Source organism: Magnolia sinica, chromosome 11 (genome assembly GCF_029962835.1).
Source record: "Magnolia sinica isolate HGM2019 chromosome 11, MsV1, whole genome shotgun sequence".
NCBI classification, from domain to species: Eukaryota; Viridiplantae; Streptophyta; class Magnoliopsida; order Magnoliales; family Magnoliaceae; genus Magnolia; species Magnolia sinica.
Window position 1 is genome coordinate 42,711,661 of NC_080583.1, and position 144,179 is coordinate 42,855,839.

The 144,179-nt window shown below is 40.4% G+C and overlaps 2 protein-coding genes and 1 non-coding gene across 9 annotated transcripts; 1 reads left to right on the forward strand and 2 right to left on the reverse strand.

Moving 5' to 3' along the window:
- Positions 1-1,686: 1,686 nt before the first annotated feature.
- Positions 1,687-91,405, forward strand: LOC131219067 (TIP41-like protein). Of its 7 annotated transcripts, none has more exons than XM_058214049.1 (10): positions 1,688-1,906; positions 50,434-50,619; positions 59,124-59,214; positions 66,794-66,853; positions 66,958-66,999; positions 69,411-69,545; positions 70,377-70,476; positions 90,562-90,595; positions 90,712-90,801; positions 91,017-91,251. In XM_058214049.1, the coding sequence occupies exons 1-9, from the start codon at positions 1,752-1,754 to the stop codon at positions 90,752-90,754; spliced, it is 846 nt and encodes a 281-aa protein (XP_058070032.1). In that variant the 5' UTR covers positions 1,688-1,751; the 3' UTR covers positions 90,755-90,801; positions 91,017-91,251. The 7 variants fall into 7 exon arrangements, 6 of the variants coding, with proteins under 6 accessions (XP_058070033.1, XP_058070032.1, XP_058070027.1 ...); XM_058214044.1 differs by lacking the exons at positions 90,562-90,595; positions 90,712-90,801 and adding exons at positions 66,543-66,659; positions 90,857-90,913 and having other exon boundaries at positions 1,689-1,906; XR_009157985.1 differs by lacking the exon at positions 90,562-90,595 and adding an exon at positions 66,543-66,659 and having other exon boundaries at positions 1,691-1,906.
- On the reverse strand, positions 89,624-90,511 carry LOC131219068 (zinc finger protein 4-like). Its single transcript, XM_058214051.1, has one exon. The coding sequence runs from the start codon at positions 90,334-90,336 to the stop codon at positions 89,746-89,748; it is 591 nt and encodes a 196-aa protein (XP_058070034.1). The 5' UTR covers positions 90,337-90,511; the 3' UTR covers positions 89,624-89,745.
- Positions 91,406-135,061: 43,656 nt separating the features above from the next.
- On the reverse strand, positions 135,062-135,168 carry LOC131219837 (small nucleolar RNA R71). Its single transcript, XR_009158479.1, has one exon. It is a non-coding gene; the product is annotated as a small nucleolar RNA R71 (small nucleolar RNA).
- Between the last annotated feature and the right edge of the window lie 9,011 nt (positions 135,169-144,179).

The window sequence follows — 144,179 nt, forward strand, 5'->3', positions numbered from 1 at the left end:
ACTGGTAAGTCCCCATTTGAAATTGTGTACGGACAAGTACCTTGATACACCCTTAATTTGGTTCCCTTGCCCAAACTCCCGGGCATGAGCTTTGTCACAAAACATATGGTGGACAAAATTATAAGAGTACAAGTTGATGTTCAAACCCAGTTAAAGGCATCCAATGACAAGTACAAGGAGAAGGCTATATGCATCCGCGTTTAAAGGTATTCAATGTGATGGTTCATCTGCGCAAAGAGAAATTTTACTGAGATGTATAATAAGCTAAAGAACAAGAAGATTGGATTGATACCCATCATTTGTATGATAAATAACAATACTTATGTTGTTGATCTTCCTAAAGATATAGAGATCTCACACACGATCTACGTGGTGGACCTATATGCGTATCATGAACCGAATCCGACAAATAACTTGAGGAAGAGTTCTTTTGAAGTGGAGGGGACTAATGTAGAATGGGTTGTGGACTCGTTCATAGCAAAGATAAACCAAAGAAAAGAAGTCGAGAATGATTGAACACACTTAGCATAGTTCAACTGGTCAACAAATCTAGTCTGTAGGTTAAAATTGCGCCACACATTCCAGGTTGCTTGTTGTCTGGTTTATGTCAGTTTATATAGGTTAACATATCTTATCAATATGTCAAAATCTAGTTAGATAGGTCGACAAATCGAAAATCACATAATTTTTTATTGAAGTCTCTGGACACTTGTTGGCTGATTTGACTTGTCGACTGGACCTGTCAACGACATCATTGACAAGTCAATGGGCATGGAAAATTTACGCTATTTTATAAATTTGTTTCTTAATTTAATTAGAACTCTTTGATTACGTTTTTATGGTTTGTTTATGATTATTCATAGGGTGTTAAACTCGTTTTTATTTATTCATTAATTCAATAAATCAATTCCTTAGAAATATTCTTCTTTCGTCTCATGAATTTGAGAAAGTATATTTAAGGTAGCTATGGACTGAGGAAGACTGTGGTTAACCTCATCACATCCTCCCCTGCGTCAACCAGGTTGGCCTTAGGCGAGCCATGGTCCACTAAACCTTTGCCCCTATCCCTGTGAGACTGGCGCTACTAGGAAGAGAGAGAGTAGAGATATAAGATGGTGGTTCACATATTGAACGGTCCCTTATTAATAGATCCCATATAGTGCAGATGCCCATTTGAAAGAAAATAAAACAAAATAATGTCAATTCATACACTAGGTGGGCCACAGTTTACCGAACAAGTCTGACCGCAAAGTATTTTTTCTTAGTTGTTCATTTGTTTCAAAGGCCATGGCCCAGGCCAGAATTTTGGGCTAAGGCATCTGCATCGTGGGACCCTCTAATCAAAGGCCATGGCCCAGGCCAGAATCCCAGCAGGAATAACCTTATTAACGGGTTGGATGATATATAAATATCAAGGATGATAACCAAGGAAGGTTTCAAACGGCTTACTTTACCATCCCCACCTTTCCATAAGATGTGGCCCGCTTGATTCATGGAACTGTCTCATTTTATCATTCACGAGCGGTCAAAATGGATGGACGGAGTGGATATAACACAAACATAAAATCGGGCTCCACAGAACTTACGATTACAGGGGGATTCATTAAAGTCCAGGGCGCCACACTGAGGCGCGGTCCAAGAAATCTGAGCATCCAAACAGGGGACACGTACAAGTCTATGTCCAGGACTTGGAAAAATGCTTTTAGTCTTAGAAGCGAAGCGAGCACTCCACGCATCCAAACGACTGCTAAATGGAGAAGGAGAAGGAGAAGGAGGAGAAGGAGGAGGACGAACTGAAGGCCACAGGAGCGGAAGCGCTAACGGATGGTAGGTCTGGACTTCGCATCAGAGGTTGGGTGATCGAATCTTTCAACCGTCCAATTCTCAGCTCGTCAGCCGTTCATCTGTAATACGTCCTTTCTTTTGGCTTTTATGTTTTTATTGCAATTGCGGCCCATGTTTTTATGATCCAGACCATTGGCCTGTTAGGCCTCACATTGGATGGACCATGCCCCTTCAAAACATTCCTCCTTGATGGGATGATTGTAGCATTCCAATTTCAGTCCTGTAGGAATGAAGCGAGCTTGGTGGTTGGTTAATCTGTCAGCCTGGGAGACTTTTTGGGTGTGGTCCTCCATGGTGGGGCCCAGCATACCAATGGTCTAGATCACTAAATCATGGGCCCAACAGTCTTGAGTGCCGTGTATCTTGTACACTTATTTGGGCATTTTCGCCACTCATTGCGGTTTGAGTGCATGCATCTTGGTTATGTTTAGAGGAGGAATTTGATGAGATCTCTCTCTTACATCCTACGTGGTAGCACCATTTTCAAATTCAAATTCCTTGCTTTCAATTATTTCTTTTAATTTTGGGTTATTTCTATCATTATTGTTGCCTATTCTAATTGCAGGTAATCCCTAGCATTATTGTAGGCGTTTGCTATAAGAGAATGCATTGTAATCTCTTTGGGCAGAGAAATAACAACATTCCTTCTTCCTCGTCTTTTCTCCTCTCTCAATTCTCATCTTCTTCCTCATTCTTTTCTTCTTCATCACACATTTGGTTAAGGCACACATCATCTGGTATTAGAGCATACTTATCCATTATGAGTAGAATACAACATTCTGTTAACTAGCTTGAAATTCAAATGGTGACCATGACAAAATGAATATCGAAGCTACAGAACTACTACTTCAAACGTCACAATACATAGCTGATCTTAAGGAACAACAAGCTACTTGGGCTAGATTTCAGGAGAAGAACAACCAAAATAGTGTAGAGTTGGAGGACACCTTGCAGATACTCTTGCGACTCAACACCGGCAAGGCAATCTAGACACCCCAAACACACCATCCACCTCCGTTGCTGCTCACATCTCCAATGGTTCTTCTACATTGCAGACTAAATATATGCTGGTGAATTTTCCTTGCTTCAATGGGGAGGACTCCCTTAACTGTATCTATCAAGCTTAGCTTTTCTTTAGCTATAACCAGACCCCTGTGCATGAGAAGATTGGATTAGCTGTGTTCTACCTTGAAGTCAATGCAATTCAGTGGTATAATTTTATGGAAGATATCATAGCTACATGGATGTGGGACGAGTTCAAATCTACTATCTGTGTTCCGCTTGGCTCTATGGAGTATACATGTCCGGGCAAAATGTTGTCACAGCTGCAACAACATGGATCAGTGCAGGAGTACGAAGACGAATTTGAACGTTTTGTTAACCTCACAATTAAACTACCTAAACCCCTTATGATTGATAACATAGTCGGAGGTTGTGTGACAATATTAAAGGTCAGTTCAAATTTTTTCATTCGACTTCCCTAATCAAGGCGATCGGATTAGCATGATTAGTGTAAGAAAAGGTCGCTTTAGCCCATAAATCCAACTGTTCCCGCATGGAGTGTTTTCTTCCCGCAATCATCTCTCCATACTCCACACTCAAGCAATCCACGATTCCAACTACCATTCTCATCAAACACCTTACACCATTTGAAATGAAGGAATGATGTAGTCGGAGTTGTGTTTTAATTGCGATGAGCAGTACCATTGATGCCATCGCTGCAAAACCAAACAACACTTTCTCATGGAAGGAGATTGGTCGGAAGAGGATCCTACGCCTGATGACCTTGAAAGATGCCACGTGGGAGACTTGGGTGAGTCTCTTTCCTAACTTTAGACCTTGAGGACAAGGTTCTTCTAATGGACAGTGGGATGATGAGATCTCTTTCTTACATCCTACGTGGCAGCACCATTCTCAAATTCAAATCCCATTTTCAAATGCAAACCTGTTTCTTTCAATTATTTCTTTTAATTGTGGGTTATCTCTATCATTATTGTTTTCTGTTTTGATTGTAGGTTATCCCTAGCATTATTGTAGGTGCTTATTATAAGGGAGTGCATTATTATCTCTTTGGGCAGAGAAATAACAACATTCCTTCCTCCTTGTCTTCTCTCTTTTCTCTCTCAAAGTCAATTCTCATCTTCTTCCTTATTCTTTTCTTCTTCCTCGCACATTTGGTTAAGGTACACATTATAATTATAGGCTTGACTATGGAAATAGTTCATTGCCATTGATGCTTCAAGGATCATACATGATCTATGAAAGGATGTATCTAGGCCACCTGATCTGGCCAATCAGAGATCTGGACCATCCAACCATCTAGATTGGCTTGATCTATGATCTGGATCAGGTTAAGAGTTTGATGACATATCTAGACCAAAATGATGCAGGACATGAAATTAAATATGGAATGCAAGAGATCAAGCTTGAGATTATACCAATTTTAAATAGTCACAAAATTCCACATCCTACATACCATCAAACGTTCAGAAAGGGATATCTATGAGGGTCCAAGCCTACACAACTTTAGGGCTAGATTAAGTAAAATTATAAGCCAAACAAGCCCAAAGGAGTGTAAGAATCATCCATCCTTGCAAAGGATTGTTCCCAACTCAAGAGATTCACTAAATTTCAATTTGGCGGAAAATCTAGGGTTTGAAAGTTAGGGATAATTAGGATTTGGGACTCTTTAGGGTTAGGGATTTGGATTAAGGTTTTTTTTTTTTTTAATAAAAAAAAAAATCAAAAGAGAAGGAAATAAAGGAAAAAGAGAACCCGGGATGAGCCACGCGCGCTGGACAGCAGATGGGCTTGGACGCACATGTGTGACAGGTTATCCGCACGTGTGTGGGGCCCACAAAGTCAAAAACCGACTTCTAGGCTAGGATCAGCTAGGGATGGGCTGTCTCCATACCAAATCTCATGTCGATTTGACACATGGGTTGTGCGTAGTACTCTGCCAAAGTTTCAGTCCCTCAGATGGGGCAGAATCTGAAAATTTGTTTGTGCACTGCTGTAGGAGAAAACGTGGATGCGAAGAAGGGTGAAACTGATGGTGAAAGGGGTGTGGAGGGTGATGGAGGTGATGTGTAAGAAGATGGAGATGATTTGGAGCGGATGTGGCTTCGCACCACGGTAGTTAACCCTTTGAGGAAGGGAGGACTTCGCACCCAATTCGATTATTCAACCCAGAGAGAGAGAGAGAGAGAGAGAGAGAGAGAGAGAGAGAGACGCAAAAAAATTTATTCATAAAATATCATTGCAATACCTACATGGGATTGCTATATTTATAAGAAAACCCTAAACCCAAAAAAGACAAAATTACCCTTGCGCCATGCGCGCACTAATACCAAAGCTAAAGCAAATAAAATAATTAATCTATGCAATCAAAGCCGTTCACGATGTTTCTAATAATAAAAATAGTCAAAACTCAAAATCCCATATCATCTAAAGTAGTGGGCCACGATCATGAGATCTGATGGAAGAATCTATGTGATGATCGAGTCTACTCCAATGCTCCATAACACAGCCCCCTAATTATGAGGCCCTCCAAAGATGTCATCGTCGATCCAAATTGAAAGTGGGGCCCGCCTCCTCCTCGAATTCGTGCGTAGATGGGGAGTGTGCATGATGTCCTCATCAACTCTTCCCGGCTACGAAGGTTTCGCCATTAGCGAAACAAAGTTCCTGAACCGCTCCAAGATGTCTGGATCAAGTCTCTGAAGCTCCTCCTCAGTGAACCACGTACTGTCTGAAGATGGGTGCGACTTCCACTTGACAAAGTACTATTAAAAACCGCCGTCCAACGTCGATGTAATTTGATGGTCTAAAATATCATTTATCTCCTCTCTGGATGTGGGAAGCATGGTATTCAAAATCGGTTATGTAACGGCAGTTACATAACGGTAATGGTCATAACCGTTACGCGTTACGGGGTTGAAACGGCCGTAACGGCGGTTACAAAAAAATGGGCCGTAACGGTCCCCTAACGCTCCAGTAACAACAATTTTTTTTTAAAATAAAAAACGGCCGTAACGACTGATATGTGGCTGTAACGGTCGTTACGGCCCGTATCACAACAATAATGGTGGTGGCTGTAACACCTTGGTGGGAAGGGTAGGTATAGGAGGTAAAGGCTAGGAAGATGGGTCGGGAAGAAGCCATGGGTCAAGGGAAAGATCTGGGGAACTGGGATGGTTAGGTGAAAGGCTGGACAATGTGTCAGTGGTCTCTTGAAATGAAACTAGATCCTCCACATTGAATGTGGAACTAATTCCCATGGAAGATGGAAGATCTACAACATACGCATTGGGACCGTTTCGTTTTATAATTTTGAATGGTCCAGCGCTGCGCGCGTGTAATTTTCGAACGGTTTTCTGAGGATACCGTTTTGGCATGATGCGGACCATCACAGAGTCCCCTACATTGAATTCCTTGAATCGTTTATGTTGGTTTGCAGAGAATTTGTATTGTTCATTACTAGTATTGATCTTTCGTCTGATTTCTTGATGCAATGAATGAATATGATGTGCAAAGGACTCTGTAGACTCTGATGGCCTATGGGATAGGGACATGGGGACAAGATTAATACGCTTTTTAGGTTCATAATCAGTTATGACTTCAAAAGGACTTAAACCTGTGGATCTATTGACAGAACTATTAAATGCAAACTCGGCGATAAGTAGTGTAATGTCCCACGTCCTAGTGTGCTCCCCCATTAAACACCTGAGCAAATTTCCTAGGCTCCTATTGATCACCTCAGTCTGACCATCAGTCTGAGGGTGGTAGGTAGAAGAATATTGGAGCCTAGTACTCATCATATGCCATGTCTTCCAAAAATAACTCATGAACCGTACGTCACGGTCAGACACTATGGTTTTGGGTAACCCATGAAGTTTGACAACCTCACTAAAGAACAATTTGGCAACATGGGATGCGTTAGAGGTCTTCGAACAAGGGATTAAGTGGGCCATTTTAGAAAAACGGTCTACGACAACAAATATGAAATCGTGTTTTCGAATGGTCTTGGGGAGCCCAAGTACGAAGTCCATACTAATGCCCTGTCAAGGGGCGTATGGAACTGTCAAAGGCGTGTATAGCCCCCTATTCTGCTTTTTCTGCTTTGCCAGTTGACAAGTACGACACTGCCTTATAATTTTGGCCATGTCTCGCTTGAGGATTGGCTAATAGAATCTATCCTCCACTAGGTTAATGGTCTTGTCTTGACCAAAATGACCTGCAACCCCTCCTAAATGTAACTCCCAGACAAGAAAATTGCAGAGGGAGGTGCGAGGTATGCACAAACGGTCACTCTTAAACAAATATCCGTCCAATATCAAATACTTAATACTAGCTCCTTACGGACTCTCTAATAACGATGCTTACACAACTCTAAATTTGGGCACTTAAAATAATCCTTTCTGACAGTCGTGGAGTTGAGTAATGCGACTCGAAGACTCAATGCGTCAGCAGATTTATTCTTTACTCCGACCTTGTGCTTAAGCACAAAAGTGTACTCTTGAAGGAACTAGACCCACTTGGCGTGCCTAGGGTTTAGTTTCTTCTGAGAGTTCAGATATCTCAAGGCTTCGTAATCTGAGAACAAGACGAATTCTTGCGGCAATAGATAGTGACGCCAGTGGCGCAACGACTGTACTACCGCATAGAATTCTTTGTCATAGGTGGAGTATTTTTGCTTCGCCTCATTCAATTTCTCAGTAAAAAAGGCGACAGGGTGCCCTTCTTGACTAAGTACTCCTATACCAACTCTTGATGTGTCGCATGCGACCTCAAAAGCTTTCGAAAAATCCGGAAGTTGCATGATTAGAGCCTCAGTCATCTTAGCCTTTATCTCATTGAAGGCCTTCGAAGCTGCCTTCGTCCATTGAAACTCTCATTTTTTTATGCAATCCGTGACGAGAGCCATAATGGAACTGAAACTTTGAATAAACCGCCTATAAAAGGTGGCCAAGCCGTGAAAGTTGCGCACCTTGTGAATATTACGGGGTTCAAGCCAATTGATAATGGCCTTGACTTTCTCGGGATCCGCTGACACACCTTCAGCTGACACAACAAAACTTAAGAAGATAACACCGTTAGACATAAACACACACTTCTTTAGGTTGGCGTACAATTTTTTGGCTCTAAGGATCCCACAAACCTGCCTCAAATGGTTGAAGTGTTGTTCCTTAGTCATGCTATAAATCAGGATATCATCAAAGTAGACGACCAAGAACTTCCCCATGAAGGGCCTCAACAGTTGGGTCATCACACGCATGAAGGTCTTCGAGGCATTATTCAGTCGAAAAGGCATGACTAGCCACTCATATAACCCATCCATCATCTTGAAGGCCATCTTCCACTCGTCACCAGGGTGTATGCGGATTTGGTGATAACCACTTTTAAGGTCAATTTTTAAGAAGATAGTAGCGTTGGCCATCATGTCCAACATGTCGTCAGGACGCAATATGGGAAACTGATACTTGCTTGTGATTTTGTTGATGGCCCTACTATCAACACACATCCTCTGTGTGCCATCCTTCTTAGGTGTAAGAAGGGTAGGCACGACACACGGATCTGTGCTCTCTCGAATGTAATCCTTTTCTAGGAGATCATCAACCTGTCTCTTCAACTCTGCATGCTCCTTTGGGTTCATTCTGTAATGAGAAAGGTTTGGTAGAGTTGCCCTAGGGACTAAATCAATGGCGTGCTCTATATCCCTCATAGGAGGAAGCTCATCCGGTAGATCATCAGGAAAGACATCACGAAACTCATCCACTACCTGAATGGCCTCAGTAGATAACTCTACACTAGCCTCTAGTCAGGGTGTCCCAAAACGGTTACGTATCGGCCGTAACGGCCGATACGTAACGGTAACGGTGGTACCCGTTACGCGATACGGGGCCATATCGGTCGAGTCCCGTTTTTGTACACGTAACGGCCGTTATGGGCATAACGACCGTTACTGACCTGTAACGGCTGTTACGGGCCTTGGAAAAAAAAAAAAGAAAAAAAATTAAAAAAACCTTACCTTTTTCCTTTCTTTTCCTCTTCTTCTTCTCTTTCTTCTTCTTCTTCTTCTTCTCGGCCTGCTACGGCCCTGCTGCGGCTGCGGCTGCGGCCCTGCTACAGCTGCGGCTGTGGCCTCCTCCTCCTCCTCCTCCTCCTTCTCTCTCTCTCCCTCCCTCTCTCTCTCTCTCTCTCTCTCTCTGTTCTTTCCCTCTTTCCCTCTTTTTTCTTCTCTTCTTTCCCTCTTTTTTCTTTTCGGTTTCCTTCTCTCCTTTTTTTTTGCAGGCGTAAGCTGCTGTAGGTACGTGTCACGCTGAGACGAGCGCTGACACTCCTCGAGCTCCGAGTTGTACGAACGGTTCAAAGGAGATCAAAGTTTTATGGGCTCCACAGTGATGTATTTATTATATCTACACCGTTCATCTATTTTTAAATATTATTTTAGAGCATTACCTAAAAAATGAATCGTATCCAAAGATCGTCTGGACCACACCAAAAATAGCAGCGGAGATGATGATTTTCACCGTTAAACAATTCGTAGGCCCATCGTAACATTTATTTTCCATCCAATCTGTTCATAAGGTCAAAAGGACCTGAATGAAGAGGAAAAACAAATTTCATATTGATCTAAAAGTTCTGTGATCCCAAAAAAGTTTTCAATGGTGGACGTTTAATCCCCCACTGCTTTTTGCAGTGTGGTCCACTTGATAATTAGATCAGTATTATTTTTCATGTCAAGCCTTAAGACGATCTCGTCAAATGAATGGACGGTTTAGATATAACACATTCATCATGGGTGGGGCCCAAAAAACTTTGACATGTGTGCTACACTTCACAATCCGAGTCCTGCCTAATTTGAGCCTTTAAAAAGTTGAAAAAAAGACATATATTAACTTAAAATTTACCAATTAAATAATAAACTGCAATTGCTAACTCACAATGCCAAAATCAAATTATTTGAATAGTTTTAATTGTTATTTTGTGTACTCTTATTTTTTAAAATAGGGCCTTTTGATTTTTTTCATGATTCACTATCCAATAAATGTCCACTAATACATAAGTGGGATAATGACAATAAATTGCATGAATTTGAGGCTAATTTGGGGCATAGATTGGTCCTTCAAGTCAGCCCGAAATTGGCAATGCCAGCTAATTTTTTTAAAGAACTACTGGGAGAAAGATATTAAATTGTTAAGTATATAAATTAGATATTTAGAAAATTAAATATATACATTTTGTAGTCAAATTCAGGTTACTTGATTCAAAAATTAATCAGACAGTCTGATACAGCTTCTCACCAAAGAGTGGACCATTACACTACCATAAACATGTTCCAATTTATAAATGAATGCATATTTGGAATGCTTAGAATATTCCAGATTTAATACATATTTTTTTATATTTTTTTGGTAAAAAAATTTTTTTACGCCGTTACGGGCCGTTACGCCCCCATATCGCCGTTACGACAAAAATATCACAAAACTTATCCACTACTGGTATGGCTTCAGTGGGTAACTCTACACCTTGCCTCTAGTGCACTCTCCCTAGCCACAAGGATGTACACCATCGAGTCCGATTCAGTCTCTTGCTCAAAGTCTTTGGCATTTAGAATATGGAGAGGCTTAGACTTGGACTTCGATTTCTTTAATTCCTTTGAGCCGCTCACACCACTCTTTGTGGTGGACTCCTTTCCAGTTGTGTTCTAGGGTGGGAGAGGATTTAACTTGACTTTCCTGCCCTCAAAACAAAATGTACAGACATTCGAACAACCAAATATGATGACATCCCTGTCATAGAGCTAGGGCCTACCCAAAATGATCTGGCCAACATCCATGGGAACAACATCACACCAGAGTGTCTTTATACGATCCAAACTGAATAAGAACAAGACAATAGTGCGAGACTGGAATGGAAGTCTCATCAACCCAAGACACTTTATAGGGTTGAGGATGGGCTTCAAGCTTCAAGCCCAAATGGCTCACAGTGCTAGTTGATGCCACATTGACACAACTACCACTATCCACGATCATCTTGTAACTCTTATCACTACATTTTGCGTAGGTATAGAAAATCGTATTGCTGTGCCAATCGTCGGTATTCTTTGCTTGTGCAAAGGCGCAACAAACAACTGCAAGTGTTGCAGTCTCTTGCACTCCCTCTTCCTTATCACTAGGGCTCGCCACTGGCTCTTATTCTTCCTCCTCATCGTCACTTTCTGGGGGCACTACTTCTACTTGCCCATCAATAAAGAACACCTTGGTGCCCTCTTTTATGCCACACTAGTGGGCAAAGTGACCAAACCCCTGACATCTAAAACACCTAGTCGCATCGCCTCTACACGTGCTAGACCCAACAACTCCTTTACCCTTATCATCTTTGGGCCTGGACTGAGAACTGCTGGAAGGCTTGTGTTGATGTCCAATGCCAGGTTTAACCCCAGAAGGGTTAGTCTTAGCGCCAGAATCACGGGACTCAAACTGCCTTCCCACAGATGCCTTGAGGTATTGCTCAACCTCCAACACCACTTGATACATCTGTTCAAAAGTGTTTATGTCTTTGGCGAGCAACTCTCTCCTAATGTCAGAACGGAGGCCCGTCTTAAATCGAGCAAGAGCGAGCATGGGATCCTCTTCAACCTCACACCGGGTCAAGTACTTTTCGAACTTCTCAATGTATTCAGCCACACTCATGGAACCCTGTCGAAGAGACTACCAATCTTCAACCATCCTTAAGTGATAAGAGAAAGGAAGGTACTTCTCTTTTAGAATTTCTTTCATTTCTTCACAATGGACTATTGAGGGTTCCCTTAACCTTTCTTTCTTTCATTCCACGGTAGTCCAAAACCTCTTTGCTTGGCCCACAAGCTTCATCTTAGTAAATTGGACTCTGTAAGCATCTGACATGTCGTACTATTCAAAATAGTAGTCCATATCTGCCAACCAATTTAAAAAAGCTTTAGGGTTCAAGTGGCCATTAAATGTAGGAGCCTCTATCCCAACTCCCTTAAGGAGTTGTGCATCTGGGTCATAATGATCACGATGCCCCTCGCGGGGTGGGTGCATGGGTGCGCGCCCACGACCATTTCCTTGGCCACTCCCATTCCCTTGTCTATCCTCCTGACCACCTGCCTGAGATTGGGTATCTTCACCAATAGTGGTGTTTGCTTGGGTGGATGTTTCAACTTGATGGACGCGTGCATCTAATTGGTCCAAACGATTATTAACCTGTTGCGAAGATACTTTGATGCTTACATCCATGGTGTCTAACTTTTGGGTTATTCTCCTAAGAGACTCGGTAAGTTGCTTGGTGTTCATAATGGGGTGCAGAAAAAAGTTGCGTCCAGTACGTGCGGGCATGCATTACACAACTCAAGGGGTCCTAAGATGCAACTATATGCGCCTAGACTCCATTATATGTACCCTAAGGACATTAGTTGAACCTATAGGACGCTATATGGATGAAATTATGCAACTCTACAAAAATCCAGCAATATGACTGTCAAAATAAATAGACAACCGAAAATTCAGCAATGTGAATTGCTAACTTTCTGTTAACAGAAATTTCAGGAGCCTATATCATGAATTATGGACCTCTAAACAACCCTAACTGAATGGGCATGGTGCATAAAAAAAAAATGAGTTAACCCCTAATCACGCATTGTATTCCCCTATGAAAACCTTGTGCTCTGATACCAAATTTGATGTAGGACATAAAATTAAATATTGAATGCAAGAGATCAAGCTTGAGATTATACCAATTTTAAACAGCCACAAAATTCCACATCCTACGCCTATCAAACATTCAAAAAGGGGAATCTATGGGGATCCAAGCCTACACAACTTTAGGGCTGGATCAAGTAAGATTATAAGCTAAACAAGCCCAAAGGAGTGTAAGAATCATCCATCCTTTCAAAGGATTGTTCTTAACTCAAGAGATTCACTAAATTTCAATTTGGGGGAAAATCTATGGTTGAAAGTTGGGGATAATTGGGATTTGGGACTTTTTAGGGTTAGGGATTTGGATTAAGGGTTTTTTTTTTAGTCAAAAGAGAAGGAAATAGAGGAAAAAGAGAACTTGGGATGAGCCACGTGCGCTGGACAGCAGATGGGCCTGGACGCACGTGCGTGACAGGCACGTGTGTGGGGCTCATAAAGTCAGAAACCGACTTCTAGGCTTGGATCGACCAGGGATGGGCTGTCTCCATAGCAAATATCACATCGATCCGGCACATGGGTTGTGCGTGGTACTCTGCCAAAGTTTCAGTCCCTCAGATGGGCCAGAATCTGAAAATCTGTTTGTGCACTGCTGTAGGAGAAAACGTGGATGCGAAGAAGGGTGAAACTGATGGTGAAAGGGGTGTAGAGGGTGATGGAGGTGATGCATAAGAAGATGGAGATGATTTGGAGCAGATGTGGCTTCGCACCGCAATAGTTATCCCTTCGAGGAAGGGAGGGCTTCACACCCAATTCAATTCTTCAACCCAAAGAGAGAGAGGAAGAAACGCAAGAATTTTTATTCATAAAATATCATTGCAATACCTACAGGGGATTACTATATTAATAAGAAAACCCTAAACCCAAAAAGACAAAATTACCCTTGCGCCATGCACACACACTAATACCAAAGTTAAAGTAGATAAAATAACTAATCTAAGCAATCAAAGCCGTTCATGATGTTTCTAATAACAAAATAGTCAAAACTCAAAATCCTAGATCATCTAAAGTAGTGGGCCACGATCATGAGATCCGATGGAAGAATCTATGTCATGATCGGGTCCACTCCAATGCTCCATAATGCAACCCCCTAATTATGAGGCCCTCCAAAGATGTTGTCGTCGATCCAAATCGAAAGTGGGGCCCGCCTTCTCTTCGAATACGTGCGTAGAGGGGGCGTGTGCATGATGTCCCCATCACAAAACCAACGTTTTGATTAGGCTATGGGGTTTGCCAAGTCCATAGGTTTTATTATTTAAATAGTTGTTAATGTCAGAATAGGAATGACTTGTGTAACAAGTTTCCTTTGAGTATCTTGGTCACTTTTCTAGTGGGCTACTTTCTAAGCATAAAAAGATGTAAGAAGTTAGAACGATGTGAAATTGGTCCTGTTTGAAAGCCTATTGAGTTAGCTTTCAAACAAGCCCAAGATCATGCAATTTTGTACCAATGACAAAGAGGGCCCTTTATACACTAACAATCTGCTAAATCAGTGTGGTGAGTGGCATAGTTAACCTTAGTAGATTCTGGACCCATACTTTTGCACTGTTTGCACTTGTTTTTGGGCCTTATACATGCATGGTTGGACTGTTACACGGGTGGCAGTTATCTTTCCTAACTACTTATTTAGCTAAAAACATTTAGCAGTTTCCCCAAATTGGAGAAACAATTCTAGTTTAGTTTAGTTTGTATGCTTATCAATTGTAAGAATTAGGGCATATTTAGTTGCCACTTAAAAATGAGTTCCTTTCATTTTAGTAACATCAATTACATATAGGAATCATAGTTTATATAAATTAGTGGTTATATTTTAATGTGTGTGAGTGATTCAAGGTTCAATCCTCAGTACTAAAATGAGATGAACTATAATACATTATAATGATTAAATATAATGAGATGAACTCGTCATTTAATTGGCACTATAAGGTCCTTAGCTAGTTGTTAAAATCCTATATAAGATCCTATTTAGACGTTTTGTTTGCTATTCTGTTTTTTTTTTTTTTTTTTTGGAGAAGGATGGTCTGTATATAGTTACATATACGTGCCATATGCATGACACTAAGACATGTTTAGGTGAATGGGAAAAAGGATTTTCTTCGAGTTGTTTTTTGAGATTTGAAATTTGGGCACTCTTTGCCATGTGTGGTAAGACTTCATGCCATCTACTACTCATAGAGAAGTTCTTATCCCTCTAGTCACCACTGTCCATCCTTCTTCCTTCCTCTTCAAATAATCTTTATATCATTTTTTCAGTAAAAGGTTCTATTGATTGTCTGCTAACAAACAAATCTAGTTGCTTGAAATTGTTGTTTGGAATGAAATGCTTCAGTGGGCATCAGATTTCTACAATTATTGGGCATGAAATTAATTTCCGGGCAGTATAGCTGCTAGAAATCCAGTTTCCCATAATCGTGCTGTGTCAGTTTCTCATGGCTTGTCCACTTTGTCAATTGTTTGCCAGATCTGACCATTGGGAGGCTGTATTTGGGAGCGGCACAAACCAATGTTTTATTTTTTATTTTTTGTATCGTTATCGTGTAATGTATCGCACCTTTCGATACGGATGCATATCAATTATTGCATGGGATATATCAGTGGTATTGCGTAATGTATTGTTGTTGTTAGGAAACTTGGGGAAACATTGGGAAATTGGTTGAATTTTTCAATGAAACTTCAAAGATTGTTAAAAAAGACATTAACACACACTTAGAAATCAAAACATCACAAAAAACAAGTGCACATGATATGTTTCCTTTGTATAGGGTCCTAATTTATGTGCCGTCTAACTAAATTGATGCAAGTATATTCAAAGTCATTTCATATAATTAAAATATGTAAGAATACATATATGGAAACACAAGCGATACATTGAAAAGAAAAAAGAAGTAGAAAGCTAGTTACATGTTTGATTTCGCGTTTGAACACTAAGATTGCAACCAATTAGGGAGAAATTAGGAAAATTTCAATGTTTCCTCAATTTCCTTCAAATCAACTCACCTACACCCAAATCCCAAAATCAAAGCTCTAAAATCCTTGATTTTTTATACAAAACATGAAGAATCATGGATTTGTAACAATTTTCCACTGATTTCAACGAAATATTACCAAAAAAAAAAAAAAAAATCAAAACTCAAAATACTCTCACCATGTTGAAACCGGCCCCATGAAGCCTCTAATTGCGAGTTCTCCCAAATGTGAAGTTTTTCTTCCAACAATTTATCAAGGACTGGTCGAAATCAATTTAGAATGAAGTCGATGGAGGAATTTTTAAAACAAAATCGATTTTTTGGGGTTCTTTTTTGAGAAGGGGCTGTGCTGCCTCGGTATAATTGTGCGATATTGGCGATGTATCGACACCACTGTTGATACATTGAAAAAATATAAAGGAGCATGTGCGATATTCAATGATATATTGCGATATTGCATGATATTATCTGTGACACCAATTATTTTAGATACTATAGCATCACCAACTTGCGATAATCGATACATCGGCTGATATCGGTGATACCGAAAACACTGCCACAAGCCATGGGATGATTAAGAACATGGCTCACGTCGCGGTGACATCATCAGCATGCTGACACCAGCACCTTTGTTTCACTTTGGGGTTTATTGCGGCTGATTGAGGGCTGGATATGATTGGAGCTTACACTATTAAGGATTATTCCTCATTCACATGGAGTCTTTGGAATCTTTGGTAGCAAATTAAGAAGATTATGGTAGTTTACGCTTAGTTTTTAGGATGTGGGCTGAAGGATAGAAGTTGGAAGTCTTCAAAGCCTTCTCAGAATTTTTTACATGGACCCCCCTTGCATTTACTTGAGGTTTTTACATACGACTTATTTTACTTTTGTTTGGAGCCTTTCAATATTAGTTACTTGATGGTTGAGATTGAAACCAATACACAAGGTTTAAGCTGCTTTGGAGTTTGTTTAAGAGGGTTACAAAGGGCAGTTTCGTAGCCATATGGGGTATCTTCTATGATAATTTCTGTATTTTCCTCTTGGAGACTAAAACTTACAGACATTTTCGGTTTTCACCTTTTGGGTTCTCTAGTTTTATGAAGTTGAAGATGTCTCTCTCTTAACCCATCATACGTGTGACTTTGATATTGTTTTTATAACTATTTTGATTACAGCAACTTCGTTTTTAATTGCTGGAATTCATTCCTGGTTGCTGTGAATTCTGTATTGGGATTGCTGGACTTGTCACAACCGCTGGAGATTACTGTTGATTGCTGATTTGTGCTCTCTGGGTACCATATTATATTTGTTGGGAATTGTTCAAGTTGCTGGAATTTGGATTTATCTAGTGATTTGGGTGATTAAATCCTCCAATGTTGATATTTATGATTGTAGGAAATCATTGTGGGCTTATTGGATACTAATGTCTTGAAGCGCAATCCATCAAGATCATGAAATCCCTTGATCGAATGCATCACTCATGTTGCCTTTTCTTCTTTGCATGGTGCCTTCATGCTGTTCTCCATCCCTTGTATTGGAATTTGTTCTAACTAGTGGAAAAGAATATAAACCAATTCTTTCCTTTAAATTAAAGATGGTATAACATGGCTTACAAAGGGGTTGATGACTTGTTTGGGGGTTGGATGCTATTATCTCCAAAGAAGGATTCCTCTAAGGGAAGGACAAGGGGTAGAAGGATCCTTGATTGGCTAGTCGACATGGACCACTTCTTCAAGTGGCATGATATGTCAGATCGTTGTCGATTGAGGTTTGCTAAGATGAAGTTGACAGGTCAAGCCAAGTTGTTCTGGACCAATACAGAACGGAAGGTAGAACGGCATGGAGATGAACCCATTACATCATGGGTTGAGATGAAAGAACTTAAAGAAAAATATGTCCCGCTCTCCTACCATGATCGTCTTTTGGACTAGCGGCAGTCCTTGAGGCAAGGGCTGATGTTTGTATCGGATTACATCGAGAGATATGAGGAGTACATGATGTGATGTGATGTGATGTCGATGAGTCTCCTACTGTGACCCCGTCTTGTTTTAGGACGGGCCTGCGCCTTGAGATTAGGCGTGAGCTCATCTCTCATGATGTTGGTACACTAGAGGAGGCCTACCTTAGGGTAGAGGAGCTTGAGTGATACCTAGTGTAACTGACCATGAGGCGGTTTGGGTTTCGTGATTCCAATGGCCGGGTTGCTCCTCAGGGAGCCAAACCAAACCTTGGGAGCCAGACCAAAGCCCCAACTGGTGCTTCCACCTATAACAAAGATGTTAAAGGTGGGGATGTAGTCAACACTAGTTCGAAGGGAAGTGAGCACATGCAGTGTTTCCGTTGCAATGGTTATGGTCGACTCGCAAAGGAATGCCCAAACAAAGAAAGAGGTAAAGCTCTTATGATAGATGAGGCAGATGGGGAGGACGAAGACAATTGCAACGTAGAGGAACAGGAGCCTGATATTGGTGCTAGTGATGAGGAGTTTGATGATCAGGAGACCCACACTCTCGCAGTAGTCAGATGTACCTTTTCCTAAGCTAAAGAAAATGATAATTGGCTTAGGAACACGATCTTTTGCACTTATACCAAGTGTGGAGAAAAGAATCGTAAAGTGATTATGGACAGTGGCAGTTGTGTCAACGTGGTCTCTACTAGCATAGTGAGTCGACTGGGCTTGAAAGCTGAGTCTTACCCTCAACCCTGTAGAGTGTCGTGGGTTGATGAGTCATCCATTCTGGTCTCACAGCGATGTTGCATCCCCATCCAGTTTGGGTTGTATAAGGATTCGTTGTGGTGCGATGTGGTTCCTATGGATGTCGGCCACATCATCTTGGGTAGGCCCTGGTTATTTGACTTGGACGTTATAATATTTGGTCGCTCGAATATTTGTACATTTATGTTTGAGGGCAAGAAAATTAGATTGAGTCCTCTTCCACTCAAGAGCATACTGAAAAAGAAGGAGATCACCAAGAAGGGTGATCCTAGAACTTCGAGGAAGCCCAAACTTAAGTCTCTTCATATCATTAATGCAAAAGAATTTGAATGAGAGACTAGGGAGGATTTAGAGGTGTATTCCTTCGTGACAAGAGAGGCTTCCTCCTAGGTTGGTGTAGAGTTGCCTAGTGAGGTGATTTCAGTGATGGATGACTTTAGTGATGTCTTTCTTGACGACTTCCCAGATGAGCTTCCACCTATGAGAGACATCCAGCATGCCATTGATCTCGTCTCTAGGTTAACTCTCCCAAACCTTCTTCATTATAGAATGAACCCCACGGAGCATGCAAAACTCAAGAAGCAAATTGATGAGCTTCTTAGGAAAGAGTTCATTCAGGAGAGCATGAGTCCATGTGCCGTGCTCGCTCTTCTGATGCCTAAGAAGGATGTCATGTGGCGTATGTGTGTGGATAACAGGGCCATTAATAAGATTACCGTTAAGTACTAGTTTCCTATTCCACGTTTTGACGATATGTTGGACATGATGGCCAATGCCACAGTTTTCTCCAAAATAGACCTCAAGAGTGGGTATCACCAGATCCGTATTTGCCCAGGCGATGAGTGGAAAACGGCCTTCAAGATGAAGGATGGGCTGTACGAGTGGTAAGTCATGCCTTTTGGGCTAACCAATGCCCCGAGTACATTTATGCGGGTGATGACCTAGGTGACCCTTCATGGGGAAGTTCCTATTTGTGTACTTTGACGACGTCCTTATTTATAGCATGACTAAGGAACAGCACCTCCACCATCTAAGGCAAGTGTGTGGGATCATTAGGGCAGAGAAGTTATATGCCAATCTCAAGAAGTGTTCGTTTTTGTCTAGTAGTGTCATCTTCTTAGGTTTTATCGTGTCATCTGAGGGCATGTCTGTGGATCTCGAGAAAGTTAAGGCCATAGTCAGTTGGCTTGAGCCGCGTAATATTCATAAGGTGCGTAGCTTTCACGGCTTAGCCACCTTTTATAGACGGTTCATTATAGGGTTTAGTTCCATCATGGCTCCTATTACCGATTGCATTAAAAAAGGGGAGCTCTAATGGACTAAAGCAGCCTTTAGGGTGTTCAAGGAGATCAAGGTCAAGATGACTAAAGCTCTCGTCACGTGACTTCTAGATTTTTCCAAGGCTTTTTGAGGTCGCTTGTGAGGCGTCTGGTGTAGGTATCGGTGGAGTGCTTAGTCAGGAAGGGCACCCTACTGCTTTCTTTAGCGAAAAACTAAATGAAGCGAAACAAAAGTATTCTACCTACGACAAGGAATTCTATGCAGTAGTGCAGTCCTTGCGCCATTGACGACATTATCTATTATTGCAGGAGTTCGTCTTATTTTCTGACCATGAGGCTTTGCGCTATCTCAACTCGGAAAAGAAGCTGAACCCGAGGCATGCCAAGTGGGTCCAATTTCTCCAAGAGTACACTTTTGTGTTGAAGCACAAGGCTGGGGTTGAGAATAAACCTGTCAATGCATTGAGTTGTAGGGTTGCATTACTCCACTCTATGAGCGTCGAAGTCACTGAGTTTGGGCGTTTAAAGGAAGATTATCCTAGTCAGTGTTTTAAATATCGACGATATTGGCTGATATATCCCACGATATATCCTGTGTCCCACCTGTGCGATACGAAACTTGCGAGTAGTGCGATATGTCTCACATGTTCGATTTGGTGAGAATTTTCGATTTTCGATCTTTTTTTTTCTTCTTCTGTAAATCATGTTAAATCAGCGTCAAATTGTTACAAATACATGGATTTTTTTTTTTTTGTTAGCTTGTTAGTACACCCCACTGTCAAGTGTTAGCCACCCCCACTAGGGATCGATACCAAGACCTTAGTGTTGAAACAAGGTATCTTTCACTCAGTTTACCACTTGAGCTATGGATCAGGGTGTAAATACATGGATTTTCATGTTTTGCATGAAAAAGCATGGATTGGGAGCTTCAATTTTGAGATGGGCCGAGTTGTGGAAAGTTGAAAAAAAATCAAAATTTCCCACTAACTCGCAAATCGGTTGCGATCCTTCTGTCCAAACATAAAAGCAAACATGTATGTAACCTAATCTAGTAATTCTTCTTTTGCTTTTGAATGTATTGCTTGTGTTTCCATACGTCTTCTTATATTTATCAATTATATGAATGAACTTTGAATATACTTGCATCAATTCAGTTAGACAACTCATAGATTAGGACCCCATACAAAGAAAACCTATTATGTGCACTTATTTTTTTGTAATGTTTTGATTTATAAGTGTGTGTTGATGTGTTTTTTAACAATCACTGAAGTTTCATTGAAAAAAATCAACCAAATTCCCCATGTTTCCAACAATAATGATACATTATGCGATACAATCGATATATCGCATGCGATAGCCGATACGTATTTGTATTCCAAAGGTGTGATACGTAACGCGATACTGATATTTCAAACATTGATCCTAGTTGCCCAGATTTTGGAGAGGTGTACGTATCGTTGTTAGATGGTCAGTTTAGGGGTAGTAGTGAGTTTGTCCTGGTCAGTGAGTTTTTGTTTAGAGGTGATAGATTGTTTATACCCCGTATGTCCTCCGCGACTTTCTTAACTGGGAGCTTCATGCTGGAGGGATAGCTAGTCATTTTGGGTGTGACAAGACTATTGCCCTTGTAGAAGAGCTCTTTTATTGGTCAAGTCTCAGGTGAGACGTGCCTAACATTTTAGGGCAATGTAGGACTTGTCATTTGGCAAAGCAAAGGAAGCAGAACACCGGTTTATATACACCTTTGCCAGTCCCCCACGCCCCATGGCTTGATATTAGCATGAATTTCGTGCTTGGGCTCCCCAAGACGATTAAAAAGCATGATTCCATTTTTGCAATTGTGGACTGTTTTTTGAAAATGGCTCACTTTCTCCCGTGTTCTAAAACGTCTGATGCTACTAATGTGGCGAAGATATTCTTTGGGGAGATAGTTCGTCTATATGGTTTGTCGAAAACCATTGTGTCAGATCGAGATGTGTGGTTTATGAGTTATTTTTGGAAAACTCTATGGCACATGATGGGGACTAAGTTATAGTTCTCTTCGGCATACCATCCTCAGACTGATGGTCAGACGGAGGTTGTCAATCGAAGCTTAGGGAATCTGCTACGATGTCTGGTGGGAGACCATATTAGGACTTGGGATGCAGTTTTGTCCAGAGCTGAGTTTGCATACAACTATTCCATCAATAGGTCCACATGAATGAGTCCATTTGAGATAGTATTTGGGTATAAGCCTGGAATGCCTATAGACCTCATACCCATGTCCGTTTCAGATAGGCCATTTGAGTCTGCAGACGCATTTGCACATCATATTTGTGATTTGCATAGTGAGATCAAGAAGTGCATTAATGCTAGTAATCAACATTATAAAATCTCTGCCGATTTACATCATAGGTTTAAGGAGTTTTAGGTGGGTGACATCGTCATGGTCAGCATTAGGCCTGAACGATTCTCACAGGGAACTGTGAGGAAATTGCATGCCTGTAGTGTAGGTCCATATAAAATTTTGATAAGAGTGGGCCCTAATGTATATGTGGTGAATCTTTCATCTGACATGGGTGCAACATTTAACGTGGAGGACCTTGTGCCTTGTGACAGACCTACACATCTATCTTCTAGCCTTCCTGCAAACCTTTCTCCTACCCCAGATGACGGTGTCCCTGACCGTCCCTAGTCCATGGCCTTCACCAAACTTTACTTCCTACCCATTGCCTTATCTTCCATCACTACCTTGTTGGAAAGAAGAGATTGAGGATGTTCTAGACTACCAAGCGGTCTCTACCCACGATGAAGGATATTAGAAATACCTCGTGAAGTGGAAGAAAAGGTCAGAGTCAGACAACACTGGGATTACAGAGGCAAAGTTCCAACGCATTGATCCTGACCTCCTCAATCGTTATCACACTTTATTTCTCAGCCGGGGAGAATTGATGGGGACATTAGAGGACCTACTCTGGTGTACAAGAGACGGAGACGACCACTTACATTAGTGCAACTTTATTTGTGGATGGGAGATGAGTTCCAGATAGGGCCCGCCGGGCAATTTTGAAAACCCCACATGCATTAAACGTGCATCAGGAAGACCCCCACTTTGGGATGATGCATGCGGGCTGCTTAGGAGACCATTTTAGTAATAAGATTTCTATTTTGTGTTGATTCGACCGTTGGATCTTGTCAATCAGGCCATTGGGCCAACATATCTTTTAGATCTGGGCCTCTTGGACTTTGATCTTGCTTTCTTTATGTTTTTTGTTATTTTTAGGATTTATTTGATGGTTGAGATTGATAATAAATGTTTAATTTTTTTTTTTTGGATGATGGGCCACTTCACTTAAGTGAGTGGCATAGTTGTAATTATTTTGAATTTTTAATTTCGAATTTTTAATTAAAAAAGCACAGGGGGTTGGAGTTCCAACCCTAGTGGTGTTAATGAGAAAGAAAAAATAAATAAAAACTCTCGTGTAAAGGAATTTTCCTTTGTGTGTTTTAGGGTTTGTGAGAAACCCTCCATTCTAATTGAATTGTGGAAGGGTGGAAGCTTGTTTGGTGGTGGATTCTCCAAGGTATATCCTTACTTTCTCTTCTTCGAAATGTATTCTTCTTCTTTTCCTCTTGTCTTCTTCTTTTCCATTCCATTACAACCTTCTAAACCTTAGATCATTTGAGTCCCCAAAAAGCCCCATTCCTAAATTTCCATTTATGAATCCAAAACCCTAATGAAAATCTGAAATTTTTTATTTTTATTTTTGTGAAACTTTCCCCAAACAAGAATTTTGCTTGCATCATTATCTATCCACGTAGTTGTTGCACTGCCCATGCTAGATTGAAAGTCCCTACTTCCAAGCGGGCCACTTTGGAACTATTTTATATTTTCGTGCACTGCGATGTTATAAATATGAATTTCCAAACCTATTATGAGGGTATGATTAATTTTACATGTTGATTGCTGAAATTAATGTGTAATTGATACTTACATCCTAGGATAGTTTCCATCATCCTATACCAGGGTCCATCTGAAGGTCGTTGATGATGCTTAGGAGATCATGTAGTGGGGCCTGATGGTGATGGTGTTGGGGCTTCGTTATCAGAGGTGGGAGATTGGTTGTAGCCTGTATGAACACTACGGCTTGGACGAGGAAGATAGGGTGTTGAAATTGTTAAGCAAACTAGAGCTATGGATCTCTCTCAGGCCAAAGGAGAATGTGGAAAGGATGATCTTGGCTTGTTCTCTCTTTAGAGACGGGCCAGTCATCTCCATTTGCATTGGATCAAGTAATCTGTCTTTAGGTGGAAGAATGGTTTCAGTTCAGGGGGCTCCTGTTGGAGCTCTAGATCCTCATTGTCTTCATGGCGATGGGGTCCTGTGCCGGCAAGGTAATAACTAATAACCATCGATTTTGATGAGGGTTGTGTGGAGGTTCAGGTTATTAGCATCCGCATCAGGAAGAAAAAGGTCAATTTTGGTGATAGATCCCAATAGAGAGAGAGAGAGAGAGAGAGAGAGAGAGAGAGAGAGAGAGAGTAGTAAGGGAAGAGAGTTGGAGAAATTGACAACTAGAGGTTGTCAGAAGGGCTGAGGAACCCTTGGAGGAGGGGGTTGGAAGAGGAGAGAAGCATTGGAACATGATGGAGCATAGTTTTGATGCTCCTGTGGACCCTCATAAGAAGTAAGGGTTACATGTTACTGAAGGATTTGGTGTAGGTGGCGAGGAGATGGCCAAATCCTTGCCATGTGTTCTTTTAGCTGCCCTATCATGCTACGATGTGAGGGAGGTCTCCCCATGTGCCCCTAGCTTTGTTAGAAGAGGCGATTGTTTTGAGGAAGGGATATCAGGCGGCCAATTGGCTAGCAAGCTCGGGGTCAGAGTGGACAAGCCTTGGGCTATAAGTGGTGGCTCGAGGGTTGGTTTAGAGGTTGAGGGAGGGGTGGGGTCGAATAGGATATGCGTTTGGTTTGGAGTGGAGTGCCATGTGGTTGACAAGGCTCAAGCCACGTGGTCAACAAATATTGTTGCAATGGGGGTAGGTGGCGATCCTCCCTTAAAGCTGTCGCCTCATGTCCCTGCGGGAGTGACAAATGGTGATAGCAGCATAGTGCATGTGGTCTCTCTTCCACGTGTGTATACGCTCTTCGAAAGGCGCATGTTAGGCTCTCTTTTCTCGTGTGGAGTGGGTTTGTCCTTTTGCAGTGTCCAACCACTTGGTAGGTAGCACGTGTGAGCCCTTATTTGATCTGGAAGAGGTCTCTTGATTAAAGCTAGTGGGAGCGGAAAAGTGGTCGAGGGCTTTAAAGGCGATTTGGAGATGCACTCACATCAAGAGGGAGGCAGAGCAGTAGAGAAGGGGAGGCGTAAGTGGAGTAGGCGGTGGCTGGTATTTGTGCATATTCCCTCTTCTTCTCCATTAGGGGTTGTTCGAGTTTTTGGGACGACGATAGGGCAAATAAGCATTTGTGCAGCTCAAGCAGTTGTGGTTTTGTTAGAAAAGGTTTTAGTCCCGGTCATCCATGATGGGGAATTTTCTTCGATGGCAAGTGTGGTGTAGTTCCATCGTCTTAAGGGACCATTGCTAATGGAGGATTGGTGACAGAGGCTTGTATATTGTGTCGATTTAGGTGGATTTTGGCTCTATTGTTGGGATTTGAGAAGGTGGTGGTAACTCAGTGCGTTAGCCTTGTTCGTCAATCAAGGAGACATGGGACCACATGTTTATGGCCTATGGCATGAAATGGATAAAGGAGGTGATAGGGCACGTTAGGAAGTTGGTAGAAGTGTCCTCGGGAGACTGTGAGGAAGACCTCATAGCATTGTTTTAGTTCATGGAAGAGAGAGGGGCACAGAAATTCTAAGTTGCGAGGTAGAGATAGGTTCAATGATCTCCAAGAGGGCACAGAGAGCGGCGAGTTTGTAGTCTTCTTTAAATTACAAATTTGGAGCAGGTGTTTGAGGTGAGAGGAGAGAGGGGTAAGGTTGGTGCAGTAATGAAGTTTTAAATTGGAATGTGCAGGGTTTGGGATGTAGGCAGAAGCAATATTATTATTATTTTTTTAATTTTATTTATTTTTTTTTTTAATTTTTTAATTTTTTAATTTTTTAATTTTTTTCATTTTTTAATTTTTTAATTTAAAATTTTTTTTTTTTTGCAATAGGTACAAGGTTTAGTTGGTTAGCTTCTAGGAAACCAAGCTTTAGTTGATCGACCGTGCATTGGTGGACTCCTTATGCGAAGGGAGGTGTTGTGGTCAAATGGGACACTATGATGTAGGTAAAAGAGGAGTGGTGGGGATGTAGTTTTTTTTTAGCTTCTGTGCTATTAAGGGATGTTGCTTTGCATTTCAAGTGGGGTTTTCTCTGTTGTTTATAGCCCTAGTCATGCTGTCTAACAACCTTTGTTCTGGTATGAATTGGATTCGGTGTGGAGTAGGTGGTTAGCCTTGTGGTGTGTGGGGAGATATTTCATTGTGGTTAGATTCATTTTTTGAGAAGCTGAATGGGACCCACATAATGTGTAGTATGAGGGGTTTTTTGAATTGGGTGTGTGTAAACGATATTGTTGACCTTTCGATGGTGTTAAGTTCACATGGACAAACGGGTAGGAGAAGGTGGAAAAATCCAAGTTGGATAGGCTCTTGCTTTCGTTGGATTAGATGGAGAAATTCCCCCTTGCTTGGCAAAGGGGGCTCTCGAGGCTTTTATCTGACCATTGAATGATCATTTTAGAAGTGGAAGAGGATGACTAGGGTCCAAGGCTATTTAGATTTAGTTGCTATGGCTAGAAGTGGAGCCCTTCTCTTCATTGGTTTAAGTATTGGTGGAACTCTATTAAGATGGAAGGTTGACAAGGCCATAGGCTTTTTTGGAAACTTAAAATTCTCAAAGAGAATTAACAATTGAAGAACTAAGGTGCTAGGTGAGTGGGAGGAAAAGTTACGTTCTATTCTCTGGGACATTCATCCGATCGCCGTGAAGAGAGGGGGGTAATCTTTCACTAGACTATAGGAACTGGGTAAAAACGGAAATTAAGTGGAGGCATCAGTCTAGCAAGGTCAAAATCTCAAAGCGTGATGGTGAGAATTAAAGAAAAAAGATCAGGTTTGTGCTGCTATTGTGCAGCCCTATAAGGATTTATCATCAGGAGAGAGGTGGGTGTGTCCAAGACTAGACAATTTGTCTTTTAATCAATTGTTTGTGGAGGAAGTCGAGTCTTTAGAGAAGCTAGATTTCGAGGAGCTCAAAATGACAGTGGAAGTGTTGGGGAGTGGCAAGGCTCTAAGGCTGAAAAAATTTCCTTTGGCCTTCCAGGTTTTTTGGGAGGTGGTGAAAGGAGATTTGTGTAGGTTATGTTATCGAGTTCTTCAAGAGGGTTCGTGTTGTGTCAGAATTGGGTGCATCTTTCATAGCCATCATTTCGAAAAAAAAGTGGGGAGTCGTTTGCCTTGACGACTTTAGGCCCATTAGTTTGATTGAGGACCCTTATAAGAATTTAGCCAAGAGTTTAGTGTGTAGGTTCAGAGTTCTTGCGAAGGGTATTTCTCAAGTTCAAGGGGCTTTTGTGGCAGGTAGACAAATCTAGATAGTGCTCTTATTTCTCACGAATGGATCGGTTTGAGGCATAGACCGGACAAGGAAGGAGTTGTTTCCAAGAAGAGAATGCAGATTTTCAAATTTTGCATCTTCAATACACGGATGACACCTTTTTTTTATGATGTGGATGTGGGCAAGGTGGGTAATCTCAAAGAAATTATCAGAGGCTTCAAAGTGGTTTCTGGGTTGAAGGTGAACATTCCGGAGAGCAAGATGTTTGGGGTATGTAATATGTATTTCCATCGAGGAGGTGAAGAGATTAGTAGCGGTGTTCAATTGTTGTTCAGGGTCTCTCCCCTCCTCATCTCTTGGTCTCCCACTTTATGTTGGCAAGCTAGCTAAATGCCTTTGGGACAAAGCAATTGAGAAAGTAGAATAGAAATTATCTAGTTGAAAGAGTTGGCATCTATCTTTGGGGGGAATGTTGACGTCAATTAAAGTTGTTGTGCCAAATTTGCCACTCTATTTCATAATGCAGGGGCATTTTCACATCGGGCTCGAGTGGGGTGGCTTGTGGGATGCGAGGGCACATTTGGGGTGGGCGGCCTATGTAAAGCGGGTGGCTCGTGTGAGGCGAAACCCATGGATTTGGGGCCCACGAGGGGGCGGAACCTATGTGATTTGGAGCCCACGAGGAGGGTTCGAACGAGGACCTAACCTATGGATGTGGGGCTTGGGCTATGAGATAAAGAGATTAATTAGCCATGCTTTATTAGTTTGAGCTTTTAGAGCAAGTGGTTAATTGTCCTGCATCAAATTAGTATTAGAGTGGGAGATCTCGTGTTCGAGACTCCTCACTGAGGGTGATTAATGCAAGGACATTTTCATACCGGGCTCGGGTGGGGTGGCCTGTGAGATGTGGGGGCACACTTGGGGTGGGTGGCCCGTGTGAGGCAGAACCCATGGATTTGGGGCCCACGAGGGGGTGGAACCCATGTGATTTGGCGCCCACGAGGAGGGTTTGGCTGAGGACCTAACCCATGGATGTGGGGCCTGGGCTATGAGATAAAGGGATTAATTCGCTATGTTCTACAGTTCGAGCTTTTAGAATAAGTGGTTAACTGTCCTGCATTATTTCATGTCTCTTTTTAGGAGCCTGAAGGTGGTGCTGGATAGACTAGAGAGGGCAAGATGTGATTTTATTTATTTATTTATTTATTATTTTAAAAATTATAAATTATGGCAAGGAGCATAAGAAAAGAAGAAGATTCATCTATTGAAATGGGAAGCTGTGTGCTGATTGTATGGGGAAGGCGAAGCTGCAATAAGGAAATTAGAGGGCATCAACTCGACGTTGCTAGGCAAGTGGTTGGGCTTCGACACGGAAGAGGACCACCTTTGGAGAGAAGTCAAGTGATAGCTAGTAAGTATGGAGTTAGTGATGCGGGTTTGTGGACCAAATACTCCTCTTTGTATAGGGCGTTTATAGTTTGGAAGGCGGTAGCTAGGTTCAGGACTAAGTTTAGGGAGGGGATTGCGTTCTCCTTGGGGAATGGGGAGAGGATTCAATTTTGGAAGGATACTTGGCTTCATGAGAGGGTGCCTAAAGAAGATTTACCGAGTCTAGCTAGGCTTTCTCCAAATGTGGTTGTCTCCATTGAGAGGAGCTATTAATTGGTTGGTGGCAAAGTGGTGTAAACCCCTCCTTGCTGTAGAAACCTAACATATGAGGAAGTGGTTGGTTTTGTGCAGCTATTGGATCAACTTCACGACTTTTGCCCTTCAGTTGAAGAAAGAGATCACATGGTTTGGAAAGAGGAGTTTGGGTTGATCATATGGTTTGGAAAGAGGATAGTTTGGTCTGATTTTGTCTGTTGTTTTACAAGTTGATGTATGGGCTGGCACCTATGGAGCTCAGAGGGCACACTATCATGTGGCACTACGGTGCCCCCCCAGAAGTCGCGGCCTTTGCATGGGTGGTGTGGAGGAATGAAGTATTAACTATTGACAATCAGTATAAAAGGAAAATGATGATTCCTAACATATTTGAATGTTGTGCATGAGAGGGTCCACAAACCTTGCCCTTTTGCTAGAGAGGCGTGGGAGGGGTTCTTTGAATATTTGAGCGGAAATTGGGTGATGCAGTATCTATTGAAAGCTTCTTTTTAGCATGTCATGGGGGGCGGAGTAGGGAGGAAAGGGTGGGTGATGTAGAGGTTAGTTTTGTTGGTGGGTGTTTGGGCTATATGGGAGAGAAGAATAATTGATGTTTTCAGAATCAACACCCTGATTCATAGCTCAAGTGGTAGACTGAGTGAAAGATACCTCATTTCAACACTGAGGTCTTGGTATCGATCCCTAGTGGGGGTGGCTAACAGTGAAGTGTCAACTGACAATGCGGTGTACTAACAAGTTAACTAAAAAAAAAGAAAAAAAAGGAAAAAAGAAAAAAAAGAAAGATGTTTTCAGAATCAAACTGCACTGGTGATGGAGGTACTTAGAAGGGCCAAGATAGATGTTATCGGGTGGGCCTCATGTTTAGACTCCTTTGGAAATTGTAATCTTTCCCCTTTGTTATGGGTTCCTATGCTATAATTTTGCGTTTATTTTGAAGGCTTCTTCTATAGAACTTTGTTGTCTTAAAAAAAGAAAAGAAAAAGAAAAGAAAAGAAAAGAAAAGAATGTAAACATCACTCTAATGTGGAGCGGGTCGCAGACACTTTCATGTCCAAGATGGACTAGAGAAGGCCCGATCAGAGGCAGAGGTGATCCAGACCGTCAGAACCTTACAACAGGCATATCTCGCAAACCGGAATGACTTAATTGACATATCATATATGATTTTGGGGTAGGAGAAGCTACTTTAGCCAACCAACCTGGCTATGCGGGTTGCCCACGCCAAATTTGCGAGATTCCATTAGATCAACTGTCGAAAATCCATTTTATTTCCGTTTTTCCTATTTATAGTAAGTTTTAGTTTGATTATAACTCTTCATCCTTTGAGCTTTAGGAGTTGTGTCCAACATGAAAAGTGCTTAGAAAAATTAGGAGAATAATGTGGTTAAGCCAAATAGGACACTTACTATAAATAGTAATTTATTATTTATAGTAAGTTACGAATTTTAGGGAGTTTGATTCTGAAACTTCTTCCAAGGTTTGGTATCACTATTTCAAGGGTTATAAATTCGTTTTTATTATCTATCAATGAAATTTCGAATTTATTAGAATTTATATCTATTCTTTCCTATTTTTTCCTCGTGGATTTGAGGAATCTTTATGAGGAGTCCAGGGAAGCTCCATGGATTCGGAGTAGTTATCCTTGAGGAAAAGACAGTGATCAACCTCATCACGTTCATCCTTGCATCAGACTCTAGCTTAAAACCCTTCTTAGATCTTAGATTGTGCACTATTAAAGCACATGTTTCTTAGTCTCTTAAATTTTCTTTTAGTAGATTAGTACTGAAAATATTAGATTAAGTATTCCTAAGGTCGTTTTTTTTTTTTGAAAGATGACACCTATGGCCTTGTTTGGGATTAGGCAAATGAGAATATGGATTTGATAAATCCATGAATTTCTCAAATTCATAGATTGCATTGGATTTGGATTTGGCTACTCCAAAGTTCGCTATTTTGGAATTAAACTACTAATTCGGATATGGGAGAATTTATGGCAATATTAGAGCATTCATTGCAAAATGGAATAACTTCTATTGCTTTTAAGCAGGTCCCTCATTTTGTGGGTTTGCCTTTTTTTTTTTTCGTGATTGGATTTGCCCCATCCATGGATTTATGGGGTGTGGATTTGGGAAATCCATGAATTTGACGAATCCTCGACAAAAGAAAAATAAAAAATAGGGGAGATTCGAAATTGATGAGTTTCACAAATTCTTGCCCCAAATCCCTCACCCCAAACAAACCCTAAATGTTCCACATGATGCTGGCAAACAGGACTTTGCATGAGCAAGACAGTGGGCGGGCCTTGTTGCACACATTCAAATATGGAACATAAGTGCAAAGTCTAGACCTTTCATTGGTTAGGGACCACCGTGATGGGTGGCCCACCTAATTGGTGGACTAGTCTGATGTGTAGGTTAAGGCATGTTCGGAGTAATCCCCACTTGATGAATGAGTTGGATCTGCCACACATGCTCCCCATTGGTATGTGGAAGTGGAACTGCCCCTTCCATCTAACTCAAGCAAACCCCATCCAAAACCATGAATTTCGTCCGACAAGTGTGTCTTTTTAGGTTTCATTAGGTAAAGGCGACCCTTTTTTTTTTTTTTAATAGTTTTAATGAATTGTGTGGAATTATGTAGAAGTAAAAGGAAATAGAAAAGAGAAAAATAGATGGAATAAGGGAATATTAAGAGTGAATTAGGGCTACACGCCGTTATATCTTCCTTCATGTTAAGTAATAGAAGCAAATATCCTAAAAGTACCCCTCATTAACTTATAATATGACATGTTTATCATAAGTGCACCCAATATACCAAGTAAAGAGACATGGACAAATCACAAGACTAGGTGGGTGGGTCGTACCACCATACGGTCCCTTATTTCATTCATCCTGGTGGGTTGTATAGTCGTATGGCCCACATCCCTAGTCATTAACACGCCTCGAGTCCATGTCAAGCTGGAGTATAGGTGTTTTTGATGCCTATCTTGGAATAGATGTGTAAATTGTCTGTAGCCAAGATCTTTGTTAAGCAGGTGTAAATTGAAGATGATTATTCCTTATATATAAAATTCTTGGGCCTGATGCTCCTTTAAGATATCATAGAATCCGAACAACCACATCCATGTGACGCATTGTAGGAGAACTCATAAAATAACTTACCAAACTCACAATATAATGATTGTTAGGTAGATAAGTTTTCCGACCACTATTCTATGCCTTCACAGGTCTTCCAACTACATCTCCTTGATCACTAACTAGTTTATGATTTGGATCCATTGGTGTATCAACTACCTTAGTACCAAGAAGTCCCGTCTTTATGAGCAAATCCAAATCGTATTTCCTTTAAAATAGATTAATGCTTTCCTTTGATGTGATACCTTCTAACCCAATGAAATATCGAAGATGACCCAAATTTTTCATTAGGAAGTAATGTTGAAGATACTTCTTAAGATACCCAATTCCTTTACTATCAGTCCCTGTCCCTGTAACCACGATGTCATCTACATATACAATTAGATTAGAGGCCCCTCTTTTGTATGAAATAGAATGATCAACATGACTCTGAACAAAATTATAGGCCGGCATAATTTTATTGAATTTATCAAACCATGCATGTGGTGTCTGCTTCAACCTATAAATTGCCTTTCTCACTTTACAAACCTTATTTAATTTCCCCTATGCAACAAACCCAGATGGTTTCTCCATATAGACCTCCTTTGTGAGATCACCATGAAGAAAGTCATTTTTAACATAGAGCTGAAAGAGAGGCCATCTATGATTAATAAAAATAGAAAGAATGAAGCGAATGGAATTAAGCTTGGCAATTGGAGAGGTCTCAATATAGTCGATGTTGAGAGTTTTCGTGTATCCCTTGGCAGCTAAGTAAGCCCTCAATCGTTCAGTTGTGCCATCAAGTTGAAATTTAATGGTATACACTCATCGACAACCAATAGTATGTTTGCTGACGAGATGACTAGTTAGCTCCTAAGTGTCATTTTGATGAACTATAACAATTTCTTCGTCCATAATCTACTCCTTATGTGACAAGGTTCCTGGTATGACTTAGGAATATAATGAGATGAAAGGTGGAAGACAAACACTGGAAGGAAATAAATTTGGAGGTGGATGGTTGGTACATGCTTACCTTTCCTTAGAACAATAGGAATATCAGAGGAATTAAGAGATATTTGTGGAGTGACCAGTTCAATAGGCTCTGGTGGGTGGCACATCATGGTTAATAACACTTATCTCCTCGTTTTTGTCATGAGAGTAGATTTTAAAGGTTTGGAAGGGAAGGGAAGAAGAGAGAAGAGGAGAAGAGAAGAGAAGAGAAAGGGGAGTTTGAGAGAAAGGGAGTATCGTGCCTTAGGGCCTTACACACCCTAATACACTTTATTATATTAGAAGGGGGCACTATAACATACTCCAGAGGAGCACAAAAGACTAGAATACTCGCACACTAATACTACCTTAATATACATACACTACATAATCTTTCTATACTCCCTCTTAAGTTGGAGCATAGATGTCAATCATGCCCAACTTGCCAGTAATATAGAGAAGAGCATCCAGGCTGAGAGACTTGGTTAGGATGTCGGTTAGTTGGTACCCAGAGCGAATGAAGGGAGTTGCCATTTCCTTGTTAGCCACTTTCTCCTGAATGAAATGACAGTCAACCTCAATGTGCTTCGTGTGTTCATGAAAGGTAGGATTGCCGGCTATGTGCTCACAGTGCATCATCCAGTATATACAAAAGTCTATCTCGGCCCCCTAAAAACAACTTTACAGATTGAGCCCACTATAAATAATTGTCACCATTCAACCTTATGGTGGTGATCAACAAAGGATTAGATTTTGAGGGTGCCACACAAGAACTTGACAATTGTCCTCCGTACGGCCACACAACAAATAAACTCAAAGACAGGGCTAGGGGACAACAACAATCACAAAAAATTGTGAAACCTCTGTTCCAGATAGTGGTCCAAAAGGTTCAAAAGTAGTCAAGATGGAGCTCAGCAAAACGAGTCATATACAGGGTGAACCCAGTGCAAACATGTCTCACATATGAGAATCAACCACCAAAGTTAGACCCCCCCCCCCCCCCACCCGGACCAAAAATGGTACAACCAGCCCTAGTTTGGCTTCACAACGCCCCCAAATCCCATCTTCTCTCCAAAACAACTTCATGGAGAGTCGAATAGAACCAAACCGACCTACCATGTAAGAAGAATCCAGAGAAACAACCACCGATTTCGGAGAAATTGAAGAAAAATCGACTTTCCTTTTTTTTTTTTTTTTGCCAAAAGGGAAAAGTGAGTGTAACATACCTCAGATGGTTCCTAAAAATCTCACAAAAATCATTATAAATCTCCTAAAATCGAGATCTACCAACCCATGTTCTTCTCGATCAAAAAGGTGCCATACGGTTTGTACAATTGCTGACGTCAGCAATATCTTGTAGTACTTGTCAATGCGAAGCACCACACTCTGATACCAAGTAGGTTCGAGAGGTTTGGAAGGTAAGGGAAGAAGAAGAGAGAAGAAGAGATGAGAAGAGAAAGGAGAGTTTGAGAGGGAGTAAGTGCCTTAGGGCCTTACACAGCTTAACACACTCACTTTATTATATTAGAAGGGGGCAATATAATGTACTCCAGAGGAGCACAAAAGACAAAGTACTCGCACACTAACACCACCTTAATATACATACAATACATAATATTTATATAATGAGTAGACTCTGAATGTAGGCACAATAACAAGAATGGACGAACCAATGGAAGGAGGCAATTGGGTAGTGTCTTCTTCAACCAGAATAGGCACAAGTACTGATGATAAAACTTCCAAGTAAAAAAATCTACTGTCATTTGAGAAGAATGGAGTGGAGTCAAACATTGACACAAATATATTGTTTTCGAAGATGAGTCATATTAAACCTGTAACCCCTTTGCATTATAGAGTACCTAAGAAAAATGCATTTGACTACTCTTGGATCTAATTTATCTTGGCTTGACTCCAATTGATGAACAAAGCATTCACACCTATGAACCTTAGTGTGTGTTTGGATGTCTGGGTTAGACCGTAATGTGTTGTATTACAATGTTCCCTAATATGCAACTGCATTTGATAGTCGACTGACGTTTGCCGACTTCCAAACCCTCTCTCCCTCCATGTCACCTCACTGTATTACACCTGTAAGGAAACGGATCTAGAGATGATTCAAGGGGATTCATTGGATTTCAAAAATGACCGTTGCATCTACTTGGTGTTTAGTGGTGTATTTCGAATTGGTACTCACACATTTTGATGACAATACATAAACCTCGTCAGTCATGGCCGCCCTCTCCCACTGTGTCTACCATGTTTCCTTCTTGTTTTTGTAGGCATCTTGGCCATGTGAAAGATACTGTGGAGATAAATAAAGCTCTTCAGTTATCTCAGATTTGTCGGATTGCAACGGGTATGATGACCACATCCACTATACTCTACCATCCCAATATGTCTGGAGAGCTTCCGTCGCCATTAAAACGGAGAATGGGCTGACATCATTCCTTCACCATTTCAGCGTGTAATGTCCTTGTGGTCTTGGTTCATATTCGATAAAATTTTCTAATCTGGAAGTCCTACCACACCGCACGCTGTCGACCTATCCACTTCCCTTGATTTATGGAGCTTGACTAGGGTTCATCTTCTCTGCATGTCATGTTGTCCGGAGAGGTTTCAAAGTTGACTTATTTAGTCGGCATATGAGTTGATGTGTGAGAAGTCCTAGCTATGGTTGGCATGGTGAATGTTGTTACTGGACGTGGATTGCCTAGGAATGGCGAATGGCTCTCACAGGAAGTTCTTGTGACAGAAACCTAGGTGGGGCTCACCGTGATGCTTGTGAGAAATCCATCCCGTCCATCCGTTTTGCCAGATCATTTTAGGACATGGGCAAAAAAACGAGGCAGAACCAAATCTCAAGTGGGCTACATGACAAGAAACAATGAGAATTGAACATCCACCGTCGAAACATTCATAGGGCTGCATAAGTTTCATTTCAGGCTATTCCTTTTCTGTTTTCAGTTCATCCCATTAGGAATGACCTTATGAATGGTTTGGATGGCATATAAGCATGACAATGAACCCCAGGGAGGTTTCAGCGGTAAGCATTTCCCTACCCACCTTTTCTTATCATGTGGCCTACTTGAGTTTTGGATCTACCTCATTTTTGGGACCATGTTCTAAAATGATCTAGCAATACGGATGGACGGGGTGGATTTCTCACAAGCATCATGGTGGGCCCCACTTAGCTTTCCGTCGTAGGAAAGGCACAATCCACGTCCACAATTACTCGAGCCAGTGTAGAATGGCATTAATGAAGGACGTAGATTTCCTGCAACGGGAAGCTAGGTGGGGCCCATCGTGATGTTTGTGAGGAATCCACCCTGTCAATCATTTTTCTAGATCATGTTAGGAATTGGGCCAAAAAATGAGGTAAATCCAAAACTCAAGTGGGTCGTACAACAACAAATGTGTTCTGATGACGTCCACTATTGAAACATTCATTGGGCCACAAAAGTTTGCAATAAGGCTAGGCATTTTGTTGGTTTTTGTTCATCCTAGTAGGAATGATCTTATGTCGTTGTGGATGTTATATAAAAATGACGGGGGCTCATGGAGGTTTCAATGGTGGTGTGTGGTACACCACACAATCTGCTTCTGCACAGAACCCGTAGTCAAATATCATATAATCTCATCACCTTCCATCCAAATGCCCACATATGTTGGAATACGATCGCCCATGGTTGTATCCATGCCCATCTAAACATCTCAGCATTTGAGGTTCAATATAATGGACTATTACAAAATACTGGGCAACCCATCCTCAACGTTGCAACACATCACATTATGACCTAATCCCACCATCCAAACACGCCCTTAGGGGCCAAAGAGAACAATAATATACCTGGAAACAAAACCGCATGAGGCGAATGACTCATTAAGTTAGTAGAGGGTATTCGATTGATCATATAGCATGCTGTCAAAACTATATCACTCCAATAACTTTTTGGAACATTCATATGAATCAACATGGCATGTGCCACCTTAAGAAAATAACAGTTTTTCTGTTCTATGACACCATTTTGTTGTGGAGTGTAGGCACACGATGTTTAATGCAAAATGTCATTTTCGGATACATAGACTAAAAGAATTAGATATATACTCATCATTATTTAAACAAAACAATTCTATACTTCCATGTGTACAATCTTAAAAATAGAGAGCAATTCATATCTATCTTTCACTAAATAAAGTCAAGTCATTCTTTACAGAGTTAGTTTCACAAAACCGCCTGCCTTTTGGGCTATTTATTGATATATGCCTACTTTTAAAATATTGAAAGCAATCCGCCTAGCTTTTGAAAATATAGTGAGAAAAGCAGTTATTTGACTTTGACTAACGATTATAGATGGAAAAGTGCCATTAACAGTTGGAATTTCATTTTTACGATTCTACCCACATTTGAATGGGGTTGGGCATGCGAAAGAGTCGATGGGGCCCACCTTTATGTATGTGTGTTATTGATGCTGTTCATCCGTTTTGCCATCTCATTTTAGGCCATGAGTAAAAAAAATGAGGCAAATTTGAATCACGGAGGGCCCTAGGAGGGTTTCAACTGTGGGCAATCTTTAAACCCTAAAATGGATTTGCTTGGCGTGGTCCACTTGAGCATTGGATTTGCCTCATTTTTGGGGTCATGTCCTAGACTCCCCAAATGATTTGGCAAAATGGACGGACAACATGGATTTTTCACAAAAACCATGGTGGGGCCCCACCTAGCTTCTGACCCAAGGACAGTGATGGTCTCTCTCTAGGGAGCGAAGTAGGTGTGACCCCAGCCTCATCCAACACGGTGTGGCCCTTATAGTAGGGCCCACCTTGATGCATTTATTGTATATCCACATCGTCCAACCTTTCGATCAGGTCAAATAGACCTGGATGAAGGGAAAACAAATATAAACTTGATCCTTTTTTCTTCAAAAAAAAATTTCTTTTTAATTTTAATTTTAATTTTTAATTTTAATTTTAATTTTGTGGCCCACAAGAAGCTTTTAGTGGTCAATCACCATTGTTTCTTGTGTTTTTCTCCACTTGAGATTTGGATATGCTTTATTTTTGGGCCGATGCCCTGAAATTATATGGAAAAGTGGACGGACGGTGTGGATATACAATACTACATCAAGGTGGGCCCCACGATTAGGACAAGACCATGTTGGGTGAGACTGGGCTGCACCCAATCCCCCCTCCTCTTTGCCTTATAGGTTGGCAATGTGACATTTGAATGACCCGATTAAGCCCACCGCAAGTGAGGTCCACTGTGATGTTTGTGAGAAATCCACCATGTCCATCCTTTTTGACAACTCATTTTAAGACATGAGACAAAAAAATCAGGCGGTTCAGGAACTCAAGTGGGCTACACAACTGAAAATAGTGGAAAGGGGCTTCCTACCGTTCAAACCTTTTTGAGCTCCACCATGATGTTTGTATGCAATCCAAACCAGTCATAAAGAAGCAGAATCGTTCATAAGGTCATTCCTACTAGGATGAATTGAAAGAACAAAGATATTCTCTCGATCCAAAGATTTTGTGGCCCTACGTATGTTTCAATGGTGGGCGTACAATCTCCACAGTTTTCTTTCGTGTGGCCCACTTGAGCATTGGGTCTACCTCATTTTTGGGGTCATGCCATAAAATTATTTGGCAAAGTGGATGGATGGCGTGGATTTTTCGCAAACACCATGGTGGGCCCCACCTAGCTTTTGACCTAAGGACACTAACAATCTCTCTCTCTCGTAGGTGCAGAGTAGGTTCGACCTTGGCCTAACCTAACACGGTGCGGCATTTTAGGAGCATTCACTGCTGTAGCTAGATTTAAAAGCAGCCCCAGCCCCAGGGAAGCGAGCAAGAGGGTGACTATGGGGCCCACCTTGATGCATGCATGGCATATCCACGCCGTCGAACCTTTCAATAAGGTCACATGGACCTGGATGAAGGAAAAACGAATATCAGCTTGATCCAAATTTTATGCCTACTGAAAGTTTATAATGGTCAATCGCCATTGTTTCTTGTGATTTGCTCCACCTAAGGTTTGGATCTGCTTCATTTTTGGGACCATGCCCTAAAATGATATGAAAGAATGGATGGACAGTGTGGATATACAATACGTACATTAAGGTGGACCTCATTGTTAGGGTAACATTGTGTTGGGTGAGACTGGGCCGCACCTAATCCCCTCTTTGCCTTATAGGATGGTGACATGACATTTGAATGACCCAACTGACCCCACTGCAAGTGGGGCCCACTGCGATGTTTGTGAGAAATCCACCCCATCCATCTGTTTTGGCAGCCCATGTCAAGTCATGAGACCAAACATTAGGTAGATTAGAAACTTAAGTGGGCCACACGATTGGAAACCATGGAAAGGGGCTTCCTACCATTCAAACCTTTTTGGGCTCCACCATGATATTTATATGCAATCTAAACCATTCATAAAGCAACTGGATCATTCATTAAGGTCATTCCTACTGGGATGAAACGAAAGAACAAAAATATTATCCTGATCCAAAGATTTTTATGGCCCTACGAATGTTTCTATGGTGGTCGTACAATCTCCGCTATTTTCTTTCTTGTGGCCCAGTTGGGCATTGGATCTGCTTCATTTTTGGGGTCATGCCCCAAAATGATTTGCAAAATGGATGGTTGGCATGGATTTTTCGCAAACACCATGGTGGGTCCCACCTAGCTTCTAACCCAAGGACACTTATGGTCTCTCTCTCTATCTCTCTCTTGGGAGTGGAGTAGGTTTGACCTTGGCCTAGCCCAACATGCTGGAACCGTGACAGTGGGGCCCACCTTGATGCATGTATGGTATATCCATGCCGTCCAACCTTTTGATAGGGTTGCATAGACCTGGATGAAGTGAAAAACAAATATCAGCTTCGTCCAAATTTTTTGTGGCCTACCATAAGTTTTTAATGGTCAATCACCATTGTTTCTTGTTTTTTGGTCTACTTGAGGTTTGGATCTACTTCGTTTTTGGGCCCATGCCCTAAAATGATCTAAAAAAGGATGGACGATTTAGATATACAATTTGCACATCAAGGCGGGTCCCATGGTGAGGGCAACACCATGTTGGGTGAGACGAGGCTACACCTAATCCCCACCTCTCTGCCTTATAGGCCGGCTATGTAATGTTTGAATGACCTAATTGACCCCATCGCAGGTGGTGCCCACTGTGATGTTTGTGAGAAATCCACCCCGTCCATCTGTTTTGGTAGTTCATATTAAGACATGGGACCGAAAATTAGGCAGATCAGAAACTCAAGTGGGTCACATGACTAGAAACAATGGAAAGGGGCTTATTGTTCAAACCTTTCTGGGCTACACCATGATGTTGATCTGCAATCAAACCATTCATAAGGCAACCCAATTGTTCATAAGGCCATTTCCACTGGGATGAACCGAAAGAACAAAAATATTAGCATGATCCAAAGCTTTTGTGGCTCCACAAATGTTTCTATGGTGGGCATACAATCTCCACGATTTTCTTACGTGTGGCCCACTTGAGCTTTGGATCTGCCTCACTTTTTGGTTAATGCCATAAAATAAGCTGGCAAAACATATGGGTGGGGTGGATTTCTCACAAACACCATGGTTGGGCCTACCTAGCTTTCGACCATTGGATACGATTGCCCCCTCTCTGTCATGGTTTAGTTTTAAATGAAGGGCATTTTGGTCTCAAAACACAGTTCTAAAATCGTATATAATCCACATGGTTATATGACACTAGGCAATTATATGGGAGATGGCGAAAAACTTAGGTGGATTGCTTCAAATATTTTAAGAGGGCGTGTGTTAGTAAATAGCCCAAAAGGCAGGTGGTTTTATGAAATTGACTCTTCTTTAAAAGTTAGCAACAAAAGTAACAAAATACTTATATCTTGACAAAGTAGGGACCCGAACAGGTCCCAAAACATCTGAATGAAAAAAGTAAATGCTTCTAAACTGTGCTTTTCCACAAGAGGTGGAAAAGTGACACGATGATGCTTACTTAAATCACACACTTCACTTCTAATGCTGACATTGACAATAATGAAGGAATAACACTTGAGAATCTTTAACGACGGGTGGTCAAGAAGACAATGTGATTGGTAAGGAGAGATCTTCTTCTTTGTTACTACTCTAATTACTTCATCGTCAAAATAATAAAGCCTATCATGTTCATGTCCTCCACCAATCTTCTTCTTCATCTTTAGTTGCTAAAAGCACATTATGAAGGTTAGAAATTGACAAAGCAGTTAAGTGATTTTGTGAGTTTATTAACTAACATAAGACTAAAAGGAAATTTAGGTACATAGAAAACAAATGATAAAGAGAGGAATTTGGATGAACAGTACCCGTTCCACACACTTTGGGTTGGATACCATCTATCAAAGTGACTAATGAACTAGACAACAATGTATCACTAGAGTAGGCATTAGACTCACCTGTTATATGGTTAGAGGCCCTAGAGTCAATGACCCATGGAGCAGAGGACTTAGACCCTAAACAAGCCATACTTGAGTTCATGAATGCGATAGTTGTAGAAGTTGGGGTAGTAGTAGAGATGGGTTGATTCTTTAATAACTTGAATACTCATCTTAGGTAAGCATAACTATGCCACCAAATGTACTTAGCTGCTGAGTTGTAGGAGTAAAGCTGATGCAGGACACATGATTTAATGCTAGCATGTAACGTGGAGATTATGAAAGAGTCCATAAAGTAATTCAATTAACAAAAGATACTAACCCACCATGTAATTAAGAGTAAACAAAGGGAAATAAAATTTGATTTAACATAAGTCACAGCTCGCATGCTAAGAAATCAAATAAATGAATTAAAACTCGGCCTGATGGAAGGATAAAACTTTCAATTTAGCATAGGCATGTTCCACACTCAAGAGATTGACTTGTAGGTTCTATGATTAGGGTTAGGAAGGGGAAAAATATGAAAATTGGAAAATTAGGGTTCACAAGAATTGGGGATTTTAGAATTATAAGTTTTTAGGATTTGGGGAAAATATGAAATTAGGGCTAAATTGGGTGAACTGGTTAGGGGGATTGATGGATTTAGGTATTGGTAGTGGGGAATTATGGTTTTGGATGAAGGGAAGTTATGGATTTTGGGTTAATTAAGGAAATTAGAGATTTAGGGTTTGGGAAATTGGGGATCTAGGGTTGGGGAAGTTGGGGATCTAGGGTTTAGGGTAGGGTTAAGGATGGGAAATCAATGGGTTTTGATGGGGGAAGCAATGTGAAATCAAGGGATTGAGGGGTTGTTTGTATGATCAGTATAAGGGCTCACACATGTGGCCGTACGATCACACGTGTGGGTCATTGGCTAGGGTTTTGGGGTCTTGAATGGTTGAGTTCGGTTGGGGTTGAAGTTAGATGATGAAAAGTTGAAGAAAAAAGATGCTTTTAATGATTTTGGATGAGAATGGAAGAAGAAAGATGAAGTTTTGATAGAATACCTCTTTTAGGATAGAAAGGAAGAGAGAAGGAAGATGATAGATGGAAGCCTTGCACATCCGTTGAATGGGGAATGGAATCACACCACACCTAGGCTCCAAATCACATGGAGTAGTCTTTAAATCACATGAAGAAAAGAAAACACACCTTTTTTTTTTCAAAGTAATGGCTCCACGCCCCCCTTTCTCTTAATAAATTAAAACTTGTTCTTAACTCTGTAATCTCAACACAAATATAAGCTCTACAAAAATAAAAAATAAAAAAATAAAAATGAATTATGTAAACAATCTAAACAACTAAACTATTTCATGGCCCATGGGGGTTCACGATCAAGATGCCCGATGATGATGATCCAACAGTCTGATCATTGTGTCGACCTAATCCAACGGTTCGATGTGTTGATCAAGCTCCTATATCCAGCCCACGCGTATTTTCCTACTGTGGAGTCTTCAAAGATGCACGAACATGTATATGGGGTTTTCAACGTGGCTAGGAATGTGAATTGGGCCAAGTGGGCCCCATGTAATGGTTGTCTAACCAATAAGGAGACTGGTTCAACCCTCTGGTATGGTGCTCGGATGTCCTTATCAAGTTCCCTTTGTTGAGCAGATTTCGCCTTTGGCAAATAAAGTTGCGGTGATGCTTGAGGAGATCCGGGTCTCGCTATTGAAGCTTTGCCTTTGTGATCCACATAATGTCTAACTTTGGTTTGCCCTTCCACTTGACAAGGTACTCTTGGTAACCTTCATGTCGCGTGGAAACCGCTTCATGTAAGATATCCTCTATCTCTTCTCTTCTCTTCTCTTCTCGTAGGTATGGATGGTACGAGTGGTAAAGGATGAGAAGTGGGGTCAGGTAATGGCCATGGGTTATGAGACAGGTCAGGGGCATCATTATCAAAGTTCATATGAGGGTTAAGGGAAGGTCCATGAAACGGTACAAGATCTTCCACATTAAATGTGGAATTGATACCCATGTTAGGTGGAAGACCTATCAAGTAAGTATTCAGACCTAGTCTTTTCAAGATTTTATATAGTACAACGTTACGGGCTTGTAATTATTTTATTTATTTATTTATTTTTATGGTTCCCTATGGAAACCTTTCTGGACGTATTCTAATTTTGACTTCATCACCCACATCAAACTCTTTAAATCTACGGTGTGAGTCGGCAATCATTTTGTATGTTTCGTTACTTATATTGATTCTCTTTCTAATCTACACATGTAAGTCATCCATAGGTTGTGTAGATGCATGTGTAGACTCTGAAGGCCTATGGAAAACTGACATGAGTAGGCAATCTATAGGGGTCCTAGGCTAATCTATTTGTTTTTCCAGATCCACTTCCTCCCCGGGACTCATTTGATCGTGACGAATGTTTGGTAGAGTCAATGCGTGAATATCCCACATGGGTGTAAGCTCATCCGGTATGTCCTCTGGAATAACAACACAATACTACTCCAATACCGGACTCACCTCAAGTAGTAACTCTACACTACCCTCAGGTGTAACCTCAGGTGGCATCTCCATAATAACCTTAGGTGTGACCTTACTTGCCACGTGGGCATACATCAACAAATCAGTTTTAGTCTCCCTTTCAGACTCTTTGGCCTAACTATAGAAAGAGACTCAAGCTAGAGTTTTGGTCACATCTTTAGGGACACGTTTCTTGACTTCTTTTTCAGGGTGCTTTTGGGCGGGAGAGGCTTTAAGACAATTTTTTTTTGTCCTCATATAGAAACAAACACGTATTCAAGTGACCGAATAGTGTTACATCCCTATCATACAACCAAGGCCTGCCCAAAATAATGTGGCCTATATCCATAGGCAAAACATCATATCATAGTTGATGTAGGGACATGTGATGACCTAACCCTAGATGCATGTATATGGTTAAAGAATATTCAAATAAAAACACCAATTAACTAACTGTTTTCAATCAAAGAGATTAGGTAAATCTCAACACAAAGATGTTATTCCTTTAGGATCATGCCCCTTAGCATAAGATCACGTAAACAGTAAAAACGGAGGACCTCAGGATATGAGGATATCCCACATCTAGCATAAGTCAGTCCACGATTAAGCTTGGATCTGATTCTACTGACTAACCATCCCTCTTTTCTGTTCGAACTAGAAAGGGGATATCCAAAGAGGAACGAAAGGGGTGAAGGATGAGGGGTTCGAGATGAAGAAGGTATAGGCCTTTTGTCGTCAAAAGAAAAGGAAGATGATTCTTACCTTTTCCTATAGCTCGAAGATCTTAGAAAGAGGAAAACCTGAAATTGGGGTAGAATCCTCAACACCCAATGACTAATCCTGAAATCCTAATCTCTTGAATAAAGAGGAAGAAAAGAGATGAATTTCTATTCATTCAATAATAATGAAAATAAGGTTTTTCACAACGTATATATAAGCTATGGACAAAGTAAAATTGCACTAAAGCCTCTGAAAACAAGAAAATAACAAAAAAAAAAAAAAAATGAAAAGTAAAGAAAGTGCAATAAAGCCCCTGAAATAAGGAAAATAACAAAAAAAAAAAGGCCTAAAATTAAAACACCTATGTGGTAGGGTGTGAAATCCGACCCATTGATCTATGGTCAGGGTGCGGTCATGCCGTTCCTGCACTCGTAGCGCGTCAGAAAATGGGTCCGATGGACGTAACATCCATCTACATCAACTCCTCCGCTCCGGTACTCTGTCGGCAATGCCTCCTCTGGTGCACTCTAAATAGTGCACCACTGATGTCTGCATCAATAGCTTATGTGTATAGGAACCAAACCAGATGGGAATAAGACAAAGTTGAGAAATCGGAATCGAAGACGCATCAACTCATGAGACTCGATAGGGTTGAGGGTGAGGAGCAACTAGCATACATAAGCAGTCCACAATGCTAATAGAGACCACATTGATGTAACTGCCACTATCAATGGTCACCTTGCAGTTTTTGCAACCACACTTGACATAAGTATGGAAAATTGAATTCTTGTGCCAATCATTACTTTCTACAATCTAGCTTAAGGTGCTGCTAACAATTGCAAGTGGCACAGTTTCAAATCCTTCAATTTAATCCCTGGCTTGTGATTAGACATCTTCCCCAATGTCGAGATTTGCTCGAAGGGAGGCTTCAAGCTGATTGACATGCGCATTGGGCATGGTCAATTGAGTCACGGTGGTCCTATTGTGTGCTTCAATGGCTGTCAGACGGTTGTTGATAGCGTTAAGGGTCTCAACAATCTGTTCTAGATTCATAGTGGGATGTAGGCCAAAACCACACCCAAAACGAGTGGGCATACACAATGTAACTTGGGGGAATACCCAGATCCTAGGGTAATGTTATGACAAAGACGAAACCAATCTAGAGATCAAATTGGACACAATAGAGACACTAATATGAAAATTCAGCAAGTTGTTAACCTAAAATACTATCTTGAATAGTCAACAGAATGGCAATCGGAGAATACCAAGTTGAAAATTCAGCAAGAGTGTAATCTGAAAATATGAACTAAAAATTCAGCAAGGTGACAACCTGAGATTACTACACTGAAAATTCAGCAATGATACAAGTGGAAAACGCTAGCTAAAAATTCAGCAATGGGACATTCCAAACTAGGAACAACAATAATATAATCTTAGATTCTATATGCAATGTATGCTCTAATAGTGTTCGAAATATTGGTATCATGTTACGTATCCCACCCTTGGGATACAGATACGTATCGGTTATCGCATGGAATATATCGGTTGTATCGCGTGATGTATCGTTGTTGTTGGAAGCATGGGGAAACATTGAAAATTGGTCGAATTTTTCAATGAAATTTCAGTGATTGTTAAAAAAGACATCAATACACACTTACAAAACAAAACATAACGAAAAAACAAGTGTACATAATAGGTTTTCTTTGTATGGGGTCTTAATCTATGCGCTACCTAACTGTATTGATGCAAGTATATTCAAAGTTTACTCATATAATTTATAAATGTACGAAGACATGTGGAAACACAAGTGATACATTCAAAAGCAAAAGAAAAATCACTAGATCAGGTTACATACATGTTTGATTTTATGTTTGGACATAAAGATTGCAACCGATTTGCGAGAAATTGGAAAAATTTTGATTTTTTTTCTATTTTCCACAACTTGGTCTTTCTCCTCCACATCTCGAAATTGAAGCTCCCAATCCATGATTTTTCATGCAAAACATGAAAAATCATTGATTTGTAACAATTTGACATTGATTTAACATAATTTACAGGAAAAAAAATGATCGGAAATAAAAAATGCTCACCGGATCAAACATGTGGGATATATCCCACTACTTCTGCGTTTCGTATCGCACAGGTGGGATACAAGATATATCGTGGGATATATCGGCCGATATTGTCAATATTTAAAACACTGTGCTCTAATAACCCTAGATGTAAGTTCTACCCTACACGTGACTCTAATCTAAGTGTAACACAAAAATCCTATGCTAAACGTATGTCTCTGATACTAAATTTGATGCAGAACACATGATTTAATGCTAGCATGCAATGTGGAGATTATGAAAGAGTGCATAAAATAATTCAATTAACAAAAGATGCTAACCCACCATGTAATTATGAGTAAACAATAGGAAATAAAATCTGATTTAACCTAAATCACATGTCCACATGCTAAGAAATCATATAAATTAATTAAAACTAGGCCTAGTGGAAGGATATAACTTCCAATTTAGCATTGATACATTCCACACTCAAGGGACTGACTTGTAGGTTCTATGATTAGGGTTAGGAAGGGGAAAATATGAAATTTGAAAAATTAGGTTCATGGGAATTGGGGATTTTGGAATTAAGGTGTTTTAGGATTTGGAGAAAAGATGAAATTAGGGCTAAATTGGATGAATTGGTAAGGGGATTGATGGATTTAGGTACTGGTAGAGGGGAATTAAGGTTTTGGATTAATGAAAGTTAGAGATTTTGGGTCAATTAAGGAAATTAGAGATTTACGGTTTAGAAAATTGGGAAAATTAGGAAATTGGGGATTTAGGGTTTAGGGTAGGGCTAGGGATGGAGAATTAAGGGGTTTTAATGGGGAAAGTAAGGGGAAATCAAGGAATTGAGGAGTTGTCTGTATGGTCAGCCTAGGGGCTTGCACATGTGGCCATACGGTCACACGTGTGGTTGTTGGCTAGGGTTTTGGGGTCCTCAATGATTGGGTTCCGTTGGGGTTGAAGTTGCATGAAGAAAAGTTGAAGAAAAAGGATGATTTGGATGGTTTTGGATGGGAAGGGAACAAGAAAAAACGAAGTTTTTATAAAATACATCTTTTAAGATAGAAATGAAGAGAGGAGGAGGATGATAGATAGAAGTCTTACACCTCCATTGAATGGGGAATGGAATCACACCACACCCAAGTTCTAAATCACATGAAGTAGTATTGAAATCACATGAAGAAGAGAAAACATAACCTCTTTTTTTGTTCCAAAATAATCACATTAGGGCTCCACACCCTCCCTCCCTTTCTCTTTTATAGTCTCAGAAAAGACCTTTTACAAAAAGGCGCTCTCAGATAAGATTATCAACATAAATATGCTTAATAAATTAAAAGTTGTTCCTAAATCCCTAATCTTAATACAAATATAAGTTATACAAAAATAATGAAGTCTGTAAACAATCTAAACAACTAATATATTTTGTGGCCCATGGGGGTCCATGATCAAGATGTCTGATGATGATGAGCCAACGACCCGATCATCGTGTCCACCCGATCCAATGGTCTGATGTGTCCATCAGGCTCTGATATGCAGCCTGTGTGCATCTTCCCAACGTTAGGTCTTCTAAGGCGCACATACATGCACGTGGGGGTCTTTACGTGACTAGGAATGTGAATTGGGACAAGTAGGCCCCATGTAATGGTTGTCTTGCCATAAGTAGACTGGCTTAGTACCCCCCTCTCCTCTGGTATGGTGCTCAGATGTCCTCATCAACAACCAAGTGAACGAGACCTAGTTCTCTCTTCAGAATAAGATGCGTGCTTTGTCCAAGCTAGCTTGGATGTCCTAACATTTCTCAACTGTGTGATTTGCAAACCCACAGTGAGTACACTTCCTAGGCTCATGATCTCTACCATGACTTCCATTTGCATCACTATGACCACCTTGATTACCTTTGCCCCCTGCTTGATTACTTTGACTACCATGATCACCACCTCTATCTTGTCAAGCAAATGATGCCAAGGCAAAATTATCATTGACTCCACCTACAGAGCCTAGAGATGCACATTGAAGGCGAGCATAAACTTCATTTAGAGACAGAACATCCTTGCAACCCAATATTCGCGAACATGCTAGTTCATATTTTACTAAGTTAGAAATTTAGCCACATGGAACTCTTCATGTTGTTGACATTGTTCTCTAGATCACTGGTAAGTGCTGATACACATTAAACTCTGCCCACATTCCTCCAAGTTTCAAATAATATTCACTAAGGACATCTTCGTGTTGGAATGCAAAAATTTCTATAAACATCTAGTATGGATGAGAGATGTTTTTATTGGATGAATACATTTCTCGTAATGCATCCCATACCTCCTTCGCAATATCTAGAAACATCATATTTCTACTAATAAATATTTCCATGTTGTTCTACAACCATGTCATGATCTGAGCATTTTGTTCGATCCATTGATCGTATGTGCTATCACTTTCATTCGATTTACTTGTGGTTAGAGATTTTAATTTTCCTTTTACCATAAAAAACAATTGGATCGACTTAGACCATTGGAGATAATTTGCCCCATTTAGTTTTATAGAGGTTATTTGAACTGCTAAAAAATCAGATGGATTTAGGAACCTAGATATTTAATCACCTTTCATCTCCATTAGAAGAAGAAATTAAAGAGAATACCACGATGCTTATACGAATGGGGCTAACTCTTCTAGATATGAGAAAGCTCCAATTGCATGCCCCACACGATGTACACACCACTGTTGATGAAACAATAAGCCTACACATTCAAATCGAACACTAGAGGAGCAATGATCAAGAACTCAACATTCTCCATCTCACATGTAGACCATTACAAAGGCCCAACACTAAAAAAAGAAGAAACCCTAGGTTTCTTCGAGAAACTTCAGCACAAGGGAGATATGAAGAATGAAGAGGAAAATAAAAGAAGAATTTATGAGATAGAAGAGGTAGAAGAGAAGAAAGTTCTGTTAATCAGAATGGAATCTGCTTTGTTACTATGTAAAATTAGGTAGAAGCAAAAAAGAAATTGAAAGAGAGAAAGAGATGGAAAAAGATAATAGAGAGAGTGAATTAGGGCTACACACTCCTCACTTCTTTATATATCAAGTCAAAAAAGCAAATATCCCAAAAATACTCCTAACCTATAATATGACATGTATCTAAGTGTATTCAATATAATAAGTAAAGAGACACATGGACAAAACAGTAGACTAAGTGGGCATACCACTGTATGGCCCCTTATTTCATTCATCCACATGGGCCATACGACATCCATAGTCATTAACAAATTGCAACAACGATTTATTACTAAAAGAAAGGCAAATACAACCATTAAAAATATAGAAAGAGATATGGAGTCATCCCACCACACAAAGCATAAATTACAGAACTTGCCTCCTCAAACTTACTGTACTCACTTGGACTATATAAATCTTGATGACAAAAATGCTTCAATGCCTCTGATGCTGGATAAGGAAAATCCATCTGTTTTGTTTATGCATAGCTCATCCAAGAACCTAAAATTGGATTTTCTTACTATTGATTCAATTGTGCTTCAGTGCCTTCAAAGGCTGGACTATCGCTTTCTTTTTGGATACCCACATAATGGCGAGTGGCACCATCTTTCACAGCCGAGTGTAAACAACCCTTCCACCCAACCTTCAAAAAAGACCAAGGTAGAATCATTGAGAACCCAATACACTCCAAACAGATTAAGCAAATTGACCCAAGCTGCCCTTGTTGCTTTGCAATGAAGGGGTGACTCCCCGTCTCTTCAGGCTCTTTACACAAGATACACCTATTGGGAATTGCCCCATTCCTTTTTTAGAGATTTTCAATTGTAAGAATTTTGTTAACCATGGCAATCCACTCAAACGCTTGCACCATTTAGGCTGAATTTTAGTAGTTGATATATGTGCAGGTGGGAGCAAAACATTGGAACATCCCATTTGCCAGAGATGGTGTTTGGAGAAAGTTCTTTGCTTCTTTCACATGCAGACAGTGGCATTAAAATTCACTTTAGTGCATTTGATGCTCTTAAAGGATGGAAACATGAACGTTTACCACCAGTTGAAGTTCCTGCAGCAGCAAAGTGGAAATTCAGAAGGTAAATGTGTGCATTTTCTTTTTCCTGTAATTGATCAACTGGAATGTATGTATGTTGGTTTGATTTAAGAAAAACTACATGACTCGAAAGTCCAAGCATCTCAGAGATATCTTGTGGTTCTAGAACACCTTTAGGGGTAGTTTGGCTGCATGGATTTAAAATCCTGTGGAATCCAGAGGATCTTGAAACCTATGGGATTGGGAAGATTTTGCAAATCAGCTTTGAGCTGGAAATGCAAAAAAGGGCACTTTTGAGGGGATCTTGGAATAATCAAAATCCAAATCCTTATAAGTCGTTCCTACTAAACATCCCAAAAACCTGAAATCCCCACATTTCCCTCAGAATTCACTCTGCATGACCCCTTAGTCAATGGATGACATCAGTTGCTTTATTTCAACATTATTTAGATTTAACACTTGGAGCTCTTATGTGCATGCCATACATTTTCCTCTATTGTTTTTTTCCCCTGTTATTTGAAGCATTATTCAAACTTTAGCACACCATATATTTTCATCTAACGTTCTTTTTTTTTTTTTTTTTCTTCTTCTTTTTTCTTTAAGAGACAACTGGATTTTATTGAGAAGAGATCAAAGTAGCCCCAATAGAGGATGCAAGTCAGCAACACAGAGCCGACTAAGCAAAACAGGCAACAGGATAACACCTGAAACAGCTACAAGAAAAAAAGAAACAGACAAAAAACTCTTACGATGACATTAAAACCAGAGGCAAGAAACAAGACAAACACGGACTACAACTATCTGGGCTTTCCTGTGGCCTATCTTCAATGATCAGGGATGGCCTGGAAGCACCTTCTTGGCCAGCTTATCTGCCACATCATTCGCATCCTGAGGAGTATGGAAAAGAGAGATTCTTTCCTCTACATAAGTCTTAGAGCTTCGTCAATCGAGTCTGCAATCTGCTGACTGTTCCCTGACAACACCCAGCCAACTGCATTGCAAGAGTCTCCTTCCACAATTGCTGAATAGAAATGAAAGGATTCTAGAATCTTAATGGCTTGAAGAAGACTTGTGGCTCCAGCAAAGGAAGAATCCTGGAAACCAATAGGACCCGAGAACTAAACAACATGTTAGAATGATCACACGATCACACATGTGGACACATGTGACTTGTTCACATGTGTTACATGATCACGTGTGATCGTCTTGATTGGGTTCAGTCTTTATGCACTGAGGTTGTGTGTACATGGGTCTTTAGCTCTTTGGGAGTGTTCTTTCTTTCTATTGAGGGTATTTTTATAATTTCTCCTTTAAGTGAAATCCCTAGTATAATAAAACAAAAGGTGGGGCATGTGGGGCTGTATGAGCATCTGATTCTCTCACACGTTTTCCTCTTTCTTCCATTATTTCTTTCTTCTTCTCTAAGATCAACATGGTATCAAAGCTAGGTTGATCCGTTTTTCCTTCTTGATCTCTCTCTTCTTTATCTTGTTTTTTATTTATTTGTCATTCTCTTTGGTGAGAAATCCTAACATGTTTTGGCTAATCTAACCTAATCTCTTCTGGTTGTTGTACCCCCATGTGATGGGTGGTGAAATCTTGTTTAATGAAGGTAAGACATGCTTTTGTATTCTACTCACATGATGAGACAAAGTGGGTCATCTTGCATCCAGGCTGCAATCTACGGTGAGTTTTAAAGCATGGAATCAGATTTGAAGCCTGAATATTCAGAAGCTTCATGAATCCCTCTATTGTGTTGATCGAGACAAGTTGAAGCTTGAAAGCATGCATTGATTTAGTAGGACAGTTTGTTGGAGGATTTGTGTTCAAGAAAATTTATTTCTTGTTATTCATATGGATTCCAAAAAGTATCTCAAGAGCAATATTTTATCCTCATCGGATTTAGTGCCTCTCCAAATTATATCAACGAAATTGAATGGCACGAATTATCTACACTAGGCCACATCTATAGAAGTTTTTTTGACTAGAAAGAGAAAAGTTAAATATTTGACATCGCCTAAACCTAATATCACTGCGACAAATCGTGATGATTGGGTGGCAGAAGATGCCCAAATTAGGGCATTGTTGTGGAATAGCATGGAACCGCATAGCAGTACCAATGTAATCTTCCTCAAGACAGCCAAAGATGTTTGAGACACCTTGAAGGAGATGTATTCTGGTGAGAAAAATTTAATCTATATTTATGAACTCCTAAAAAATATATTCGCATTCCAATAGGGAGATAGAAGTGTGAGAGAATATTATTATGTCCTGCGCGGCATGTGGGAAGAGTTGAATGTATATAAACTGTTGTGTACAGATCTTGAGGTTATGCGAAAGCAAATGGAGGAATTTTGTTTTGCCAAATTTTTCTCTGGTCTTCGACTTGAGTTCGAGCTTTTGAGGTCCCAGATTCTTGGAGGTAGTGAAATTTTGTCAATGATGGAAGCATTCGCCAGAGTTCAGAGGACAATGGGCATGCCTACTCAGAATTCTACCTCATCAGATTGTTCGACTTTTATCTTTGCTGCCGGCAAATGTGATGGTGGAATTCGAGGTGGACATGGTCGAGGTGGTAGATTTGGAGGTGGTTGTGGTCGTGATCGCGGTAATAGTCACTACACCCATTGCAATGCGGCCTCAACAATCATAATGTTGATTCATGCTGGGATTTACATGGAAAGCCTTCCTGGGCTAATCAAGTCAACTCACCAGAGGATAGTTTAGAAGGTTATGAATCCAATCCTGCTACTCCTATTGAGCCAAGTACTTCAGGTGACACATTCACTATGTCCAAAGAAGAATATGCCAATGATGCAGGATAATTAACCAATGAAAAATATGCCAATGATGCAGGACAATTAACCACTTGCTTTAAAAGCTCGAATTGATAGAGCATGACAAATTAATCCCTTTATCTCATAGCCCAGGCCCCAAATCCATAGGTTAGGTCCTTGTTCGAACCCTCCTCGTGGGCCCCAAATCCATGGGTTCCGCCTCACACAAGCCACTCGCCTCACATGGCCCCCAAAATCCATGGGTTCCGCGGGCCGCCCACCCCGAGTGTGCCCCTGCATCTCATAGGCCACCTCATTCGAGCCTAGTGTGAAAATCCCTTCGCATTAATCACCCCCGGTGAGGAGTCTCTAACACGAGACCTCCTGCTTTGATACTACTTTGATGCAAGACAATTAACTGCTTGCTTTAAGAAGCTTGAATTGATAGAGCATGGGGAATTAATCCCTTTATCTCATAGCCCATGCCCCAAATCCATGGGTTAGGTCCCTGGTTGAACCCTCCTTGTGGGCCCCAAATGCATGGGTTCTGCCTCACATGAGCCACTCGCCTCACATGGCCCTCAAATCCATGGCTTCCGTAGGCCGCCCACCTCAAGTGTGCTCTTACATCCTACAGGCCACACCACTCGAGCCTGGTGTGAAAATGCCTTTATATTAATCATCGGGCCCCCGGTGAGGAGTCTCGAACACGAGACCTCCTACTCTGATACCATTTTGATGCAGGACAATTAACCACTTGCTCTAAAAGCTTGAATTGATAGAGCATGATGAATTAATCCCTTCATCTCATAGCTCAGGCCCCAAATCCATGGGTCAAGTCCTCGGCCAAGCCCTCATCGTGGGCCCCAAATCCATTGGTTTTACCCCCTTATGGGCCCCAAATCCATGAGCTCTACCTCATACCAGCCACCCGCCTAACACGGGACCTAAATCCATGGGTTCCGCGGGCCGCCCACCCCAAGTGTGCCCCTGCATCCCACAGGCCACCCCACTCAAGCTCGGTGTGAAAATGCCCCGCATTAGCCAAGTTTCTGAAAAATCATTCCACTCATGCTTCTTCCTCCACTATTACCCTTGCTTAGTCAGGTACATGTTGTCTTACATTTTCTAAGAGTACTCCATGGATTATTGATTCTGGTGCTTTCGATCATATGACCAGTAAGTGTAATTTGTTGTTCAAGTTAGTCCAGTCTACATCTAATTTGTCTATCACCCTTGCTGATGGTACTGCAACCAATCTATCTAGTGAAGGCACTATGTGTCCTGCATCGGATCTCTCCTTGTCTTCAGTTTTGTATATTCCCAAGTTCCCATCGAGCATTTGTAAGTAAACTAACCAAATCTGTAAATCACCTTGTCAAATTTTATCATTTTTATTGTGCGTTTCAAGATCTAAAGACGGGGGAGGATGATTGGTGGAGGGCATGAATCTAATGGACTACTATCTCAACAGTTGAATGACCCGAGTTGGAGTTGCATTGCGAACTAACATCTCTCCTTATCAATGGCATTCTAGGCTTGGGCATCCATCTTGAACTAATTTGAAGAGTCTTGTCCCTTCTTTGTCCTATGTGTCTAAGTTAGAATGCAAAGCTTGTGAGTTAAGCAAGCATCACAGAGTGTATTTTCCTTCTTGTGAAAATAAAGTTAGTGATAAACCATTTTATTTGATACATTCATATGTTTGGAGACCCGTTCATATTTATAGCTTATCTAACTTTAAATATTTTGTCATCTTGGTAGATGATTTCTCTAGAATGACATGGTTATATTTGATGAAAGATTATTTTGACGTGTTTGTGTTTTAAAGAATATCATGCACAAATCCAAACTCAATTTCATGCTAAAGTGTGTGTTCTAAGATCAAATAATGTCAAGGACTACACATCACATCTTTTCCACTCCTATCTCTCATCTCATGGCATCATTCATCAAACATCCTATGCACACACATTGCTGCAAAATGGAGTTGCAGAGCATAAAAATTGTCATTTGCTTGAAGTGGCTAGGGCATTATTATTGGACATGAAGGTTCCAAAGAGTTTTTGAGGTGATTCTGTTTTAGCTGCATGTTATCTTATAAATCGGTTGCCCTCATTAGTATTAGGAGTCAAAACTCAATTTTCTATCTTGTATCCCCAACATCCTTCATTTTCTCTTCCTCTTAATATTTTTGGATGCGTATGTTTTGTACATCAAGTTGATCATGTCTCTGATAAGTTTGAACCCGAAGCTATAAGGTGTGTGTTTCTGGGGTACTCAAATACTTTACGTGGCTACAAATGCTATAATCTTATCACCCGTGGACGATATGTGTCCATGGATGTCACCTTCTTTGAAAATACTCCATATTTCTCAGATAATGGGAAGACATTGCAACTTTACAAACACTATCACTCTTCCTATGGTGATGGACACGAATTTACCTAGAAAGCAAGCTAACAAGTCACATCCAAATCCACCACCATTGTAGGTCTACTCCAAACATTTCAAGAGAAGCATTTGCTACTCACCAGTTCTACCAATCCATCTGAAGATCCTTCTCGTCAGTCTCCACTAGACTTGCTGAATGAAGTTGATCAACTTATTGCTATTAAAAAGGGTATACATTCTTGTACTCTACATCCAATTTTCAATTTTGTTTCCTTGAGTGGTCTATCACATTCATTTTAGTAGTTTGCTTTGTCCTCGTCGTCTGTTTGTCCCTCGATCGTTTTAGGAGGCTCTTCATGTTGACGGGTGGAAAAGAGCTATGGAAGAAGAAATAGCAGGGCTTCATCAAAATCAAACTTGGACTTTGGCTAAGTTACTTGTAGGGAAACGTGCAGTAGGGTGCAAATGGGTGTATATGGTGAAGTATTAGTCTGATGGCATTGTGGATCGTTTAAAGAACCGGTTGTTGGCGAAAGGGTATACTCGGACTTTTGGAGTAGACTACTCTGAAACCTTCTTCTCGGTGGCTAAGCTTCATTCAATTTGTGTGGTGATCTTTATTGTTGCAAATTTGGACTGGCCCCTATATCAACTGGATGTGAAGAACGCGTTTCTTCATGGTGATTTGCTTAAAGAAGTATAAATGGAGCAACCACCCGGCTTTATTGCTCAGGGGGGAGTATGAAAAAATCTACTGGCTAAGAAAATCAATTTATGGTTTAAAGCAGTCTCCACACGCGTGGTTTGACAAATTCAGTAATGTGGTGATTCAGTTTGGGATGAAACATAGTCAGGTTGATCACTCAGTCTTTGTTAGGCTAAGTGAGACTGACACTCTAGTTCTTTTTGTTTACATGGACGATATCATCATTACTAGAAATGATGTCAAAGGCATATTTGAGTTGAAGAATTCTTGTAGCAACACTTTTGTACAAAGGATCTAGTCTACCTTTGATATTTCTCAGTATTGAGGTAGCTTGGTCGAAATTGGGAATTAATTTATCACAAAGGAAATATGTTATGGATTTATTAGAAGAGACAAGTTTATTGGGGGCTAGGCCGGTTACAACTCCCATGGATGCAAACTCTAAGTTAAGTGCAGATGAAGGAGACTTGTATGATGATCCTGGCAAATATCACTAGTTGGTTGGTAAATTGATTTATTTAACCATTACACGACTGGATAATACTTATCCAGTCAGTGTATTTAGTTTATGTAAGCTCCTCGTGTATCTGATATGAAAGTTGTGTTCCGCATAGTTAATTATTTGAAGGGCACCCCAGGTCGTGGAATTCTCTGCAAGCGAAATGGTCACATAGAGTGGAAGGATTCTCTGATGCAGACTGGGCTGGATAGATCTCCTTCAGATAGGGGATCCACCACAGGTTATTGTACCTTTGTAGGAGGTAATCTTGTTACTTGGAGAAGGAAGAAGCAACAAGTCGTTACTCGTTCTTGTGCAGAAGCATAATATAGAGCATGGCCCATACCATATGTGAACTTGTGTGGCCGAAGACATTGATGCGTGAGTTGGGTTTTGTAGTTGATAATCCCATGAATCTATATTGTAATAACCAAGTTGCATCACATATCGCCAATAATCCAATTTGTCATGAGAGGACCAAGCACATTGAAGTGGACTGTTAACTTCATTAGAGAGAAGGTCGAGAGCAAGGAAATATCATCCCCTTTCATTAAATCTGATGATCAAGTTACCAACATGTTTACAAAGGCTTTAAGTCGAGCTCATCTAGACAAGTTTTTCGACAAGCTGGGCATTTATGATATATATGCTCCAACTTAAGTGGGACTGTTAGAATGATCACATGTGTGACGTGATCACACGTGTGATCATCTTGATTGGGTTCAATCTTTATGCATTGGGGTTGTGTGTACATGGGTCTTTAGCTCTTTGGTAGTGTGCTCTCTCTATTGAGGGTATTTTTTGTAATTTCACCTTTTAAGTGAAAGCTCCAATATAATAAAACAAAAGGTGGTGCATGTGGGCTATATGAGCATCCCATTCTCTCACACGTTTTCCTCTTTCTTCCTTTCCTCTTTCTTCTATTCTTTCTTCCTTCTCCAAGATCAACAAAGACCATTACCCATATGATCTCGGACAATACCATCAATACCAGCCCAGCCAGAGGATTGCCAAAAGAGCTGCCATTGAAGTTTTGAAACAACCAACTGGAGGGGGATTCCATCTAACCTGAACAATATTAGCAGACTTCCAGCAGTGAAGAACCTCCACGAAATTGTAAAAGAAATAAGCTGAAAGAATGCTGCGAATGATTTTATCAGCCCTAGTCCATGATACTAACCATTTGAAAATGTCGTCAGCATTTGCTTTGCGGACGAGGACTTGTTCTGAAAAATACGAGCATCTCGCGAACCATATAGCACATATGGTGATCAAACCAACAGCTTGCCAGAGAAAAATTCTGATGGGACCCCAATCGATGGAATACCAGCTTGTAACATGCATCTGAAACGAGTGGGGAAAACCCCTATGATCTAAATTCCAAAAGATTTCGGATCAGATTGTTCTCTCCAGCGATCATTGTATAAGCAAATGGTTTACTGACTCTTCTGCTGCACAACACATAATGCATCTGTTGGGACTTGGGAAACATCCATCCTCTTTCTTATAATTGTTAATCGTGAGAATCTTCTAACGTGCTTTCTTGCATCCAGATACAACACTAGGAACCTCAATGGCATTCTATCTTTATGTTCCTGGACTTTGTTGTCTATTGTGCCTGCAGATGCATATTAAACCCATTATGCCTTGGAACTATGGGCTAGACTCCAATGTGCATTTGACTCAAACTACTTAGCAGTGGCAATTCATACACTGTATGCCAGAGCCCCCATTGTGGATGCATGGATGGAGCATAGCTCAAAAATCACATTGATTCAATGATCCTAGCCGTTTGATTAGCGACAATCAAGTGGAAGTTCAAAAGGAAAATGCTCAGTGGTCCATATGCTATGCATGAAGTCAGAGGGTGAAGATTGTCTGATCAGTGTGTTTTTTGTGTCTCCATCCAAATGGAGCCTGCTATTCTGGATTGATGTTTATGCGTGCTGCATGTAACATTGATGAGTTGCACCAGTTTAGTACTTCGCAGCAAACACTTACTGGAGTCTAGCTCTTTCACATTTGATTTTTGTTTGCTGTTCTCAAAATCTTTTAGCCAGTACTTCTAAGAGAAAAAAAAAAAGAAAAAAAAAAGAGCCAATACACTGCATGTGCTTTCCTTGAAGGAATAATGAGTATCAGCATCTCACATTCTGATTATGCCATTGCAGCAAGCCATTTCAGCAGGTGATACTTGATTATGACTATACATTCACAACACCATATTGTGGCAGCGAAACAATTGAACCAAATTCAAAGAAGGTTTGTTGACATCCTACAAATAGTCTTTATTCCTGTTTGGGATGTTGAGAAATGCATTTTCCCCCTTTTCTTATGTAACGTTTTTTCTGAGTTGGTGGTCAGAGCCCTTCGATCTTATATTTTGGTCTTCCTTTTATCTACTTAATGAAGTGATTCTGTACAAACTCTTAGTTTGTTTTGAGTAATTCGTCAATTCCAACTTCCATGCTAAATGCTTTGTGAAGGAAGAGTTAATGTCCTGTATAATTCTTGGGCTTGCTACTGTTTGTTCTTTCTGCTATTTCAAATGGTAGTGATTCTTCTTGCATACCCATGGCATACACATACATTTATCAAGACCACCCAAATCATGGGTCCCATTGTGGATGGAGCATAGGCCCAAATGATGCTGATTGTACAGTCTTAACCAGTGTTTCAAATAGCGCCCGTAGCGTAGCGTGGCCATAGCGCCACGTAGCGTCCCAAATAGCGTAAATCCCCTATAGCGTATGTTACAAGGGTCGTAGCGTACGCTACAGCTACGTAGCGTGTAGTGTTCGTAGCGTAAGCTACAATGTATTTTTTTACTATTTTATTTTTTAAATTATTTTTTTCATGTTTTCTTTCTTTCTAATGTTGAGGAATGTGACACTTGTATTATACTTGATACTTTTAACCTATGGGATTTTTATTTATTTTCATAATTTTGACTTGTGGTTTCAATTAGACATTATTAATTAAAGTGGTTTGCTTAGAAAGTTGTTGATGTGATAATTATTTGATTTGGCTTATATATGTGGATTGGCTTTTGATAAATGATAACTAATAACTTTTTGAACATGCTTATAATTGATCAAATGAATCATATTTTAGGCATTATATATGTGTGTGTGTGTGTGTGTGTGTGTATCCTTTTTTTTTCCACTATTTATTATATTTGTCCTATCCTATTTTTAAATTAAAAAATAGAAGTATCATGTAGCTTACGCTACACACTATGTATTTACGCTACATGCTATAGAGGGCTGAGCGCTACGAATCACGCTACTGCTATTTAAAACATTGGTCTTAACCATCTATCATTGGATATGAATTTGAAATGCTGCCAGTCCTTTTAATCGTGCATTTTCTTATCTGAAAAACGATTCTCTGGTCAATGCGATGTTGTAAGGTCCCCTCTTGTGACAGCTTCTCTTCAATGAGGTTAAAAAAAAAAGGAGGACATATGAGCTAATGATGATTCACAGGATACATCGTGATGCTTTGGTTCAGTCACTGGCTATATGTGACTGTTTCAAAACTTCAGAAGTCATCAATCTTGTCTCGCAATGTATAACTGAGCACTGCCAAAAGCTTTTAAGTTGTTATACTAGTCATGCTTCTCTTCATATGATCAACTTCTCACTTCTTGCATGATTGGACAATTTCATTTCTTCAAATGTTTGCAAAGGTTTTCTTAAGACATTATCGCTAATGCTGTTGAATCGCATATGCGATCATGTGCAATCGCATATGCTTATGCGCATATGCGATCGCACAATCGCATATGCAACCACATTTTTTTTTTCCGTATATATATATATATATATATATATATATATATATATATATATATATATATATATATATATATAATAGGGAAATTTTCAAAAAAAAATGTAAAAAATATAAGAAACTAAGGGGAACTTTTCAAAGTTAATAGATAACTAATTTTACATATTTAAAATACATTTGAGAGAGAAAAAATCAATTAAACAATGAATTAAACATCAGGTCATCGACATTCAACAATATAGTTAACAAGAAGTTACAACAAAATCAACAAGCTATTTATTTATTATTGTAGAAAATCAACAAGCTATCTTCCTTGAAATTTAAAAGCACTTGAATCGTGATCTTCCAACTTCCAAAAGAGATGCAATGTCGGGGGGAGAGAGAGAGAGAGAGAGAGAGAGAGAGAGAGAGAGAGAGAGAGAGAGAGACCACTTGTAATTAAGAAAGGTAAGAGAAGAAGAGAGTAAGAGAGTTTTGGAGTGAGAATATTATTAATGGAGGAGATTTGGAAGCCTTTTTATAGGTAAAATGTTGTTTTTTTGCAAAAAAGAAAAAAAATAAAATTAATGTGCCATGGCCAATAGGCGATCACATATGCTATATGCAATCTCATACGTTGCATATGTGATCGCATACTTTCGCATATGCCACATGTGATGGCATATGTGCCATGATTGCATATGTGATTTGCATATGGATATGCGCATATGCGATCGAACATGACAACACTGATTATCACCAATATTATATGTTTGTTGGTCTTCTTATCCTATATTGTTGTCGCAATCTTGGCAGCAAGTCCATATCTTTATTTATTTTTTTATTTTTTTTTTGTAATTATCATTTTATATTAGCTTCATGCTTTTAAAGAGCTCGAAGTTTCCTCCATATGATGTGCAATCTTGTCTTTCAATACATACAGTTAACTATAGTGTAAAATTTAACTTGAGAGAGAGAGAGAGAGGTTATTATTTTCTTGTACTCTAATGTTTTTTCATGAACAGAATGGAATGGGGACAACAAATTGATCTAGTTGTAAACATTTTTCTTATTTTTATTGCCTGAGAAATCTCATTGCTAAATCACTCAAGCACATGTTGTGGCACATGCCTTTCACACACGATAACATGACACACTTAATTGAGAGCCCAACCTCAGGATATGTATAAGATTAACCTTGCTTTTTGGGACAGAATGCTGGGCAGATAAGGAACAACATGTTCATAAGATGAGTGTAGCTAAAATGAGGATGTTGAGATGGATGAGTGCAAAGACGAGGAATGATAGAATTAGAAATGAATGCATTTGAGGGAACTTAAGCAGAGCACCAATAGGTAATAAGATGAGGGAAAGTACACTTACCAACCGCTTGGCACCCGTCATAGACATATTTACATAGAATAACGCTATTGCAATAGGCTATTGGGTGTTCGGTGCAGCAAATTACTATTACTATATCGATTGTAACGTTCTTTAAATAATGCTATTTTGTGCCCTTTCTTCACTCTTTAAAATGAGGCATTAACTACATAGTTTCTGAGAAAAAAATAGGAATACAATTGTTTCAATAGGAGGAAAAAAGGCAGGTACCTCGGTAACGTTTTCAGAATTAAACTTCTTCTATAACACTATGTGAGGCCCATCTTGATGTAAGGTCCACTTCCAATCCGTCCACATGATGCTCCCTTTCAACTTCATCTGGCATCCCCAAAATCAGGACAATCCAAAACAGAGCTTGGCCACACCACAGGGGACATTTTGGATGGGGACGCTCACCATTAAAACTGTAGATTTTGTTTGGGGCCACCATGTTTTTTGTATGCCATGTTATTCATTACAAATTATGTCACCACCAAGATTTATGTAAATCCTAAAAGTTAGGCCATTTTAAAAGCTCAGGTGGGCCACACCAAGTGATTTTGGTGTTTTAGGCATGATTATACATGATGTGGCTCACTTGAGTTTTGGATGGGCCTGATTTTTGAATCTATCGAGATAATATAGTTAAGCACGTGAATGTGTGATGGACAGATTGGATGTCATGGACACATCACAATGGGCCCCACAGCCACAACCAATGTTGTAAAATATGCTTATTCTACAAACGTTGTACATGAACTGGCCTGGAGAAAAAAAGGGGATAGTTAATAGCAAAGGATAGCAGAGTGTGATGGATGATAAGCAGGCACTTATGAATCACTTAGAAATTTGTAACACCCCGACCCCTCTGGTAGGATATTGTCCGTTTTGGCTGGCACTCACTGTCCACCTCACGGTTTTGTTTTCGCAGGCGGAAGTGGTTAGCGAACCACCCGCAAAACGCATCATACCCTTAAGGTCATAGCCCCACATATAGCCCAGATCTTCGGGTTCTCCCTTTCCGATGTGAGACGGGCACTAACACCCACCCCCCCTCGGGAGACAGAGCGCCCTCGCTCTGATACCATTTGTAACACCCCGAACCCTTCGGTAGGATATTGTCCGCTTTGGCTAGCACTCACTGTCCACCTCACGGTTTTGTTCTCGCATGCGGAAGCGGTTAGTGAACCACCCGCAAAACGCGTCATACCCTTAAGGTCGAAGCCCCACATATAGCACAGATCTTCGGGCTCTTCCTTTCGGGCTATATGTGGGGCTTCGGCCTTCAATAGTATAACGCGTTTTGCGGGTAGTTTGCTAACTACTTCCGTCTGCGAGAACAAAACCTTGAGGTGGACAGTGAGTGTCAGCCAAAGCGGACAATATCCTACCGGAGGGGTCGGGGTGTTACAAATGGTATCAGAGCGAGGGCGCTCTGTCTCCCGAGGGGGGGTGGGTGTTAGTGCCCGTCCCACATCGGAAAGGGAGAGCCCGAAGATCTGGGCTATATGTGGGGCTTCGACCTTAAGGGTATGACGCATTTTGCGGGTGGTTCGCTAACCGCTTCCGCCTGCGAGAACAAAACCGTGAGGTGGACAGTGAGTGCCAGCCAAAGCGGACAATATCCTACCAGAGGGGGCCGGTAGGATATTGTCCGCTTTGGCTGGCACTCACTGTCCACCTCACGGTTTTGTTCTCCCAGGCGGAAGCGGTTAGAGAACCACCCGCGAAACGTGTCATACCCTTAAGGTCGAAGCCCCACATATAGCCCAGATCTTCGGGCTCTCCCTTTCCGATGTGGGACGGGCTTGCAGGTGGTTCGCTAACCGCTTCCGCTTGCGAGAACAAAACTGTGAGGTGGACAGTGAGTGCCAGCCAAAGCGGACAATATCCTACTGGAGGGGTCGGGGTGTTACAAATGGTATCAGAGTGAGGGCGCTCTGTCTCCCGAGGGGGGGTGTTAGTGCCCATCCCACATCAGAAAGGGTGCCCATCCCACATCAGAAAGGGAGAACCCAAAGATCTGGGCTATATGTGGGGCTTCGACCTTCAATAGTATGACGCATTTCGCGAGTGGTTCGCTAACTGCTTCCACCTGCGAGAACAAAACCGTGAGGTGGACAGTGAGTGCCAGCCAAAGCGGACAATATCCTACCGGAGGGGTCGGGGTGTTACAAAATTGCATGAGTGACATATAAGTAATTCAAATTAAACCATTCGAACACCAGTCTTAGATGTATCATGAACCAAAAACAATGCCTCTAAAAGGGCAATTTAGGAGTTACACCAATAGGTAATAAGATGATGGAAAGTAGACTTAGATGGTTTAGTCAGGTATTGATGTAGAACGTGTCACAGATACGTTCCTAACATGGTTGGGTCAAAAGAAGGTGGACTGTAAATTAACTGTAACTTTTGATTCAGGTATCATTACGGGGCGCACAACCTATTAATCTTTACTGAAATGGGCCATCCGAGGTGAATCGACCCACAAAGTGGGTTGCATCTGTCCATTTCGTTAGAAAACCCACGCTTTCAGCTCAAAAACGAATTTTTAGGAAAAAAAAATACTATTTTTTGTAATTCGGAATTTTTTAATATTTTCCTATTTTAAGAGTTTTAGATTTTCTTCCGTTTTAGAAATAACTTGTAATTATTCTAGGACTCTTCTAGCAAAAGTTTATTTGGAATTTTTATTTTTAGAAATGAGGCTCTAGAAGAGTTTTAGTAGAATTAGGATTTTTATTAGAGTTAAAAATTTACTATTTTTGGTAATTACGATTTTTTTTTTCTTTCTTTCTATATTAATGATGTAACAAGCACATACAGATTGATCAATTATTAATCAATTTCGAATTTTATAGAATTTATTTTCTATTTTCTTATTCTTTTCCTCCTGGATTTGAGAAGTCTCTGTGAGGAGTCCAGAGAAGTTTCGTGGATTCGGAACAGTTATTATCCCCTTGAGGAAGACGGTTCTCGACCTCACGTCCTTCCCTGCGTTAGGTACAATATGATAGAGACCAAGAACTGCGACAATTAGGAGTGAGTTGGTGCAAGTTGAATGCTCTAAATGGTCAAGGGGAAGGCCTAAACGGACGTGGGTGGAGGTAGTAAGATAAGACTTGATGACCTTTGGTCTAACTTATGGCCCTTGACAGAGTTGGGAAAGGCTTAGATGATGAGGATGAGCATGTCATGGTGGACCTGCCTTATGAGTAGGTTTGATCTCTCAGAGGTGAGTGCCAAAAAAGTGTGGTCACTTGGGCGCGCTTAGGATTCCTCTTTCAACATATATTGTCTACTTCCAAAATCTACGTAATCAATCCCAAGAAGCATATTACCATAGGATTGAACATATAGTTTGTTCTTGTACTTTTCTATAGTTATCTTCTTATCTTACATTTAGGGGGTGAAACAATAAATATGAGGCATGAAGAATACTACGTGTGGCCAGTGTTTGCAATATCGGTATTGTGTTATGTATCGCATCCTTGGGATACAGATACGTATCGGTTGGCTCACGGGATATATCATTTGTATCATGCAATTTATCGCACTTTTTGTGAAACATGGGAAAACATTGGGAAAATAGTTGAATTTTTCAATGAAACTTCAGGGATTGTTAAAAAAGGCCTTAACACACTTTTAAATCATAACATCTCAATAAAGAAGTGCATATGATAGGTTTCCTTTATGTAGGATCCCAAGTTATGTGTTGTCTGACTGAACTAATGTAACTATATTCGAATTGAATACATAACATTTAGAGTGTATGTGATGATCATTTCATCAAACACTCCTAAATACTTTGAAATTAGTCTCAATTGACAGCTGGTTGAAGGGAAATTTCGAAAAAAAAAAGATTTCAATAATTTTTACTTAAAATTTTTGAAAATTGACAAGGACTTGACAAATCAATAGATCAGCCCTCATACATGCTTGATTTCATGTTTGGAGTGCAACATTGCAAGCAATTTGGGAGAAATAGGGGAAATTTTGAATTTCCTCAATTTTCCCCAAATCGGACCACTTACACTCAAATTTCGAAATTAGAGTGTATGTGATGATCATTACATCAAATACTTGTAAATATTTAGAAATTAGTCTCAATTAACAGTTGGTTGAAGGAAAAAAAAAAAAAAAAACCAATGGAGAACATGAACCAATGGATATTGAACTCCAACGCCATGATTTTTCGTGCAAAACATGAAGAACCAATGAATTTGTAACCATTTGACGCTGATTTAACATAATTATAACAAAAAAAGGGATCATAAATTGAAAATGTTCACCGGATTGAACATGTGGAATATATTGGCACTAGTGTGTTTTGTATCGTATAGGTGGGATATGAGATATATCGTGGGATATATCGGCCGATCTCGTTGATATTTAAAACATTGCATGTGACTATGTTGTTTTATGATGATTAGAATGGTACAGACACAAATTTGGAAGATGGGAGCTGTTGTTTACAGTGGGAAGATTGCAAGGAGCAAATCGATCTAGTTGCATTGGCATCAAAAGAGCCTATTCTCTTCTATGATGAGGCAAGCAACTTGAGTATAACTGGGACAAACACAACATTCTTTTTTTTTTTTTTTTTCATTTAATTATTTTTCTATTTGGTTTTAGCTAGTTCTCATTTATGTTCCATGACTGAAGTTTCAAATGAAAGGAACAGGTGGTTTTGTATGAAGATGAGTTGGCTGACAATGGAGTGTCACTCCTAACAGTAAAAGTGGTGAGTCCTATATTCTGTGGTATGGATCTAAGCTCCTTTTCTGCAACCTGTAGAAGATAACAAATTAGTTTTTTTTTTTTTTTTTTTTTTATATAAATTTGCAGAGAGTAATGCCAAGTTGTTGGTTTCTTCTTCTGCGTTTCTGGGTGAGTTGCCCTACCTTGCCTCATTTGTACATGCCCAGGATTTCCTTTGTACCATCTGAGATGTGGCATACATATACAATAGTCTGGATTGTCCAAATTACGGTTCCCATTGTGGATGGAGCATTTGTTAAACTCACATTGATCTGATGATACTAACCATGCAATTGGTGGCTATCAAATGGATGTTTAAAAATAAATCTTCAGTACAGATTCAACTGGAGAAATCAGATGGTTAAGATGGTCTGATCAATATTTTCAAGCTATGCTCCGTCCATGATGGGGCCCATGTCATGGTTGGTCTAGATTGCCGTACATGTATGCCACGTGTTTAGTATGGGAGACTACCATTTTGAAAATTGTGCTGAACTGTCACCGTGGTCTGCTACAGCTTGCATTGGCACTACGTTAGCTGAACATGGCTCGGTTATGATATTCTACTACCGAACCATCAGTTATAACTACTGCACTCATTTTGGAGTGTCCAACTAACTTAAGTGTTGGCCCAAAGCTTTTTGGCCCAGGGTCCAATGGATTAACCTCAGTAACTGATTAACAGGTCAAAGGAGAAAATACCGTTCCACGAAATTAGTTGATGCAGCCCAGATGAGCTTGCAAAAGCCAAGGATTAGGCCCTACAATCTGTCAAAACAGTTTTGATGGCCCTTTGATGGTAGTCTAATTGATCTTTGGACCTCACAAAATGGTTCAATTGGTGTGTGAACCTCTCATTCTGGTCTGATGTCATTGATTTGTGGACCCGTATAGTCCACAGTATTTGGGTTATTTCCTGTTGTAGCAGTTAGTCAATCACTGGTTAGGCAAGTTAGCTTCTATCATTCTCATTAGTTGTAATGGACATGTGAAGAGATCCAAACTCAATGGAAAGCTTCTTCCCAACCTGATGTTAGGGTTTTTTTTTTTTCTCTGATAGACGGATGCATACAATTTTTTCAAAATAATTTTTTTATGTGATTAGGATCTACTTCCAATCTAGATGTCTCCAAAAGATGCAAACTAATAGTTGAGATCATACCTATGATCATGTGCTCTTTGAGTGTGTACTGTGTAGAAGTCCAATGTCGAACCCTCAATGTAGGCCTCTCCATAATCTATCTTTAGGGAAAGGGATGGCTAGAAAGCCTTCCCACGCCCACACTGTAGGACTATGGGCATGAGAGGAGATCAGAGTCAGTCACTGAGGTGGCCCACATGTGATGGAGAGGGCAAGAAAGAGGAGCGGAGGCTCTCTTCTTTTCTCTTTCTAGGGGGTTCCCCTTGCTTTTTTATAGGTATCTACTCTAGGGATAGGATCTATTTATATAGGAGGCCCTTGGCCCAAAATCCCATACAAGCACAAGTGGTGGACCACTAAAAGATCTAACTGTTCGTTGTCTATCTAGTTTGATCAAAACATTTTAATGGTGAAATCAAAAGATTTAACAATTGAAAACATTTGAGAAACCTTTTGAAAACATTTGAGAGCACTTGGAAGCTTTAAAACACTTGATGGACAGTCTGATGTATAAGATCTGTTCACAACTAAGTCGTGGGAAGATTAATGTATCCCTTGTTGGTATGTAAAGCTTCTATGCGTCCTCACCCGTCTGTTGGCTCCACAATCTGTCCAAACAATTTTTGTTAGTTCTTCGAAGGTAGTCTGCTTGACTTGTGGATCCCAAAAGGTGGTTCAATTGGTGTGTGGACCCTGCAAGGCAGTCTCATTAGAGTTTGTGGACGCATACACTAATTTTCTATTGTAGCAGTTAGCCAATAACTGGCTGCCCAAGTTTCCCTTAGCATTTTTTGACTTGTTATGTACTTGTGAGGAGGTCCAAACTTGAGGGTGAGTTCTTCCCTGACTGGTTATTTGTACGATCAATGAGATGGGCACATCATTTTTCTGCTCAAAGGATTAAATTGACTCTGTAAAGATAATTTGGGACATACATTTACACGTACATAGATTCGTATCGGTAGTTGAATAAAGACATGAAGTTTTTATTTATAGAGAGATTCTCTGGCATTCGGGGAATAATTCCTCAACTTGGGTGTGGTGGTCAAAGCCTGTTGGTATTATGTTAACCATATCAAGGTATGAACGAAAGAAAAAATTCCTGTTTCTGGTATTAAAATGGCAGCTCTTCTATTAGTTGGTTCTCTTCTTCCTTTATTGCATCAATAGAGATGACATATTGAATTGGTGGTCTGATTTTGTATATGTAACTATTGTTTTTCTTTTGATCTTTGTTCTTGTCTACCTTACTGAATCAAACCGTTCCTCTCTCTCTCTCTCTCTCTCTCTCTCTCTTGTTTTTGAAAGGTCTGAATTGAACTGTTCTCATGGAGGGATTTGAATGGCCCATGTTGTAACTTATTGCTTTATCTAGTCATCGATTTAATTTTTCTTGCAGCTTAGAGTTGACGGAGTACTTATGAGATTAAGAGACACTCGAATGTACTGTGCTTTTGGAAGTGATAACAGAGAAAAGCCCATTATTCTTCGAGAGAGCTGCTGGAGAGAAGCCACATTTCAAGAATTATCTGCTGTAAGTATCTTCATGGATTGGCTTTCTGGCTACATGTAAGGTAGTACTCTTTTATGTGGTTGGGTTAAATGACTACCTCTTGAATTGCTTCTATTCCTCTTGTGGCTCTGCTTTGTTAGACTTCCTGGCTAACTTCTGAGATTTTATTTTATTTTTTGAAAGATTAACTTTTGAGAAAAATATTCAGTGGTGAACTCAAATATCTGAGTTATTCAGCACTCAGTGTTCGTCATTGTGCTACACATGTATGTGATGGTCTCCATCACTATGGTACACATGTATGTGATGTGGACCATTCATTTGTTGGGCTTTGGCATGGGTTGTAGGTGTGCCCAAAGTCACTGTCAGGTCATCCTACCCACAGATTGGATGATTTGATAATAAATGTGCAAACAAGTTCCAGCCAATGGTTAACATTCAAATGGCAGAAGTCTTCCAACTTCCAAATAGATAACTTGGATCATCTGACATTTGTATTTTATGGCCCATTGTCAGAAGGGCCTAGCAAATGAATTGTCCACATTTCATCCATATGACCACATACTCTGATTGAGATCTCGATAACAAACTTAAATATTAGCATTTACCACAGGATGTTTTTATGAAGTTCTTTTATATCATGCTGCACTTAGATGTCTTCTTCTCTCTGGCTTCTCATATGCTGTTGATTCACATTGATAAACACTATCAATTAAATGCCTCAAACATTTTATTGATGGTTGCTTATGTAGGTGTTATTATTGACCCATGACAAGATTTGCTGTCTGCTTGTATTATCTTTCTGTAGGAAATGCTTTCAATTTCTAACTGATGTTTCTTATAATCATGCAGAAAGGCTTTCCTTCTGATTCTGCTGCATATGGCGACCCAAATCTCATTAATCAGCGGCTATCCATCATTATGCATAAGACCCAAAAGCTGAAAGTCCCTGGTAATCTGTAGCCAACCCATTGTACCCCCATCTTTTTGGAAAGCTTTCTAGCTTCATGAAGAAGCCATTGTCAATCAAGTTATGCCATGTTTTTGGTTATAGTGGGGTTGAGATAGTCCTTTTATGCTGAAAAAAATGTGCAATTTAACCAGTACTTTAAAACTAAACTGTTGATTGAACCGGTGAAGCTGTGTTGTCCAAACCAGTCGATTGCCAATTTGGACTGTTCAAAACATAACATTATGATGCAGGACATGAAAATTAAATATGATATGTGAGATTTTAGGCTTAAGATCATGTTAGTTCAGAAACAATTATACAAATTCCATATCCCACATGAAAGTCCAAACATTCAATTAAGCGGAATCTATGCGGGTCCAAGCCTACACATGATAGGGTTGGATCAATAAAAATTATGAACCAAACGATACTCAAAGATAAGAAATAATCATCCACACATGCATAGTAATCAGTCCCTAATCCAAGGGATTCACCAATTTCAAATCAAGGAACCCTAGGATAAGAAAAAGGGCATAAAATTGGAGATTTGAGTAATTTAGGGTTAGGTTTAGGGATTTTGGGTGAAAGCGAAGTGAAAGAGAGGAGAGAGACGAACCAAAGAAGTACTGCATGCGTGGACAGCAACAATGGCCCAGACGCACGTGCGTGTGATTTCGGTCGTACGTGTGTGGGGCCCACTATTCAGAAAAAGGCCACCTTGGCCCTGGTCGGCTAGGGATAGACTCCAAAACCCCTAAATCTCAGCTTGATCCGATGTACAGTTTGTGCGCGGTGCTTCGTCGAAATTTCAGCCCTCGTGTAAGGCCAGATTCTGAAATTCTGATGTGGGAAGGAGAATTGCTGCAATAGATGATTGATTCGAAGTATAGATGATAGGGTGAGATGAAAATAAGGGATGGTAGAAGATGGGTAGTAGAGATGACGATGGTTGGGGGCGAATCGGGATAGATGTGGCTTCGTACCATGGTAGTTAACCCTTCGATGAAGGGAGTGTTCGCACCCAATTAGGCTTCACAACTCAGAGAGTAGGAAAACGCAGAATTTTTATTAATCTTCAATGAATGAAAAAAAGCTACAAGGGGTGCCTATTTATAGGAAAACCCTATACCTTAAAACTCGCGCCATGTGTGCAACTTATTACTTAGCGATGAAGTAAACCAAAATAGAAACTAATAAAAGAAATCTAAAGCGTCCATGATGTTCTAAATAACATTAATAAGCAAAACCTAAAATACGAAATTAATCTGACTAGTGGGCCATGATCATGAGATCCCATGATAGGATTTTCTTGACTAACGGACCCACTCTTTTCAATCAAAACTTCGTCTTCTACCTAGGAGGCCCTCCCTGGACGTCATCATCGATCCAGATCGACGGTGGGGCCCTCCTTCTGGCGTATGTGCGTAGGGGGGGCGTGACTGCGTGTGTGCGCATGATGTCCCCATCACATTATCACCATTCTTAAAATTTACATGACCCCCCCTCCCCACATTTGTTTTCATGACTTTCTTTCTCATTCGAGTCACTATTTATTTGTTCATTGATGCACGACCAATTCGGCTGTTGGGATTGGATCATATTCGTTGAGCTGATTGATCCAAATAGTTTTTAAGTCCTCAAGTGGTTTGAATCAAACCAAACTAGAAAGTTCTCCAATTTGGGTTGTACCTTTTTGGGCTGAACAATATAGTCTGGTTTTCAAAATACTAGATTTAACATCCCTCTTTTGCTTGCTTTATATTTTGATTATTGAAATAATTTATTAGAAAAATCTCAAAAGGGAAAAAAAGTGAGAGCGAGAGCCAAACACTGTCATGGTGAATGCAATCACAGTCCACTAAGATCTCCTAATGTCTAAGGTTGCATTTTGGATTTCTCATAATCATAACACAAGGTTGTTTTACTTCTTGTTTCAATTACCCTTTGATCAAGAGTTAGCACAAAGTCATAGATAACCACAATTGTCTTCGGATGAGCTACTTTAAGTACCTTATGTGAGTTCAAGTTGCTTTAGAAATCTCATGAGTATTGAAAGGGAAGACATGATAATAGTGTTTGTGTTTATAAAAAAGACACATTTCCATAAGAGGGTAGGATTCCCATGCCCTTAGCCCATGAAGTTAGGAAGCTTCTTTCCAAGGACCTACCCAAGGCGACACTCCTGGTCCTACTCTGGAATCGCATTGCTTCCCCTTCCTAGACATTTTCTCTACTGTTTCAAACTAACATTTCTCTTTTTGACTCACAACTTTCTGCTGCTAAGCCATGAAGCATGTTTCATTTTCTGTTGGACTCAGAGAACTAAAAGTGGTCAATTGGTAACATTTTCGGTGGTTTTCCATGGTATCCAACTTGTTATACATGGATTTGAACCCTAAAATTGGACCTATTGAAAATTCAGGTTGGGTTTGGGTGCACATTTTGACCCATTTAAAAATCGGATTGTGTTGGATACCTAATATGGTACCTGTTAATATTTAATATTAATGTTATATGCACATGCAAGCACGCATACACACAACCATATATATATATATATATATATATTTTAAAATGATTAATATAACTAACTAAAAATTTGGGAGTTATCTGATAATCTGATAAGAGATGGTTTAAGCAAACACTTAGAAATCATACTTGTGGCATGCATTAATTCAAATTTAGCCATTGGCATTGTTGATCCCACTGTAGAAACTCAAACTGACCTGAAACCGGCCGCAACCTGAACAAACCTGACACATATAGTCCCTAAAATCAATGGCACCCAACAAGTGCACACACCCTATTGCATTCCATCTGGTACCTTAAGGATGATGCTCGGACCTGAACCTAACCCCCTTTATGTGGTTTTGGATATGGGTATACTAGTACCTGATGATGCAGGACAATTAACCACTTGCTCTAAAAGCTCAAACTGTTAGAGTATGACGAATTAATTCCTTTATCTCATAGCCCTAGCCCCACATCTCATGGGTTAAGACCTTGGCCGAGCCCCCCCTCGTGGGTCCCAAATCACATCGGTACCGCCTCACACGGGCCGCCCACCCCAAGTGTCCCCGCATCCCACAGGCTACCCCACTTGAGCCTGGTGTGAAATGCGCATTAATCACCCTCGATGAGGAGTCTCGAGCACGAGACCTCCCCTGTGGGCCCCGCCTACCCCAAGTGTGCCCCTGCATCCCACAGGCGACCCCACTCGAGCCCGGTGTGAAAATGCCTATGCATTAATCACCCGCAGTGAGGAGTCTCGAACACGAGACCTCCTGCTCGGATACCAATTTGATGCAAGACTTGAGCCCGATGTGAAATGCGCATTAATCACCCCCGATGAGGAGTCTCAAACATGAGACCTCTCCCGTGGGCCCCGCCCATCCCGAGGGTGCCCCTGCATCCCACAGGCGACCCCACTCGAGCTCGATGTGAAAATGCACCTGCATTAATCACCCTCGGTGAGGAGTCTCGAACACGAGACCTCCCGCTCGGATACCAATTTGATGCAGGATAATTAACCACTCGCTCTAAAAGCTCGAACTGTTAGAGTATGCCGAATTAATCCCTTTATCTCATAACCCAGGCCCCACATCTCATGGGTTAGGACCTCGGCCGAACTCCCCTCGTGGGCCCCAAATCACATGGGTACCGCCTCACATGGGCCGCCCATCTCGAGTGTGTCCCTGCATCCCATAGGCTACCCCACTGGAGCCCGGTGTGAAATGCACATTAATCACTCTTGGTGAGGAGTCTCGGACACGAGACCTCCCACATGAGCCTCGCCCACCCCAAGTGTGCCCCTGCATCCCACAGGTGACCCCACTCGAGCTCGGTGTGAAAATGCCCTTGCATTACCTGACCTGTTGATAGGCCTGATAAAACTTGTCAACATCAATAATTCTTGTGGCAAGAACGTGCCAGAAAGTCCACCATGGAAAAGCCCACTGGTTTATGTTTGGAAGATCTAGGCACCATTCTAAAGCATTCAAGTTAGGGAGGAGTCTTAAGAATAGGAAGGGGGGGTATTATCTTAGATTTTTCCCGGCCTTCAGCAGTGGTTCAGTATATCAAAGCAAAAACTATAATTGTGAAGGATTATGAAGTCTCATCACTTGAGTTTCTTGCCCTAATGTCAAGGAAGGTGGCCCCAAAAACCCTTTTTGAGTGATTAGTGAGATAGAAAAACTGTGGATGCTTTTTGGCATAGAAAGACAAGGGAGTTAGTTTCAAGGTGAAACATGTTGCTTTCCTCGGTTCTTGAGTGAAGCTAATTATATAAGATCGTTACCATAAGAAAAATGACAATGTTGGCACATGGTGGTGTTGGAAAGTCTTTCCCTTTGTTATAATATGTTATTCGTTTAAAAGAAGTTTGGAAATTAATTATAGGGAAAACAGGAACTCAAAAATGCATTTTCAGCCATTTCTATAGTTTGCTTAACATGCAAGTTATTTGCTCCACTGTGGAAACATGAAAAGGTTTATGACTTCATGAATCCAAGATCAGTTACGACCTATGAACAATGAGAGCCTTAAAAAAAAAAAAAAAAAGATCTTTCCTGATTAATATTTGAAAGGTATTGTTGATGCCACTATCTAGACGTTCTTGCTAGACCGCTCTGTACCTGTTAAAGAAAACAACAATGGAGACCCTGACTATAGCAGGGGACCCTCTGAAGCCAAAGTTAGAGAAGCAATCTGGGTCTAGTAGTACTAGGGTTTTTGTACATACCTTTTACCATAGGTAGGGCTCTTATTTATAGCCCTTTGGTGCTTAGTTATGTATATGGTAATGAATCTTCTATACAATATCCTCGGTGTGATTCTTGGCGAAGATGATGCAGGACAATTAACCACTTGCTTTAAAAGCTCGAACTGTTAGAGCATGGCGAATTAATCCTTTTATCTCATAGTCCAGGCCCCACATCACATGGGTTAGGACCTCGGCTGAACACCCCTCGTGGGCCCCAAATCACATGGGTCACCCACCCCGAGTGTCCCCGCATCCCACAGGCTACCCTACTCGAGCCCGGTGTGAAATGCGTATTAATCACCCCCAGTGAGGAGTCTTAAACACGAGACCTCCTCCATGGGCCCCAAATCACATAGGTCACTCACCTCGAGTGTGTCCCCACATCCCACAGGCTATCCCACTTGAGTTCGGTGTGAAAATGCTTCTGCGTTAATCACCCCCGGTGAGGAGTCTCGAACACGAGACCTCTTGCTCAAATACCAATTTGATCCAAGACAATTAACCACTTGCTTTAAAAGCTCGAACTGTTAGAGCATGGTGAATTAATCCTTTTATCTCATAGCCCAGGCCCCACATCGCATGGGTTAGGACCTCGGCCGAACCCCCCTCGTGGGCCCCAAATCACATGGATCACCCACCCTGAGTGTGTCCCTGCATCCCACAGGCTACCCCAGTCGAGCCCGGTGTGAAATGCGTCACCCTTGGTGAGGTGTCTCAAACACAAGACCTCCCTCGTGGGCCCCAAATCACATGGGTCACCCACCTCGAATGTGTCCCCACATCCCACGAGCTACCCCACTCGAGCCCGGTGTGAAAATGCCCCTACATTAGAATATCTTGGGGGAATTGATCCTCCTCATACACAAAGAAGATCTCCTGGTGGTCGGCTCCTAAGGAGGTCACAGTCGACAGTTGATGCTGACCTCTTAGTTGAATTGGTCAAAGTCTTGCAGACCGAGCTGGACCGTTGATTGTGGTCGGGACCTATCTTTGAGGTCGGGTTGGCACTTATCTGAGATCACTGATTATGCTTGGTGCTCGAGCTATTCGTGGAGGTCGTTCTCGGAAATCCAGATTGAGATCTTACTCGATCTCTTCTTTCGAGCTACCTACCTTCCGTTTTCTATCTCATTCCTTGGTTTCTTGGTCAATCCGATTTTACCCATAACAGTAGCCCCCCTACTTCCGAGTGCTCTTTAGAAGATCGGGAAGTAAATTGAGTTGGAATGACATCTAAGTGTGATGCCTCGCGCAGAAGAAGTTGGGAGGTCGGATTCATCTATCATTAATGAAGGAAGAGAGAAAGGCGGCTAATGTGGGGATCAAGGAGGATCCTCCAATGATCGTGACAAGTTGTTCGATGAGGCATGCGCTGGAACGACACCTCTTCGTCTTTCGGCGAGTAGCATATGGACACGTGCCTGTATCTCGATAGTCGGGTCGGTCCGCGAATTGGCAGCTGCCACTTGGAGGGAGGCGTGAGCTGTAATGCCTCTTCGGATTGCGGCATTGAATGCGGGCAATCACCTAGAAACCCTTTCATTTGCTCTTCTGCCTCTACTGCTCTCTTTGACTACCGAAGTAGGTGATTTTCGGTAAGTCAAATTCCTGTTACTCTGGCCTCTTCTTTTCTTCTTCTTCGGCCATCTTTGTTATTCTTTCTTTTCTACATTTCTTTTCTTGGTCAGAATGTCGGACATTTCTGACAAAGTGTCGATATCCGAGGCATTCTGAAAGCGTGGACTCTCGGTTGGGCGCTCCCTCCGAGCCTCAGTTTCTGGTGCCAAGTGGCCGGGAAGAAACAATAGTGCTTGCCCCAATAAGGCCATAGCTCAATCTGCCACGGGGCCGCCTTGGGATGTCAGCCCTTTTGGGTCGAGGTTATAAGGTGCTAACTTGGTTCGGATCAGGGCAGAGTACCAAATTCTAGAGTCTGTGGTGCTTTGACCTCTCGAACTCAGTGAAGTCCCAGGCCAGCCTCACGAAGGCGAGGTGGTTATATATGTGGTCGCCCTTCAATGCAGTCTTCGACTTCCCGTTCACCCTATTGTATGGGAGGTCGCGCACCACCTGAGGTTGGCTCCAGGCCAGATCATCCCGAATGCTTAAAGGGCCTTGCTCGGGACATACATCTTATGGCATCAGGTCGGGCATATCAAGCTGTCTGCCGAAGATTTTTTGTAGCTATATAGAGTGAAGGCTAGCCCTAGCCATCAGGGTTGGTATTATTTTTCCACATGGGCGAACAAGGGTTAGGTCCTTATCACCGACAACTCGTCCTCCAACAATCGCTGGAAGGACAAGTGGTTCTTCGTGTCAGGAGAGTGGGAAGCCCCAGCGGCTGAGGTGGCCAAGTTGCGTTCTCGGGTCCCCACCGAATTTACTTGCCCAGGTCGGAAGCAACCGAGCTGTAGATTTGCTATTTTTATTTTTGTCTTATAGCTGTTTTGTTGACCATAGTCGTGTTCCTTGTAGCTCTTCCTTGGAAATAGCCCCAACTCTTAGAGCTACAACTCCACCAAGTTAATCACGCAAAGGGGCAAGGCGCTGCTGAGAGAAATTGGTTAGGTCCTCATCACCGACAACCCGTCCTCCAACGAGGAAGCTGATCACTCAGTCTTTCTACCAGTCCAGCTTGTCCTTGGTCGAGCCAAGAGATAAGTGGTAGTTGGTAAAAATTTTCTTTTAAACTTTTCTATTAAGATTTTATCCTTTCATGCCTGACTTGGGTATCTTGCTGTGCAGATATGACCGATCTTCCTCATCCCGCAAAAAGGATCGGGATTCCTTCTGGGTCCGATCTGGGCCATTTAAAGAGGACAGGCAATATGGTCCGTTCCTTCAGCGCGTCGAGGAGGGTTCTCCACTGTTTCAGAGGATAGAGCAAAGGTCGTCCTCGAAGGGCCAGCAGCTGAGCAGCTGACTCTGGTCGCGGTAAGTGGGGCATCTTGGGCGGCTTCTCCATGCGAGATCCCTCCTCAGCTAGTGACTCTAGAGGTTGTAGATCTGGAGCCATCCCCGACAGGGGAAGAGGCTCCCCCTGTTGAGGAGCCCTCCCTTGGTCAGGCCCAACAGGCCGAGGAGGGTGATACATCGGGGCATCAAGCTTCAGAGGCCAATACGTCGGGCCCCTTACCCCTGGGCTACCATATGGGTCTCCTCTCCCAGTGGGCGGCTAGACACGCACCAGAGGAGGACATCGCCGCCTTACTAGATGTCCACCCAATGGTTCTTCTGGGCGACATGGCGGTCACCTTTTACAAAGTAGATCCTCCCCCCTTTTTTTGATATGTCGTTCTCTTTCTTCGATTTTCTTTCTGGCTGTCCTTTGTTTTTGTGTCTTCTTTCAAACCGTTCCCGCCCTTCTAGCTTCCCGCCGATCGTTTCGACAAGTGGGACAAGGCTTCGAGAAGATGGAGGTAGATCTTTAGGCCAAGGTCGCCGAGCTTGAAGTCGTTGCAACTACTAGAGATGCAACTATGGCCCAAGCAGAGGCTCTCCAAGGGGCCCTGCGGATATCTGGGGAGGAGCGAGCGACTTTGGGGATCCAACTAGACAAAGCTCAGCAGAAGGAGGCCGCATTGTGGGCCGAGTCGAAGGGGCTGAAGGCGTGCCTCTCAATCTCTGAGGGGGAGCGGGTCGAGGTGGAAGCCAAGGCCGCGAGGTTGGAGGCCGAGCTGAAGGCTAAGTTAGCAGAGACTGTGGCCAAATTGGCAGAGGTCGAGGGCCAAACTGGCTGAGGTCGAGGCCTCCATCCCGACGGTTCGGGTGGCTGCATTGGAGGCATATAAGACCTCTGGGGAGTGGGCCGAGGAGGAAGAAGTGTACTTCAGCTTCGGATATGAGCGGTGCTAGGAGGACATCAGGCAAAGCTATCTAGAGCTTAATCTAGATAGCTTGGGCGACAAATCTCTTGAAGACCCGGCCCCCGCTGAAGTCGAAACCGAGCAGCCCCCCTCTCAAGTCAACTGAGCCTTGCCACCCCCTATCATACTTGTAAAATATTTCTTGTTTTTTGTTGTAATGACTTTCCTTTTATCAATAAAAAGATAATTTTTTTTGCCATGGTTGTAGTGTATGTTTTTCTTAAGTAGATTTAGTAGGTCGAACAAAGTAGAGTGCATAGGCCGAGCAATGTAGGTTTGATAAGTCGATTATGTAGTAGATCATGCACAATAGAATTAATATGCCGACCACTTAGTAGTGGGTTGAGCAGTCGGTAGGAGGACTTTCTTCCCTTAAACTAAGGGAAGTCCTCATAGTTGATCGCGTAGCTTGGATAGTTGAGAATAATATTTAAAAGAAATTCTCTTCCCCTAACTTGGGGAAGTTCTTTTATTGTAGAATTCGCAAAAATAATAGACAGAAAATAGTAACAATGTCCTGAGCACCTTTTTTCCTTTGAGAAGGGAGGTCGCTCTTAGTCGGTTCAACTCATATCAAGTAGATCGGTCAGTTGACGTGCTCTTTAGGACTTTTCGAGTCCTCAAGAATAGTAGATCTTCAAATGCTGTCCATCCATGTCCTGGAGTCGATATACTCATAGCTGCGTCGTGCTCGTTATCTTGTAGGGTCCCTCCCAGCTCGGCCCCAACGTCCCTGAGTTGTGCTCCTTGGTGTTATGGAAGGTTTCGCGAAGGACCAAGTCTCATACTCAAAATCTTTGCACCTTGACCCAGGAATTGTAGTACTGGGTGACATGTTGTTAAAAGCGGCGATCTTCAATTGTGCTCGTCCCCTTTCTTCCTTGAGTAGGTCCAGACTTAGGGCCATCTGCTTAGCATTTTGACTTTTGTCGAACGATTCGATGCGTGCAGTTGGAAGCCCCACTTCGACTGGTACTACGACATCTACGCTGAAGGCCAAGGAGAAAGGAGTCTCCCTAGTTGATGTTCGAGCAATTTTTCAGTATGCCCAGAGGACATGTGGTAGCTCCTTGGCCTAGGTCCCTTTAGACTTCTCGAGCTTGGTCTTAAAGTGATTTTTTATGATCTTGTTAACTGCCTTTGCCTGTCCATTGGCCTGCGGATGTCAACGTGATGAGTAGGCGTTGCAAATCCCGAGTCTTTCACATAGACCTCAGAATCGCGTTGTCGAACTGCTTGCCATTGTCCGAGACAATAGTATGCGGGATTCTATATCTGCAGATGATATTCTTTCAGACGAAGTCAGTAATCTTTTACTCGGTGATTTTGGCTAACTGCTCGACCTCGACTCACTTGGTGAAGTAGTCAATTGCTACATCAGCGAACTTGGTCACCCTTGCCCATAGGTAGCGGTATTATGATGTCAATTCCCCATCAGGCGAATGACCAGGCGTCGGTCAAAGGGGTTAGCTACTCGGATGGCTGTCGAGGTATCGCGGCGAATCGTTGGCATTTGTCACACTTCCTCGCGCATTGCTTGGCGTCCTCATGGATGGTCGGCCAATAGTACCCTTGTTGAATCACTTTGTGGGCGAGTGCTCTCCCACCTGAACGGTTGCCATAGACCCCTTCATAGATCTCCCTCAGAACATATTTAGCTTCACAAGGTCGAATGCATCTCAGGTAGGGTAAGGAGAATCCTCTTTTGTAGAGGAAATCCCCTATCATGGTATACTGAGCTGCTCTGCTATGAATTCTGCGTGCCTTGAGTTTGTCGTCGGGTAGCTTGTTCTGCTGGAGGTAGCTTATGATTGGGTCCATCCAGCTTGGCGTCGAGGTGCCAGGAAGTGCTTCCTCCGATTCAGGTCGGCCGATACTGGGATGGGGCAAGAACTCAATCGGAATTAATTTGGATGTCATCGTCAGCTACGACAACTAATTTTGCTTGAGCATCTGCTCGAGAATTTTCTGCTCGGGGGACCAAGGTGACTTCTCATTTACTGAACCTGCCAATGAGTTCTTTCGCTTTTTGTAGGTAGGCGATCATCTTCTCTCCCTTCGCCTAGTACTCATCGGCAACTTGGTTGACGATGAGCTGGGAGTCGTTGTGGATCTTCAGGGCTCGGCCTCCCATAGCTTTCGCTAGCTTGAGCCCGGTAAGGAGTGCCTCGTATTCCGCCTCATTGTTGGATGTCAAGAACCCAAATCTCAAGGCATACCATGTGCAGGTCTGGTCGGGTGTCACAAGGATTATCCCTACCCCACTGCCTTTTGAATTGGAAGACCCATCAACATGAATGGTCTATGCTCGCGGGTTGGTTTCCTCCTTGGTTTCCTCGGTTCTTCAGGGAGCTCGGTATTGGTGAACTCGACAATGAAGTCGACCATTGCCCGCCCTTGATAACAGTTCGGGGTCGGTACTCGATGTCAAATCTGCCGAGCTCGATCGCCCACTTCGTCAATCTCCCTGATACTTCAGGTTTTTAGAGTTCTTAACGGAGGAGTTGATTGGTCGGGACCACAACAGTGTGGGCCCGAAAGTATGGGCGAAGGCGTCACGACGACACGATCAAGGCCAGCGCGAGCTTCTCGATGTCGAGGTATCTGGTATTAGCTTGAACCAATGCCTTGCTGACATAGTAGACATGGAGCTGTTTGCCTCCGACCTCTCGTATCAGGGCCGAGCTAACCGCTGCAGCTGAGACTGCCAAGTAGAGTAACAACGACTTTCCATGCTCGAGCTTGGAAAGGAGTGGGGGTGACCCCAGATACTGCTTGAGCTACTGAAAAGCTTGCTCACATTCGTCGGTCCATGTCAGCTTTGCCTTGCCCTTCAGTTGTTGAAAGAACGGGAGGTACTTGTCGGTAGCTCTAGAGATGAACCTGTTAACGGCTGCGATTCTGCCCATGAGACACTGAATATCCTTTGTAGTTTTGGGCGAAGTCATGTTCAACAATGCTTGGATCTTGTTGGGATTTGCCTCAATTCCCCTTTGGTTGACCAAGAAATCGGAGAATTTCCTGAGTTAACCTGGAAGGCACATTTGCTCGAATTTAGCTTCATCTGATACTTCTTCAAGATGGTGAACATTTCTTCGAGGTCAGCCACATGGTTTCCCGCCCTGATGCTCTTGACTATCTGTTTCGACAAGAAACGAATGTGGTTTGATAGGGGAAATCTCATTCATTAATTAACAAAGAAAATATAAGAACATTCATAATCATAGATTTCATTAATTCTGAGTTTCAATTACATCCTTGTGTTTCCCTTGATTCTGAAACAAAGTACAATGAATCTGTGCAATGAAAGAAATGATCATCAATTCAATAGCGATTTCGGTAGCATTTCAGCATATTTGATGTCCGTTAGAGTGATAAAGGGGTTATGCGGGTCTAAGATCCTTTGCTTCGAGTCGACACTTGAGAGGCATATAAATCGAAAATCGAATTGTGAAGGGAACCCTCAAAATTGCAAAGCACGGGGCTATTGAGGCCTTTTATTGCATGACCGCACAACAGACCCATCAAATCCGCACAACACTATTCACCGTGCAACAGACCCATCTATTCCGCACCACACTATTCACCGCGTAACACTAATCATGTGCCCCATACCTGCTCCTCTCGTTGGAACATCTAATGATGCAAATAAGAGGGGGAGGGGGTATTTATAGGTTTTCACATGTATGAGGCATTGATTTACGTGTCATGAGCCCCATTTCGCGCAACACTATTCACCCGCGCAACTATTCATCGCACAACACTATTCACACGCAACACTATTCATGCGCAATAGATTTTCCAGAGAGAGGGATGATGGAGAGAGGGCCGCGCAAATGGGAGAATGGTGTGCAATGGGAGATCCAAGGAGAGAGAGAGAGAGAGAGAGAGAGAGAGAGAGAGAGAGGGCCGCGAAATGGGCAGGGCTACCTATCTTGGATCCTTGATGCGCAACAAATCAAACTGCTATTGACTCATGCATTTTTTGTGCCCCAACACTATCATATCGTCTACATAGACTTCCATAAAGTGTCCGATCTACTTAGCGAACATCTTGTTGACAAGTCGTTGATACGTTGCTTCGGCGTTCTTCAAACTCGAAAGGCATGACCGTGTAGCAGTAAAGCCCCTTGTCGGTGACGAAAGTCGTTTTCTACTGGTCATGCAAGTACATCGCGATCTGGTTATAACCTGAGTAGGTGTCCATGAAGCTAAGGAGCTCATGCCCTGCCTTGTTGTCAACCAGCTGGTCGATCTTCGGGAGAGGAAAATTATCTTTAGGGCACGCCTTATTCAGGTCCATGTAGTCAACGCACACCCACCATTTTCCATTCGACTTCTTCACTAGCATGACGTTTGCTACCCAGTCTAGATAGTAGATTTCTTTGATGAACCTGGCCGCAGCCGCATCTATCCGAGAAGAAGCTGTCCGAGAAGAAGAAGAAGAGGAAGAAGAAGAAGAAAGAGAAGAAGAAAAGAAAGGAAAAAGGTAAGTTTTTTTTTTCAAGGCCCGCAACAGCCGTTACGGGTCACCGTTACGGTCACAGAATTCCGTAACGGCCATTTCGAACACGCATCACGTAATAGTGTCAGCCGTTACCATTATGTATCGGCCGATGCGGTCGTATCATAACGGACATGGGACACCTTGCCAATGATGGCATACCTCTTTGGTTCGAATGCTTGTCGCTTATGCCTCACTGGTCGATAGTCGGGGTAAACGTTCAGCCTGTGAACCATCACCTCTGGTTTGATGCCAGGCATGTCTTGATGGGACCATGCAAATATGTCGACATGTCGCTTCAGTAGATCGACGATCTACTCTCGCTGACCTGGGGCTAATAATGAACCTACTTGAATCGTGTGGGTCAGGTCGATCTCGCAGAGGGGTATAGTTACCAGGTCTTTCACAAGAGACCCTCTTTCAGCTGATTCTTCTCAGGGGTCGCGAGATGTGATTGCCATTGTTTGTTATTGTGATTTTGCCCTTACTGCCATGGAGTAGCACCGTCGGGCTTCATGTTGATCACCTTTGACTTGTCCGACACTATGCTCGGCCGAGAATTTCATGACAAGGTGGTAGGTCGACACTACTGCTCTCATGACGTTAAGGGATGGTTGTCACAGAATGACGTTGTAGACAGAAAGACAGTCGACTACGAGGGAGTCAATCATCACAGTAGTCTGGTTGTGACCCTCTCATGCGGTCACAGGCAGAAGTATACTTCCTTCGGAGGTAACCTTCTCTCCTGCAAACCCAAGCAAGGGAGTTTGGACCGCACGTAGTCGGGATCTCCCGATCCCCATCTTGTCGAAAGCGGCAGCGAAGAGGATGTCAGTCGAGCTACCGGTGTCCACCAATATACGGTGCACCTTGTGGTTGGCCACTATCATGTTCATCACCAGGGCATCGTTGTGTGGATGGTGGATTCCTCAGGCGTTCTCCTCGGTAAAGGTCAAGTTGCAGGGAATCAATTTATGATCCTTTACAGCCTTACTTGTGAGATTAATGTGATGCTTTGAGTTGCTGCTATTGATGCTACAAGCATGAGCCCTGCGAGATCTGTTTGAATCTCCACCTCCTGCGGGTCCTCCGAATATTGTGTCGATCTCGTCCGTTTCTTCGTTGTCATTCTTGTTGCCTTATTGCTCGTCTCTCTGGTTTGGTCGTTTGTCCCTCCTCTTGTGGACGTACTCCCGCAGATATCTGTTGCAAATGAGGGACTCGATCTCTTCCTTGAGATTGAAATAGTCGACAATGGTGTGGCAGTGGTCATGGTGGAAGTGACAGTACTTCCGTTTTTCGACGTTGGATTTCATCCTACTCGACCATTTTAGGTTCCTCTTGCCGCAAACTTCCATAAGGACTTGTTTAGGAGTAACATTTAGAGGAGTGTAAGAATGGAACCTTCTCTTCAGACGTCGGTTGGGGTGCTGACCTCTGCTTGGGTCGTCGTCCCTTCTCCTCTTGCTTCTGACATTAGGTGGCTCCCTTTCTTCTTTGTGCTTTTTCTCCTTAGCCGAGTTGCTTGTGCTTCGAGTAGCTTTTCACGAACTGAAGAGTTAATATGCATTAGAGTATTTCTGTGCTCCGTTAGGGAGATTGACCAAAGTGGTCAGGGGGTTCTTACCAATCAAGAAGAGGAACCTCCCTTCCCTTTAGCCGAATATCATGGCGGCCTTTGCTATGTGGTCTGAATAGCTGTCCACCTGTACTACTTCCGCGTTGAAGTGGATGATGTAGTCCTTCAGCAGCTCGTCTTCCATTTGGGTAATGGTGAGGAAATGAGTCGCTGGTTTCCTCCTATCGTTTCTGCCAATGAACTGAGTGATAAAGGTTTTGGTGAGCTGGGCGAAGGAGCTGATAGACCTCGGCATCAGCTGCTTGTACCACTTTCATGCTACTCTTGACAAGGTCAAGGAGAATGCTCGGCACATCACCGTACCGGTTGCACCGCGTAACCCCATCCACGCTCTATAGGGCTCCAAATGCTTGGTCGGATCCCCGGTTCCAGAGTAGGGAGTAATTTGTCTCATTCAGAATCTCGGCGGAAGTGGAGATCCCATGATATTGTCGGTAAATGGTAACTCTGTCTCCTCCAACATGGCCTCAACTGAGTTCAGGACCCAGGCGCGGTATGTTTGTCGAATGTTGCCGATCTATCCTCGTATCTCCCTGAGCTCAGCCTCCTAGGGGACCTCGTTCTCTGCCATCACTTCAGGAGCCTTCTTGAACCTTCATTTTTCCAGCGTGTGGCATAAGTCGGAGTCGGCAAGCGCGGTAGTTCCTGCAGTGTGGGTGGGTGCATAGCTATGTTGCCCCAGTTGTTGCTTGGCTCTGTGCGAGTCATGGGGAGCCTGCGGTGGTCGAGATTACTTGGTAGATGCGCTTGCTTTTGCTCCATGGTCGGGAGGTGGGTTCTTCCTCTCCAGTATCTGCATTACGCGGTTTATGTTACCAGTTAAGGCCTCGACCTAGTTTTCCAGGGAGATAAGTCGACCTCCCCGATTACAGGACCTTTATGTAGGCGCTGCAGGAGCAGAATCAGCTTGGTGTTGTTAGGGTGGATCTTGAGGGTTTGTAGATTGCTCAACTAGTGCGGGAGCAGTTGCAACGATAGTAGCCAAAGCCCTCTTTCTTCCTTTCGCCATTGTAGAACAACTAGAGATGATAGGTGAGTTGGGAATGGCTTCACTGTCGCTTCCCACAGACGGCGCCAACTGTTGATGCAGCTATCTGGACGTTCTTGCTACACCGTTGTGTGCCTATCAAGATTATTACTAACATGAAAGCATATGACTCGAGCATTCAAATTCTGTTGCCCTTAGTCACAAGATAAAAGGGTTACGTAGTTGCATCACTTCAATTTCCAGCCCTCAAGTCGGGGAAGCTGGCCCTAGAAACCCTTTTTGTGAGTGAATGAGATAGCAAAACTGTTTTGCGTGACAAGATAAGGGAGTTAGTTTCAAGGCTAAATGCCTACTTTCCTAGGTTCTAGTGAAGCTATTTTTCTATGGACCTTAGCAAAAGATGGTGTTTGGTGCTTGGTGGTGTTGGGAATGCTTTCCCTTTGTTGTAACCGGTCTTTGTTTCAACAAAATATGGATAATAGTTTAAACAAAAACTTGAAAAATGCGTTTGTAGGAATTTCTATGCTTTTCTTAACCTGCAAATAATTGACTTCTGTGTGTAAGCATTTAAATGTAAATTATTTCATGAATCCGAGATCAGTTGTGAATACTGAACAATGACAGCCCTTAAGAAAAATAAAGCTCTGTTCTGATTATTATTAATAGCATAAAAGAATATGGCTTGAACATTCAAATTCTGTTGAGAGTTTTTTCCTTTCCTTTTCGTATTCTTTTTAATTTATATAAAATAATCTAATTGGATATTAGTTATTATGTTATAAACCCCACCAATACCTGGCTTGTTATGTGTTATTTCTCTATTGAATTTCTCTCATCGCACCTTACCTGCCAAAAGCAAAGTCATAGACCGACGGTTCAGGATGAGAATCATCATCATCATCTAGATCATCACATATATGGAAGTCTGTCGCAGTTGTAAAACAAAAAGTTTGGGAAGGGGTTGGATTTCGTTGGGGGATGGGTAAAATTAGATTTCGGGAAGATAAGTGGGTAGGAGGGCAGAGTCTGAAAAAACTTTTTCGGCTGAAAGAACTTTTTCCTAAGGTTGACTGGTATTTCCCCTGAGGTAGATCTTAGGGTGTCTAGATGCTTTTCTATTGAGGGAGGGGTAGGCTCCGCCGTGTAAAAGGAATCTGGTGGATGAAGAAATTTCAGATTTGATTAATTTGCTCGGAATGCTTTCAAAGGTAGCTTCGGAAATCTCAGAGCCGAACTTGATGGTGTAGTTAAAAGAAATTTTTAAAAAGTTCTCGGTGAAATCCCTCTATATGTTACTAAGTGGGGATGATTCTTCAGTTGGGGTCTGCCCGATGTCATTCATTTGGCATTATGGTGCACCCTCAAAAGTGGCGGCATTTGTGTGGCTAGTCGGGAGAAGCAACGTTCTAACGGTGGATAATCTCTGTAGAAGAGGTTTCATTCTTCCGAATATATGTCTTTTATGTTTTTGGGTTGATGAATCGGTCGATCATCCATTTGCCCAATGTTCATTTTGAAGAGAAATGTGGGATGACTTCTTCCAAGTTATTCGGAGTTGAATGGGTGATTCTGGGATCTATTGATGCATACTTCTTGATGTGGCATGTCGGGGGGATCGGGAAGATCGGAAGGAAATTTTAGCAGTTAAGTTTGCTCTCGGGTATATGGGCCCTTTGGTTTAAGAGGAATGATCGATGTTTTAGGAATCGTAAGGGACATGTAGTGGAGGTCTTCAAAAGGGCTAAATCCCATGTTCTGGCATGGACACAAGCTCTTAAGATTGTCTCTCACTTGCTGGAATGTTCATAGGATATGTAAATCTTTTTTGGTTTCATACTTGTAAATATTTGACTCCAGCCTCTTCGTATAAAATTTGTAGTTAGGGATGAGAAAGACAAACATATGGTTGGATTTGCCATTACGTGGAAGAAGGTTGAGATGAATGTGCAGCAGAAATCAAGTAGATATTAGTGTTATTAAAAAATCAATTAGATATATATAAATTGATTTTGAAGGTGATACAGTCGAAGCAAGGATATCTGAGCTGAATATAAATATAGATTAGTTTTGAGTGTAACAAACCCCCCAAAAAACAGATAGAACTCATGAACTATTAAAGAGCATATAGGGCAGTCCACATTTTGCATACCACAAGTTAGGGTATGTTCTTTAATGGTAGTTGTAAATCAGTAACCCGAATTAGATTTCTTTTCAAGTTTAAAATAAAAACAAAAAGAAATAAATTTCTTTTCTATTTCAAGTGAATGTTGATCTAATTGAAGAAAGGGAAGGAAAAAGCAGCTGCTGAGAGAACTTGAAAAGAAGGTTCTATGTTTGATTAATGAAGTCATTGATAATGGTAGATGGTGAAGGATCATTTGGGGACAATGAAAGGCTGGAAAAAAGAAATAATTGCTCTTGGCTATACCTAGTTTCCTTAAGACAAGGGTGGACCATGTAGTCCAATGACTTCTTTCACCAATAAACAAGCCTTTGAAGCTGGTAAACCCATCAGCCGTCATTAGCTAAGTGGAAAAGACCGAGCTGCCTCTGAGCTTTGAAAGCCATAAATGAAAACTATTGATCAAACTGGTCACTGCAAACAGGGTCTTCTCCATCTTTTCTTTCTCAGGTAGGTATGTTGGACACTTCCTATGTCTTGCCCATTTCCATCCTTCTGGCAGGTTTGGATACCTCTGTCCTGTTTCTCTCTTTTTATTTAGGTAAGCTGGGTACGTATTTGTTCTCTCTTTTCTCCACTGGTTGGTAAGCTGGCACTTGGGTCCCTTGCCCCTCTCTACAATCTGAAAATCATGGATATGGATCTTGGAGCATTTGCTGATCATGCGCAGTAAAAAGATAGGATCACCATTCATTAAAAGAAGAAGAAGAAGAATGGGATAACCATGCTGGAGTTGAAACCCACAGGTGGTGGCCTATACAGTGGTTTATGGTTTTTTCACTGCTACCAAACTACCACCCCTGGAATTACTAATTTATTTTGGCTACTCATTCTTTAGCATTCTATTCATCCTCGTCGTCGTCATTATCATGCTCATCATCATTCCATGCAAGCTATTCGTTGAGGACGACGGAGAAAACTAGGACTGTGGAATGAAAATAGATGATCTAAAAATCTAAAAATGACTTCAAAGAAATAGATGACCATTCACTGACATGTGATACGCTTTGCTAGCTATTTTGCTAGCCTTGAATGGAAGAGTTGAGTATAAAGTATGTTACTTGGGTTTTCCAGTACCAGGTGAAAAGGAATTCGATCCTCACGTTTTTTTAGATGTACAATGGCAACCTTCATTCCAGGTGGAGGTCATCGTTGATGCTATTTTTTTTAAAAAAATTTTAATTTTTTTTTGGCACAAAAATGTAATTTGATTAGCTTCTGTTGTTGATATTGATGAATAAATGCGAAATCGAACAATAGATGGAACAACAAGAGAGCAACTCATAGTGTTTAATAATAAATTGATGGATCCATGCATGCACGTATCAAAGTCGGAGGCTCAAGTCAAGCTTGGGTGGCTCCGAGTGTTGCTTTGGCAGTGAGGAGCCCATGTGAAAGCTTCCTGGCCACATCAAATCCATTGCTTCTTCAAGTGCGAAGGACGTCCAAGTCGCCCCAAAGCCTGTGGCTGTGTCATCAAATCTCGCAACCATTCTGGCCCCTTCTGCCTGTGGCTTGTGCACTAGTGAGTGGGGCCGAACTCCCAGTGAACGGATAAGTGGGACATTCACTGGAGCATTGATTGGTAGGCCCATCATCATCATCCTCCGAGACCGAGATCGAACCATTCCTCTTTCCCTCTTATGGGCGTTCTGATGCCCGCCCAATGCTTGTGAGCTGAAGAACTTCCTCATGCAGAAGTTGCAAGAGAACACCTTGTTGGAAGGAGGTTTTGATTGGGAATCAGAATCCCCAGCCATTGACGACTCACTTCTGCCAAGGCTTAGACTCAGCCATTCTGCCAAATTATCATCATCACCCAATTCACCATCATAATTGTCGCCAACCTTTGATCCGGCTTTATGGTCGTCCACCCATGTATTGCTTACTTCTTCCTCTCCTCCTTTGAAAATCATCCTCACCTTAATACAATCAGATGAGAAGACGAGAATGATTAAAGGAAGTAGAAATGATAGAGGATCCCTGGGAGGGGGTTCACTGCCCTTAAAAAGGAAGTGAACAAGGAAGAGGAAATAAAACGGAGGAGAGGTATGAGAAGGGATGTGGAAGTGGATATATTTTTTTCTATTTTTATTTCCTCTATCTATAAGTGGCCCAAGTACTGATGCTTGGCATTCCAGGGGCAATGCTTGTGTCATGGTTATTGTTGCTCATGTCAGGCTTCGGATTCCCTATCTTTTTCCCTTTTTTTTTTTTTTTTTTTTTTCTTTTCCCTTCCATCAGGATCACACTAACTTTACCTGGTTCCCTTGGTGTAACTATAATACCAGGTTGACAATCCAACACCAATTCCATCAGCGGTCAATTCTCTAACTAGTATCAACTGCTATGGATTCTTTCCTTCCCAAATAATGCAAGAGGTATAGACGTGCTCACTGAACATGTCCTTTCTGTCTGGGTTCACATTATCTGCAGGTGGGGTCTGTCTTTTTTCTGATCCAGAGCGTTTATCTGGCAGGATCCCCTGTGGAGGTGTCTGATTGTTGGACTTCGATTATTAATTGTTTTGTTTTAACCATATGTTTGCAAGCAACAGTTAGATGCATGGAGTAATACATGGGTGTATTTTCTACAGCATCACCTATCAGATAGATGGCCTGGATCGATGAAAGAGGGGCCCCACCTATATGGAAAGATGATCCGAACTGAAAACACTTGGGAGTTCAGGCCAAGCATTGTGTACTTCCACATGAAGACACTAAATAGATTCTTTAATTTTAACTTTATAGATTTTCAGTAAATAAATTCTTCATAATGACAAGTAGGTACAAAATATTACATAAAATGTCACATAAGGTTTTTTTTTTTTTTTTTTCAAGGGTGAAGAAGATAAAAAGAAAAAAGAAGAAGAAAAGACATCTTACATCTATATATAAAAAGGTTGGCCTTTTTTTTACCATGAGTGAGTGAATGATAAGCTTTGTTGCGGATATTGAACTGAGTGGAGATGCTATTATTTTATCAGATTGCATTTAAAAAAAAAAAAAAAAAAAAAAAAAAAATTCTTGGGGACCCCACTGAAGGTACCAATAATGGAGATAAAAGGTTAGCAGAGGTGGGTGCTCTTCTATAATTTTATTCAAAAAAGTGTGTGTGTGTGTGCGCGCGCACGTGCACACGCGCGTACATATAGGAATATCTATGATGGATGTCTCCATTCAGGGTTTTGGCCTTCTTCGGGAAGTGGGTATGCGTATGTGTATGTACAGTGGGAGAAGTGCATTGAGAACCACTTGAAATTCTTAGAATCCCATTGCTTTTAAAATCTAAGGAGAAGACAAGGAGCCCACTTCCCAAAAAGGGTGCTTGTTTTTTTATTTTATTTTATTTTTATTTTATTTTATAGCTCTTGCTCAATAATGCAACCCCTCTTTAATGCTCAAGTTCATAGATATAAAAATCTTATGGTGTGATTGATGAGCCCAAGCCATATGGTATTAACTATTAAGGATTACAATGACAGATGTTATAATGATAATGGACCGCGATGTTATGCTGTATTAATATGCATTTAATGACCATTTCTTCGAAACATTCGTCATGGAACATGAAGCGAAGAGCTGGCCATCGAAATGTTATGGTAGACCAAATTACGCTGCGTTTTCTTTTTAACTTTTTCTTCTCCTTTGTACTTTCCAACTTCTTCCCATTACACAATGTAATGCCCCTTCTGGCCGTTGTACTTGCATCTGTTTTATAGCACAAACACGCATCCTAAATGTGTATTGTTTGTACTGGTTTGTATAGTTGACGGATTATGATGCCTTGATATATCAGAACCTGGATGGTGCCATAATGCGTCAATTTTGTAGAAGTGGTTCCCATGTTCTGGTGATCCAGACTGTTTATCCAAAGGGACCTACCATGGATGGAGTATGCCTCAAAGCATTTACAATTTGGATAGTTCTACCTATCCCGTCTATGAATGTTAATTCTGAATTTATTTATTTATTTTTTTGTCTGACCGATGATTTACTCTAATCAACTGTATAATTTTCGCAGCTCTTAAGACTTTTTTCTTTTTTCATATTTTTCGAATATTCAGTTAACAATAGAAAGATGGATGTAAAGAAATTAGAAACTTATGAGCTATGGATCCAGTCGCATCTTATGGTGCCTGTGTCGGTCGGTGTAGTTGGTATGATTAGTTCCAACTTGCATCATCTCATCCACAGTTATGGACACATAGGTCGGGGGATAAATATTTCGCTGTAATCCATCAAAGACATAAATAAATAAATATTTTCAATGTATTTTCTTTTTTCATATCATGGGTGTGTGCTTACGTGGGGGCCCACATGTTGGTGGCCGTTTCTATTTATTTATTTTTGTTTTGTATATTTCAATATCATGGGTGTTGTGTTTTCATGGGACCCACATGTGTGGCCAATATTCTGTTTTAAGCATTCATAATTACAACTACGACAAATGGATGGGGGAAGATATGCCCGAGAAGGGCAGTAAATCTAATTATGCTGCAATCAAGTGGAACCTAAAAATGTCCATTTTCTTCTTTGAGGATTTATATTATAATCTGGCTGCATATGACGCTTGATACTCGTGCACTTGGAAATTGTACATGTGACCTATATTAACTCAAACAAAACCGACTAGATTGTGCAGCCCACTGTTGCCAAGGCACGATCCCAAGATCAGATTAGTTGTAGAAATCCTAACCTCCGATCATGGACACTTGTTTGTGGTCATAGAGTGTTGGTTGCTTTTTCCATTTTTAACCGTCCAATAAAAATGTCCACCAATCTGATGGTTAGATAATTAAATAAGCTTAATAGTTGGTTCATGAGATATCTAAATTTGCTACCATTATTTAGACAGTTTAATTGGACCAGCGTATGGCGCATGTGCAATTTCTAAGTAATTTACAAGAGCCCGTGTGTCATTCATCACACTCTACCAGAGTATTAAAAAAAATGGCCAATGCCTCCTTTTGGAACTGGCCAATGGCTTGGTTTGTACGAAAGGGTTGTGAGAAGAGATGGAAAGAAAAGGAGAGAGAGACCGAAGAATCTTCAAAGTAACATGCTTTCTTTGGCTACTTTTGACATCTTCTTTGGGTCTTTAGTGTTAGGTCATTGTTATTTAAGAATATGGATTTTCACTAGTCTTCCCTATGGCCACTACAATCCAACTACTGTCGGAAATGGGCTGGTGGGCCCGACCGAGCACCGCTGCGTCACAGCCTGTTTTGTGCTTGACTTGACGGGGCCTGACTTTCACCTCCTGCTTCTGGGGGTGAAAGCGGTATGCCAAGCTCCATGGGGTCCACCGTGATGTATGTGTTTCATCCATGCCATCCATCCGTTTTGCAAGCTCATTTTAGGGCATAATTAATTTTTAGTTTTTTTTTTGTAAATGATGCAGATCCAAAGCTCAAGTGGACCACACCACACGAAACAGTGGGGATTGAACACCCACGGTCGGAAACTTCTTGGTGGCAGAAGTTTGGAATTTGTGTTTTACCTTCGTCCAAGTTTGTGTGTGTGACCTTTTCAACAGCTTGGATGGCAAATAAAACATCACGGTCGGACCCAGTAAGTTTTCAATGGTAGGCATTCAATCCCCACTGTTTTCTGTGGTGTGGTTCACTTGAGCTTTGGATCTGCATCATTTTTAGGCTCATTACTTAAAATGAGCTGGAAAAGCGGATGGATGGCATGGATAAAAATATACAACATGGTGGGGCCCACAGAGCACGGACCAGTCCGACCTCAGTAGTGATGGGGTCAATACGGAATCCCAGTGCGGAAGATGTGTAGGTTGGTCCAGGTCCTTCCCATTTGCGGGCCCATCATCTTCTAGGGTAGTGGGCGGAGAGGAAGGAGAATGGGAATGTCCTTGTACAGGTCCTTATTGTGACCATCAATTTTCACACGTTGGCTGTCAACTGATTATCAATGTTTTTCTTTCTAATACTATGTGATACGAGCGGGAGTTCAACGCTTTCCATCCTCTATACTTTTGATTATCTTCTGGCATACAAATCAGGCCATATCACTTCGCTGCATTATTATTATTATTATTTTTTAAAAACAGATATGTAACCATCAACTGACCTTCTATTGTTGTGGCCCACCTGAAGAATTAAATTCGTCTGACTCTTTAAGCCAGATCTAACGTATGATTTCATACTTGCACGTGTGCCTGCATGTTCTAGTCATCCATGCCAAAAAAATAAAAATAAAAATAATAATCAGACAGGTTTTAGGTCAAAGTAAGTTGAGTTTGGGTGTGTGTTTCGAACAAGAAACAAATGCATTCGATTTGGGGGAATTATCTCATTTGAACATAACAGAAAGAAGTATATAGAGAACAATTGTTGTATTATTAATATTGAATTCATTTACATCCTCTAATATCCCTTAATTCTAAGATAGATTATCTAGAATATAAAAATTGACAAAGTTCGAATGTCGAATCTAAATATCAAATTTGACAGCATTTTGACATCTGCTTTTATCATCTCTCTAGGAAGAATGGTTGTGCAGGTTTGATCATCTGATCTTCCCCTTTGAGCTTGTCCCTTATGCAAAAAGAGAGCTCGAAACTATGAAGATCGAACTTGACAATTTCAGCAGCATTTCGACCCTTTCCATCATTGGCTGTATAACAGCCTGGTTGCGTGGTCTGTGCAACTAACTTCTCTTCCTCTCCTAGCTTTAACTTCCTCTGGAGCTCAGACCTTCTTCCAAAATTCTTCTAATCCCCAAATGAGAGGGAGAGTGGGGTATTTATAGGCCTCCACACATGCGAAGCCTCGATCTTTTCGCCATAGGGCCCGCCTTTCATTAGATATTCCATCCATAGTAGACTGTTTCTGATATCATTTGCGCGACCCGCGTAACATACTAAGTTGTTTGTGCGACCCGCGCAACCAACTCTTTATGACTTCAACTCATCAAGTCATTTGCGCGACCCGCGCCACCAACTATTGGTTGTGCGGGTCTGCACAACCACTTACTATGTCATTCAGTTTCCTTCTTTTTTATTTTTTCTTCATTTCTTTTCTTCATTTCTCCTAATCTTTTATCCCTTCAATCTTCTTCCTTCTTTTTATGCTCCAACAGATGCCCCCTTGATCATTACTTTGTTCTTTTGAATCAAAGAATTAGGATCAATCCACTCCAATTTCTAAATCATAAAATGGTTGCGCGACCTGCGCAACGGGCACTCAAGTTCCGCACTCGGCCCCGTCTTCTATAAATAGCAGCACCTTATTTTATCCTCTCACTTCTCATTCCTTGCAATGGAGCTCTATCCTGCCACTTTCCTCCACGCAATCAAATCTGGTTGCGCGACCCGCGCAATGGATATCTCATTCGCGCAAGGTATAAATGCATTGTGTGAACCCGCGCAACGGACTTTGGTTGCACGACCAGCGCAACCGACCCTTGTCATTTTTTTAGACTTGCCTTTTTTTCTTCAACTTAGCTTGTTTTCCTGAACTAACTCTTTCTCAACCCAATTCTTTCAGGACTTGAACCTTCTCATCATGGCCCACATAAAAAGAACCTTCATTGTCGCTGATCCCCCTACTGCACATCCTTCACATCAAGAATTACCAAACCCTTCACCTTCTGAAGCCACGGAATCTCCATCATCCCCAGCCCAGCTTCACAAAAGCACTTCAAAACAACTAGCAAGCACGCTGCTTATATAAAAGAGCCGGTGCTTCCTACTTTTGACTTCACCAACCGCATCAACACACTCCTGTCTCCAATTCACAGACCCATTTCTATGGGTGACATTGAAAGACCTTCAAAGCATGGTCGTGAATACAACTGGGAGCAATGGTTGAAGTCAACAACTCATCTTCAAACTATCAGTCAAAGACCCCCTGCTAGGGAAGATACTCCGCCCCCTTCCTGATCAAAGAAGACACGCCGAAACAAGGCCCAAGAGTTTCAGGGGAAGATAAAAGAACACAACCGAAAGAAGCTGTCGAATTCTTGGGAATCAGTCCGAGCAATTGAGGGTATCATGAAATTTGATAACCCTTATAAACAAGGTATAATGGTGATTCCAGTAAACCTTCATCGCCACAATTCCATCTTGAACTGTGAGCCCAGGGATCAAATGGACTAAGAGAAGCTGGCTTACACAGAGTGTTTGTCGTTCAGAGAACCAAGAATTCTAGAAGGCATTCTACTGCCAAAGAAGCCAAGGCAACAACTAGGCAATATCCATCCCATGATCTTTTTCACTCCATCTCACGATCTTCACAACTTGCATCCAACCCACTTCTACAAGACGCTTCAACAGTGTTTCGGCAAACACCGACTCATTTGTTCCTGAGGAATTCAGAACAAGGAATCTCTTGACTCCCTGCAATTATTATACTGAGTGGGCCACAGCGGTTTTGGCAAAGCATTTGAAGATCTTGTCCAAGATAGGCCTTTATACTGCGATTGAGGCAACGCCGCAACCTTTCTACAAGGAGTCTTCTATTTTAAAGGGCTTTCTGAAAAGGCTAAGCTATATGTCCTAGAGGGGGGGTGAATAGGACAATGCCAAATAAAAAAAATAACAGCGGAATTAAATAGAATATGATAGCCAAAGAAATTCACAAAGCAGGAAAGTAAAACAACCTCAAAATTCAGATCTTGAGAGGTTGATACAAATGTTGTTCTAAGGACAAACTTACACCAAAAACCAGAGTTTATGGTAGGACAACCTTATTTCTAGAAAGATCTTTGTATCAAATCTCAAATCGAAGAGGAATACAGAAATAAATACAAACTGAATTGAAATAAATTGTAATAAAAAATGTATTGTTCTAGGGACAGCCATACACCATAAAAATGGCAGGGCAACCTTGCTGGAACAACTTTCAAATGAAATTGAAAATCAAGCTGATAAAGGAATAGCTGAAAATAAATTCTAAACTATTACAAAATTCTCACAATGCTTGAATTAAATGATTACAACATTCACCACCATACATACATCCCACAAAAGAATAATTAAAGATTAGAAGAATAAATCAATCAACCACAACACAAGGGTTTATAGTGGTTCGCCTGTGTGTTCACCAACTGTTAAACAACAGCCACACAAAATGCTACTCCACTCCTAATATCCTCACACAGGGGATATTAGCGTTCACTAAAAATAGGTTTTCCCAGGTTCACCCAAAACCTTTACAATTGTGTCTTTGTATGTGGGCTTACACAATTAAAAAACCCTACTTCTGAGTTTTCCTGGCTCTCCTCAGATAACCAATATAACAAGATTTTTCTGGCAAATCTTGAAAGAAACCAAAACAAAAAGGAATTTACAATTAAATGTAAAATACCTGATTATCTCCTTCGATGTAGCAGCCCGGTAGAACCAAATCAGAGTAGATGATTGAATGTCCAAGTTCAATGTCCAGTACTCAATTACAATGGTTCTAATTCTAATAGATTTTAAATTAAACCGAATAGGGCTTGCCTTAATTGATTTTGATTCCAAAGAAATAGAATAAAAATTCCTCTTATCAAATCAGATTGGAATAGCAGAAACAAAATCAATTAAATAAAGCTAAGGAAAGAGAATATTAAATAAGCACACTTAACTTGGATGGAGCACAGAATTATCTCTCAGAAGTTCGACGAAGATTGGCTTGAATGGATTAATTAATTCGATGATTTCTTCTGAGATTCGTGCACTATTTATAGGTGAGCAGATCGGGTCTTCGACTGGTCTAGAGTGCTCTTCGACTAGTCGAAGCATTAACAGATATTTGAAAAATCCTGCGGGATATGCTTTGACCATTCTACGACTGGTCGAAGGTCTCCTACGACTGGTCGTAGGTTTCCTTTGACTGGTCGTAGGTCCTGAAAAACTTCGCTGGATTTCGAGTCGAAGATGTTCGACTGGTCGAAGATGCAGTCGACACTGTTCCTACGACTGGTCGAACAGATTCCTGGACTAGTCGAAGCCTAACAGATTTCATCCGGAATTTGTAACAAACTCACGACTGATCGAGGAATTTCTTACATTGGTCAAAGCAAGTCTAAGACTAGTCGAAGAAGGCGTAAGACTAGTCGAAGAACAGACCAATCACATGTAAAATAACATTCGACTTATGTATCCGAAATGACCTACTTCTAAGGTCAACCTATGGTCAGTCAAACCTCAATCATGAAGTAAAGGACATTGAAACATTCGGAGCTAGTGACCTTGAAGAATGAGCCTTGAAGTCTTGATGTAGATCAATCTTGAAATCTTGATGTAGCTCAATCTTGAAAGGGTCTTGAGTTCTTTACCAACTGCCTTGTACTCTTCTTGAAGTCTTGTCTTGTGAGCTTTGCTTGTTGTGAGCTTAGCTTGTTCATGAATGTTGATCCTTAAGAGAGCTTCACTTATGCAAGTTATATATAACATAACAGTGATTTTGGCACCACAAATTTGACAATAGACAGGGATATAAACTATAGCACTTACAATCTCCCCCTTTGTCAAATTAGTGACAAAACACATAACCAAGATAAACAAAAAGTAAAACAACTGGTTAATACCTGCAAATCAATATTCAATATTCAATATTCAACTTTCAACCAACCAGTTTCAACATTCAACCAGTTTCATTCAACAAGATCAAACATATACTCCCCCTAACTCCCCCTGAGTAACATAACCAATGCTACTCCTCTCACAATCACATTAAAAACAAACCATTCTCCCCCTTTTTGTCACAATATGATAAATGAGAACTAAATAAAGGAATTCATGAGAGTAAACATGAGGAGGTAAGAGAGTATAGCAAAAGAATGATAGAGATACTCAGCATAGCATCATATAGAATAAATATCCAGCATAAAACATAAATAGAATCCAACTCAAAATTAGTCAATCAAGTGCTAAGTTATAAAGTTATTACAGACCAGAAGTCTCATAAAAACTATTCAGAACCAGAACTTGATGACGGAGCAGGAATAGAGGGATCAAGTTGGTGCATGCCTTTGTTCAAGCGCCTAAGATATTTGCGCATGTACTTGAATTGCAAATCATGAGCAACAGACATGTTTTCCAACTTTACATTTATATTCTCAACTTTAGCCTCTAATGCACTCAGACGTGCATCAACATCAGATGGTACAAAATCTGGATCATTTACTGAGTCAGAATCCAATTCCTCAAAAATGTCATCCATATTAATGTCATCACCAGCTTCTTCATGACCACCACCACCACCACCACCTTGTTCAGGAAGCAGATCCAACTTTATCTTATTGATATTAGTATTGTTGAAGATCAGATGATGGATTGGTGCCTCATCAACAGGCATATCGACTAACATTTGAGTAGCCAATACAGTCATAAAATAGGCAAAAGGAATGTCACTATGACCAGGATGGAGTCGAAACTGAAGAATGAAATGACAGATTAAGGATGGTAAACAAATCTGAGTACCATTGGAAATAGCATGGATAACACGAACCATAAACGAAGTTAAGTCAGATTTATTACCCGAACGAGGATACAGATTAGACACAAAGATTCTGTGGAGAATTCTGTATTTGGGTAACAAATACCTTGCGGGAAGTGCATTCCCTTTTTGAGTCCATTGAACATCCATGTTTCACAAATCTCTAGTGAGCATGCGTTTTTCAGACATTGAGGGTTTATCAGTTAAGTTATGGATAGGAATACTCTCATCATTCATAGGAATTTCCATAAGGGCTGAAATTAAATGACGATCAACGTCAAAAGGCCCTTCTCTAGTAGAAATTTGAAAAGTTAAATTATCCTATGAGAAAGCACTAATACATGTAAACATGGATTGGGCAATGGACCGGTATGCAGGCCCACCCCAATGCAATAAGTTAACCCAACCTACAGCTTCAAGCATAGGAAGGATGTCAAAAGGTGCAATATGATTAACATCAACAGGATGTTCAACGATAACATTACGTGATCTAATGTCCCTAAATATGATGGATCATCATTGGGAACAAGAAGATGACGCTTAGAGATAGCGGTCGATCTGGAAGAAGAAGAAGGACCACGGGAAGTAGTTTTTCTACCTCTAGAAGCCATTTGCAACATGGATTTCAAGGATTAAAGAAGTTGCAAAGGATTGAAAAGTGGGTTTGCTCAAAACAGATTTTTCAAAATCCAAACCCCAAATCTCAATGAAATCCAAAATAGAAAGCTTCAAGAGAGAAAAGGAAACAATCTAGACACAAATATGCAAGAAAAACGGGATTTGAAACACTAACCTTGAAGAACAAGATAGATGGGTTCGACAAGTCGAAGCTCGGCTCCAAGGAGAAGAAAGAAGAAATGAGGAAGAAAGGAAAAAAAACCCAATTTAAGTAAAACCCGTGTTCCACGACTGGTCGTGGGTATCTACGACCGGTCGTAGGACGATTAGTCGTGTATACTCACGACTGGTCAAATAAACCCCAAAAAATTAAATTTCTTGCAATTTCTACAAAAATTAGAAATTAATCTAGCAAATATATACACTATAATACAAGAAGGCATAAATTATCAATTTAAAATGCACATGCCAAGATCAAATATCATCTTTTTGAACCTGCTTTTATCGAGAGGTTTTGTGAAAATGTTAGCTCGTTGATCTTCAGTAGGAATATATTCTAGAGATATAACTTTTTCTTCTACTAATTCCCTTATAGAATGAAATCTAATGTCAATGTGCTTAGTACGATAATGCTGAATAGGATTTTTTAAAATATTTATTGCACTGGAATTATCACAATGTAATAACATAGAATCCTGTTTAATTCCATATTCACTTAGCATTCGTTGCATCCAAACAAGCGTGTACATGCATTACCAGTTGCGATATACTCAGCTTCAGCTGTTGAAAGTGATATAGAATTTTGTTTCTTACTAAACCAGGAAACTAGACAATTTCCAATGTAAAAACAACCACAACTGGTTGATTTTCTATCATCTAGATTACCAGCCCAGTTAGCATCCGAGTACCCAGCTAATTGGACATTGGTTTCATGAGGATACCAGAGACCGAGATTTACAGTACTTGCGACATATCTAATAATTCGCTTGACAGCAATCAAGTGAGATTCTTTTGGATCAGATTGATATCTTGCGCAAATACCAACACTTAGAGATATATCAGGTCTACTAGCAGTTAAATATAACAAACTACCAATCATACTCCGATAAAGTTTTGAGTCAACATTTTTACCATTAGAGTCTTTTGATAGTTTCAGGGTAGTACTCATAGGAGTATCGAAATTCTTGTCATTCTCAAATCCAAATCTCTTGATTAGATTCAAGGCATACTTAGCTTGAGAAATGAATATTCCTTCAGATTGTTGCTTTACTTGCAATCTAAGGAAATAAGTCAATTCTCCAACCATGCTCATTTCGAACTGTGATTTCATCAAATCTGCAAACTCAGTAGTCAAGTCAGTACAAGTTGATCCATAAATGATATCATCAACATAAATCTGCACCATTAAGATATGATCATTATGTTTTTTAACAAACAAAGTTTTATCAACAGATCCCATTTAAAAATTATGACTTAAAAGAAATTTCGTTAATTTCTCATACCATGCCCTAGGTGCTTGTTTTAATCCATAAAGTGCCTTTTTAAGCCGATATATAAGATCAGTATTTTTAGAATCTTCAAAACCTATTGGCTGTTCAACATAGACTTCTTCATGTAAATCACCATTTAGAAAAGCACTTTTTACATCCATCTGATAGATCTTTATCTTTTTAAAGCATGCAATGGATATAAATAGTCTGATAGATTCAAGACGTGCTACTGGTGCAAAGGTTTCATCAAAATCAATCCCTTTAATTTGAGTATAACCTTGTACCACTAGTCTAGCCTTGTTTCTAATTATATTTCCACACTTGTCAGACTTATTTTTGAAAATCCATTTTGTTCCAATGATGTGTTTATCTTTAGGTCTTGGTACGAGATACCAAACATCATTTCTTACGAATTGGTTGTTCTTCTTGCATCGCAACAATCCAGTTCTCATCAGCAAGAGCTTCTTTTACGTTAGATGGTTCAATTTGGGATGTAAAACATGCATAATTACATATATCCTCAAGTTGTCTACGGGTGCGAACACCGGTGAGAGGGTTTCCAAGAATTTGTGTGGTTGGATGATCTTTAATAGTCCTCAACTCAGAATCAGTCTGATTCGATGAAGTATCGAGTTTATCAATGATTAGTACTTCATCATTATCTAAATTAAAAATTGGTGTGTTTAAATGATCATCAATGACAACATTAATGGATTCTTGAATCACACCAGTCCTTTTGTTCAGGACCCTATAAGCTCGACTATTTAAGGAATATCCTCGAAAAATCTCTTCATCACTCTTCGTATCAAATTTTCCCAAATTTTTACGATCACGTAAAATATAGCACTTACTGCTAAAAACTCGAAAGTATTTAACAGTAGGCTTTTTATTGAACCACAATTCGTAAGCCGTTTTATTTTTATCTTTGCTAGTGTAGACACGGTTAATAATATAGCAAGCTGTGTTGACTGCTTTAGCCCAAAGATTTTTAGAGAGCTTCATGCTATTCAACATGACATTAGCCATTTCTTGAAGCACCCTATTCTTTCTTTTAACAATTTCATTTTGTTGTGGAGTTTTAGGAGCAGAGAATTCATGTAATATTCCTTGGTCGGTACAGAACTTCTCAAAATTGCTATTCTCAAATTCAGATCCATGATCACTACGAATTTTACTGATTTGAGAAGATTTTTCAGTTCGAATCCTTTTGAGAACTTTTCTTACTTCTTCAAGGGTTTCAGATTTATCCCTTAAGAAGACTACCCAAGTGAATCTGGTAAAGTCATCAACTATTACCAGGATATACTTTTTACCACCACGACTTTCCGTTCTGGTAGGTCCTATCAGATCCATGTGGAGAAGTTCGAGTGGTCTTGATGTGGTATTTGAATTCACCTTTTTGTGAGAGTTCTTTGTTTGTTTGCCTATCTGGCACTCACCACATATTTTATCTAATTTCTGAAGTTTGGGTAAACCTCTTATAAGTTCTCGTTTGCTCAATCGATATAAATTTCGATAATGTACATGTCCAAGACGTTGGTGCCATAAATCAGTCTCGTCTGTATGGACCATGTAACATGTTTGATTAGATGAGCTGGATTCACTAATAATATAGCAATTTTCAGACGTTCTACGTCCAGTTAATATTACAGAACCCTTATTGTTTCGAATCTCACAGCTTTGATTAGAAAATCGAACATTATGGTTATTATCACATATTTGTGATATACTAAGCAAGTTATATTTTAAGCCTTCAACGTATAAAACATTTTTAAACACAGGAAGATTAAAAAGTTGAACCGTACCTTGGCCTATAATCTTGCAATTGCTACCATCACCAAATGTAACTGAACCATCAGTCATATCTTTCAGATCCGTGAATAAAGCTTTGTCACCTGTCATATGCCTGGAGCATCCACTGTCTAGGTACCACTTTGAATGACTTGTTGCTTTGAAAGCAGTGTGAGTAACCAAGCAGGTGACTTTAGGAACCCATTTCATAACTGTTTTGGGTTTAGGAACATAGTTGGTCTTCTTTTGTGTATATTTGTAAGAATGACCTATAGAGTTAGATTTTAAGAGCTCCTTGAGTAAATCAACTATCTTTTCAGCTAGTGGATTTCGTTTCTGATTAAAGTTGACATGGCTGCTTCTAGGTTTTTGAAAAGTTTTTGAATTTCTAGAAAAATCTTGATAAGTACTTTTCCTTTTTGAGTTTGAGGACTCTCCTTTAACAAACATAGGAGGAGTATACTTTTGTTTAGGAGTTAAATTTTTATCATAGCCCAACCCGGATCGATCGCCACATTTTCTTGATCCGGATAAAAGTTTCTCTAACTTTGGATCACCTTGGGCATATTTCCATGTGTCCTTTAAACTCAGAAGAGAAGATACTTCAATTTTAAGTTTCTCAATTTCAGATTTTAAATCAATAATTAGGGAGTTTTTGAATTCCAAATTACATTTTGATTTTTCAAAACAATTTGAAATTTGTGATTTTTCTAAGACAAGTGATTCAAAACAATTTTTGAGTTTAGAAAACTTTTCTTTTTGAAGTTTAAGTTTGACAGCAATTTTACAACTTTCCTTATATATGACATTGTAAGCATCTTGAAGATCATCTTCATTTTCACATTCACTATTCAGATTTCTTCACTTGTTGAGCCATTATCTGAAAATGTGAATTTGGCTAGAGTCATAAGAGCTTTAACCTCATTGCCCGACTCAGTTTCAAAATCTTCTGATTCAGAAGAACCTTCAGAATCAGATGATTCATCCCATGTAGCCAACATACCCTTCTTCTTGGGTTTGTCCCTTTTAGGACATCTATTTGCTAAGTGCTCATATTCTTGACAGTTGTAACATTGACTATCTTTCAAAGATTTTCGAAATTTGGGTCTAAACTTCTTTTTATCATTTGATTTTTGAAAATCAACCCTTTTCTTGCTTTTGAAAATCTTGTAAAATTTTTTAGCTAAAAGAGCCATAATCTTCTGAATCAAAATTTTCTTCTGAATTACATTTAGAAGATTTTAGTGCGATAGATTTACCTTTAGGAGCTTTAAAGTTTAACTCGTAGGTTTGTAGTGAACCAACTAGTTCTTCTACCCTCATATTATCCGTATCACGAAGTTCCTGGATCGCGGTTACTTTAGAATTGAACCGTTCAGGAAGTGAGCGTAATATTTTTGCACACACTTTACTTTCTGGGATTTTATCGCCAAGACCCCACATTGAGTTTACAATGTTATTCAATCTAGTGTAAAAGTCCATAAACATTTCATTTTCCTCCATATGAATTTCTTCAAATCTGGTTGTGAGGAGTTGGACTTTAGATTTTTTAACAATTGTAGTACCCTCGTGTGTCATTTCTAATATATCCCAAGCTTGCTTTGCAGTATCACAGGAAATGATTCTTTTAAACTCATCCGATGATAGTGCGCAAGTAATTGCATTTAGTGCTTTAGCATTTGCACTACTCTCACTTTTCTGAAGAGTGGTCCATTGGTAATATGGTGTGACTTTCATTGATTTTGAACCATCAACCCTAGTAACTTCCATGATAGGAGGATTCCATTCAGTCACTGTGGCTTGCCACACATTTTCATACATTGATTTGAGGAAGATCCTCATTCTGGCTTTCTAATAGGCATAGTTGGAGCCATCAAAGGGTGGAGGCCTAGTGACTGAAAGGCTATCAAAATTTGACATCTTAAATAGCTTAAATCGTTAGCTCAGAAATTATATCCAAGAATTAAAAAGAGCTATTAGGCTCTGATACCACTTGAAAAGGCCAAGCTATATGTCCTAAAGGAGGGGGGGGGGTGAATAGGACAATGCCAAATTAAAAAAAATAACAGCGGAATTAAATAGAATATGATAGCGAAAGAAATTCACAAAGCAGGAAAGTAAAACAACCTCAAAATTCAGATCTTGAGAGGTTGATACAAATGTTATTCTAAGGACAACCTTACACCAAAAACCAGAGTTTATGGTAGGACAACCTTATTTCTAGAAAGATCTTTGTATTAAATCTCAAATCGAAGAGGAATACAGAAATAAATACAAACTGAATTGAAATAAATTGTAATAAAAAATGTATTGTTCTAGGGACAGCCATACACCATAAAAATGGCAGGGCAACCTTGTTGGAACAACTTTCAAATGAAATTGAAAATCAAGCTGATAAAGGAATAGCTGAAAATAAATTCTAAACTATTACAAAATTCTCACAATGCTTGAATTAAATGATTACAACATTCACCACCATACATACATCCCACAAAAGAATAATTAAAGATTAGAAGAATAAATCAATCAACCACAACATAAGGGTTTATAGTGGTTCGCCTGTGTGTTCAGCAAATGCTACTCCACTCCTAATATCCTCACACAGGGGATATTAGCTTTCACTAAAAATAGGTTTTCCCAGGTTCACCCAAAACCTTTACAATTGTGTCTTTGTATGTGGGCTTACACAATTAAAAAACCCCACTTCTGAGTTTTTCTGGCTCTCCTCAGATAACCAATATAACAAGATTTTTCTGGCAAATCTTGAAAGAAACCAAAACAAAAAGGAATTTACAATTAAGTGTAAAATACCTGATTATCTCCTTCGATGTAGCAGCCCGGTAGAACCAAATCAGAGTAGATGATTGAATGTCCAAGTTCAATGTCCAGTACTCAATTACAATGGTTCTAATTCTAATAGATTTTAAATTAAATCGAATAGGGCTTGCCTTAATTGATTTTGATTCCAAAGAAAGGGAATAAAAATTCCTCTTATCAAATCAGATTGGAATAGCAGAAACAAAATCAATTAAATAAAGCTAAGGAAAGAGAATATTAAATAAGCACACTTAGCTTAGATGGAGCACAGAATTATCTCTCAGAAGTTCGACGAAGATTGGCTTGAATGGATTAATTAATTCGATGATTTCTTCTGAGATTCATGCACTATTTATAGGTGAGCAGATCGGGTCTTCGACTGGTCTAGAGTGCTCTTCGACTAGTCGAAGCACTAACAGATATTTGAAAAATCCGACGGGATATGCTTTGACCGTTCTACGACTGGTCGAAGGTCTCCTACGACTGGTCGAAAAACTTCGCTGGATTTTGAGTCGAAGATGTTCGACTGGTCGAAGATGCAGTCGACACTGTTCCTACGACTGGTCGAACAGATTCCTGGACTAGTCGAAGCCTAACAGATTTCATCCGGAATTTGTAACAAACTCACGACTGATCGAGGAATTTCTTACACTGGTCGAAGCAAGTCTAAGACTAGTCGAAGAAGGCCTAGGACTAGTCGAAGAACAGACCAATCACATGTAAAATAACATTCGACTTATGTATCCGAAATGACCTACTTCTAAGGTCAACCTATGGTCAGTCAAACCTCAATCATGAAGTAAAGAACATTGAAACATTCGGAGCTAGTGACCTTGAAGAATGAGCCTTGAAGTCTTGATGTAGATCAATCTTGAAATCTTGATGTAGCTCAATCTTGAAAGGGTCTTGAGTTCTTTACCAACTGCCTTGTACTCTTCTTGAAGTCTTGTCTTGTGAGCTTTGCTTGTTGTGAGCTTAGCTTGTTCATGAATGTTGATCCTTGAGAGAGCTTCACTTATGCAAGTTATATATAACATAACAGTGATTTTGGCACCACAAATTTGACAACAGACAGGGATATAAACTATAGCACTTACACTTTCTCAATTACCGGTGTCCTTCCACCAATTCTTTTCATCTTCCCAGAGGCAAAATGAGCCTCACTCTTTGGGACATTCACCAAATTGCCGGTCTCCCAATAACTGGAAAAATCAACGATGAATTTGTCCCAACCAACAATGAATTAGCATATGTCTCTTCACTTGACCGCCTTACCTCCATCCCAGAAACAATTATCGAACTTTCCAAGGAGATGTCCAAGTTTCCGAAGATTCACAAAATCTCTCCCATGCAATGGGTTGCGCACTTTAGCAGGGCTTTATGGTCACTTCTCTTTCTTTTCAAGTCGACAGTTTTCACCGCATCTTGATATACATATATCCTGCATCACCCGTCTTTCCTTCTCCTTCCAGGTTCAACGATAATCACTCATGAGAACTAGAAAGTCTCCGCAAAAATATAAAAGAGCATCCTGACTATTCTCTTGACGGGGAGCTTGCGGCATTCCTCAACTATTGGCTAAGCATAATGGTCTTGCCTAGTCGAAGTGGGCAGATGCCATCCGTCCCTCGGTATTTGTGGTTGTTGGTGCTATGGCCAAAGGATTCAAGTACTCCCTTGCTCCTCCCATGCTATGTTCGATTTATAGAGCTTTTGGAGAGATCACTTGTCATGTGAAAAGTCCCTCCGTTGGCTCTGCCTCTACCTATACTCCATGACACTACTTCATTGGTTGGCTTGGTGTGTACTTCCCCTGGACTTTTAAAGTTTCGGAGAAAGCTTACATTCATCCTTCCCAAATTCCCCTCTGGTTCCTTTAGAAAAGAACTATGGCGAAGAGGTCCTATGATTGGGTGAAAGACGCAATTTCTTCCGACGGCCAGATCAATTATTTCCATTTCTGTCTGCATTGTTATACGACAGATACAGATAAAATAGACACGGGATCACTTACCTTGGAGGAAAGAGCATTCTTTTTGTCGATTCGGTTGTGTAGTCTTCCGCTGAGGGAAGGAACAAAATTTTGGAGAGAATGATATTACCCAAGCTATTTTGCTCGTCAATTTGGTTTTGACCAAGTAGTTCTGGAAGATTGCAAATTGGTGATCAGATGGATGCGGAGTTACAGGACTGGTCCATATAACTGAGCGATGATATGGAAACAATTGTTGGGCGGCCGAGTCAATTCTTCCTTCATTATTCCAGGCTACGATCGTACCCCTCGGGTCTCATACAGTCATATGAGATGGTGGGTTCACCAATCTTATTTGGTAAGGAAAGGTTTGCTGGTGACTAAGCCTATTTGGCGTTCGCCACCTAGGCTTAGGGGCCGCACAATTGAAGAAGGGGTAGACTTTATACCAGAAACAAGTCATGCCCCCTTTTTTGGTCATCTCTACGTTAAGGTATCCATAAACGAACCCATTCACGAACTAAAACCTGATAATACTCTGGAAGAATGGGTAGCCTATGGAGTCATTCAAGATTTTGAAAGAGTTCCCTGAGACTGCCTTGAGAGGACAGTTGAGGAGACAACGGGAGCTGCTTCTCCAATTCAAGAAGATGTTGCCTATCCTCCAGATCAGCCAGCTTCTTCAGTCAATCCTCAAGATTAGCCAACTTCTTCCCCTACCCCCAGGATCATCCTTCCCAGTCCTTCATCACTAATGACAAGGTCTCGGACGCGTTCTTAAGCCTCTCCCCCTTCACCTTAAGAAGGGACTGTTACTTCCGCTTCCCTAGCTCTGGTCAGTACAACTCTTCAGCCAGGGAGCAATCGGTCTCCTCGCTCTAAAGGGAAGCAAGTAGTAATTGAAGAAGCGAGCAAAGGAGATTCAAAGGATGAGGGTTCTATCTCCTCATCTGAAAATACCACTTATGGTGAATATGAGACTAAAGGGGAGAATGAAGAAGATGACTATGAGGAAGGAGAAGTCAACATTGATGGTGAAGAAGACATTGTTGCGGAGAGTGTTTTTGCCAATGAAGAACAAGTTCCTTCAAGTTTTGTAGCTATTCCTAACACCACTGTTCCTACAAGGACTTCACCAATGGTGGAGGAAGGAGAAGTCGAACCTCTGGACTATGGGGAATATGGATATTTGTCGAGTAAGAAAATTTTATTATTCTTTATTTGCTTTTCTTTATTCCATCATCATTTTTTCTTATATATTATTATGTATTCTATTTAGGTGCTCGTATTGCCAGTACTAGGATGGAGGGTACTTCCCTTGTGGATTTTCCTCCTACTGTACCAATAGCTTCTCCGAGGGTCTCTTTGGCCTCTTTGGTGCCCCAAAGGACAAGGACTCACGAAATTGTTTTTCTGATGGAGCCAACTGATCTGCCAACTCCCACTACCATAGATTCAAGCACCGAGGCTAGAGCTCCTTTTGCCAAGATGGTGAGACCTAGTCCTCCTCTTACCGAAGAAATGCAATCTCTTGCTATTCCAGTGCCAACAAAAGCTATATTCCTTTCCTTGTTTGTGCTTCTCCTATCATTAATATTTATAGTTTTGCTATAACTTTACCTTTTCATTTCTTAATAGGGAACTTACCTCAGAGTGGCACAGCGAGCTCTGGTTCCGTTGCTACTTTGTCAGATATGCTATGTTTTGAGAAGATCCCCACATACAAGTTAACATTGATTAGGAACTCCATGTTGGCGGTCGTCAAAATGTTTAAAGACCCCAATCAATGGTCGGATCTAGCAGTTGCTATAGATTTTCTAGATAGTGCTGCAAGGATGGCCAAAGTCAATGTTTCTTCTGTGCGCGATGCTCTCTTGAGATTTCATAATTTGATAGTTGCTCTAAAGTCATCTGAAACTACGATTGTTCCGCCAGAAATCTTGGAGTATGGGAGACAGTTAGCATCTTCCCGAGACAAAGTTTCCCAGATTACTCCCATCATCTCTCATCATGACTAAGAACAGTTATCCTTACGAGAGCAATTGAAGACTTTTGCTGATAATAAGACGGCTATCCAAAACCGCATTGCTCTTTTGAAGCAAGAGATTGTTCAGTTGGAGAAGTAGGATTTAGAGGAAGATTTGAATGCTAAGAGAGTATAGGAAAAGATACAATCTAGCCTTCATTCTGTGGATGCCGAGTGATCTGAACTAGCCAAGAACGAAGAACTAATTACTTCATTGGATAAAAAGTTAGCTGGCATTCCAGATCCCACTAAAACTATTTCAAATACTAAATTCGAACATGTAGCTGCTCAGTTCATCTTTAGGAAAATTTGCAACAATACTTAACAGTATTAGGCATGGTAGGAGAGTTATAAGAGATGAAACTTTGTTATATTTTTCTTTTGTTATTATAAGTACTTTTTGTATCGCAAGCTATACAAGTGTTTTGTGATGTTTTTTGGGAAATGATTGTCTCTTTTGAATTTTCTTTTTATATTTATGCATGTGTTTATGCGATATTCTGATTGATGTATCCTACTTTTTATTTAAGTATCTCTTATGACTGTTAGTAAGTGATTTCCTATATGATTCTCGTCTTAGTTGGTGATACTAAGCTTCAATTTAGTCAGATAATCATACACGGTTTATGCTCTTGAGTAGTGGAGCCATACAGTTTTTTAGACTCTTGAGTAGTGGAGTCAGGTCTCATGTGATGTTATCTGTAAATCTTATGAGTTCACTAGACTTCTCACAGCCTGGTGAGTTCACAAACCGCGATCCATCAGAGGGGCACAGTGAAGCTACCGGGACTATGAACTCGGTTGATTTATACACAGGGTTGGTCGCAGTAACTCTCTAGAGTTCACGGGGCGCATAAGGCAACCTTTGGGGTACCAAATCTAGGGCTGTCATTCCATCAATGAGTAGGTTTAGGCCCTTCCTCATGAGTTACTACTGAAATCAAGCCAGAGATCTGGCGGGTCTTACGCATGGTTGACCTATTTATGGACAATGGCTAAAGAGTGCACACTGCAGCCCGCATTTTCTTCATCTGTAAGGTCGGACCCATTCACGGGAGGGCAGTTTCATCCGTTCCCCGTGACACTATCGGAAAGCTATACAGATGGCATGGGTGTTACACGTGACTGGCTGTTGAAGACTTTTGGCCCTTTTAGGACTTTCAGTTGCTGGCTTCATCCGCAACCCGCATAAGTATGCATGTGATGGCCTTCACGGGCTTTTTAGGGCCACTGGCTTCTCACTACTGACCGAATGGTGAAAATGATAGGTCTCATGCGTAGTTGGCCACTTTTAGGGCTTGGCTAGGCTATCTTAAAAGATAATAGTAGGTGGCCATCATTGTCGCGAGAATGATAGATATCTTTGATTGAGATTGATACATCACTACTTCTGCTAATATCTTCCACGATATTCATATGTGTTGTTCATAATATATCAGCTTGGCAATGATTCAACAAAATTCTGTAGAGCTCGCTTGATGATGATAACGATGGTCACTTTCCTTTTGTAACACTCGTTGATATGTAATCTTGATGTGCTCATAAATTTCTTCTTTATTCATTCATCTAACAGTACATGGCCATGGCCTTGCTTATTCTTGCCCCCTTTTGATGTAGAAGCATTATTCTGATAATATTCTAGATCAAAATTGGAAGTATCTTTAGGGACCATATCTTTTGATGAAGCGAGTATTGACCGGTATACTAATACCTTGTCCATCTTGGTCCATGACTCTGTATGCTCCATTGGAGTATACTTCTTTTATTATGTACGACCCATCCCATTTGGGCTCGAATTTTCCCCTTGTCCTGTGGGTGACCACTATCAGTCTTTTCAACATCAACAGCATATCCCCTTTTTTGAAAGAGTGATAGTTGACTCGTTTATCAAAGGCAGTCGATATCCTTGCCTGATACGACTGCAACCACTGTTGAGTTGCCAGGCGTTTCTCATCGAGCAAGTCCAGTTCCTCCAATCTTATTTTTGCATTTTCATCATCTGTAATTAATTGATGTACTACCACTCTTAGTGACACTACTTGTGTTTCGATCGGGATGACCACTTCTATACCATAAACCAGTGAATACGGTGTTGCTCTTGTTGTTGTCCGGTAGGTAGTTCTGTAAGCCCATAATGCCTCTTATAACTTTTCATCACAATCACGCTTGTTTCCTGTCACCGTTTTCTTTAGTATCTTAACTATCGTTTTATGAAACGCCTCTGCTAATCCATTGGCCGGTGGTTAGTAAGGTGTTGAAAATGAATGGTGAATGCTGAATTTTTGGCACAACTTTTTCAAGCCTCTATTTTTGAAAGGAGTGCCATTATCTGTAACAATTTTCTTCGAGATACCATGGCAGTATATTATTGTGTGTTGGATGAAATAGACCACATCTTTCTCCTTAACACTGCGCAGTGCAATCGATTTTGTCCATTTGGAGAAGTAATCTGTTGCTGCTAGAATATACTGTTTTCCTTTGGATGAAGGCGGATTTATAGGACCAATAACGCAAGTCCCCAGACAGAGAAAGGCCAAGAAGTGACTGACTGATGCAGGTCTTTTGGAGGAATGTGTATAACATCTCTGTGAATCTCAATTCGTGACACCATTTTGCATAATATATCGCATCTTTGAACATGATAGACCAATAATATCCCATTCAATGTATCCGATGAAATAAATTTTGGCTAGCTTGATGCGCCCCACATTCTCCAAAGTGCGCTTCTCGTAACATTTGGCCCGCTTCTTGTTCATCTAGGCAATGTAGCAGCATTCCATTGTAGGATTTTTTTTTGTACAACACTTCGCTACATATGATGAATCTGCTCGATCTTTGCTTGATTTGATGTCTATGCGCTGGGTCTTTTGGCAAGATATAATATTTGAGGTAATCTATGAAAGGCTGATGCCAATCATCTGTCGTCACCTCCAAACACGATATGGGAAGTACCTCAATAATTTCATCAATGACCTCTGAAGAGGGTAAAAATCTTCTTTCTTCTATAGTCACCTGGAGAGGACTTCGGTTTAGGCAGGAAGGAGCCGCTGCCAGGTTGGACAAAGCATCTGCTTTTGCATTTTCAGCCCGTTATACATGCTTGATTTCAACATAGCAGAATTGCTCCAATAACTGTTGTGCTTTCCAACAATATTGGAAGAGCTCTTGCTTTCTTATCTCGAATTCAGTCGTCAATTGATTTATGATCAATTTATACTGCCCGAAGATATGCAGCAATTTTATCTTCATTTCTTGAGCAATTTCCATTCCGATGATGAGAGCTTTATACTCGATTTCATTGTTTGTACACACGGCACCCAACGTGAAAGAGTAAGGTAACAAGTCACCTTGAGGAGTAATGAATATCACCCCGGCCCCTAATGCTCGAGAAGTGCCGTCGAAATACATCTACCATGGACTTTACAACTTGGCCAACATAACTTATTCATTAGGAAAATTGTCATTAATGGTCTCACTCTCTGTTACGGGATGTGCTTCCAAGAAATCTGTCACTGTCTGCCCCTTTACTGCTTTCGCCAGCTCATACGTGATCATATATTTTGAAAGTAGCATCATCCATTTGGACAATCTTCCTTATAGCATTGGTCTTATCATTAAAAACTTTATCGGATCTGCTCTTGATATTAAAGTTATGTCATGAGAGAGACAATGATGCCTTAACTTCTGCACCACAAATATTAGTGCCAAACATTCATTTTCGATCAGGGAATAATTACTTTCTGCACCCATCAGAGTTCTGCTTAGATTATAAATAACGGTCTCTTTCTCAGATTCATTCACTTGTGCTAACAAGGCTCCTAACGAATTCTCGGCCGCAGATATATATAAAATGAGTGGCTTCCCTTTTATAGGGGCTGTCAGTACCGGCGGGTGTTTCAATAATTCCTTTTTTGAATCGAACGCATTCTGACAGGCTTTATCTCATACAAACTCTTTTTCTTTCTTCATTAAATGAGAAAATGGTTGACATCTTCCTACCAGATTCGAAATGAAACAACGAATATATGCCAACTTTCCATGCAAACTTTTCAATTCCTTCAATGTCTTTAAAGGTGGAATATTTTGAATGGCTTTAACTTTCCATGGATTGATCTCAATACCCCTGTGCCTGATGACAAAACCAAGAAATTTTCCTGATGACACCCCAAGTGCACCTTTAGCTGGATTCATTTTTAGCTGCTTCTTCCTAAGTCAACGAAAGACCGATGCCAAATGTTCACGATGTTCATAATGATTACCTGACCTGACCAACAAATCATGTAACGTCTCGAAAAATCCATACAAAGACCCGAGTACCACCTCAGGCAGAAATCACTAAGGACTGAATTCTTTAGAAATTAGGCGAAAAAATTAATTAAGTACTAAACTGAATTAATCGGTAGATTAGCTTGACCCATTTATATATGATCTGTAAGACCGAAAACCAGTAGAATCACTAACTCTACATTACCTAAAAACTTAGGATCAATCTTTAAACCCAGTTGCTCTCAGGAGTACATTAAAACTCTGTATCAGACCTAGACCGTGCGTCGAAAGTCTGATTACCGTGAAACTATATGGTTATGACTGCTGTAAGTGCTATAGTTTATATCCCTGTCTGTTGTCAAATTTGTGGTGCTAAAATCACTGTTATGTTATATATAACTTACATAAGTGAAGCTCTCTCAAGGATCAACATTCATGAACAAGCTAAGCTCACATCAAGCAAAGCTCACAAGTACAAGAATCAATCTTGAATGAAAGAACTGCTCATAAGACAAGACTCAAGCTATAAGACTTCAAGAAGAGTACAAGGCAGTTGGTAAAGAACTCAAGACCCTTTCAAGATTGAGCTACATCAAGATTTCAAGATTGAACTCATCAAGACTTCAAGGCTCATACTTCAAGGTCACTTGCTCCTAATGTTTCAATGTCCATACTTCATGGTTGAGGTTTGATTGACCATAGGTTGACCTTAGAAGTAGGTCATTTCGGATACATAAACCGAATGTTTATTTTACATGTGATTGGTCTGTTCTTCGACTAGTCCTAGGCCTTCTTCGACTAGTCCTAGACTTGCTTCGACCAGTCTAAGAAATTCCTCGATCAGTCGTGAGTTTGTTACAAATTCCGGATGAAATCTGTTAGGCTTCGACTAGTCTAGGAATTTGTTCGACCAGTCGTAGGAACAGTGTCGACTGCATCTTCGACTAGTCGAACATCTTCTACTCGAATTCCAGCGAAGTTTTTTCAGCTCCTACGACCAGTCGTAGGAAAGCTTCGACCAGTCATAGAACGGTCAGAGCATATCCCGCCGGATTTTTCAAATATCTGTTGTTGCTTCGACTAGTCGAAGAGCACTCTAGACCAGTCGAAGACACGATCTTCTCACTTATAAATAATGCACGAATCTCAGAAGAAATGATCGAATTAATTAATCTATTCAAGCCAATCTTCGTCGAACTTCTAAGAGATAATTCTGCGCTCCATCTAAGCTAAGTGTGCTTATTTAATATTCTCTTTCCTTAGCTTTATTTAATTAATTTTGTTTCTGCTATTCCAATCTGATTTGATAAGAGGAATTATTATTCCCTTTCTTTGGAATCAAAATCAATTAAGGCAAGCCCTATTTGGTTTAATTTAAAATCTATTAGAATTAGAACCATTGTAATTGAGTACTGGACATTGAACTTGGACATTCAATCATCTACTCTGATTTGGTTCTACCGGGCTGCTACATCGAAGGAGATAATCAGGTATTTTACATTTAATTGTAAATCCCTTTCTATTTTGGTTTCTTTCAAGATTTGCCAGAAAAATCTTGTTGTATTGGTTAATTGAGGAGAGCCAGGAAAACTCAGAAGTGGGGTTATTTTAATTGTGTAAGCCCACATACAAAAACACAATTGTAAAGGTTTTGGGTGAACCTGGGAAAACCTATTTTTAGTGAACGCTAATATCCCCTGTGTGAGGATATTAGGAGTGGAGTAGCTCTGTGTGGCTGTTGTTTAACAGTTAGTTAACACACAGGCGAACCACTATAAACCCTTGTGTTTGATTGATTTATTCTTCTAATTTTTAATTATTCTTTTGTGGGATGTATGTATGGTGGTGAATGTTGTAATCATTTATTTCAAGCATTGTGAGAATGTTGTAATAGTTTAGAATTTATTTTCAGCTATTCCTTTATCAGCTTGATTTTCAATTTCATTTGAAAGTTGTTTCAGCAAGGTTGCCCTGCCATTTTTATGGTGTATGGCTGTCCCTAGAACAATACATTTTTTATTACAATTCATTTCAATTCAGTTTGTATTTAATTCTGTATTCCTCTTCGATTTGAGATTTGATACAAAGACCTTTCTAGAAATAAGGTTGTCCTACCATAAACTCTGGTTTTTGGTGTAAGGTTGTCCTTAGAATAACATTTGTATCAACCTCTCAAGATCTGAATTTTGAGGTTATTTTACTTTCCTGCATTGTGATTTACTTTGGCTATCATTTTCTTTTAAATTCCGCTGTTATAAGTTTTATTTGACATCGTCCTATTCACCCCCCCTCTAGGACATATAGCTTGGCCTTTTCAAGTGGTATCAGAGCCTAATAGCTCCTTTTTAATTCTTGGATTTAATTCCTGAGCTAACGATTTAAGCTATTTAAGATGTCAAATTTTGATAGCCTTTCAGTCACTAGGCCTCCACCCTTTGATGGCTCCAACTATGCCTATTGGAAAGCCAGAATGAGGATCTTCCTCAAATCAATGGATGAAAATGTGTGGCAAGCCACAGTGACTGAATGGAATCCTCCTATCATGGAAGTTACTGGGGTTGATGGTTCAAAATCTATGAAAGTCACACCAAATTACCAATGGACCACCCTTCAGAAAAGTGAGAGTAGTGCAAATGCTAAAGCACTAAATGCAATTACTTGCACACTATCACCGGATGAATTCAAAAGAATCATTTCCTGTGATACTGTAAAGCAAGCTTGGGATATATTAGAAATGACACACGAGGGTACTACAATTGTAAAAAAATCTAAAGTCTAACTCCTCACAACCAGATTTGAAGAAATTCATATGGAGGAAAATGAAATGTTTATGGACTTTTACACTAGATTAAATGACATTGTAAACTCAATGTGGGGTCTTGGCGATAAAATCCCAGAAAGTAAAGTGTGTGCAAAAATATTACGCTCACTTCCTGAACGGTTCAATTCTAAAGTAACTGCGATCCAGGAACTTCGTGATACGGATAATATGAGGGTAGAAGAACTAGTTGGTTCACTACAAACCTATGAGTTAAACTTTAAAGCTCCTAAAGGTAAATCTATCGCACTAAAATCTTCTAAATGTAATTTAGAAGAAAATTCTGATTCAGAAAATGATATGGCTCTTTTAGCTAAAAAAATTTACAAGATTTTCAAAAGCAAGAAAAGGGTTGATTTTCAAAAATCAAATGATAAAAAGAAGTTTAGACCCAAATTTCGAAAATCTTTGAAAGATAGTCAATGTTACAACTGTCAAGAATATGGGCACTTAGCAAATAAATGTCCTAAAAGGGACAAACCCAAGAAGAAGGGTATGTTGGCTACATGGGATGAATCATCTAATTCTGAAGGTTCTTCTGAATCAGAAGATTCTGAAACTGAGTCGGGCAATGAGATTAAAGCTCTTATGACTCTAGCCAAATTCACATTTTCAGATAATGACTCTACAAGTGAAGAAAATCTGAATAGTGAATGTGAAAATGAAGATGATCTTCAAGATGCTTACAATGCCCTATATAAGGAAAGTTGTAAAATTGCTGTCAAACTTAAACTTCAAAAAGAAAAGTTTTCTAAACTCAAAAATTGTTTTGATTCACTTGTCTTAGAAAAATCACAAATTTCAGATTGTTTTGAAAAATCAAAATGCGATTTGGAATTCAAAAACTCACTAATTGTTGATTTAAAATCTGAAATTGAGAAACTTAAAATTGAAGTATCTTTTCTTCTGAGTTTAAAGGACGCATGGAAATATGCCCAAGGTGATCCAAAGTTAGAGAAACTTTTATCCGGATCTAGAAAATGTGGCGATCGATCCGGGTTGGGCTATGATAAAAATTTATCTCCTAAACAAATGTATACTCCTCCTATGTTTGTTAAAGGAGAGTCCTCAAACTTAAAAGGGAAAACTACTTATCAAGATTTTTCTAAAAATTCAAAAACTTTTCAAAAACCTAGTAACAGCCATGTCAACTTTAATCAGAAATGAAATTCACTAGCTGAAAAGATAGTTGATTTACTTAAGGAGCTCTTAAAATCTAACTCTATAAGTCATTCCTACAAATATACACAAAAGAAGACCAACTATGTTCCTAAACCCAAAACAGTTATGAAATGGGTTCCTAAAGTTACCTACTTGGTTGCTTACACTGCTTTCAAAGCAACAAGTCATTCAAAGTGGTACCTAGACAGTGGATGCTCCAGGCATATGACATGTGACAAAGCTTTATTCATGGATCTGAAAGATATGACTGATGGTTCAGTCACATTTGGTGATGGTAGCAACTGCAAGATAATAGGCCAAGGTACGGTTCAACTTTTTAATCTTCCGGTGTTTAAAAATGTTTTATACGTTGAAGGCCTAAAGCACAACTTGCTTAGTATATCACAAATATGTGATAATAACCATAATGTTCGGTTTTCTAATCAAAGCTGTGAGATACTAAATAATAAGGGTTCTGTAATATTAACTGGACGTAGAACGTCTGAAAATTGCTATATTATTAGTGAATCCAGCTCATCTAATCAAACATGTTACATGGTCCATACAGATGAGACTGATTTATGGCACAAACGTCTTGGACATGTACATTATCGAAATTTATATCGATTCAGCAAACGAGTGTAAGAGGTTTACCCAAACTTCAGAAATTAGATAAAATATGTGGTGAGTGCCAGATAGGCAAACAAACAAAGAACTCACACAAAAAGGTGAATTCAAATACCACATCAAGACCACTCGAACTTCTCCACATGGATCTGATAGGACCTACCAGAACGGAAAGTCGTGGTGGGAAAAAGTATATCCTGGTAATAGTTGATGACTTTACCAGATATACGTGGGTAGTCTTCTTAAGGGACAAATCTGAAACCCTTGAAGAAGTAAGAAAAGTTCTCAAAAGGATTCAAATTGAAAAATCTTCTCAAATCAGTAAAATTCGTAGTGATCATGGATCTGAATTTGAGAATAGCAATTTTGAGAAGTTTTGTACCGACCAAGGAATATTACATGAATTCTCTGCTCCCAAAACTCCACAACAAAATGGAATTGTTAAAAGAAAGAATAGGGTGCTTCAAGAAATGGCTAATGTCATATTGAATAGCATGAAGCTCTCTAAAAATCTTTGGACTGAAGCAGTCAACACAGCTTGCTTTATTATTAACCGAGTCTACACTAGAAAAGATAATAATAAAATGGCTTATGAATTGTGGTTCAATAAAAAAAAGCCTACTGTTAAATACTTTCGAGTTTTTGGTAGCAAGTGCTATATTTTACGTGATCGTGAAAATTTGGGAATGTTCGATACGAAGAGTGATGAAGTTATTTTTCTAGGATATTCTTTAAATAGTCGAGCTTATAGGGTTCTGAACAAAAGGACTGGTGTGATTCAAGAATCCATTAATGTTGTCATTGATGATCACTTAAACACGCCAATTTCTAATTCAGATAATGATGAAGTACTAATCATTGATAAACCTGATACTTCATCGAATCAGACTGATTCTGAGTTGAGGACTCTTAAAGATCATCCAACCACACAAATTCTTGGAAACCCTCTCACCGGTGTTCGCACCCGTAGACAACTTGAGGATATATGTAATTATGTATGTTTTACATCCCAAATTGAACCATCTAACGTAAAAGAAGCTCTGGCTGATGAGAACTGGATTGTTGCGATGCAAGATGAACTCAACCAATCATAAGAAATGATGTTTGGTATCTCGTACCAAGACCTAAAGATAAACACATCATTGGAACAAAATGGATTTTCAAAAATAAGTCTGACGAATGTGGAAATATAATTAGAAACAAGGTTAGACTGGTGGTAGAAGGTTATACTCAAATTGAAGGGATTGATTTTGATGAAACCTTTGCACCAGTAGCACGCCTTGAATCTATCAGACTATTTATATCCATTGCATGTTTTAAAAAGATAAAGATCTATCAGATGGATGTGAAAAGTGCTTTTCTAAATGGCGATTTACATGAAGAAGTCTATGTTGAACAGCCAATGGGATTTGAAGATTCCAAAAATACTGATCATGTATATCGGCTTAAAAAGGCACTTTATGGATTAAAACAAGCACCTAGGGCATGGTATGAGAAACTAACGAAATTTCTTCTAAGTCATAATTTTCAAATGGGATCTGTTGATAAAACTCTGTTTGTTAAAAAAACATAATGATCATATCTTAATGGTACAGATTTATGTTGATGATATCATTTATGGATCAACTTATACTGACTTGACTAATGAGTTTGCAGATTTGATGAAATGACAGTTCGAAATGAGCATGGTTGGGGAATTGACTTATTTCCTTGGATTGCAAGTAAAGCAATAATCTGAAGGAATATTCATTTCTCAATCTAAGTATGCTTTGAATCTAATCAAGAGATTTGGATTTGAAAATGGCAAGAATTTTGATACTCCTATGAGTACTACCCTGAAACTATCAAAGGACTCTAATGGTAAAAATGTTGACTCAAAACTTTATCGGAGTATGATTGGTAGTTTGTTATATTTAACTGCTAGTAGACCTGATATTTCTCTAAGTTTTGGTATTTGCGCAAGATATCAATCTGATCCAAAAGAATCTCACTTGACTGCTGTCAATCGAATTATTAGATATGTCGCAAGTACTGTAAATCTTGGTCTCTGGTCTCCTCATGAAACTAATGTCCAATTAGCTGGGTACTCGGATGCTGACTGGGCTGGTAATCTAGATGATAGAAAATCAACCAGTGGTGATTGTTTTTACATTGGAAATTGTCTAGTTTCCTGGTTTAGTAAGAAACAAAATTCTATATCACTTTCAACAGCTGAAGTTGAGTATATCGCAGCTGGTAATGCATGTACACAGCTTGTTTGGATGCAACGAATGCTAAGTGATTATGGAATTAAACAGGATTCTATGTTATTACATTGTGATAATTCCAGTGCGATAAATATTTCAAAAAATCCTATTCAGCATTCTCGTACTAAGCACATTGACATTAGATTTCATTATATGAGGAAATTAGTAGAAGAAAAAGTTATATCTCTAGAATATATACCTACTAAAGATCAACGTGCTGACATTTTCACAAAACCTCTTGATAAAAGTAGGTTCAAAAAGATAAAATTTGATCTTGGCATGTGCATTTTAAATTGATAATTTATGCCTTCTTGTATTATACTGTATATATTTGCTAGATTAAATTCCATATTTTGTATAATTTGCAAGTAATTTGAATTTTTGGGGTTTTTATGACCAGTCGTGAGTATACACGACCAGTCGTCCTACGACCGGTCGTAGATACCCACGACCAGTCGTGGAACACGGGTTTCACTTCAAATTGGGAATTTTTCACTTTCTTCCTCATTTCTTCTTTCTTCTCCTTGGAGTCGAACTTCGACTTGTCGAACCCATTCCTCAAGTTCTTCAAGGTTAGTGTTCCAAATCCCCTTTTTCTTACATATTTGTGTCAAGATTGCTTCCTTTTCTCTCTTGAAGCTTTCTATTTTGAAAATCATTGAGATTTGGGGTTTGGATTTTGAAAAATCTGTTTTGATTAAACCCACTTCTCAATCCTTTGCAACTTCCTATTTTCTTGAAATCCTTGTTGCAAATAGCTTCTAGAGGTAGAAAAACTACTTCACGTGGTCCTTCTTCTTCCTCCAGATCGACAGCTATCTCTAAACGTCATCTTCTTGTTCCCAATGATGATCCATCATATTTAGGGACATTAGATCATGTAATGTTATCGTTGAACATCCTGTTGATGTCAATCACATTGCACCTTTTGACATCCTTCCTATGCTTGAAGCTGTAAGTTGGGTTAACTTATTGCATTGGGGTGGGCCTGCATACCGGTCCATTGCCCAATCCATGTTTACATGTATTAGTACTTTCTCACAGGATAATTTAACTTTTCAAATTTCTACTAGAGAAGGGCCTTTTGACGTTGATCGTCATTTAATTTCAGCCCTTATGAAAATTCCTGTGAATGATGAGGGTATTCCTATCCATAATTTAACTGATAAACCCTCAATGTCTGAAAAACGCATGCTCACTAGAGATTTGTGCAACATGGATATTCAATGGACTCAAAAAGGGAATGCGCTTCCCGCAAGGTATTTGTTACCCAAATACAAAATTCTCCACAGAATCTTTGTTTCTAATCTGTATCCTCGTTCGGGTAATAAATCTGACTTGACTTCATTTATGGTTCGTGTTATCCATGCTATTTCCAATGGTACTCAGATTTGTTTGCCTTCCTTAATCTGTCATTTCATTATTCAGTTTCGACTCCATCCTGGTCATAGTGACATTCCTTTTGCCTATTTTATGACTGTATTGGCTACTCATATGTTAGTCGATACGCCTATTGATGAAGCACCTATCCATCATCTGATCTTCAATAATACAAATATCAATAAGATGAAGTTGGATCTGCTTCCTGAACAAGGTGGTGGTGGTGGTGGTGGTCATGAACAAGCTGGTGATGACATTAATATGGATGACATTTTTGAGGAACTGGATTCTGACTCAGCAAATGATCCAGATTTTGTACCATCTGATGTTGATGCACGTCTGAGTGCATTAGAGGATAAAGTTGAGAATATAAATGTTAAGTTGGAAAACATGTCTGTTGCTCATGATTTGCAATTCAAGTACATGCGCAAATATCTTAGGCGCTTGAACAAAGGCATGCACCAACTTGATCCCTCTATTCCTACTCCTTCATCAAGTTCTAGTTCTGAGTAGTTTTTATGAGACTTTTGGTCTATAATAACTCTATTACTGAGCACTTGATTTTGAGTTGGATTTTATTTATGTTTTATGCTGGATATATGTGATGCTATCTTGAGTATCTCTATGACTCTTTTACTATACTCTCTTACTTCCTCATGTTTCCTCTTATGACTTCCTTTATTTAGTTCTCCTTTGTCATATTGTGACAAAAAGGGGGAGAATGGTTTGTTCTTAATGTGATTGTGAGAGGAGTAGCATTGATTATGTTACTCAGGGGGAGTCAGAGGGAGTATGTTTGAGCTTGTCTGGTTGAATGTTGAATATTGAATATTGATTTGCAGGTATTAACCAGTTGTTTTACTTTTGTTTATCTTGGTTATGTGTTTTGTCACTAATTTGACAAAGGGAGAGATTGTAAGTGCTATAGTTTATATCCCTATCTTTTGTCAAATTTGTGGTGCCAAAATCACTGTTATGTTATATATAACTTGCATAAGTGAAGCTCTCTTAAGGATCAACATTCATGAACAAGCTAAGCTCACATCAAGCAAAGCTCACAAGTACAAGAATTAATCTTGAATGAAAGAACTGCTCATAAGACAAGACTTAAGCTGCAAGACTTCAAGAAGAGTACAAGGCAGTTGGTAAAGAACTCAAGACCCTTTCAAGATTGAGCTATATCAAGATTTCAAGATTGAACTCATCAAGACTTCAAGGCTCATACCTCAAGGTCACTTGCTCCTAATGTTTCAATGTCCATACTTCATGGTTGAGGTTTGATTGACCATAGGTTGACCTTAGAAGTAGGTCATTTCGGATACATAAACCGAATGTTTATTTTACATGTGATTGGTCTGTTCTTCGACTAGTCCTAGGCTTTCTTCGACTAGTCCTAGACTTGCTTCGACCAGTCTAAGAAATTCCTCGATCAGTCGTGAGTTTGTTACAAATTCCGGATGAAATCTGTTAGGCTTCGACCAGTCTAGGAATTTGTTCGACCAGTCGTAGAAACAGTGTCGACTGCATCTTCAACCAGTCGAACATCTTCGACTCGAATTCCAGCGAAGTTTTTTCAGCTCCTACGACCAGTCGTAGGTGACCTACGACCAGTCGTAGGAAAGCTTCGACCAGTCATAGAACGGTCAGAGCATATCCCGCCGGATTTTTCAAATATCTGTTGTTGCTTCGACTAGTCGAAGAGCACTCTAGACCAGTCGAAGACACGATCTTCTCACTTATAAATAATGCACGAATCTCAGAAGAAATGATCGAATTAATTAATCTATTCAAGTCAATCTTCGTCGAACTTCTGAGAGATAATTCTGAGCTCCATCTAAGCTAAGTGTGCTTATTTAATATTCTCTTTCCTTAGCTTTATTTAATTGATTTTGTTTCTGCTATTCCAATCTGATTTGATAAGAGGAATTATTATTCCCTTTCTTTGGAATCAAAATCAATTAAGGCAAGCCCTATTTGGTTTAATTTAAAATCTATTAGAATTAGAACCATTGTAATTGAGTACTGGACATTGAACTTGGACATTCAATCATCTACTCTGATTTGGTTCTACCGAGCTGCTACATCGAAGGAGATAATCAGGTATTTTACATTTAATTGTAAATCCCTTTCTATTTTGGTTTCTTTCAAGATTTGCCAGAAAAATCTTGTTGTATTGGTTATCTGAGGAGAGCCAGGAAAACTCAGAAGTGGGGTTTTTTTAATTGTGTAAGCCCACATACAAAAACACAATTGTAAAGGTTTTGGGTGAACCTGGGAAAACCTATTTTTAGTGAACTCTAATATCCCCTGTGTGAGGATATTAGGAGTGGAGTAGCTCTTTGTGTGGCTGTTGTTTAACAGTTGGTGAACACACAGTCGAACCAATATAAACCCTTGTGTTTGATTGATTTATTCTTCTAATTTTTAATTATTCTTTTGTGGGATGTATGTATGGTGGTGAATGTTGTAATCATTTAATTCAAGCATTGTGAGAATGTTGTAATAGTTTAGAATTTATTTTCAGCTATTCCTTTATCAGCTTGATTTTCAATTTCATTTGAAAGTTGTTCCAGCAAGGTTGCCCTGCCATTTTTATGGTGTATGGCTGTCCCTAGAACAATACATTTTTTATTACAATTCATTTCAATTCAGTTTGTATTTAATTCTGTATTCCTCTTCGATTTGAGATTTGATACAAAGACCTTTCTAGAAATAAGGTTGTCCTACCATAAACTCTGGTTTTTGGTGTAAGGTTGTCCTTAGAATAACATTTGTATCAACCTCTCAAGATCTGAATTTTGAGGTTATTTTACTTTCCTGCATTGTGATTTACTTTGGCTATCATTTTCTTTTAAATTTCGCTGTTATAAGTTTTATTTGACATCGTCCTATTCACCCCCCCTCTAGGACATATAGCTTGGCCTTTTCAACTGCCTTACTGGGCTTGACAACCATCTCAGAAATCAAGTCCCAATAGTATCCAGAAATGCACAACTTGAGCCCGAAGTGAAGTGTGTGAGAAATGCGAATATCTTTAGAAAATAAACTCAAACTTAAGTGAATTGGGCCGTTCGTTTGCAGGCCAAATTTAAGGTTTCAAACTATCAGATTCTGACCCAACTACACCCTTGGATTAGGAAAATTTTTTAATACATGTCAGTGTACTTGTGGCCCTAATTGAGTAACGATGACCGTTGAACTGAAACTGGTCCTCCACCGTCGATCTGTAAATCCGATCAGATTGAAAACTTAACCTGATATAAATCCATTGGCAGGGAACTTTCTCTGGAATGTATGCAGAAAAAGGGCCTCCAGATGAGCTCCGTTGGGCGAAACAGCCACCCTTTGGCTATAACCTAAGTATACCATGACCTTGGGGCCATTGACATCAATTTTAGGCCTATATAATGGCCTTAACCCACCCCTCTCTCATTCCATACGAAATGTTAAACCCTAGGATAGAGAAGTGAGAAAAGAGAAGGAGAAAGTGAGGAGAAGTGAGGGAGAGTTGTGGTTTGTCGCCGGGATTCGATCTTGCCACTCCATGTGCTAAATCATCCTACGTGCATCGCCATACCGGCGATTTCGATTCCATTCTTGGGTAAGAAATCTCAACCCAAATCTGTTTTAGGTATCCAAATAGAGTAAATGATAAAATAGCTAACCTATTTCATGTTATAGGTTGCTGTTGTGCCGTAGACGAAGACTTAGTGTTCGAACTGAGTTCGATACGAGTTTACCGGTGAAAGCTGCAAACTATAAACGTTTAGGTTCTGGTTTTCAAGGCTTTCAATGTCAGTTAATGATTTATGACTGACTTGATTGCTATCACATGTGCTTAGATGCGATGGTTACCGTGTATTACACACATATATATCTATGTTAAATATAATGCATTTTATGTGTTTGTTGAAATGTTTGAATGAATACGGAATTATGATTTGTGCTTGTTATGTTTACTTATTGATAATACATGATTGTTGTATGTGTGGCAACTCCAATGCGGAAGGATTTGCTATAATATGTGTCTTAACTAATATATTACATGTATGTGATATGTGTAGTCTAAGTGTTTGGTAAAATGCCTAAATAAGAAAATGCTTGTTGAAATGTACTTAATGAGGGCGTTGAGATAGGATTCTCAATTCCCTTATCTATAGATACAACTTCTTTTATGTAACCTATCTTACTACTATGTGATTTATAGATGAAATGCCTATATATGAAAACACGTGTACTATTTGTTTGTTGAAATGCTCAAATGAGATTTATATTTAGATTCACTGTCATATACTGTCTTTGACTATCTCATGTGAATGCTATTGTTTGGAGTATGATTGGGGCTACGATGTAGTCTAGGTAATCGGTAACGGTTTACGATCGGTGGCCAAACTGTTTTAGCCACGATGGATACGTTCGATAAATCTGAGTTGTACGGTGATTATCGACAGTGGTTAGGCCTCCATGTCGATTAATTCAGCATATGCTCGTAGCAGTCGAGCTTGTCTAGTAATCCGATTGACCTAATGTATGTTCACCATGTATGGACACTATTGCTTGAATCTAAGGTATTAACTTACTAGTGAAAAGCCCGTTTAACCTTGGTACCCCAATCCGCTAAGACTCATGAGCCGGGCATGGTGATATGGGACACCGTGGTCGAGCTGTCGGCCTACGCTGGGGTGACGAGCCTCCCCGTAGTGTCCAGTGGGAAAACCAAACTCATGAGCTGAATACGTTGGTATGGGACATTGTATTCAAGCTGTCAGCCTACCCCGGCGCAGCTTGGCTGTGGTCCCCAGTTGGGTTGGTGATGAGCCTTTGAAAATAGATTGCCAGTTGGTAAGGCGTTGGTGGAGTAACCTCGAGTATACACCAGGACCGCGATCAGGTGACGAGCCTTTCCGTAGTGACCTCAAGTATAAACTAGGCCTGCGCTGAGGTGACGAGCCTCTCCGTAGCGACCTGGAACTTCCTATCGTATGTGACCAACTAGGATTGATGACCTTAGATGGATCATCATTTGGGTAAATGATATAAAGGGAGGTACCTTTGCTTCTTAAATCTGCTGCATGAATAAACCTAATTAAATATTGCCTAACATGATCATGCACCGCATTGCATGTACTTTGGTGAGGAAGTGCACGTTTAGGGACTTTGCAATGCGCGACCGTGAGATGATGTCGCTGAGGGAGTGCAGGCGAGGGCATGCATCATTACAACATATCACTCCTCCATTAACAAGAGTACTTAGGACATGATTGTTGTACTACTTGACTGAATTGAAACATGTTAACCTTTGCCTTATTGCTCCACTGAGTTGATCACTCACTCCCACTTTGGGACGGTGTTTTAAAACACCAACCAGACTCTGGTTTAGTTGCAGATGATGGCGATGCTTACGAAGCAGAGCCTAACTTTTATGATGTGAGGAGTTCTCCTATCTGTAACTCTCTAGTGGGTCTATATAGACCTGGAGTTGCATCACCGGGGCTATAGGGATATGGCTTAGATGACATACACTTTATTATTTTGTATATTTTGGAACCAAATATGTAATTATTTAACCTGGTATCATATTCATACTCTGGGGACTCATAACCACTTATATCCTTTATATACTTATCACAGTCTTCCGCTTGCGTAATTTAACTGTCTATGGAGTATGATATGTTGATTTAGTGTAATCCCATTCATGTTTAATGTGCTAATACAAATAACATTTAATCATCATTATCTATGTTGCATAATTGATGCGCTGGAACTCGAGAGTTGGGCTCCTACTCGACCCCCGATTTTCAAGGTGTTACAAGTTGGTATCAGATCATGATTTGGATTAAACTGGGCTTGGGTTATGGTAACACGATGCACACTGACGTACTTTGACTTAGGAAGGAGCAATAAAATGTAGAAACAATCGTACGATTCCAAGTTTCGCCAACGAGTGAAACTGACCATTGAAACAAGACCCGTACGCATCTGTGATCATGTAAGGTGATCCCAGTTCCTTTATAGACCGTCAATTGATGGGTTTAGATGATAATTTGACATATTCCACACTCAAACAACTCGAAATGCGTGAATATACATGAGATGGAACCTGAAATGGATCAAACAGACTCAGGGGCTTGAACGGTACAAATCGGGGGGATCCAAAGTGGATCTTGCACATTTTCAGCACCCCGGGGGGGGGGATACCATCGCCACTAGGGTGAGACCTCACCCCATTGTCCAGCGACTGGCAATGCCATCGCCTGATCGGCGAGGCCTCATCGATTGGGTGGTCCGGGCCTATCGGGCCACGCCGGGCCGGTCGGGCCGGCACATGTACACGGCTGTGGGCCCCACGAAAATGTGCTTCTTTCCTCTCATTCCTATCCTTCCAAGCTTTCCAAATATCTCAACTCTCCATTTTTCTCTCTCAAATCTCCCCTTAATCTCAAATCCTCTTCCTTTTTCATCACTACATACACACCGCCCATCGTTCCTTTCAAACCCATCGTCTATTTCCCTCATTTCCTTCCATTTGGGTGCACAAACTCTCATTCGTGTCTCAAAAATCTCAAAGTCTAACAATCCACCCAATCACTCCATTTTATTTCACTTTCATGACTCTTTTTGAGCTCGTGGCAGCCATATTCTCGCTCTCCATGCTTCTTTCTCTCATGTGGAAGAAGAGGGCTTCCACGAATGAAGCCGGGCCTAGCTGCCCTACCCATTCAAGGAAGCAGAAAGGCACCGCAGCAAGTATAAGCATCGATTGGGAGTAAGGATGAAGTGGGATCTCGATCCCCAGGCTCCCCTCGAAAGAACACTATTGGCGGATATGACACATGGAAGATTTCAGGGCCGTAGGGTCCTCTTTGAAGCACACGTGGATGAGAAATTGTTTGGGCTTTATCCGGCAATGGATCACCTATTGGATGCCGAATGGGGTTCCATATTTGAGGGCAATTCATGTGTGAATAAGAGCACTGTCCGAGCCTTCTACACTCATATACAAGAGCCATCGCTAGAGCCTTTACAGTTTAAAATTCATGTGGGAAGGTGGGAAGCCACAGTTGATGTTAGTTTGATAGCCCGAATCATGGGGATGCCGCGTGGAGAGGTTCATGCTAGTGAGAAGAGCCTCAAGAGTGCGCGTGAAAAAGATCACCGCACGTGATTTCTTTGTGGCCGACTGGTCCACTAGAATCTAGGCAATTGCCTCCTGGCATCCAGAATGACTCTTGACTTCCACCTGCTCTACCACATCTTCACCCATAATGTGTATCCCTGATGGAGCAATCGCAGCCAGTGCACGGGTCTGATGGTAGACTTTTTGTACCGAGCTGGGCAGGGAGACAACCTATGCCTGCCTATGTATGTACTACTACAGATAGTTCAGACCGCACGCTCTCTTAGGACAACCATTTCACTCCCATTCGGCTTTCTTATATGCAAGCTTGTGCGTTAATTTGGCTACAGACTTGGCTTAAAAAGGCTTGCGCTGATCCATTTCATCAACGACACCACTCTCAACAACATGAATATTGGGCCACGACAACGTCAAGCCAGACTTGATGAGAGTGAGGATGAGACGGAAAGTGAAGGTGAAGAGAGTGATGAAGAAGGCGGAGATGAGATAGAGGAAGAAGGTGAAGAAGAGGAAGGGCAGGAAGAGGAAGAAAAAGAAGCCCAAGACACCGATGAGGGATCTCCACCTGCTACACATGAGCGCAACAGTGATCGGGCTACTTTGGAAGCCCGTTTGGCTCAGATCGAGGAGGGCCAGGTTGCCCTGCGACAAGAGGTCAAAGAGACTCGAGCCAAGTTAGAAGAGAATCAGGCCTTCATGGAGCAGAAATTTACTAATGTATCTCACACCTTGAGGGCTATCCTGTGCTGTATGTAGGACAAGGGTGCACCTCCACCATTGCCAGATTTAGACGACTAGTCACATATGTAGTCGTCTTTTAGTTTGCTTTTCTGTTAGTCATCCTTTATACTAGCCTTAGTAGACTTGTTTGGTCGTTAGTATGTTTAGTGGTTAAAACTTATTTAAGTTAGCTCACATGCATTTTTTGTCATGACTCATGTGAATCTATATCACATGTATTGTAACGATTTTGGTAAATGAAGTGCATGAAGTTTTTTTTTTCTGGTTTGGAATGTGAATGATGTGTGGATGAGTGTATGTTCTTATGCAGAATTTGACACGAGTTGCACCCTATGTTGTATATAGGGAATGACACTTAAGGCCACACAGAATATGACACGTCTTACACTTGGCGACTAGGTGATAGCCATTCGGACCCCAGTTTGGGTCCGAGTCACTAGACTATGCCGGATTCTCAGCCGGCCACTGGCCCCACAAATGGGCTGACACCTTTTGCACCACCGATTCTGGAGAAGAACCGTGCATCCTCTTCGATGCCTCACATCATCAGGCTCCTCCTCTTGCTAGGCTGGATCAGATGATGCTCCTTATGTAGCAGTAGCAGTAACAGATTTGGACCACTATTGCTGGGGCCCTTACCCAGAACATGAGCGCCGTTCCACCTGCACCACCTGTGCACCCTGCTAGAAACATGGGTGTTAGTGGCTTATTGATGAGGGTCGAATATTACATATCAAACCCCAATTATTACCTGATTTTACGTATATAATAATGTTTAACGGAGTATTTTAATTATATTTTTGTTGCAAGATGAAATCAGGAGCGTTGATGGAAAAAGAGTGCTACAAGCATGGATTTGACACTCCGAAGTCACCAGAGCAAGGGACGCACTCCAGAGGACCAATGCCGAAGAATTTACATGCCAGGGATCCGAGGAAATCAAGCCGTTCACATTAAAAAGGCCCGAAAATGGTCCAGAATGCAAGATCACATGGTTTCCGCCATCCGATTGACTCAAAACTTTATACATGGGATAGAGGGAATAAATAAACCGTACACATAAAATTTCAACCATTTCATATCTCGGGAAGTGGCCCAACGGCCAGATCAGACCTTTAATTCCTTAAGTGGGGCCCACCTAGTCTCTGGATATGCATCAAATTTGGTCTCAACCCATTATATGAGGAGACAAAACAGATGGTCGGATTAGATTTTGAAAGAAAATTGTAGTGGACCCCGCATGTGTGGCGTGTGTATTGAGAACATGTGTAGCCGCGCCGCACCGGACCACTCAAATCCATCAAAGTTGGTTTGACCGACTGTCTTCAGCAAAAACGGCAATTGCCGTTACAGCGTTCACACAGCACCTTCACCGGTTGCTGTTGTGGGCCCCATACATTGCCCAAAATGACAATCCAAGCCGTCCACCAGAATCCCAGTATCTCTATTGCCAAATTGTAGGTGACCGAATTTCAAAAGAGAGCGCTTATGGAAATCTATCTGTTCAAAAGCAGGTTGAACGGCAGAGAAAGATAATGGGTGGGCCTCATCAAAAGAAGGTAAAAATTGTGTATTCTTGACAGAAATCTCGTCCTCCATCCAATGGACGGATTGGATTTCCCAAAATAATGAGAGAATGGGTCCCACCAGCATCACAGCGGAAGAAATCCGCATGCCCTGTTTTCGCGCACCTGGACGCTATCTGACTTTTGCATCAGTTGTGGCCCACCTCTACGGCTCGTACGATTAATCCAAGCCATCCATCATGTAGAGAACTCGAAAACGTCCTAAGGGACGGTATTTATTTGGAAACTGAGCAAGGAAAGAGGGGCTGTTTTGCATCTGAACTTGGCTGCGAAAAGGAGCACGCACCGACTTCTGTTTCTCAACCAACCGGTTGCTATTTTCATGCGTAGCTCTGCACCGCACCTAAGAGCTATAAAGGAGAAAGAAAAGGCTCGTTTTGAGGGGGAAAAGGGATCGAGAGTTTGGGGAAGGCTGGTTTTTAGGGAGAGAAGAAAGCAAGAGAGAAGACAGGAAAATCGGTGGTTGGACGTGGATCTGAGAACAGAGAAAGAGAGAGAGAGAGAGAGAGAGAGAGAGAGAGAGAGAGAGAGAGAGAGAGAGAGAGTGGCTGAGAGATCCAGAGAAGAGAAAGAGAAGAAAAGAGAAGAAAGAGGGAGAGCTTGGTTGGACGTAGAGCAAAGCAGAATATGTGGATGTGGATGTGCTCTTCATCACTTACATCTTCCTTCTCTGGATCTATACTACATTCCATGGATTTTTAATTTCTTAGCTAGGGCTGAGATGAAGCCCCTAATTTGAATAACCCTTGTTATGTGTTGATTTCATTTTGATTTAATTGATTTGTTTCTTTCTCTAGTGTGCTTAATTGAAAGTTTTGTACCTCTCCATTCTAAGAGCTCAACCAAAGTCTAGTTATGGATGTCGTTTGGAATATTATTCTAGGTGCTTGTGTCTGACCATGAACAGGTTCCTATAGAGGAAGAAACAGGAATCTACATCTCTCCATGCCTGACCATGGATGGAAAGATGTGATCCATATGCTTTAAGGAATTATACATTCTGTGTGCCCGGCCAAGGACATAGAGTGCGCTGTATTTATTTTGATATCAATCTGAATTAGGGTGAATCAACGGGTAGAACAAGGTTTATGATAATTAGAGGTGGATTCGAAAGTCCTAGTCTTCTCCTTGATTGAATTTTTCTCATTATTCTCGGTTATTTTTCCATTGATTTTTGTTTAGTTTACTCAATTACTATCTCAAATATTTGTTGGATTAGTTAAGAAGAGTCTTTAATTTTGAATTGTGACAACCGGTCCTTGTGGGAACGATCTCGTAATACGTACCATATCTACATCTGATTCGTATACTTGCGAGTTTCAAATCATTTAAATCAGGTTGGTTTAAATAAAACATCAAGTTTTTGGTGCCGTTGCCGGGGACTGTTTCGGTCCAATTCGATTTAGGATTCTCTCTTATCATAATTCATAGTCTTAGGTTTTTTACTAACTTTAGGTTAATTTTTTTTTAGAAACTAACCTATTTCCTGTTCTGTAGGGTCCTGACATAAACTACTAATTTGGTAATCTCTTTCCAAATTTTCTAATTTCTATTTTTAGAATTAGGGTTTTATTTTTTTTAGAAATTTTCTATTTCTAGGCTTTCTTTTTTTAGAAATTTCCTATTTTCTAATTTTAGATTTTGATTCTTCTTTCAAGTAACTTTCTATTTTCTAGTTTTAGAAATTTTTTCCCTTTTTAGAAACTAACTTAGCTTTTTATTCCTAAGATTGGAAACTTTCTTTTTTAGAAATTAACCGTTGCTTAGGATTTTTTCTAGCATTATTTTAGGAAATTCAATTTATTTCTATTATGTCTACAGGAATTGAGGAAGGAAGCTGCTAAATAAGATTGTCTTCAAAAGGAGGAGTTCTCAAATCTTCAGACATTCATCATCTCCTTTTCCCGGGTTCTTCTTTCCAATTCTCATTTACATAGCTTTCTCTTGTTTTTAGGAATTCATAACTTTTTCTTTTAGTTTTATTTATCTTAGGTTGCATCTTAGTTTAGTTTTCTTTCTTATATTGATAACATAGTTTATGCTAGGACATAGATCTCTGAACATAGAACTAGCACCTTTCGATCCTGAAATAGAAAGAACCTTTCGTAGAAGATTTAGAAACATCCTATTTGAAATGGTGGAAGAGAATGGAACTAAAGCTCTTAGAGATTATTCGGCTCCTGTCCAATTCAATGCACCTTCATGTATAGTGTTGCCTGCCACCACGGCAGCACACTTTGAACTTAAACCTGGGGTCATATAATTGTTGCCCTCCTTTTATGGTTCAGATAAGGAGGATCCATATCGTCATGTGAAAGAATTCTTAGACATTTGCTCCACCTTTAAGTTTCAAAACTTTTCAGACGATTCGATCCGTTTGGGCCTTTTTCCTTTTTCTTTGAAGGATAAGGCGAAATTATGGTTGAATTCTCTAGGAGTTGGGTCTATCACTACATGGGACCAATTGTCTAAGAAGTTCTTAAACAAGTTCTTTCCGGTTCACAAAACTAATGCCCTCCGTAGAGAAATTACGAATTTCACACAAAAAGAGGGTGAGCTCTTTCATGAATGTTGGGAAAGATGGAAGGATTTACTTTTTAAATGTCCACACCATGGTTTTGAAAAGTGGCAACAGGTTCAATACTTCTATGACGGTCTGACACCCCAAAACCGTCGCATGGTTGACGCCACCAGTGGAGGGTCATTCATGACCAAAAGTGATGTCGAAGCTTGGAATTTCTTTGAAACCTTGTGTGAAAACTCCTAGCAATGGGACTATTCAAATAGAGGTGAAAGAAGTCCTCAACCACTAAAGAAAGGGGGTATATATGAAGAAGGAGTCACGCCAGATCTTTATGCCAAAATTGATAACCTGACAAAGAAAGTGGATGCTTTAATGTTAAATAATGGACCTCCACAAACAACTCAGCTCGAGTCATGTGCCATATGTTCTAGTCTCGCCCATCCTACGCAGTCTTGTCCATCTAGTTCAGTATTTTCAGAATTTCTCTCTGAACAAGTGAACGCTATGAACACCTTTAGGAGAACTGAGAATGATCCTTACTCAAACACCTACAACCCAGGGTGGGCTAGACATCCAAATTTCTCTTGGGCAAAAGGACCACAATAAGGAGGACCATCTGAAAATCCTCCTATGCAACCTTACTCCCAAGTTGGCAATCAACAACCTCAGCAGTTCTCACAGTATCAACAAGTGCCTCCACAATCTAGGAAACCATCTCTTGAGGATACACTCAATCTTTTTATGCAGAGTTCACTTCAATTTCAAAAAGACACCCAACATACTTTACTAGCTAACCAGCAGAGTTTACATGAAAATGCGCAATCTATTGCTAAGCTGGAAGTACAGTTGGGTCAACTTACTGCCACATTGAGTGAGAAAGAGAAGGGCAAGTTCCCTAGTCAACCTGTGGTAAATCCAAAAGGACAGTATGAGATTGGCTCTAATTCAAACCAAGAACAATATCATGAGCAAGCCAAATCAATCATTACCCTTAGGTCCAGTAAACAGATCGAGAATAAAGTAGAGATGCCTAGGGAAGAATCAAAGTTCAATGCGGAAGATCAAAATGAAATGGAGAGACATACTAGTGCATCCAAAGTCCAACAACACTCTAACTCTCCAGAAACCACTCATGTGCCATCTTATGTGCCTAAAGCACCTTTTCCTCAACTTCTGGAACCGGTTAAGAAAGGAAACAACTTTAATGAGATATTGGACATGTTTAAGCAAGTGCAAATCAACATTCCGTTGCTTGATGCTATCAAGCAAGTTCCTGCTTACGCTAAGTTTCTTAAAGATTTATGCACTCAAAAGCGTAAGATGAATGTTCATAAGAAGGTCTTCCTTGCGGAGCAACTCAGCTCCATGATTCAACACAACACCCCTCCTAAATTTAGGAATCCAGGAGCTCCTACCATTTCTTGCATCATAGGAGATCATAAGATTGAGAAGGCATTGCTTGATTTAGGGGCGAGCGTCAATTTGTTACCATATTCTGTGTATGAGCAGCTAGGACTTGGTGAGCTAAAATCAACCAAAATAACACTCCAACTAGCTGATAGATCTGTCAAGGTGCCCCGTGGTATTATTGAAGATGTGTTGATCCAGGTTGATAAGTTTTATTTTCCAGTGGATTTCATTGTTCTAGATACTCAGCCTGTCCAGAATCCTACAAGTCAAATCCCGGTTATCTTAGGACGTCCATTCTTGGCCACATCTAATGCAATCATAAATTGCAGAAACGGAGTTATGAAGCTATCTTTTGGTAACATGAAGATTAAACTCAATGTTTTCAATGCTGGACAACAAATGTCAGACTCGGATGATATATTTGAAGTGAACATGATTGAGAGTCTAGTGCATGACTCTTTCCTTGAATCTTCCGAACACACTCTTGAGACTTGTTTAACACATTTTGGCATAGATTTTGACATAGAAAGTTCCATCCAAGAAGTCAATGCATTGCTTGACTCTAATCCAGAAATGAATACAACGAAATGGAAAGCTAGAGTGGAACCTCTTCCACCTTCTGAGTCTAAACTGGTCCCGTCTATTGAGAAACCACCCAAAGTCGACCTTAAACAATTACCTGAAACTCTCAAGTATACATTTTTAGGACCTTCTGAAACCCTGCCTGTCATCATAGCTGCTAACCTTAATAAAAAACAGGAGGGTAAGTTGCTTAATGTTCTTAGAGAACATAAGGCAGCTATTGGGTGGACAATAGCGGACATAAAGGGAATAAGCCCCACGGTGTGTATGCATTGTATTCATCTTGAAAAAAATACAAAACATCGCGAGAAATGCAAAGGAAGCTTAACCCTAACATGAAAGAGGTCATTCGGGCTGAGATACTAAAATTGTTAGATGTTGGTATCATTTACCCCATTTCGGATAGCACATGGGTCAGCCCAGTTCAAGTTGTTCCCAAAAAGTCTGGGATTACGGTGAAAAAGAATGAGGATAATGAGTTAGTGCCAACTCGCATGACTATGGGTTGGCGAGTTTGTATTGATTACCGTAAACTGAACCTGGTCACAAGGAAGGATCACTTTCCTCTTCCTTTCATAGATCAGATGCTTGAGAGATTGGCAGGGCACAGCTATTATTGTTTCCTGGATGGTTATTCCGGGTATAATCAGATTCCCATTGCTCCCGAGGATCAAGAGAAAACCACATTTACATATCCCTTTGGCACATATGCCTATCGGCGTATGCCATTTGGGTTGTGTAATGCGCCTGCAACCTTCCAACGATGCATGATGAGTATTTTTTTAGACATGGTTGAGCATTTCCTTGAGATTTTCATGGATGATTTTTCAATTTTTGGATCTTCATTTGATGAATGTTTATACCATCTATCTCTTGTCTTGGAAAGATGTGAAAAAACGAACCTGGTATTGAATTGGGAAAAGTGCCATTTATGGTTCAAAAAGGGATTGTACTCGGGCATGTTATTTTAAGTAAAGGCATTGAAGTTGATAAAGCCAAGATTGATTTAATTTCTAGTCTTCCTCCACCCAGAACGGTTAAGGAGATTAGATCATTCTTAGGGCATGCGGGATTCTACAGGAGATTTATTAAGGATTTTAGCAAAATTTCTCGACCCTTATGCATTTTACTAGCTAAAGATGTTGCTTTTGTCCTTAATGATGAGTGTCGGCAAGCTTTTAATAAGTTAAAGCATTTACTGACTTCTGCTCCAATCATCCAACCACCTGATTGGAGTTTACCTTTTGAGCTTATGTGTGATGCTTCTGATTATGCTGTTGGAGCCGTCCTAGGACAAAGATTGAACAAAATACCTCATGTCATTTATTATGCTAGTAGGACTCTAAATGATGCACAACTCAACTACTCTACCACTGAAAAAGAATTGTTGGCGGTGGTATTTGCTCTAGACAAATTCAGGTCATATCTCATAGGATCAAAGGTTATAGTGTTCTCAGATCATGCAGCATTGAAATATCTTCTTTCTAAAAAAGACGCTAAACCTCGATTGATTTGGTGGATTCTCTTGCTACAAGAATTCGATATTGAAATTCGGGATAAAAAGGGTTCCGAAAATGTAGTAGCCGACCATTTGTCTAGACTTGTCTTAGATTCGACAGTGGATCCTTTGCCAATGAACGAATCTTTCCCTGATGAACAACTTCTAACTATTTCTCATTTACCTTGGTATGCGGACATTGTAAACTATCTTGTTACAGGTCAACTTCCTTCTCATTGGACTAAACAAGAAAAATCCAAATTTCTTGCTGAGGTTAAACATTTCTTTTGGGATGACCCATACTTATTCAAAATTTGTCCTAATCAGATTATTAGGAGATGTGTGCCTGAGAGTGAGTTTCATAGTATAATCTCCTTTTGTCATGATCATGAATGTGGTGGTCATTTTGGTTCAAAGAAAACAGCTGCGAAAGTCTTACAAAGTGGATTTTATTGCCCTACACTGTTTTGAGACACCCATGCCTTTTTCTCAACATGTGATAGATGCCAACGTACGGGTAATATTTCCTACAGGAACATGATGCCACTTACCAATATTCTCATTGTTGAAATATTTGATGTTTGGGGTATTGACTTCATGGGCCCATTTCCCCCGTCATTCGGTTATGTGTATATCCTTGTGGCCGTTGACTATGTCTCTAAGTGGATTGAAGCAGTGCCATGTAAAACGAATGATCACAAAGTTGTGGTCCGTTTCTTAAAAGAAAATATCTTTTCTCGTTTTGGTACTCCTCGAGCAATTATAAGTGATGGGGGTACTCATTTTTACAATAAACCGTTTGAATCTTTAATGAAAAAATATTCCATCACTCATAAAGTTGCAACGCCATATCATCCACAAACAAGTGGTCAAGTTGAGGTGTCAAATCGGGAGATTAAACAAATTTTAGAGAAAACGGTTCACCCCGATCGTAAGGATTGGTCGCAACGTTTGAATGATGCTCTTTGGGCATATCGTACGGCTTTCAAAACCCCGATTGGAATGTCTCCGTACAGGCTTGTCTTTGGGAAAGCCTGTCACTTACCTGTGGAATTAGAACATCATACTTATTGGGCCATCAAAACTTTTAATTTTGATTTAAATAAGGCTGGATCACACCGTAAACTTCAACTCAATGAGTTAGAGGAAATTCGAAATGAGGCATATGAGAATGCAAAAATTTATAAAGAGCAGACAAAAATCTTCCATGATAAAGCAATTCTTCACAAGACATTTGAACTGAACCAGAAGGTATTATTGTACAATTCCAGGCTACGCCTCTTTCATGGAAAACTACGTTAGCGATGGTATGGTCCTTATCGAGTAGTAAAAGTATTTCCTTATGGAGCAGTTGAGATTCAAAATTTAACAGACGGGAATATCTTCAAAGTAAATGGTCAACGGCTGAAACCATATTTAGATGATTTGGTGAACAAAGATGTTGAGGAAATTTATTTGGCGGACCCAGGTTATCAAGATTAATTAGTTCATGGTCCATTCTTGTCTGGCTGAAGACGTTAAACTTAGCGCTCCTGGGAGGCAACCCATCTTTTCATTCCATTTTATTTTCCTAGTTAGTTAGTTCAATGTTTGTGGGTAACATTACTGCAAACCCTCACGAGACTACAACTCGTCCACTAGGGGCAACCTAGGGGTTTAAAGGCTTGTTGCATACGCTAAATGCAATCGAGAGCACCTGCGAAAGTGGTATAGGTAAGATCTTCTTTTTCTGATGTTATTTTTGTTATTTTGTTTTTGTTAATTTCTCTCTTGTGCTGACCCGCTCTTACGCTGATATCTTTCCATCACTCCTCTTTTATTTTCGTTGTTCCATGTGCACTGCATGTTTATTTCTTTTACATTGAGGACAATGTAGATTTTAGGTTGGGGGTGGGCGATTAGATTACCTCATTAGTATTTTCTTGGTCTTAAGCACAAATTGTGAAAATTTTTAAATTTTTCTGGAATTTCTTATGTATTTGAAGTGATTGTGAAGGATAAGGGTGATTTTAACATTGCAAGGTACAGAATGTCGGTAATTTATAACTCTTGGATTCAGCCATCCGTTAGATTTCACAGTTAAGTTTGAATTGTTAACCCATGATTAAAACTTTTAAACATTGATTGAGTCATGATCTCACATATCACATCTCGGTTGCACATTAAGGTTCCGTTTCAACATTGAATGATTAACTTGGTAATTACTAAGCATGAAAGGAACCAGCCTGAAATTTTTAGCTTCGGTCTATAACTAAGAATTGAGAGAAAGAGTAAGTCATATAATCTTCACCATAGGTTTGCTCCCTATAGATGAAGATTCGATTCCCCATGGTTGACATGAGAAAAGGGTTAGGTGTACAATCTTTACCATAGGTTTGCTCCCTATAGGTGAGGATTTGATCCCCTTCCTTGGCGTTACTGTTCACGAAAAAATCAAAGGCTGATAGAATGAAAAGTTAATCTGTAAGGCAAGTGTTGGTTTTAGTTGTCATGCATTCTGTTGTTAATTACTAATGATATCATGAAATTGACAATTGGATCTCTTAATGATAGTAAGCCGAGATTACACTATACACTCATGGAACTCAATGTTTAGAATATTCTAATTAATGGATTAATATTTTGAAATTAATTATAAAGTTTATCATGAGCTTGATTCCAGAAAGAAAAAAAAATAATTTCTATGCACCGTTCATGAATCTTAGAATTCTCGCGCCTCAACGATTTGTTCACAAGTCACTCAGGTTTAAAGAAATTGTCGTGTATTTATAAAATTATTTTTCACATGTTTTTCTCAGGACTAGCAAAATGCTGGTTGGAGTTTGTGATGAGGGTCGAATATTACATATCAGACCCCAATTATTACCTGATTTTACGTATATGATAATGTTTAACGGAGTATTTTAATTATATTTTTGTTGTAGGATGAAATCAAGAGCGTTGATGGAAAAAGAGTGCTACAAGCATGGATTTGACACTCCGAAGTCACCAGAGTAAGGGACGCACTCCAGAGGACCAATGCTGAAGAATTTACATGCTAGGGATTCGAGGAAATTAAGCCGTTCACATTAAAAAGGCCCGAAAATGGTCCAGAATGCAAGATCACATGGTTTCTGCCATCCGATTGACTCAAAACTTTATACATGGGATAGAGGGCATAAATAAACCGTACACATAAAATTTCAACCATTTCATATCTCGGGAAGTGGCCCAACGGCCAAATCAGACCTTTAATTCCTTAAGTGGGGCCCATCTGGTCTCTGGATATGCATCAAATTTGGTCTCAACCCATTATATGAGGAGACAAAACAGATGGTCGGATTAGATTTTGAAAGAAACATTGTAGTGGACCCCGCATGTGTGGCGCGTGTATTGAGAACATGTGTAGCCGTGCCGCACCGGACCACTCAAATCCGTCAAAGTTGGTTTGACCGACTGTCTTCAGCAAAAACGGCAATTGTCGTTACAGCGTTCGCACAGCACCATCACCGGTTGCTGTTGTGGGCCCCATACATTGCCCAAACAGACAATCCAAGCCGTCCACCAGAATCCCAGTATCTCTATTGCCAAATTGTAGGTGACCGAATTTCAAAAGAGAGCGCTTATGGAAATCTATCTGTTCAAAAGCAGGTTGAACGTCAGAGAAAGATAACGGGTGGGCCTCATCGAAAGAAGGTAAAAATTGTGTATTCTTGACAGAAATCTCGTCCTCCATCCAATGGACGGATTGGATTTCCCAAAATAATGAGAGAATGGGTCCCACCAGCATCACAGCGGAAGAAATCCGCATGCCCTGTTTTCGCGCTCCTGGACGCTGTCCGACTTTTGCAGCGGTTGTGGCCCACCTCTACGGCTCGTACGATCAATCCAAGCCATCCATCATGTAGAGAACTCGAAAACGTCCTAAGGGACGGTATTTATTTGGAAACTAAGCAAGGAAAGAGGGGCTATTTTGCATCTGAACTTGGCTGCGAAAAGCAGCACGCACCGACTTCTGTTTCTCAACCAACCGGTTACTATTTTCATGCGTAGCTCTGCACTGCACCTAAGAACTATAAAGGAGAAAGAAAAGGCTTGTTTTGAGGGGGAAAAGGGATCGAGAGTTTGGGGAAGGCTGGTTTTTAGGGAGAGAAGAAAGCAAGAGAGAAGACAGGAAAATCGGTGGCTGGACGTGGATCTGAGAACAGAGAGAGAGAGAGAGAGAGAGAGAGAGAGAGAGAGAGAGAGAGAGAGAGAGAGAGAGAGTGGCTGAGAGATTCAGAGAAGAGAAAGAGAAGAAAAGAGAAGAAAGAGGGAGAGCTTGGTTGGACATAGAGCAAAGCAGAATATGTGGATGTGGATGTGCTCTTCATCACTTACATCTTCCTTCTCTGAATCTATGCTACATTCCATGGATTTTTAATTTCTTAGCTAGGGCTGAGATGAAGCCCCTAATTTGAATAACCCTTGTTATGTGTTGATTTCATTTTGATTTAATTGATTTGTTTCTTTCTCTAGTGTGCTTAATTGAAAGTTTTGTACCTCTCCATTCTAAGAGCTCAACCAAAGTCTAGTTATGGATGTCGTTTGGAATATTATTCTAGGTGCTTGTGTCTAACCATGAACAGGTTCCTATAGAGGAAGAAACAGGAATCTACATCTCTCCATGCCTGACCATGGATGGAAAGATGTGATCCATATGCTTTAAGGAATTATACATTCTGTGTGCCCGGCCAAGGACATAGAGTGCGCTGTATTTATTTTGATATCAATCTGAATTAGGGTGAATCAACGGGTAGAACAAGGTTTATGATAATTAGAGATGGATTCGAAAGTCCTAGTCTTCTCCTTGATTGAATTTTCTTCATTATTCTCGGTTATTTTTCCATTGATTTTTGTTTAGTTTACTCAATTACTATCTCAAATATTTGTTGGATTAGTTAAGAAGAGTCTTTAATTTTGAATTGTGACAACCAGTCCTCGTGGGAACGATCTCGTAATACGTACCATATCTACATCTGATTTGTATACTTGCGAGTTTAAAATCATTTAAATCAGGTTGGTTTAAATAAAACATCAAGTTTTTGGCGCCGTTGCCGGGGACTGTTTCGGTCCAATTCGATTTAAGATTCTCTCTTATCATAATTTATAGTCTTAGGTATTTTACTAACTTTAGGTTAAATGTTTTTTAGAAACTAACCTATTTCCTGTTTTGTAGGGTCCTGACATAAACTACTAATTTGGTAATCTCTTTCCAAATTTTTTATTTTCTATTTTTTTTCTAATTTCTATTTTTAGAATTAGGGTTTTATTTTTTTTTAGAAATTTTCTATTTCTAGGCTTTCTTTTTTTAGAAATTTCCTATTTTCTAATTTTAGATTTTGATTCTTCTTTCATGTAACTTTCTATTTTCTAGTTTTAGAAATTTTTTTCCTTTTTAGAAACTAACTTAGCCTTTTATTCCTAAGATTGGAAACTTTCTTTTTTAGAAATTAACCATTGTTTAGGATTTTTTCTAGCATTATTTTAGAAAATTCAATTTATTTCTGCTATGTCTACAGGAATTGAGGAAAGAAGCTGCTAAATAAGATTGTCTTCAAAAGGAGGAGCTCTCAAATTCACAGATATGGCTAATAT

Excerpts from the sequence above, each read along its gene's own strand:
- LOC131219067 (XM_058214044.1), top strand. The coding sequence starts at position 1,752 with ATGGAGAAGGAGAAGGAGAAGGAGGAGAAGGAGGAGGACGAACTGAAG. Across the intron at positions 1,907-50,433 it reads AGCTCGTCAGCCGTTCATCT|GTGGGAGCAAAACATTGGAA; the intron begins GTAATACGTCCT and ends ATATATGTGCAG. Across the intron at positions 67,000-69,410 it reads TTCTTCTTCTGCGTTTCTGG|CTTAGAGTTGACGGAGTACT; the intron begins GTGAGTTGCCCT and ends TTTTTCTTGCAG.
- LOC131219068 (XM_058214051.1), bottom strand. The coding sequence starts at position 90,336 with ATGATTTTCAAAGGAGGAGAGGAAGAAGTAAGCAATACATGGGTGGAC.